The sequence below is a fragment of the Dermacentor variabilis genome, chromosome 7, assembly GCF_050947875.1.
Source record: "Dermacentor variabilis isolate Ectoservices chromosome 7, ASM5094787v1, whole genome shotgun sequence".
Taxonomy (NCBI): domain Eukaryota; kingdom Metazoa; phylum Arthropoda; class Arachnida; order Ixodida; family Ixodidae; genus Dermacentor; species Dermacentor variabilis.
This window is the reverse complement of record NC_134574.1, coordinates 31906578-32044730: the sequence shown is the minus strand read 5'-3', so window position 1 is coordinate 32044730 and position 138153 is coordinate 31906578. Positions and strand designations below refer to the sequence as shown.

The following is a 138153-nucleotide window of genomic DNA, read 5'->3' as shown; positions in this document are numbered from 1 at the left end:
AAGCGCAACCGTGGCTGAGAAACGGAAAGGCGAAATAAGCATGCGTGGCCATGATACGCACACGACAAGCTGCCTTACAATTTAGACTTGAGGGTTAGTTTCGTTAACAAACTGTAACACGGCAATCAGCACTCGAATATAATTATAACCCTAATAATGATTGTAAATATTCATCTCATCTATAGGATCTAAAGCGCGCGTTGTTTCTTGCCTCTGCGTGTAGTAGTTATGAGAGCCAGTTTAAGGGCGGAGAAGAGGGAAGAAAAGGAAAGCAAACTTGCAGCGCCGTGGTTTTAAAGCGCAACCGTGGTAGAGAAAGGGAAAGGCGATATAAGCATGCGTGGCCATGATACGCACACGACAAACTGCCTTACAATTTAGACTTGAGGGTTAGTTTCGTTAACAAACTATAACACGGCAATCAGCACTCGAATATAATTATAACCCTAATAATAATTGTAAATATTCATCTCATCTATAGGATCTAAAGCGCGCGTTGTTTCTTGCCTCTGCGTGTAGTAGTTAAGAGAGCCAGTTTAAGGGCGGAGAAGAGGGAAGGACAGTAAAGCAAACTTGCAGCGCCGTGGTTTTAAAGCGCAACCGTGGTCGAGAAACGGAAAGACGATATAAGCATGCGTGGCCATGATACGCACACGACAAACTGCCTTACAATATTTAGACTTGAGGGGTAGTTTCGTTAACAAACTATAACACGGCAACCAGCACTCGAATAAATTATAACCCTAATAATAATTGTAAATATTCATCTCATCTATAGGATCTAAAGCGCGCGCTGTTTCCTGCCTCTGCGTGTAGTAGTTAAGAGAGTCAGTTTAAGGGCGGAGAAGATAATATTTGGGGTTTTACGTGCCAAAACCACTTTCTGATTATGAGGCACGCCGTAGTGGAGGACTCCGGAAATTTTGACCACCTGGGGTTCTTTAACGTGCACCTAAATCTAAGCACACGGGTATTTTCGCATTTCGCCCCCATCGAAATGCGGCCGCCGTGGCCGGGAGGGCGGAGATGAGGGAAGGAAAGGAAAGCAAACTTGCAGCGCCGTGGTTTTAAAGCGCGACCGTGGTAGAGAAAGGGAAAGGCGATATAAGCATGCGTGGCCATGATACGCACACGACAAACCGCCTTACAACATTTAGACTTGAGGGGAAGCTTCGTTAACAAACTATAACACGGCAATCAGCACTCGAATATCATTATAACCCTAATAATAATTGTAAATATTCATCTCATCTATAGGATCTAAAGCGCGCGCTGGTTCTTGCCTCTGCGTGTAGTAGTTAAGAGAGCCAGTTTAAGGGCGGAGAAGAGGGAAGGAAAGGAAAGCAAACTTGCAGCGCCGTGGTTTTAAAGCGCAACCATGGTAGAGAAAGGGAAAGGCGATATAAGCATGCGTGGCCATGATACGCACACGACAAACCGCCTTACAACATTTAGACTTGAGGGGATGCTTCTTTAACAAACTATAACACGGCAATCAGCACTCGAATACGACGAGAGAAATTATTGAGACATGGAAAATTCCCTTGAAATAAATCTGGTTTGCGAGACAAATGCTTGTATGTATTGAATCTCTTAAAAGAGAAGGGGGGAAATATGCGCTCACCGAGAGGGCATCGTCAGCACGAGACCACCACCAGGCTCCTTACGGGGATGTGGAGAGCTTCGCGGCCGGAACGAAGCCTCCCCTCTCCGCCGGCCAGGCGTGGAAAACGCGCTTTCCGATCGCTCAAGGTTGCGCAGGAATAGTATAGCTCTAGCGTCTAGGAAAAGCTTTCACAGGTGCGAGGGCGGCACGCATAGCGTGGGAAGCTAGCCGCCGGAATAGCTATCTTCGAGAGCTATTCTATAATATATTATATTATACTTCGAGAGCTATGACTGATGCTTTTCTATATATATGTATTCATCTCATCTATGCGATCGCATGCGCGCGCTATTTCTTTGTCTCTGCGTGTAGTAGTTAAGAGAGCCAGTTTAAGGGCAGAGAAGAGGGAAGGAAAGGAAAGCAAACTTGCAGCGCCGTGGTTTTAAAGCGCAACCGTGGTCGAGAAACGGAAAGACGATATAAGCATGCGTGGGCATGATACGCACACGACAAACTGCCTTATAATATTTAGACTTGAGGGGTAGTTTCGTTAACAAACTATAACACGGCAATCAGCACTCGAATGTAATTATAACCCTAATAATAATTGTAAATATTCATCTCATCTATAGGATCTAAAGCGCGCGTTGTTTCTTGCCTCTGCGTGTAGTAGTTAAGAGAGCCAGTTTAAGGGCGGAGAAGAGGGAAGGAAAGGAAAGCAAACTTGCAGCGCCGTGGTTTTAAAGCGCAACCGTGGTAGAGAAACGGAAAGGCGATATAAGCATGCGTGGCCATGATACGCACACGACAAACTGCCTTACAATTTAGACTTGAGGGGTAGTTTCGTTAACAAACTATAACACGGCAATCAGCACTCGAATATAATTATAACCCTAATAATAATTGTACATATTCTTCTCATCTATAGGATCTAAAGCGCGCGCTGTTTCTTGCCTCTGCGTGTAGTAGTTAAGAGAGCCAGTTTAAGGGCGGAGAAGAGGGAAGGAAAGGAAAGCAAACTTGCAGCGCCGTGGTTTTAAAGCGCAACCGTGGTAGAGAAACGGAAAGGCGATATAAGCATGCGTGGCCATGATACGCACACGACAAACTGCCTTACAATTTAGACTTGAGGGGTAGTTTCGTTAACAAACTATAACACGGCAATCAGCACTCGAATATAATTATAACCCTAATAATAATTGTACATATTCTTCTCATCTATAGGATCTAAAGCGCGCGCTGTTTCTTGTCTCTGCGTGTAGTAGTTAAGAGAGCCAGTTTAAGGGCGGAGAAGAGGGAAGGAAAGGAAAGCAAACTTGCAGCGCCGTGGTTTTAAAGCGCAACCGTGGTAGAGAAAGGGAAAGGCGATATAAGCATGCGTGGCCATGATACGCACACGACAAACCGCCTTACAACATTTAGACTTGAGGGGAAGCTTCGTTAACAAACTATAACACGGCAATCAGGACTCCAATATAATTATAACCCTAATAATAATTGTAAATATTCATCTCATCTATAGGATCTAAAGCGCGCGCTGTTTCTTGCCTCTGCGTGTAGTAGTTAAGAAGGCCAGTTTAAGGGCGGAGAAGAGGGAAGGAAAGGAAAGCAAACTTGCAGCACCGTGGTTTAAAGCGCAACCGTGGTAGAGAAAGGGAAAGGCGATATAAGCATGCGTGGCCATGATACGCACACGACAAACCGCTTTACAACATTTAGACTTGAGGGGAGGCTTCGTTAACAAACTATAACACGGCAATCAGCACTCGAATATAATTATAACCCTAATAATAATTGTAAATATTCATCTCATCTATAGGATCTAAAGCGCGCGCAGTTTCTTGCCTCTGCGTGTAGTAGTTAAGAGAGCCAGTTTAAGGGCGGAGAAGAGGGAAGGAAAGGAAAGCAAACTTGCAGCGCCGTGGTTTTAAAGCGCAACCATGGTAGAGAAAGGGAAAGGCGATATAAGCATGCGTGGCCATGATACGCACACGACAAACCGCCTTACAACATTTAGACTTGAGGGGATGCTTCTTTAACAAACTATAACACGGCAATCAGCACTCGAATACGACGAGAGAAATTATTGAGACATGGAAAATTCCCTTGAAATAAATCTGGTTTGCGAGACAAATGCTTGTATGTATTGAATCTCTTAAAAGAGAAGGGGGGAAATATGCGCTCACCGAGAGGGCATCGTCAGCACGAGACCACCACCAGGCTCCTTACGGGGATGTGGAGAGCTTCGCGGCCGGAACGAAGCCTCCCCTCTCCGCCGGCCAGGCGTGGAAAACGCGCTTTCCGATCGCTCAAGGTTGCGCAGGAATAGTATAGCTCTAGCGTCTAGGAAAAGCTTTCACAGGTGCGAGGGCGGCACGCATAGCGTGGGAAGCTAGCCGCCGGAATAGCTATCTTCGAGAGCTATTCTATAATATATTATATTATACTTCGAGAGCTATGACTGATGCTTTTCTATATATATGTATTCATCTCATCTATGCGATCGCATGCGCGCGCTATTTCTTTGTCTCTGCGTGTAGTAGTTAAGAGAGCCAGTTTAAGGGCAGAGAAGAGGGAAGGAAAGGAAAGCAAACTTGCAGCGCCGTGGTTTTAAAGCGCAACCGTGGTCGAGAAACGGAAAGACGATATAAGCATGCGTGGGCATGATACGCACACGACAAACTGCCTTATAATATTTAGACTTGAGGGGTAGTTTCGTTAACAAACTATAACACGGCAATCAGCACTCGAATAAATTATAACCCTAATAATAATTGTAAATATTCATCTCATCTATAGGATCTAAAGCGCGCGCTGTTTCTTGCCTCTGCGTGTAGTAGTTAAGAGAGCCAGTTTAAGGGCGGAGAAGAGGGAAGGAAAGGAAAGCAAACTTGCAGTGCCGTGGTTTTAAAGCGCAACCGTGGTAGAGAAACGGAAAGGCGATATAAGCATGCGTGGCCATGATACGCACACGACAAACTGCCTTACAATTTAGACTTGAGGGTTAGTTTCGTTAACAAACTATAACACGGCAATCAGCACTCGAATGTAATTATAACCCTAATAATAATTGTAAATATTCATCTCATCTATAGGATCTAAAGCGCGCGTTGTTTCTTGCCTCTGCGTGTAGTAGTTAAGAGAGCCAGTTTAAGGGCGGAGAAGAGGGAAGGAAAGGAAAGCAAACTTGCAGCGCCGTGGTTTTAAAGCGCAACCGTGGTAGAGAAACGGAAAGGCGATATAAGCATGCGTGGCCATGATACGCACACGACAAACTGCCTTACAATTTAGACTTGAGGGGTAGTTTCGTTAACAAACTATAACACGGCAATCAGCACTCGAATATAATTATAACCCTAATAATAATTGTACATATTCTTCTCATCTATAGGATCTAAAGCGCGCGCTGTTTCTTGCCTCTGCGTGTAGTAGTTAAGAGAGCCAGTTTAAGGGCGGAGAAGAGGGAAGGAAAGGAAAGCAAACTTGCAGCGCCGTGGTTTTAAAGCGCAACCGTGGTAGAGAAAGGGAAAGGCGATATAAGCATGCGTGGCCATGATACGCACACGACAAACCGCCTTACAACATTTAGACTTGAGGGGAAGCTTCGTTAACAAACTATAACACGGCAATCAGGACTCGAATATAATTATAACCCTAATAATAATTGTAAATATTCATCTCATCTATAGGATCTATAGCGCGCGCTGTTTCTTGCCTCTGCGTGTAGTAGTTAAGAAGGCCAGTTTAAGGGCGGAGAAGAGGGAAGGAAAGGAAAGCAAACTTGCAGCGCCGTGGTTTTAAAGCGCAACCGTGGTAGAGAAAGGGAAAGGCGATATAAGCATGCGTGGCCATGATACGCACACGACAAACCGCTTTACAACATTTAGACTTGAGGGGAAGCTTCGTTAACAAACTATAACACGGCAATCGGCACTCGAATATAATTATAACCCTAATAATAATTGTAAATATTCATCTCATCTATAGGATCTAAAGCGCGCGCTGTTTCTTGCTTCTGCGTGTAGTAGTTAAGAGAGCCAGTTTAAGGGCGGAGAAGAGGGAAGGAAAGGAAAGCAAACTTGCAGCGCCGTGGTTTTAAAGCGCAACCGTGGTAGAGAAAGGGAAAGGCGATATAAGCATGCGTGGCCATGATACGCACACGACAAACCGCTTTACAACATTTAGACTTGAGGGGAAGCTTCGTTAACAAACTATAACACGGCAATCAGCACTCGAATATAATTATAACCCTAATAATAATTGTAAATATTCATCTCATCTATAGGATCTAAAGCGCGCGCTGTTTCTTGCCTCTGCGTGTAGTAGTTAAGAGAGCCAGTTTAAGGGCGGAGAAGAGGGAAGGAAAGGAAAGCAAACTTGCAGCGCCGTGGTTTTAAAGCGCAACTGTGGTAGAGAAAGGGAAAGGCGATATAAGCATGCGTGGCCATGATACGCACACGACAAACCGCCTTACAACATTTAGACTTGAGGGGAAGCTTCGTTAACAAACTATAACACGGCAATCAGCACTCGAATACGACGAGAGAAATTATTGAGACGTGGAAAATTCCCTTGAAATAAATCTGGTTTGCGAGACAAATGCTTGTATGTATTGAATCTCTTAAAAGATGAGGGGGGAAATATGCGCTCACCGAGTGGGCATCGTCAGCACGAGACCACCACCAGGCTCCTTACGTAGCGCTTGCAAAACACTCAGATAAGATATGTGAATGGAAAAAGTGTGCACTGGCACTAGTAATGACTGAACTCGCGACCCCTGGTTTACAAGACCAGTGCTCTACCACTGAGCTATAGCGGCTTTTTTTTCTTTATATCCGGATTTCTTCAAGTATACGTCACACAAGAATTCGAAACTCCGAATTCGACGTACTGGACACATGTCAATACATACAAAAACGGGAGTTTCAGCTCGCCCGTGTAGCTTGGTTAGTAAGGTTTAAGCTCCAATACATTTCGATTATGGGCAATTATTCAGGTGGCTCGTTAAGAGCCTTTAACACATCTCTAGCGTATGAAATATTTTCTGCAGAATATATCTTGGCGGGCTTGGAATCCACATGCTCGTGTCTGAAATCCATTCTTGTTTTCCAGACACTGTGCCTTGTAAACAACATCATAACACCATATGGCACGTCCCCTGTTTGCGCAAATGGCAAGAACCTAATTCCGAATGGCGTTAGCGGAAAATCCTTTTTAAGCGTCCTCTGTAGGACGTCCCACAAGAAAATTGAATCAGAGTAATCTAAGAAAATATGTTTAATTGTTTCTGGCTTGTTACATATCACACAATTTACACCCCACGGCAGATAGATACCTTTTTCTTTTAACCATGGTTAAACAGGGAGCGTGCCAAGGTGCAGTAAGAAGAAAAATGTTTTAGTTGACGCTCTAATAGGCATTTTTTAAACACGTTTCAGTACATCCGGTTCGGGTCCTAATGCATACTTTAATAATAATAATAATAATAATATTTGGGGTTTTACGCGCCAAAACCACTTTCTGATTATGAGGCACGCCGTAGTGGAGGACTCCGGAAATTTTGACCACTTGGGGTTCTTTAACGTGCACCTAAATCTAAGCACACGGCTGTTTTCGCATTTCGCCCCCATCGAAATGCGGCCGCCGTGGCCGGGATTCGATCCCGCGACCTCGTGCTTAATGGATACTTTGCACGATATAAAGGTACAGGGCATAGCACATCTACTAAATCCTTAAAGAATTGTTCTTTGCTTACTGATGACAAATAATCCCTAGAACAACGCACATCAAGAAAACGAGCAGCATGAACTACTTCTTTCAAAAATCTTTTTGCCGCTACATGCGGTGCACAAGAAGAGGATACAATGCACTGTGGTAGTGCATCACGCAGGCGCACTTGCATGACTGTACGTAGAAAGCCATCACTTTGATCACGCAAGAAAAATATCGCAAAACAAGTTGCTTAAGGAACAATTGCGAAAGGCCAAGCCCGCCTTTCGTGACAGAATGAAAGATTTATTCTGCCGGTCCTCTCCCTAGTCCATCTCCAGAGAAAGATAGCAAAAATTCTAAGGATATTTTGCACACACGTTCGCGACATACATAGCACCTGTAGCAAATAATAAATTTTTTTGCCACGAGATACACATTGCAAACAGTGTCGCGCGCAAATGTCGACAGGTCGCCTCCACCCCACTTTGTTGTTTGTTTCCTAACGTGTTCCACTTGATCAGTCCACTGTTCGGTATTTTCCTGATAACATTCTAAAGATACGCCAAGATACCTGGACGGAGAAGTGGTAAAGTTGATCCCCTCAAGCTGTTCTGGCCTAGGATCCCACTCCCCATGCCAAAACCCTAGACACTTTTTCCAAGTAATGGCACTTCCAGTGAGTGTACACAAAGCTCTTGCGTCACTAACTGCCTCTTCTATGCTCTCTTTATTTTCACAAAAAAATCGCGATGTCGTCTGCATAGGCCAAAACGTTTATTTCATGCGATAAGAATGATAACCCGTTATTTTTTCATTGCTCAACACTTTTAAACAAAAGGGCACTAAGTAAATAGCAAACAACAAGGCTGATGCGGGACATCCTTGCCGGACACAAGAACGCACGGTTATATCTTCGCTGAGTTTCCTGTTAATTACGATTTTAGCCTGGCAATGATTGTATGCCATTTTCACACAATCTCTCATTACCGCTCCTACATTTACGTAATCCAGCAATGCAAAAATTATGTTATGACACACCCTGTCAAATGCTTTTTCCACATATAACTGAGTCATGGCTATACGGCCACATGACGCATCAGAGCACTCTAAAATTTTTCTTGCCGTATGAATACTGCTGATGATATTCTGCCTGTTATTCCACATGTTTGGGGTGCACCAACAATATCGGTAATTACCGTTCGACGTCTTTTTGCAATAAACTTCATATACACTTTGTAATCAACATTTGATAGACTTAGTGGCATATACTGCATATCATATTGCATATTGCATATCATACTGCATATTGACCGCAAAAAAGACGGGGACAGAGGGAGAGAACACAAACAGCACGGGCGGCAACTTTCAACTGTTTATGTGTTCTCTCCCTCTGTCCCCGTCTTTTTTGCGGTCAATATGATATGCAGTAAATACCAACTAAGCCAAAGTGAAGTTCTTGTGTAGTGGCATATTATTTTCTACCGACTGCAATTTTTCATGGTCTTCTGTTTTCAGTATAAGTATAATATGGCTTCTCCTAAAAGACATGGGCATTTGTTGGACGTCATATGCCACCATTAAGGCAAGGTGAAGCATTTCTCAAATCTCTGTTTTGAAAAACTTATAAAAGGCAGTCCCGATGCCATCTGGTCCAGGTGTCTTGCCGTTACTGAGGTCACGAATCGCTTTCTGAACTTCTATTGCTATTGGCCTTTCAAGACCAATTTTAACGTTCTCATCCCGTTTGGGCATAAGTGACAGAAAATCTTTTACAAAAGGATCTTGCAGTTCTGCTTCGCTGCACAACAAGCTCCGATACCGTTCAAGGAAAGCCAGTTCGATAATCTTCTGGTCTGACAAAACCGTACCACGATAGCGTATTTCTTTTATCTCCTTTTTGGTAGCGTACCTCTTTTCTTCAGCTATCGCGCGTTTGGTGGGTGTTTCTCCAACCAAAAACCGTTCCGCAGGTGCCCTCACCACGGCGCCTTTATATCTTTCCTCAGGAATGGATTCCATCTGTCTTTTCACATCTTTAATTTCTTTTCTGAACAATCCTGGTATCGTGCTATCGGCATTTAAAAGATAGTCCAGTGTGGCTTGTAGCTCGTTTTATTTTTATTTTTCTTCGTATCGTAGGATGCTTGATCTCTCAATTGCGCACATTTTTACTTTGGTTTTAAAATTCTCCCAAACCGCATTAAAGTTATTGGTATCATTAATTAGAGCTTCTTTGCACTTTAGGCTCACCAGTTTAAAAAACGCTTCGTGTTTCAAAAGGTTTTCATTTAACTTCCAAATGTCCCAATTAAACGCACTTGTTGTTCTTTTATTACCTACTTGGGACATTACAAGACTATGGTCACTAAAGCTAACGTGTTTCACTATGTAGTTGCTACAAAAAGCCAAGATACTTTGCGAAATGTACACGCCATCTTAACTTGCGTGGCTTTGAAGCTGAAAGTGTGTGAACTGCGCATGATTTCCGCGAAGAACATCACCAACGTCCACAAGGTCACAGTCCTCTGTTAAAGTTCGAAGCTGTAGCGCGCTTTTGTCACGAACTGGATTACTACAAGCCGTGTCTTCAAGCATGCAAACGCAATTGAAATCACCAAGTAACGCGACAATTCGGTCACACTTTAAAAAATTAGTCACGTAATAAAAAAACATTTTCTGTCAGAACCAGTATTAGGTGCGCATACACAAGTATTTCGCCATTTTTTTTTCATGAAAAGAAATATCACAAAGTGCTAATCTGCCAACTTGAGAAGTTCTGACACTTTCTTCAATAATACCAATAGACCGTTTTAAAAAGATGACACATCCTCCCAACTTTCCAATTGCATGGCATACACAGACATTAAAATTTGCTTTATAATTATCAACCGTGCGGTCTTCCTGCTCCTCGCTCTCAATTCTTGATTCTTGCAACGCGGAGATGTCGATATCATTTTCAATTAACAGACGCTTTAGCTGTACTTGTCCCTTTCTTGCCGTTAACCCTCTTACATTCAGAGTACCTATCCGAAGCGCTGATGGTAATATAAAAGACATTGAATGTGAGGGGTCAAGCCGACTGCAGTGCGATAGAATCATGATTCTGGGACTCAGACTCACAGTCTCACGCCGCTCTGTGAGTAGTGGCTCGCTGTGTGAAACGAGGCCGAAGCGTGTTCCTTGGTGGCACACACACAGCGCTGCTCGTCCGACCCAGTTCAACCGTCAAGTGCTATTCTGGTCAGCAAACCCCTTAACGCGGGGTCACTGTCAGTGTGATGCTTTTGCCTTGCCGCACGTTGGGTTTTACTTTAAGCGAAGTTCTTCTGATCACTGGTGCCTTCAGGACTGGCTCACCAGTGCAGTCTTTACCTCGCTTGCCGACGTCTTCATTCCGTTCACGCGGACTCTTTGAGACAGCTGAAGTGCCGCTTTTGCCCTACGCCTTTGTCGGCGTCTTCCTTGTTATATTCGAACTCATGGGTTTCCATGACGGTCGCAGGAACGCTTGTGTTGTCCGAGACTTTATCATCTTCTGCTGTTTCTTGTAGCTCGTTGGCTTTGCTGTCCTGGCTGTCGTCCTTTCCTTCAGCGTTTTCAAAGGAGGGTTGCGTTAATGGCTTGCCGCCAGAGCTTGATGCAACCCCACCTCCGCTGGTTGTTTCCTCCGCATCGACCTGGTCCATGAGGTGTTCGTTCAAAGTGTCATTTCTACCGGACCCTGTTACGTTTGCGTAGCTACGCACACACTGGGTATCGTCGTGGCCATAGGGACGGCAGAGCCCGCAGCGTGGAACTCAGCACTCGCGCCGTATGTGACCCGTGCCGTGGCACCGGAGGCAGAGCTGCGGTCTCCCTCGTACATGCACTAGTGCATGGTCTTCGCCGACGCGGAGCTGGTGTGGCAGGTCTTCCACGGATTAGCCTGCCTTCAGGCGCCGGGACACTGGACGCGGGTGGGAACCCTTGTCATTACAGCCTGCCACACGCCACTTCTCCCTTGATATATCGCTAATAGTGCCGTAAGGCGTCAGGGCAGTTCTCACGTCTTCGTCCGGTGTAGTGTGCAGAAGGCAATACAGCATCATCCTGACGTCTTTGTTGCAGGTGTCTATGACAACACACCGCTGCTCCTTAACACTGAAGGCTTGGGCTGTCAAAATCTTCTGCTTGGCTTTTCCGTCTTTGAATGTTATCGCCCAGGCGTGATTCATTTGATACGCCCCTAGGACCACAACTTCCGACATGTGCTGCAGACGGTCTAAAGCATCTCAGAAATGTTGGACACGGTATGGCCTTGTTTATACATCACGGTGCAAAAAACAGTAGTCGTAACGTGCGTACCTGAAGGCACCTGCGATAAGCTGGTATTCCTGCGATGTATCGTTCAACCTGATGGCGCGACCCAGCTGGGCCACGGAAACCGCCCCTGAGGAGCAAGACATTCTGCGTCCGCACCGTACGGTAGCCGGAAGTAGAATCCCACTGAGTTATAGCGGCGACTCGAAGTAGAGCACAAATTGGTCCAGCTACGTAGCGCTTCCATTACACTCAGATAAAATGTGTGAATGGAAAATGTACGGACTGCCAGCAGTGAGGATTGAACTCACGACCACTGGTTTACAATACCAGTGCTCCACCACTGAGCTATAGTGTTCTTGTTCTTTATTGCCATTCCTCGACATGTCACAAGAGAAATTCCTAAATGATATACCCAAAGACCAAAGAAGCAAAAAGGAATGAATACACAAACCGTAACAAAGAACAGTAATATTTACATTCGTTGCCGTCCGCTACTGTGGCACGACTTTGTCGGATTAAAATTCCTTTAGGGCTGTCAGGGGTTCAACCCTCGACAGCCACTCAGAAACAGGCTGTTGCAACTTCTGCACTTCCACATACCGTTGCATGCATTCACAAAAGTAGAGACGCGAAGGTCAGGCATCCGGGTCACAATTGTAACCTGCCATTCTTGCGCGCCATAAACAGTGGAGGCCCGTAAGCATGATCAGGTTGTACGGGAAACCGTCGTCATATACTGGCAGAAACCTGATTCCGTGGGGATCTATAGGTAGCTCCTTTTTTAGAGTCCTTTGCAACACGTCCCAGAGAAAGATACCTTCCCAACAGTGGATGAAGACATAATCTATGCTTTGTATTTTTTTACATATAAGGCAGTGGGTTCGCCATGGCCTGTGGAACCCACGTTGTTCAAGGAATATTTTAACAGGTAGAGTACCGGTGTGCAATTTCAAAAAGAACGATTTAGTGGCTGGCTGAACTGGCATCTTCTTAACCCTTTTCAATACATCTAGGCCTGGGCCTCCACTGTGCGGGGCCCTGTACATATGTATCAGCAAAGCACTGTCACACAAATCACGATATAACTTTTTCCGTTTACACTCCACAAATATGCACTAGAAAAGCGAACACGGAAGAAGGAAACACTGTGAAATATTTCCCTAAAGAAACCACGAACTGGTCCTGACATTATTTCTGTGCCTAGAACGAATTCGGGAAGTGTTCTTGACAGCCCCATTTGGATAACGGTGCGCAGAAATGGGTCCGTTTGTCTCGAAAAAAGAAGAACCTGTTTACTAGTTGACGCAAGAAGAGGTCCGCCAACTATCTCCGCTACTCCGCCTATCTCCGCTACATCGCTCCCAGCTCGATGCCCACACGAAAAAAGCGAACGCGCGGTGCAGTTTCTGCACAATAATCGGAGAGCACTGTAGGACCTGCATTACGTACCAGATCTTTGTCCCGAGAAACATGTTACACGCTGTTGCTCTCGCGAATATTGACAGGTGACCGGCGTTCCATCGGTCAGCTTTTTCTTGTAGTTCTTTTGTCTGCTCCTTCCAGCACTCGCTACTGTGCCTGTAAGCATCAAGGGGTGCGCCAAGGTGCTTAACTGGCGTCGTGACCCAGGTGATCATAGTACCTTGCTGGTGAAGCAGCGCACAAACACGGACACAGTGGAGACAAGCAGGAATAGACGACACTCGCTGCACTCGCAACTATTTTATTTCAGAACACATACTTCAAGTTTTTACACCTGCGCACCCTCAGGCGTCAACGCAAATCATGGCAAGATTAGAGGCTTTTTTATATGTATATATATCGTTTGCCCGCTCATACTCGGGCGTCAAAGGCATTGCACTTATCTATCATGGTGTGCAATCCTATCGTAATTTGTTGCAACCCTAACAACCATTTTTATTACACATTTTCTTTTCTCTTCTTTTTAGTGTACTTCCAAAAACGCAACCTCACCATGGCTTAGATGGACAGATGGCTGACTGATACAACCCTCTCCCCTCTTGTGAATATGAAAGGCTTCGATTATTTCCCTGGTTAGTTGATCCTTATGGTGTGATAAAACTGTGGCATCATTGTAAAGCGCCCAGCACCCATGTTGTGAGCAGTGCCCCTTAATATGGGAATGAATATTTCCCCCCAGTGACCTTCTTGAAAACTTGAAGTATGTGTTCTGAAATAAAATAGTTGCGAGTGCAGCGAGTGTCGTCTATTCCTGCTTGTCTCCACTGTGTCCGTGTTTGTGCGCTGCTTCACCAGCAAGGTACTATGATCACTAACCAACTAGCCCAACTTTCCACGTTACTGACCCAGGTGACGTTCGAAAAGTGGTGTGGTGTGGACGCCCATCCTCCATAATAAAACCCCAAACATTTCTGCCAGTTCACGAAGCTATGAGTGGCGTTACCAAGCTGCCTGACGATACTCACAGCGTTCAATACACTTTGCGTATCTTTACAACCTACAGCCACTTGGTCAGCATATGCCAATAACTTCACCTCTGCTGCTCTGAGACAAAATCCATTAATGTAGTCATTTTCAATCATGGCCTAACAGAGCGTTTCTATGTAAACACAAAGCAGGAGTTGGCTGAGTTGACAACCCTGGCGAACGGAGCGCTTTACGTTAATGGGGGCTCCCAGCGTTTGATTAATTATGTCTCATATAGCACCTCCGGTATGCCATGGTCACCCCCTCATTGAGTATGTGGCCAAAATTAACATGTTCAAGGATGGTGACCAATATCTCGTGAGAAACGCAATCAAACGCTTTCTCCAAGTCAAGCTGGAGGATCGCAACTGCATCATACATGGCTTCACAACACTCCAGCACACACGTCAACTTATGATGTTAGTAAAGATGGTTCTTCCGCGAACGCCATACGTCTGGTGTGGGACGACTATTTCTTTAATGACTGACTGCATACGCCGTGCCAGCACCTTCATCAGTATTTTGTGGTCGCAGTTAGCGCTATGAGTCTATAGGAGGAAAGTTGCTTGAGCTTCTCGGTCTTTTCTGTTTTAGGTATTAGTACTGTTTGGGACTGGCCAAAGGGTGGTAGAAATATTTTCATTTCGTATGCTTCATTGAAAACTGCCGTTAAGATAGGAGCTAGGTGGCTTTTGAACGATTTGTACCAAGCGGCAGAAAGACCGTCTGGACCTAGTGACTTGCTAGGTTTAAGGTCTTCGATGGCCTTTATCACTTCCCGTTAAGTTATTCGTCCTTCCAACGTTTGTTTAACTTCACTCGACAGCTAAGCATTCGCTGCAAAAATAAGTGCTTGAAACGCTGCCTGTTGACGTGCCTGAATGCGTAAAGCTTTTGGAAATGTTCAAAGAAGGCACGCCCTATATTGTTCATATGAGTTACTACCACCCCGTTATATTCGATGGCCTCAATTTGTTTCCGTCTGAAGTGCTTTTTTTCTAGTCCCAGTGCTTTTTTCGAAGGCATTTCCCCGCATGCTAGTCTTTCTGCTCTCGTGCGCACGAGCGCGCCTCGATAACGCTTCTCATCGAAAAACTCGAGCGTTTTCTTAATAGCACGCATATCTTCTTGATAAGCGCCGGGTTGCATGCATTCGAGCGTCAGAAATATTTCCAGCAATGCTTTTAAATCCCTTTCTCTTGCCTTCTCTTCATATCGAAGTACGCTACTTCTTTCAATTGCCTTGATTTTCATAGTTTGTTTCAGGAACTCCCATTCCTCGCCCAACTTCATAGAACTGTCTTTTCCAAAAGCATTTAGAGCATTCACTACCGTTTTGTTAAAACTATCATCCCGTAGGAGCTCAGCATTCATTTTCCACAGTTCCCAGACGAATTCCTTTCGTGCTTTTTTGCGGCCCACCCTGAGTTTTACCAGGCAGTAGTCAGAAAAGGATACGGCTGTAACTGCATAGCACTGGTATTTTTCTACTGAAGGGTATATAGATACATACGGTCTAATCGTGCATAACTTATTCCCTGGAAGTGGGTGTACCTCACTTCTCGGTCAGAGCCGAAACACTGAGCGATATCCTCTAATTCAAATTCGTGTATGATCTGCGCCATGATATCGCTGCTTTTGTCGTAAATTACGCGTCGCGTGGGCCTATCTTTGGTGTTCAATACACAATTGAAGCCCCAACGCAGAGAAGTGGTGCACAGAGAAGTGGTTCTTGAAGTTCAAAAAGAAATTTACCCTTTCTTACACCGTATTAGGCTCATAAATGCACAGCACGCGCCACTGGGCATCGCAATAGCTGAAATCACAAATGACAAATCGACCGGAAGAGCACGAGAAGTAACTGTCTATAACCAGGCCTGGAAGCTTCCTCACGAACAAGACACACCCCGCCGAAGTCCCTAAGGCGTGGCTCACAACCGTATTGTACATGTACGTCAACCTTTGCACCATGCTCCCGCTCTCCTCCTCGCCGTCTACCTTGGTTTCTTGCACTGCTAAAACGTCCAGGTCCTGGTCTACTGGCATTCTATACACCTGACTGTTTCCTTTTGGCGGCCAGACCTCGAACGTTTAGCGTGCGGAGACTAAGCGACGGGGTGGTAGCCATTATTGATGAAAAAACAGAGGGGAAAAGGTCCGGAGCATATTGCTTACCTTAACGTCTAGCTGACCGCTAGACGCCTCCGTGGCCATCCGGTAGCCGTCGCACGAGTTCGTCTTTGGTCGTCTTCGCCGCGAGCCTACAGTCAGCCTCCAGGTTCGGCTTAGGCTTGAGGGTGGAGCGCCTGCCGGGTAGCGTCTTAGCGGGCGGTGCCCTGGAGTCACCGCCGGCCTTTCCGTCGATTTTCTCCTCCTGCTGCAGGTACTCCTTGACCGGTGCCGAGGCGCCTTCGACGCGGGCGCCAGTTGGGATCGCGTTGTCTTCCTCTGCCTGCGTAGCATCCGTAGCTGGCTGGTTGCTCTCATTTTCTGGCGGGTCCGTCGTCACGCTCTACTGTGTGAGTTCCGTCCTCCTTTGGTCGGCGTGCTCATCTCGCTCGTTTCTGCCGCCACGTTGCTGTTTCCAGCACCCTTGGCCGCTTTCTCCGCCTCGGTCACCTCCATCATATGTTCTGATGTCGACGGCTCGCTCTGCGCCGAGCCCGCGGGTACTGCTTAAGAGCGTACACAGTCCGCGTCGTTGTGTCCAAAAAGCCTGCACCGGGAACCACGGGGAACCTTGCATTCTCGTCGAACGTGGCCAGAGCCCCGGCAGCGTAGGCACTGCATGGGGCGACCTAGGGCTACCACAAGCGCGAGCTCGCTGGCGACGCGGAACTTGTGGGGCAGGTTGTCAACTTTGATTCCAGCCTTCAGTTGCAGAAGAACTGCTCGGGTCGTCGAGCCCTTGTCCGAAACGCCATCCACTCGCCAGCGCTGCCGGGTCCCTTCCGTCACTTTGCCGAAGGAGGCCAGCGCGGTCTTGATGTCTCCGTCGTCCACCCGAGCAGAAGGCAGTGGATACGAAGCTTCACATGTTGTTCCTTGGGGCCGATGGCCAGGCAGCGACGCCCCTTCACCTACAGCTGCTTCAAGGCCGCCAGCTTTTGGGCAGCTTCGGCTGTCTTTATCGTCACCGCCCATACATGTTTGATTTGGTATGCTCCGAGGGCGACGACGCCAGAGAGCATACCAACAGCTCGAAGCGCGTCTCGAAAAATGCTCTACGCGAAACGGGCCAACACGAGCGTCGCCGTGCAAAAAAAAAGAAACTGTGTGTAAAACTATACGTCCTGTAGGTAGCCGAGGCAAAATAATCTGGCAATCCTTAGCTTCCTCCGTCGAAAGCCTGTTGCCGCGGCTAACAGCCGCATATGCCGCTCCATTGGAGCCCATGATGCCGCGATTTTTTCATCTCGGGAGCCGGAAGCACAATGTCACTGAGCTATAGCGGCGACTTAAAGTCGAGCAGAAAATGGTTCAGCTATGTAGCGCTTGCATTACACTCAGATAAAATATGTGAATAGAAAAAGTACGCACTGCCAGTAGCGAGGATTAAACTCACGACCCCTGGTTTACAAAACCAGGGCTCTACCACTTAGCTATGGCTTTTTTCTTTATTGCCAATGTAACAAAACAAAGCAGAGAAACCAACACAAAAATGCTAAAAGCGCCCACCAGTAGCTTGTTGACGCGACATAGCTAAAAACGCTGTAATCACACGAGGTCATGAAGTACAGGATACCATGTTGGCTGTTCGTCCTGGGATTGGTACACATCTCGGATATAGCCAATGCTTTCAATGAAGTCTTCTCTTACCGATTTTACAATAGTGTCTGCATGTCTGACAGCCATTCTTGTTTTCCACATGCTATGCGTGCTTAATACCATGAACATGTCATAGGGCGCACCCCCGTCATTGTTAACCGGAAGAAAATGAATTCCATATGGTGGGAGGGGCAAATCTTTTTTCAGCGTTCTCAGGACGTCCCAATGAAATATAGAATCTAAACAGTCTAGGAATATATGTGTTACGGTTTCTGGCTGGCGGCATAAAATGCAGTCAACTGACCAGGGAAGAAAAACGCCTTTCATTGCAGCCAGGGTTTGACTGGGAGCGTGAAACTATGGAGTTGAAAAAAGAAAGTTTTCACAGACGACCGAACCGGCATTTTTTTAAGTCTCTTTAAAACATCCTTACCCGGACCAACAGAAAAAATGGCTCGATATAAATGTACTCGAAGCATCACATCAGGGAGATCTTTGTACAATTGTTTCTTGGATACACTAATGAGATAATCAAACGAGAAACGTACTTGAAGAACCTTGAAAACACTTACAACTTCGCGTGGATACCCGCACAAGCCGCTTCCAGTAACGCCACACGATGACACCATAAACTCAGGTAGAGCATTTTGCCGTCTCACTTGAAGCACTGCTCGCAAAAAGGGGTCATGCTGCTCCCGCAAGAAAATAAACCTTGAGACAATCTCCCTCAGAAAAAGATTAGCAAAGTCAAGGCCACCTGCTTTCAGTGAATGAAATAAGTTAAGACGACTTGTGCGTTCCTATGTTGAATTCCATACAAATGTTTCAAGAATTCTTTGAAATTTCTGCGCACTAGTTTGTGACATAGTGATCACCTGCAACACATACCAAATTCGCGCAACAAGGAACGTATTGCAAATCGTTGACCTGGTAAATGCGCATAAATTTTTCCGCCCCATTTCGTAGTTTTCTGGTGTATTCTCTCAGCTTCTCCTCTCCAGTATTCCGAAGACTCATCATACCAGTTTAAAGGTGCTCCTAGATATTTTGTAGGAGAGACTGTCCACTGTAAATTTTCAAAGCAATTGAGCTTCTCATCCCAGCTGCCATGCCAAAAACCGGTACACTTCTCCCAGTTAGCAGCGCTTCCAGACATATTGCAATACGTTCGAGCTTGTTTAACAGTTTCACGGACACTTTCTTTATCCCCACAAAAGACTGCTACATCATCCGCATACGAGAGAATTTTGACTTCACTGGCCATTAAACGAGAACCGCGTATTTTCTCATTGTGTATAACTTTTAAGCAAAATGCTCCAAGTAAATTGCGAAGAGAAGTGACGAAGCCGTGCATCCTTGTTTTATGCTTCTACGTAAGTTAATATTACCAGACAGTTGTTTATTCACTAATAAGTTTGCGCTACACCCTTCGTAAGACAGTTTTAAGCCTTCTAATATAATGTTTCCAACATTCACAAGCTCTAGAAAAGAAAAGAGCAAACTGTGCACAACACGGTCGAAGGCCTTCTCCATGTCTAGTTGCATCATAGCAACTCTTCCTTCCCAGGCATCGCAACACTGCGGAATACTTCTTGCCACATGTATGTTATTAAGTATCGACCGGCCTCTTATACTACAAGTTTGGTGTAGGCTTACTATTGATGTCATCAGATTGCAACCTTCTTGCTAACACCTTCATGAATAACATATAATCTACATTGGATAAAGTTATGGGGCGATACGACCATACTGAGAACAGCTTTACAGGGTCATCGCATTTCGGTATCAGAACGGTATGGGTTTTTCGGAAAGAAGGCGGCATGTATTTTACTTCATAAGCCTTGGCGATAACAAGTTCAAAATGGCTGCTAGTTCATGCTTAAATGCGTTGTAGAAAGCTGCGCCTAGGCCATCAGATCCGGGCGCCTTTCCAGGTTTCAGTTCATCAAATGCGGCTTCGATCTCATTCAACGCAATCGGTTTCTCGAGGACTGTCTTGACGTCATCATCTAGCCTCGGCATTAAAGGCAAATATTCGCTATCAAAGCCAGCTTCTACCGCTCCTTTGCAGCTTAACAACTCTCTGTAGTGTTCGAAGAAGGCACGTTGTATTGTATTACTATCGCTACTACGCACGTTGCCGTATTCGATTTCTTTTATTTCATTTTCCGATGCGTATCTTTTTCTCTTCGCTCAAAGCGCGTCTTGTGGGCGTCTCCCCGAGCCACAAATGCCCTGAGCGAGCGCGCACGTATCACTGAACCCCTATATCTCTTGACATCAATGATTTCAAGCTCTTTTTTTATATTCCTTATCTCTGTTGACAACTCTCCTGGCTGTGTGCATTTTATCGATAAAAATAAGTTAAAGCTTATTTCGCAATTCATTTTCTTTTCTTTTTTCATTGTAGCGTAACACAGAGGCTCTTTCAAAGGCTGTTATATTAAATTCCTGTTTAAACTCTTCCCACATCGCTATAAACCCCGTGGATTCACTAGAAAGCATCTCTCGTATACGTACTTTTATGAACGCGAGAAAGGTTGCGTCGTCCAGAAGTTTGACGTTTAATTTCCAGAAGTACCAATTGAAAGGCCAGTTTTCTTTTCTGTTGCCGAGCGAGAACATTACAAGACTGCGGTCGCTGAAGGATACGCGCCTCACGTCATAGCTTGTACACAACGGAACCAGCCTCACTGATATATAAGCTCGATCTAATCTCGCGTGACTGCCCCGTTGGAAATGCGTAAACACAGTCTGCTTTCCACAGCGAAACACCACACCAACATCTTCTAACTGACGCTCTCGGGTTGCTGCGAGCAAGAAACCTGCACTTTGATCGAGTACAAGCAAGTTGTTATTCCGGTTGTCAGAAAAATAAACACAATTGAGGTCTCCCAGCAAGATGATATAGCGCTCAGATTTCAAATAGACATCAAGCATTCCAAAAAAGTCATGGCGTTCTTTTTCATTATTTCGGGCGTATATGCAAATTACCTGCCACTCAGAATGCCAGAGCGAAAAGTCACACACAATCATTCGACCTTCATCACAAACAGATACAGATTCCGGAACAATTTCTAAAGATTTCCGCAACAACAAAACACACCCACCGGAACTGCCGACAGCATGGGAAACGCATGCACTGTACCTCGCTCTAAATGTTTGAACCATTCGGTCGGTTCGCTCTTCCCTTCCAATTTTTGTTTCCTGTAGAGCGACTATGTCTAAATCACTTTCTTGCAATAACCGACTGACCTGGTACTGCCGCCTTTTCGCGCCCAGGCCTCGAACCAATGCGAAGTGCTATTCCAGATTTTAAAGCCATTTTTCTCAGAAGAAGAAAAACCGGCACACTAGTTCAAGCGAACACATACATCCTGCCGTTGCTCGGAAAGCGAACAATTCTTTCCTAGGCAAAAGCGGCCGAACTACACAAATGCACTCTGCAGCCCGTCCCTCACCTCACATACAGGCATTGCTGGGCGACGCCCTCGTTATTACGGGGGCGCCTTCGGTACCGTCGGACTGGAATCCGGCGGAATGTGAAGCTTTGGTTCGAAAGAAGGACGGCGGTACGAACTATCTTTCCTGGGCGGCTCCTGTGCCTTCCCGCTGCCTCCTTCGTCACCTTCGGAAACTTGCGTGTGTGGCCGTTTCGCAGACGAGCTGTTCGCGACGTCCATGTCTTCTTGGTCGCTACTCGGCGAGGCTTCAGTGGTGTCAGCGGCACCATGCAAAAAACTGTGTTTAACACGATGCGTCCTGTAGGTAGCCGCGGCAAAATAATCTGGAAATCCTTATCTTCTTCCGTCGAAAGCCTGTCGCCGGGGCTAACAGCCGCATATGCCGCTCCATTGGAGCCCATGATCCCGCGATTCGTTTATCTCGGGAGCCGGAAGCAGAATGCCTTTGAGTATAGCGGCGACTCGAAGTGGCGCAAAAAATGGTTCAGCTATGTAGCGCTTGCATTACACTCAGATAAATTATGTGAATAGAAAAAGCGTGCACTTCCACTAGTGAGGATTGAACTCACGACCCCTGGTTTACAAGACCAGTGCTCCACCACTAAGCTATAGCGGCTTTTTTATGTATTACCGGCTTGGCAAGTACATAAAGATGTTGTCAAATAAAAACGAGTGTTAAAACATCTAGTCGTTAGTAAGACTGACGTGTCACGTTAAAATGGCTTCATCGAAGCCAAACTGTCCAACACTAAAAGCCAATTTGGTTGATCACTTAGCATTTTCCACACTTCGCTTGTATAATTAACACTCTCAATAAAATAATACATTGCTGACCTCGCATGAACATCAGCATTGCGTACAGCAATACGAGTTCGCCACACACTTTGCATACACAATCGCATCAACATGTCTACCGGCACACCGTCAGGTTTAGCACATGGCAAAAACCTTATTCCGAACGCAGTGATAGGAAGCTCCTTTTTTAATGTTCTTTGCAGGATGTCACAAAGAAAGCAGGCATCGTGGCAGTCAAGAAAATTATGTTCGACAGTTTCTTCCTTGTTTCATCTAAGGAAGTTCATATAACTTTAATACAAGACAGTTGTCGGACCATGGGACAAACAAGCCCTTGCTTCTTAGCCATGGCTTAACAGGCTGTGTGCCGTTATGCAATTTGAAAAAGTATGATTTTGCGTTAGCTCGTACAGGCATATCAATGACTCGTTTGATAACATCTCCTTCGGCCCGTAAGCAATACATAGAGCGGTACAATGGTGTATGTACAAACACTTCGACAAGATCCTTATACAATTGTTTTTGTGACACTGCATCCAAGTAGTCTTTCGAAAAACGAGCATTTAGGAGACGTATCGCCATTAAAATTTCACGCAGATAGCCCTTTAGTGCCTTCGGTTTGATTGGGTGCGACGATACAATAAAATCGGTCAAAGCGTCGCGCAATCTCACTTGCATTACCGTCTGCAGAAACCCATCGCTTTGATCGCGGAAGAAAACAAATCTCGACACAAGTTGCTTGAAAAACAAATGCGTTATACCAAGTCCCCCATTGCGCAATGTGCGAAACAAATTACTTCTGCTCGTGCGTTCCCACACTGAACCCCAAATAAACTCTGCAAACACTCTGTGTATTTTTTTTAATTGAATATCGGCTCATGCATAGCACCTGCAGGACGTAGAACACTTTAGCTACAAAAAGATATTACATACTTTGGCCCTAGCAAACAACGAAAAGTTGTGGCCTGCCCCCCACCCCCCTTTTGTTAGTTTGCTCTTTTATTCTTTCTCTCTCGCTCGTCCAGTATTCGATTGGCCCATGGTAGGCACTGCGCGGAACCCCAAGATAAATGCCGGGTAATACACTCCACTGCATTTTGCAAAAGATTCTGGTGCATCTGGCCAATTCCCGTGCCAAAACCCTAAACATTTTGACCAAATCATGGCACTGCCGGAAGCACTGCAAAAAGCTTGGGCTTCACTCACAGCTTCTGCAATGCTCTGTTTATCGCGACAGAACACTGCTATGTCGTCAGCATAAGGTAAATCTTTTATTTCTCTACCAAGGAATGTGTACCCGCGAATATTATGGCTATGTAGTAACTTTAAACAGAAAGGTCCTAAATAAAGTGCAAAGAGCAAGGCCGAGGTCTGACAGCCTTGCTTTATGCTAGACATTTCTGCAATCCGCCTGCTCAGTTTGTTGTTAATAATTAGGTTGTGGTACAACCATCATACATCATTTTCACCCCATCCAATATGACTGATCCGTCATTAACATAATCAAGAAGCATAAACAGGATTTTGTGTGACACCCTGTCAAAAGATTTAGCCAAATCTAGTTGTAGCATAGCTACATGATCTCCTATCGCATCGGAACATTCAAGTATGCTTCGCGCTATATGTATATTTGTGAATATAGTCCTGCCCTTTATACCGTATGTCTGATGTGTACCTACTAGGGATTTCACTACACTCTGAAGGGCGATGGGCGAGCACCTTCACAAATACTTTTTAATCAATATTTGCTAAGCTTATTGGCCGATAGGCCTCTTCGGACTGAAGTTTGGTGTGGTCTGTTGATTTAGGTATCAGTCAGTACTACATGTGTCTGTCGGAAAGAAGGAAGCGTCCATTTTTGTTCGTAACACTTAATTATGACGCGGTGCAGAGCCTCATGGTTAAAACACGTTGGCGGGCTAGACTCTGCCCATGGCACACTACCATGGGCAGAGCCTCAGCCATTTCAAGCTTGAAAATATTATATATCGCTGCCCCAAGTCCGTCCTGTCCAGGCGATTTCCTTGCACTAAGACCATCTATAGCCTTTTGAATTTCTGTTACAGAAATCGGCCTCTCAAGGGCATCCTTAAGTTCGCCATCAATTTTCGGCATCAGTGAATGGCCTTGCTCGGCTATTTCGCTGAATGCGCGTGTACTGCGGGATCATACCATCAGTGAGGACTCGGCGCACATCTTGTAAATTGTGGTCTTCAATTAGTCTGCTCAAAGGGAGAGCACTTTTATCCCGAACCCTTTCCCTTTTTAGTCGATCTTCCGGAGAACACACAGAGTTAAAATCACCAAGGAATATGACGAAGCGATCACACTTTAGATATTGTTCAATACGTTCAAAAAACAAAATTCGATCATTCGCATTGTTTGGCGCATAAACGCATACGAGCCGCCACAAATTGTGAGAAAAAGAAAAAAAATCTACAATAAGCAAGCGACCAGTTTCGCAAACAGTTACGCTTTCTTCGATAATACCAGCACTCTTCCGTATTAACAACGCACATCCACCTGATGCGCCATTCGCATAGCACACATTGTAATGCGCCGTGAGAGGCGTCACCGTGCGACCGCTCTGCTATTGGGTTTCGACCTTCGTTTCTTGTAAGGCAACTACATCTAGTTCCTTCTCCATACACAACCTGCTAAGTTGATATTGCCGCCTTCGCGCTCCAAGGCCTCGAACATTTAAAGTGGCAACTCTCAATGCTCTCTCTAGTTTCACCGCCATTTATCTGCATAAGCAAGCCGATCGCACGGTGCCGCTGAAAAACAAGCGATCCGGACACACTGTAGAAAAAAATTTCACCCATAACTTTTCCACTGAAAACTGCTCGATCCACACGCGTACCTTTAGAGCGTACGCGACGGCTGATTCCGAAAAGGCAGCCATCTCTTCACGATGTTAGTCCGGGCGCCCCAGTAGGCGCCAGGTCCTACTTAGGCAGTTTTGCCGCAGGCCGTCTGTCCGGTGGGATGTTTGGTTTCAGGCGCACGGGAACACGACGACCCACCTGCGCTTTTGGTGGCGGCTCGTCTTTGGCCCCGTTGTCAAGGTTGCCGTCCAAGTTGCCAGTCGAGTCCCTCGCTCTTTTCATAGCCGCATTGCTTGCACTCGATTCTTCGACGTCCATCAAGGGTGTTGCCGGTCCGTGCTCCGTGGCGGCGACCTCGGCAGTGGCGGATTTTGCGGCCGATTCTTCTTTGCCTACTTCGCCGAATGCCCCTTGCACTGCATCTTTCGAGTCTGTAGGTAGCACATTTGCCACATTCGTGGATTTAGCTGCCGGCACAGAAAGTGTTGCAACTGTGTCCGATGGCGAAACTAGCACGGGGGAAGCCTCATCAACGTCAGCCTCGTCTAATAACAGGACAGCCACGTCCCCTAGAAGCGCCGGTCCTGTGACGGATGCGTAAGTCTTAACACATTCCGTCTCCTCGTGGCCGTAGCGACGGCATACTGCACATCTCGGGACGCGGCATTCACGTCGGACATGTCCCGTGTTTTGGCACTTCAGGCAAAGGGGTGCTCTGCCCAGTACAACAACTAGGGTCTGCTCACCAGCTACATAAAGTGTATGGGGCAGATCTTCTACGGTCATACCCGTATTCAGGACCAGGGACACCGCACGCGTCGACGATGCTTTATATTGAACTCCGTGAACACGCCACTTTTCCTGAAAAACGTCCGTAATCTTTCCGTACGAGAACAGGGCTGCCCGTATATCCTCGTCCGACAGGTTACGTAGCATCCAATGCAGCATAAGCCGCACGGCCTGATTGGCTGGATCAACGACAATGCACCGATGTTCATTCACCTTGAGGTTCTTGGCGCTTGAAAGCCTCTTCGCGCCTTCGTCGCTTTTGAAAGTCAGTGCCCAAACGTGGCTCATCTGATGCGCCCCTAGGGCGATGACATCAGGAAGTAGGCCTAATCTATTCAGCGCATATCGGAAGTGCTCCACGCGATACGGCCTGGCACGTACATAAGAATGAAGAAACACTGTACTTAAAACAATCCGACCAGTCGGCAATTGAGGTAGTAAAACTTGATAATCCGGGTCTTCCGAAGGAAAATTGCTGTTACCACGGCCCTGCTGGGCCGCTGAAGCTGCTCCTACGGAGCTCATGATCGGCACGTCCGCTCGCTAGCGTGGCAGAAAGCCGAATCTGAGCTATAGCGGTGACTCTAAATGACGCACAAAACGTTTCAACTATGTAGCGCTTGCATTACACGCACATAAAATATGTTAATAGAAAAAGCAAGCACGGCCACCAGTGAGGATTGAACTCGCGACCCCTGGCTTACAAGACCAGTGCTCTACCAGTGAGCTATAGCGGCGACTCGAAGCAGCTCACAAAACGGTTCAACTATGTAGCGCTTGCATTACATGCAGTTAAAATATGTGAATAGAAAAAGTATGCACTGCAACCAGTGAGGATTGAACTCACAATCCCCGGTTTACAAGACCAGTGCTCTACCATGAGCTATAGCGCCGACTCTAAGTGGCGCACAAAACGGTTCAAATATGCAGCGCTTGCATTACATTCAGATAAAATATGTGAATAGAAAAAGCAGGCACTGCCACCAGCGAGGATTGAACTCGCGACCACTGGTTTACAAGACCAGTGCTCTACCAGTGAGGTATAGCGGCTTTTTTTTCTTTATTTCCGGATTTCGTCAATTATACGTCACACAAGAATTCAAAACTCTGAATTCAACATAACTGGACCCCATGTCGATACATACTAAAAACGGGACTTTCAGCTCGTCCCGTGTAGCTTGGTTAGTAAGGTTTAAGCTCCAATAACTTTTCAATTATGGGCAACCATTCAGGTGGCTCGTTAAGAGCCTTTAATACATCCCTAATATATGGAATATTTTCAGCAAAATATATCTTGGCTGGCTTGGGATCCACATGCTCGTGTCTGGAATCCATTCTTGTTTTCCAGACACTGTGCATTGTAGCCAATATCATCACAGCATATGGCACGTCCCCTGTTTGCGCAAATGGGAAGAACCGAATTCCGAATGGCGTTAGTGAAAAATTCTTTTTAGGCGTCCTCTGTAGGACGTCCCACAAGAAAATTGAATCAGAGCAATCTAAGAAAATATGTTCAATTGTTTCTGGCTTGGTACATATCATACAATTTACACCCCAAGGCAGATAGACACCTTTTTCTTTTAACCATGGTTTAACAGGGAGCGTGTCACTGTGCAGTAAGAAGAAAAATATTTTAGTTGACGCTCTAATAGGCATTTTTTTAACATGTTTCAGTACATCCCGTTCGGATCCTATTGCATACTTGGCACGATATAAAGGTAAAGGGCAAAGCACATCAACTAAATCCTTATACAATTTTTTTTGCTTACTGATGACAAATAATCCTTAGAAGAACGCACTTCAAGAAAACGAGCAACATAAACAACTTCTTTCAAAAATCCTTTTGCCGCTACATGCGGTGCACAAGAAGAGGATACAATGTACTGTGGTAGTGCAACACGCAGGCGCACTTGCATGACCGTACGTAGAAAGCCATCACTTTGATCACGCAAGAAAAAAATATCGCGAAACAAGTTGCTTAATGAACAAGTGCGAAAGGCCAAGCCCGCCTTTCCTGACAGAATGAAAGAGATTTATTCTGCCGGTTCTCTCCCAAGTCGATCTCCAGAGAAATTCTATGGATCTTTTGCACACACGATCGCGACATGCATAGCACATGTAGCATATAATAAATTTTTGCCACGAGAAACACATTGCAAACTGTTGCGCGCGCAAATATCGACAGGTCGCCTCCACCCCACTTTGTTGTCTGTGTCCTAACGTGTTCCACTTGATCAGTCTACTGTTCGGTATTTTCCTGATAACATTCTAAAAATACGCCAAAATACCTGGACAGAGAAGTGGTAAAGTTGATCCCCTCAAGCTGTTCTGGCCTAGGAACCCACTCCATATGCCAAAACCCTAGACACTTTTTCCAACTAATGGCACTTCCAGTGAGTTTACAGAAAGCTCTTGCGTCACTGACTGCCTCTTTTATGCTCTCTTTATTTTCACAAAAAATCGCGATGTCGTCTGCAGCGGCCAAAACTTTTATTTCATGCGATAAAAACTGATAACCCGTTATTTGTTCATCGCTCTACACTCTTAAGCAAAAAGGTGCTAAGTAAATAGCAAACAACAAGGCTGATGCGGGACATCCTTGACGGACACTAGAACGCACGGCGGAGTTTCCTGTTAATTACGATTTTAGCCAGGCAATGATTGTATGCCATTTTCACACTATCTCTTATTACCGCTCCCACATTTACGTAATCCAGCAATGCAAAAAAGTATGCTATGACACGCCATGTAAAATGCTTTTTCCAAATCTAACTGAATCATGGCCATACGGACACATGACGCATCACGGCACTCTAATATTGTTCTTGCCGTATGAATATTGCTAAAGATACTTCTACCTCTTATTCCACATGTTTGGTGTGCACCAACAATCTCGCTAATTACCATTTGAAGTCTTTTTGCAATAACCTACATATACACTTTGTAATAAACATTTGTTAGACTCATTGGCCTATAATTTTCTACCGACTGCAACCTTTCAGGGTCTTCAGTTTTCGGTATTAATATAACATCGCTTTTCCTAAACGACATGGGCATTTGTTTGACGTCATATGCCTCCGTTATGGTAGGGTGAAGCATTTCTGAAATTTCTGTTTTGAAAAACTTATAAAAGGCAGTCCCGATGCCATCTGGTCCAGGTGTCTTGCCGTTAGTGAGGTCATCAATCGCTTTCTGAATTTCTTCTATTGCAATTGGCCTTTCAAGACCAATTTTAACGTCCTCATCCAGTTTGGGCATAAGTGACAGAAAATCTGTTACAAAAGGTCCTGCACTTCTGCTTCGCTGCCCAACAAGCTCCGATACCGTTCAAGGAAAGCCAGTTCGATATTCTTCTGGTCTGACGAAACCGTGCCACGATAGCGTATATTTTTATCTCCTTTTTGGTAGCATACCTCTTTTCTCCAGCTAGCGCGCATTTGGTGGGTGTTTCTCCCACCAAAAACCGTTCCGCACGTGCCCTTACCACGGCGCCTTTATATCTTTCCTCAGGAAGGGATTCCATCTGTCTTTTCACTTCAATTTCTTTTCTGAACAATCCGGCTATCGTGCTATCGGCATTTAAAAGATAGTCGAGTGTGGCTAGTAGCTCGTTTTCTGTTTGTTTTCCTTTGTATCGTAGGATGCTTGACCTCTCAATTGCGCACATATTTACTTCGGTCTTAAAATTCTCCCAAACCGCGGTAAAGCTTGTGGTATCATTATTCAGAGCTTCTTTGCACTTTTGCCTCACCAGCTTAAGAAACGTTTCGTCTTTCAAAAGGTTTTCATTTACCTTCCAAAGGTCATAACTAAACGCACTTGTTTTTCTTTTATTACCTTCTTGGAATATTACAAGACTATGGCCACTAAAGCTAACGTGTTTCCCTATGTAGTTGCTACAAAAAGCCAAGATACTTTGCGAAATGTACACGCGATCTAACCTTGCGTGGCTTTGAAGCTGAAAGTGTGTGAACTGCGCATAATTTCCACGAAGAACATCACCAACGTCCACAAGGTCACAGTCCTCTGTTAAACCTCGAAGCTGTAGCGCACTTTTGTCACGAACTGGATTATTACTAACCGTGTCTTCAGGCATGCAAACGCAATTGTAGTCACCAAGTAACGCGATAGTTCTGTCACACTTTAAACAATTAGCTTCGTAATAAAAAAAAGCATTTTCTGTCAGAACATGTATTAGGTGCGCATACACAAATATTTCGCCATTTTTTTCAAGAAAAGAAATATCACAAAGTGCTAATCTGCCAACTTGAGAAGTTGTGACACTTTTTTCAATAATACCAATAGACCGTTTTAAAAAGATGACACATCCTCCCAACTTTTTAATGGCATGGCATACACAGACATTAAAATTTGCTTTATAATTATCAACCGTGCGGTCTTTCTTCTCCTCGCTCTCAATTCTTGATTCTTGTAACGCGGAGATGTCGATATCATTTTCAATTAACAGACGCTTTAGCTGTACTTGTCGCTTTCTTGCCGTTAACACTCTTAAATTCAGAGTACCTATCCGAAGCGCTGACGGTAATATAAAAGACATTGAATGTGACGGGTCAAGCCGACTGCAGTGCGATAGATTCATGATTCTGGGACTCAGACTCACAGTCTCACGCCGTTCTGTGAGTAGTGGCTCGCTGTGTGAAACGAGGCCGAAGCGTGTTCCTTGGCGGCACACATTGCCGACACACAGCGCTCCTCGTCCGACCCAGTTCAACCGTCAAGTGCTATTCTGGTCAGCAAACCCCCTAACGCGGGGTCACTGTCGGTGTGATGCTTTTGCCTGGCCGCTCGTTGGGTTTTACTTTAAGCGAACTTCTTCTGATGACTGGTGCCTTCTGAACTGGCTCACCAGTGCAGTCTTTGCCTCTCTTGCCGACGTCTTCATTCCGTTCACGCGGCCTCTTTGAGACAGCTGAAGTGCCGCTTTTGCCCTACGCCTTTGTCGGTGTCTTCCTTGTTAAGGTCGAACTCATGGGTTTCCATGACGGTCGCAGGAACGCTTGTGTTGTCCGAGGCTTTATCATCTTCTGCTGTTTCTTGTAGCTCGTTGGCTTTGCTGGCCTGGCTGTCGTCCTTTCCTTCAGCGTTTTCAAAGGAGGGTTGCGTTAATGGCATGCCGCCAGAGCTTGATGCAACCCCACCTCCGCTGGTTGTTTCCTCCGCATCGTCCTGGTTGGTGAGGTGTTGTTCGCAGTGTCATTTCTACCGGACCCTGTTACGTTTGCGTCGCTACGCACACACTGGGTATCGTCGTGGCCATAACGACGGCAGAGCTCGCAGCGTGGAACTCGGCACTCGCGCCGTATGTGACCCGTGCCGTGGCACCGGAGGCAGAGCGGCGGTCAACCTGGTACGTGCACTAGTGCATGGTCTTCGCCGACCCGGAGCTGGTGTGGCAGGTCTTACCCGGTGTAGCCAGCCTTCAGGCGCAGGTGCACTAGACGCGTGTGAGAACCCTGGTCGTTACAGCCTTCCACACGCCACTTTTCCCTCGATGTATCGCTAATAGTGGCGTAAGGCGCCAGGGCAGTTCTCAAGTCTTCGTCCGGTGTGGTGTGCGGAAGCCAATACAGCTACATCCTGATGTCTTGGTTGCAGGGGTCTATGACAACACACCGCTGCTCCTTAACACTGAAGGCTTGGGCTGTCAAAATCTTCTGCTTGGCTTTTCCGTCTTTGAATGTTATCGCCCAGACGTGATTCATTTGATACACCCCTAGGACCACAACTTGCGGCATGAGCTGCAGACGGTCTAAAGCATTTCGGAAATGTTCGACATGGTATGGCCTTGTCTTTACATCAGCGTGCAAGAAAAAACAGTAGTCGTAACGGCCGTACCTGAAGGCAACTGCGGTAAAATGATCTGGTATTCCTGCGATGTCGTATCGTTCAACCTGATGCCGCGACGTCAGCTTGGCCGCTGAAACCTCGCCTGAGGATCAAGACATTCTGCGTCCGCACCGTACGGTAGCCCGAAGTAGAATCCCAGTGAGCTATAGCGGCGACTCGAAGTGGCGCACAAAACGGCTCAGCTATGTAGCGCTTGCATTACACTCAGATAAAATATGTGAATAGAAAAAGTGTGCACTGCCACCAGTGAGATTGATCTCGCGAACCCTGGTTTACAAGACCAGTGCTCTACCACTGAGCTATCGCGGCTTTTTTTTCCTTTATTACCTTTTTGGCACTTCCAAACACAGAACTCATACACTTCTACAAGTGCATTAAAATACGCGTGAACCTTTTCATGGCTGGAGTGTGAATCTAAAATGGTTTCAGAGAAGCCGCCTTTTCAAGAACCGGTATTTAATCTGTTGGGTCCCTCTGGATATTGAGAACATCTCGTATGTACACACAGTTCTCACTGAATTTTTGCATGGCCGATCTTGCGTCGACATCCACATTTCTGACCACCATCCTCGTTTTCCACAGACTATGCAAACACAGTAACATGAACATGTCCCATGTCTTTTCATCTGGGTCTTCACATGCCAAGAATCGGATACCAAATGGTGTTACTGGCAAATCTTTCCGAAATGTCCGCTTAAGGATGTCCCAATGGAAAAGGGCATCGTGACAGTCCAAAAAGACGTCTTCTATTCTTTCCTCCTTCCGACATATCAGGCAGTGTAATCCCCATGGGACAAAGATACCTTTTCTTTGAAGCCGCGGTTTAACAGCGAGCATCTAAACATTCTTTTTCCGAGTGCAGACGGGTACGTGCACAGTTGGAAAAAGAATGTTTTAGGTGACGCTCTTACTGGCATTTTTCGAACTCGTTTTAAAACATCTCGTTCTTGTCCTAGTTGATAGATGGAGCGGTACAACGGTATTGGTAAAAAAAACATCAATTAGATCTTCGCACAAACGTTTACGCGCCACTGCGCTCAGGTATTCTAAGGAAACCCGCGGCTTTAGTACTTGATATGCGGACACCAAAAACACCATTTAGCACCAAAAAACTGCTCAGTGTTCCACGCGTATCAGCATTTGATGACACAATATAATCCGGGATATGATTACACAGCCTCATGTGTATAACAGTACGCAAGAAAAGATCGCTTTGGCCTCACAGAAAGAAAAACCTTGGAACTATTTGTTTCAAAAATAAATGACACAGACCAATCCCTCCGTTTCGCACCGAAAGGAACAAGTTTGACCGACTGGTGCGTTTCCAGGTAGAATTCTAAATATAGGGGGCAAACACTCTGTGTAATTTTTGGACGCAAGTTTTGCTCTTGCTGAACACTTGAAGTACATAAAACACTTTTGCAACAAAAACACAGTACAGACTGTGGTGCGGGAAAACATTGAAAAGTTATGCCATCCCCATTTTCAGACTGATCCTTGAGCGTTTCTGTCTCTCATGCCCAGTATTCTGCAGTATTTCCATAATGCTGCAGAATAACCCCCAAGTATCTAGCAGGAATACTTGTCCATCTCATGTTTGCATTCGCCTCCGGCGCTTGCCACCAATTTCTATGCCAAATGCCCATAGAATTATCCCAGCTAATGGCACTTCCGGTAGCACAACAGAACGATGTAGCTTCCGTAACAGCTTCTTTAATACTGTCCTTGTCTTTGCAGAAAATGGCTATGTCATCGTCATATGTCAGTATCTTTATTTCAGTAGCATAAAAGGAGTAACCATGCACCATTGTACTTATGCGACTTTTAAACAAAGGGTTCCAAATAAAGTGGAGAAAGAAGGGACGAACACGCACACCCTTGTTTTATACCTTACAGTACTGGAATGTTCTCACTTAAGCTGTTGTTAATTATAAGGTTTACTGCACACACTTCATACACCATCTTGATGCCCTCAGGGATAACGCTACCTACATTACAATTCTCTAATAACAACTGTAGTATGCCATGATTAATCCTTTCAAATGGTTTCTGAAGATCCAGTTGTATCATGGCTATGTTGTCTTGAGTCATGTCACAGCATTCTAGGATAGTTCTAGCGGTGTGTATATTTGTGTAGATTTTCCTCCCTTTGATGCCACATGTCTGGTGAGGTAATACGAGGTGCGTGGTAACGCTCTGCAATCTCTAGGCTAGCACATTTGTAAATATATTATAGTCTACATTCGTAAGACTTATAGGGCGATAGGCCTCAACAGCCAACAATTTTCTGGGGTCATCCGATTTTGGATAGAGTACTACATGACATTTTCTAAAAGATAAAGGTGCTCTTTTTTGTTCATAGCACTCCTTTATCAGGCGATGTAGCGCTTGTGCCAGTTCTTCCTTGAAGAATTTGTAAATGGCAGCCTCTAGTCCATCAGGCCCAGGTGCTTTGCCAGTGCTTAGTTCATCAATGGCCTGTTTTACTTCATTTAAACTTATTGGCCGTTCAAGCGTTTGTCCTACTTCGTCGCCTAGCCTTGGCATGAGCGACAAAAATTTCGAAAAGCTTCTGTATCTTTTATTTTTGGGCTTAGCAGTTTTCGATAGCATTCAACAAACGCTTTCTCTATCAGTTCCTTGTCACGCGTCACATCGTTTTTATATCTTATTTCTTTTATCTCTTTTTTTACGGCTTGCCTTTTTTCTTCACCGAGTGCCCGCTTAGTAGGCGTTTCCCCTAGGCATAGTCTTGCAGCCCGTGCTCTGACAATCGCTCCACGATATTTCTTTTCATCAATCACATCAAGCTTACTTTTAAGGTCACGTAGTTCCTTGTTAAAGAGTCCAGGGGTAGCACTCTCAACTGTAATCATATAATGTAACATGCTCCTTAGTTCTTTCTCTTGCCGATTTTCAATGCTGCGCAGCACGCAAGCTCGTTAAATCGCCGCAATCTTAACTTGATTTTTATATTGCTCCCAAACGCTGTGAAACGAGTAGTTTCAACCGAACATATTTCCTCTATCTCTTCCTTCACTTTTTGAACAAAAATTTTATCACCCAAGAGTGTATCGTTTAAGTTCCACAAATTCCAACTAAACTTGCACACTTTTGTCTTGGTTCCTAGTGTCGCTATCACCAAGCAGTGATCGCTAAATGTGACGTTCTTTACTTTTTATGTAGTAATGTGTGGTATGACAACTGCAGGAACATATTTGCGTTTTAGTCTAGCGTGACTTACATCTTGGTAGTGTGTATACTGTACGTGCTCATCACCGTCAAAAATGTAACCAACGTCGTCTAGCTTAAGTTCGTTTACAAGCGCGTTTAACTGTGTCGCACTTCTATCGCAGTAAGGCAATCTTTTGGCTCTGTCTTGCGGCCAGCACACACAATTAAAGTCTCCAAATAAAATAAGTTTCTTTCGTACGTCATGCTGGTTCTCAGGGTTTCTAGATATTCTACGCATTCGTTAATGTTATTCGGTTCGTACACACAAATTGCACGCCAACTGAGGCCACAAAAGCTAAAGTCGATAACGAGTAGCCTGCCATCATCACTGGACTTCACAGATCGCGCTACAATATCGGTGCATTTTCTAACAAGTATCATGCAACCCGCTGAAGTGCCTCTGGTATGAGACACCCATACATTATACCTATCCTTGAAGAGCTCGACCATTCTGTCCGTTTGCTCTTCGCTTTCTACTTTGTTTTCTGCACTGCCATTATGTCAATGTCATTTTCCAACAAGAGACAGCTTAACTGGTACTGCCTCCTGCGGGATGCCAAACCCCTCACATCCAACGTAGCTACACAAAGGGGAACTGTCAGATTAACAGCCATTTTTGGATTAGCAAACAGACGGAATGGTACTCACATCTGGACAGGCAGTAATAGCAAAAAACAGCACAGGTCTCATTCTATTTGTCCGCTTGGTAACGTCTTATACTGAGGACAGGCTGGCTTAACACACTTCGCTCCCCGCTAAGTCGGGGACGATGTTGAAGTCGTCCGCCTATCAGGCGGTATCTTCGGCTTCGGTTTAAGGCCCAGTCACCTCGTTATAGCGGCCTTCGGCGACGGCTCGCCACTACTCGATGGTTCGGGTGATCCTTGAGATCCGTCAGTGGCTCGCGAGGCCTCTTTGCAACTGCTTTAGCGGCTGCTGTCATTTCAACATCCTCAATGCCTTCGCTCTCGTCTTTCGCGATCATCGTCTCTGATGCGCTTACTGAAAGCGTGTCCTTTCTCTCATTGACCTTTTGGTCGTTAGTCGGCTTCTCAACCAGCACGCTCTTTGCCTCGCCAGGTTGGCTGCTGCCGGGCCCAGTGGAGTTTTCCGGAAGGGGAGATGCCTCAGAGGGTGTGCTGTCTGCCGCCGGTTCTTGGGTCGTTGCTCGGGATGATGCATCGGCGTCAGCATGATCCATTATGTGTTCAGCCATCTCGGCGCCTTTAAGTGGGCTTGTTACGACTGCATAGGATCGCGCACAGTCTTGTTCGTCATGGCCGAATCGCCGGCAGAGTGCACAGCGTGGTATGCGACACTCGTGCTTGATATATATATGTCCAGGTCCACTGCACTGGAGGCATAGCGGGGGTCTTCCTGGTACATGTACGAACGCTAAGTATTCCGCGACGTGCACCTGATGAGGCAAGTCTTCAACTGTAATTTCAGGTTTTGGCAAAAGTGTCACCAAAGGGGTGGTGGACCCGTTATGATTACATCCCTGTACTCGCCACTTTTCGCGGGTGATATCTGTAACCGTTCCGTAAGGGGCTAACGCTGCTCGAACTTCGTCGTCGTGAACGAAATGTAACAGCCAATAAAACTAAAATCTGATGCCTTGGTTGCAGGGAACATAAACGACGCAGGGTTGGTCTTTCACGTTGAAAGCTTCTGCCTGAAGCATCTTTTACTTCGTAGCTTCATCGCGGAAGGTGAGCGCCCATACATGATTCAATTGGGAGGCGCCAAGGGCCACCACTATTCAAAAGACTAGCGCAAAATAGCAGGGACACAGACAGAGAAGACGACTGGATGAGCGCTAAACATCAACTGAGGTTTTTACTGCGAGCGAAGGTACATATACACATTTCGGTGGTGCATGCGCACACAGGGTTAAAACACTAAGGGCATATTCTAATCAAAATATGGCAGACATTTCTGTAAGTACATTTTTTATCTTTTTTGGGCAAGGCAAGTGATGCCATGCTAACACAGTTATCACCTTCCCTGCCAATGGGACATGCCTCACAAATCTCGCGCCCCCACCTTGTGCCTCCCCTACCAAGCACACACGTGGTTTCAAACGCAGGCACGCACCCACATCGCTTGACAGCCCCCCGCTAATGAATCTACTAGTGTTCGGTACTCTCGTAGCCGTTCATTTAGGCAGCGGCCAGTCTGCCCCACCACTTCCGACAACAGTGCAAGACGCGCGAGCGTATCTCGAAAGTGCTCGACCCGATACGGCCTGGTTTTAACGACCGCATGCAAAAATCCTGAGTACAAAACTGATGTACCTGAAGGCAGATGAGGCAAAACAACTTGATAATCGGGGTAAGGCTTATCCGTACACCTGGTGCCACGGACAAGGGCCACTGTAACCGCCCCTACGGTGCAAGGCATTCCGCGTCCGTTTACTGCGGTGGCCGGAAGCGGAATCGACTGAGCTATAGCGGCGATGCGAAGTTGCACACAAAACGGTTCAGCTATGTAGCGCTTGCCCTACACTCAGATAAAATATGTGAATAGAAAAAGTGTGCACTGCCACCAGTGAGGACTGAACTCACGATCCCTGGTTTACAAGACCAGTGCTCTACAACTGAGCTATAGCTTTTTTTTCTTTATTGCCGTCTTGGACGTGTAATACAAAGTAACATATGGTAAAACACTTCAGCCACACTTGGGCTGAGGCGAGTGGTGTTAAAATCTTTTCATTTGTGCTAAATCATCAAGCAGTGATATCCACTCTGGTGGATCAGTCTGAGCCCTGAAACATTCGCGAGTATAAACTACACTTTCGATGAAGTTTTCACGTGTGGTACTTGTATTTATGTCTGCATGTCGCACCTGCATTCGCGTTTTCCACAAACTGTGGAGGCCAAGAAGCATAATTAGATCGTAGAGCACTTCTTCACTTTCAATTGTTAAGTACCGGATGCCGTAAGGATTTAAAGGGAGTTCGTTTTTATTCTTCCTCTCAAGGACATCCCAAAAAAATTGGATCCCAGCATTCTAGGAAAACATGTTCCGCTGTCTCGGGCTTCCTGCATAACAAGCAGTTTGTTTTCCATGGCACGAATATCCCTTTATCATGCAGCCAGGTTTTAACAGGCAGCGTACCGGAATGCAGTTTAAAAAAAGTTTTGACCACAGGTCTAACGGGCATATTTTTAACTCTTTTAAAAATATCTTGCCCTGGGCTTCCAAAGTGTGGTGTCCGATAAATGGATACGGCAACATCACGTCAACCAGCGCTTTGTACAGCATTTTCTTATTACCATTACATAGGTATTCAGGGCTGAAACGTACTTCCAACATCTTGCACTTAAGAACAACCTCGCGCAAGTATCCTGTCACAGCACCACACATGTTATCACAGGAGACTACTCTTCCAGGGAGCAGTCTCTGTAGGCGCACTTGCATAACAGTTCTTAGAAAGGGATCACTTTGATCTCGCGAAAACAGAAATCGCAAGACCACTTGTCGCAAATAAAGATGCGCCAGGCGAAGGCCTCCGCTTTTAACAGAAACAAACAGGTTAGTTCGGCTGGCTCTTTCCCAGGTCGACGCCCAAATAAAAACAGCAAAAACACGATGCATTTTTTCAATAGCTGTTCGTGTCGCACACAGCACATTCATGACATACCAGAGCTTCGAAATCAAAAAGACATTACAGATAGAGGCACGGGAAAACATTCATAGCTGTCTTTCTTGCCACGCGACCACTTTCTCTTTCATTCTCGAAGTTTCATCTTTCGAGTACGAGCGGGGATCCCGATAACAATCCAGAGGTGCTCCTAGATACCGCGTTGGCAAAGTGGACAATCGAAGCCGAGAAAAGCAACCCTTTGTTACGTCTCATTCGCCATGCCCAAAATCGGAACTTTTTCCCCCAATTGATCTGACTTCCAGTCTGAGCGCAGAATTTTTTTACCATACTCGTGACTTCACAGATGCTCTGTCTATCAGCGCAAAACACCGCTATATCGTCAGCATACGCGAGTACTTTCACGTGGGATGACTTCAGTCTTTAACCGGAAATTCGGTCAGAATTGATAATTGCCAGGCATAGCGGCTCTAAATACACTGCGAAAAGCAAGGGGGAAAGCCGGCATCCCTGTCTTACTGAAGAACGTACAGCAAGTTTGTCAGTGAGATCGCCATTAGGTATAATGCGGGTTGTACAATTCTTGTATGCCATTTTAACGCCCTCTACTGTAACGTCGCCTAGTTTGGAATGTTCCAGGATGGAACAAAGAATTTCGTGGGAGACGCGGTCAAAGGCTTTTGCCAAGTCGAGCTGCAACATTGCTATCTGACCGCCAACTGCATCAACACACTCTAATACGCGGCGTGCGACATGTATATTTGTGGCGATGCTGTGGCCTTTAATTCCACACGTCTGGTGAGACCCTACCAATTTCGCGATCACAGACTGCAGTCTGTTTGCTAGAACCTTCATAACTACTTTGTAGTCGACGTTGGTGAGAGTAATCGGTCGATATGACCCCACGAACAGTCGTTCTTCCGGATCATCAGTCTTGAGAATTAGAACGATGTGGGACTTAATGAAAGATAATGGAACCTGTTTGCGTTCATAAGCCTCGGTTATCACATGGAGCATGCACTGTGCAACAGGAAGCTTAAAGGTTTTATAAAAGGCCGCACTTAGCCCATCTGGCCCAGGAGCTTCTCGTGATGGTAGGTCGTCTATTGCTTTTTCTATCTCCTCTAAAGTTATAGGCACTTGAAGGCGTTCCTTAATTTCGTCATCTAGTGTTGGCACCAGTCTTAAAATGTCTACATGAAAGGCTTCTATGGTGTCGAGCTTATTGCTAAAAAGTTCCATGAAATGTTCGGCTATAGCGCTCTGAATATCTCTCGCATCTTCCGAAGTCCGGCCGTCATATCGGATGCTCCTAATTTCTTTCTGGCAAGCGTATCTTTTCTCGTCTGATAGCGCTCGTTTTGTTGGCATTTCGTCAGCCCACAATTTTTCAGACCTTGTGCGTATGACGGCGGCTCTAAATCTATCGGCGTCAATTCTTTTGAGCTGGCATTTCACTTCCCGTATTTCTTCCGTGAAAGTTCTCGGCGCGCTACTTTCCAGGCTCAGCATCCATTCAAGTTGGCCGTTCATTTCTTTTTCTTTTTCTTTCTCTTTATAACGAGCCACGCTGCTCTTTTGTATTGCTTTCATTTTTGCCCACTTTTGAACCCCTCCAATTCAGTTGCCAAACTAGCCGGCTGCGCGTCTAGCAGTTTGTATAGCTTGGTCTTGACTTGCACAATGAACCCTTCATCCTAGAAAAGCTTTGCATTCAGTTTCCATAAGTGCCAGTTAAAGTGCGATTTCCTGCCATTCACTCCTAAAGTCACACTCACGAGGCAATGATCACTGAAACGCACATGTTTAACGTCATAACCAGAACATAGCGGCATAAGATCTACAGATACAGACATCCTGTCAAGTCTCGCATGGCTCTCCCGCTGAAAGTGCGTGTATTCAGGGTGGGTCGCAGTGGAGAGCACATTGCCAACATCCTCGAGACCATACTCATGGACAAGAGTGTTCAACACTTCAGAGCTCTTGTCCTTCAGCGGCCTACACTTCACTCTGTCAATTGCGGCGCACACACAGTTGAAGTCACCCATTACAAACAAAAACTTGTCGCCATTCAACCATGGCTCAAGGGATTTAAAGAAAAATTTACGCTCACTTTCTACATTGGGAGCATATACACAAACAATTCGCCACCATAAATTTGAAAAAAATGAAATCAGCAATTAAAGGGCGACAAGTTGGGCATGCAAATACAGACTCTACGTTCGCTCTTAACGTCTTACGGATGAATACAAGGCACCCACCCGACTTCCCAACAGAATGACAGACGCACACATGAAAGTTTGCTTGAGAGGAAGACACCATGCGGTCAGTGTGCTCTTCGCTCTCTATTTTCGACTCTTGTATAGCAATTATATCAATATTGTTATCCAGAAGAAGGCGATTAAGCTGGTACTGTCACCTTCTTCCTCCCAGCCCTCTGATATTCAAGGTCGCAACTCGAAGTGGAGCAATAAGATTAAAAGCCATGTCTTAGAAGAAGAAACGCCTCTATCCGCATGGTGCCTACTTTCATGGTTGACGTAGCCTTCCTCACGACTGCCAGGACGTCTTGACACCGGTCGACCAACACAACCGGCGCTGACACCGACCAGGACCCTGTTCTACTAACGAGGCGGTTTTTCCGCCTTCCGCGTGTCGGCCGAAAGGTTCGGCCGCAGTTTTATAGTCGAGCGTCTCAATCCAACTGCCTTCGGCGGAAGCTCATCGCCGCCACCGCCTGGCTGCAGCTTCACGTCGACGCTTTCTTCATGCGGACGTTTCCCAGCCATGGTGCTCGCCGCTTCCTGGTTCGTCTCCATGGTATCAATACCGGGGGTCTCCACGTTGCTTTCTTCGGTGACCGCGGTTTTCGCCGCCTCATTCACCTTGTCAACGTCGTCCTGTTTAGGCATATGCTGCGCCGGTACACTACCATCTGTTGCGCGGGAGGGCCCCGCCTTCAGCTTCACCAGAGTCATGAACGATGGCTGAGTATCTCGCTGTGGTTGTCCACCTGCACGGGCTTCTTCCTCCGCATCCGTCTCGTCCATCAGCATCTTAGCCGAGTCCTCACTGGTTCCCGGGCCTGCAATGCTCGCGTAAGTGCGAGTACACTGGTCTTCTTCGTGCCCGTAACGTCGGCGCATTCCGCAACGCGGGACGCGACATTCCTTCCGGATGTGGCGCGTACCGTGACACCGAAGGCACAGCGGGGGTCGACCTGGTACCACAAGCGCCAACTCACCGCCAACGCTCAGCTGGTGTGGCAAGTCATCCAACTTCACGCCCGCTTTCAACTTGAGGGTGACGAGCCGGGTAGTTGAGCCCTTCTCTGTCATACCTTGCACACGCCAGCGCTCCCGGCCTACTTCGGTTACTGTTCCATAGGGCGCAAAGGCGACACGCACGTCCTCATCAGGCACATTCTGTAGAAGCCAGTGGAGCTTCAGTCGAACGTCCTGGTTCGCCGGGTCAATTACCAGGCAGCGCTGGCTTTTTACACGCAGCTCCCCGATGCTCGAGATCTTCATCCCGTCCGCGTCCTTGAAAGTGATAGCCCAGACATGGCTCATGCGATACGCCCCCAGGGCGATAACATCCGGAAGAAGCGAATGCTGTGCCAATGCGTCACGGAAATCTTCAATGCGGTACGGTCGCGCCGTAATATCAGCGTGTAAAAAAACTGTATTTAAAACATAACGACCTGTTGGCAGACCTGGCAAAACAACCTGGTAGCTGCCCTCCTGCTCCATCGTCCTGTTTCCGCGGCCAGAAAAGGCCGCTGAAGCCGCTCCAACAGACCGCCATCATGCGTCCGTCACGCTCGCTGGCCGGAAGCAGAGTCCACCACTGAGCTATAGCGGCGACGCGAAGTTGCTCACAAAACGGTTCAACTATGTAGCCCTTGCATTAAATTTAGATAATATATGTGAATAGAAAAAAGTATGCACTGCCACCAGTAAGGATTCAATTCACGATACCTGGTTTACAAGACCAGTGCTCTACCACTGAGCTATAGCGGCGTTTTTTCTTAAACTTTTATTCAGAAAGGGCATTCACATACATAAAACCCACCTTGGTCTGCTTGACCCATGTGGTTAATTAAAAAAAAGTTATTCGTACCAACTCATCAAGTACCAAAATCCAATCCGGTGGCTCAGTTTAAGTACGATATACCTCGCGCATGAAGGTTATGCTCTCTATAAAGTTTTCTCTGGCTGAGTTTGCTTTGGGGTCTGCGTGCCTGACCCTCATTCTCGTTATCCAAAGGCTGTGTAGCCCCAGTGTCATGATCATGTGATAGGGGAAGCTGTTTTCATTCTGTACTGAGAGGTATCGAATTCCGTGTGGTGTTATAGGTAACTCTTTCTTCAGGGTTCGTTGCGAAACATCCCAAAATAAAGACTGGATCCAAACAATCAATGAACGTCTGTTCGATTGTTTCTGGTTTCTATCACAAGAGGCAGTTTGTTGTCCTTGGTACAAATATTCGCTTTTCATCGAGCCATGCTTTTACAGGGAGTGTGTTTGTGTGTAATTTGAAAAAGAATGTTTAAGCAGCTCCTCTAACAGTCATTTTCCTAACTCTTTTTAATACATCTTGCCCTGGGCCTGCAATGTTTGGCAATCTGTGTAACGGTACTGGCATCATTACATCGATTAAATCTTTATATAGTTTCTGTCTCGGTACAAGGCTCAGGTACTCGAAAGAGAAGAGTGTTTTAAGTATCCTAAATGACGTGACTAATTCCCAGAAGTAACCTTTTACACCACAGTCGATTGCAGCCGCACTAGACACAACAAATTCGGGCAATACATTCTTAAATCGCATTTGCGTCATCGCTTTCAAAAACGGGTCTCTCTGGTCCCCCAGGAACACAAAAACGCGAAAGGCCGAGGCCTCCGTCTTTCACTGAGCGAAACAGATCATTGCGGCTGATTCTCTCCCAATTGAAGCCCCAAATAAAAACCGCAAATATTCGGTGCAGTTTCTGCACGTGGACGCGTGACATTGAGAAAAACTGCAACACATACCACACTTTGGGAATAAAAAAAAACATTGCACGTACTGGCCCTTTCAAACATCCATATTTCGCGGCCTTGCCACCCTCCAACTTTTTCCTTCACCTTTGGCGTCAGGTATTGCCAGTAATCTGCAGTTTGTTTATATTGCTCGAGAGCCATGCATAAATACGTAGAAGGATTTCTTGCCCACGTGATGGTCACAAATCTTTCTGGTTTAAAGTCCCATATTGCGTGCCAGAAACCAACGCTTTTTTCCCGGTTTATGGCGGAACCTGTCTGTTTGCTAAAATCTTTGGTGACGCTTATGGCTTCTTCTATGCTATTGCGGTCAGTGAAAAAGATTCCTACATCATCAGCGTAGGCAAGGATTTTCACACGATGAGTCTGAAGCCTGAAACCATGTACTTTTTTCATTAATAATAAGACTGAGGCAGAAGGGTTCAAGATAAAAAGCTAGAAGCAGCGATGACTGTTTTATAGATGACCGGACGCCAATACTCTGAGTGAGGTTCTTGTTAAGTATGATGCGTACAGTACAAACATTATAAGCCATGTCTGAACCTTCTAATAACACTTTGCCAATATTGACATGTTCAAGCACAGAGAAAAGAACATCGTGTGCGACACGGCCGAAAGCCTTGGCGAGATGGAGTTGCAACATGGCAACTCGTCCCGAGATGGCATCACAACATTCTAGAACGCTTCGGGCTACATGCATATTTGTACATATCGAACGTCCTTTTATTCCACATGTCTGGCGCGGTCCAACCGAAAGCATAATAACGCTTCGCAAACGTTTTGCCAAAATTTTGGTATAGATCTTGCAGTCCACATTTGTAAGAGTTATTGGGCGATAGGCCCCTACTGATAACCGTCTAATTAGATCATCTGTATTCGGTATCAAAACAATACCAGCAGAGCGGAAGGAAGGCGGTAACCGTTTTTCCTCAAAGGCTTTCCTAATAACCTTATGCAAAATTGGGCGTTATTTCTTCAATTAATATTTTGTAAAAGCCTGCTCCTATTCCGTCCGGCCAGGTGTTTTTCCTGGAGTTAATTCTTTTATGGCACTTTTGACTTCCACTATACTTATTGGCTGTTCTAATCGCGTCTTACATTCTTCAACGAGCTGAGGCATTAGATGAATAACCTCGGTTCTCAGCCCAGTTTTATCGCCTCTTTTATTCGCAAATAATTCGCTGTAATGTTCGACAAATGCCTGCTCAATTTTACTCATGTCTGATGTCTGTTCGTTACGGTAGTTGATATGTCGTATTTAGTTTTGAGCCGCGTATTTTCTTTCGCCACACATCGCTCGGTTGTTGGGCGTTTCACCCAACCATATCTTTTCGGCTCGCGCCCTTATCACTGCTGCTCTGTACTTTTCGGTTGCAATTACGTCTAGTTTGCTTTTCACTTCGCAAATTGCTTTTAATTACATGCCGAGATTGCCCTTTTTCTTACATATAAGAAAATCTAGTTGGCACTGGAATTCTTTTTCATGACACTTTTGCTTTTGACTAATAATGGTTACCCGTTCAATCGCAATAATCTTGACATCGTTCATAAAGTTTTCCCACTCAGCTGCCCACCGGTGTGGCTCTTTGGATGTAATTTGTTTAATTCTTTTTGTTACACACCATAAATTTTTCATCTTGTAAATGTTTCACGTTGAACTTCCACAAAGCCCAATTAAAACGGCTTTTTCTGAGGTTGCTTCCTGGTGTAGTCATGACAAGGTTATGGTTGCTTAAAGACACATGTTTCGCTTCAGAGTGGTTCTATCCAGACTAGCAGAGCTTCCACGCTGGTAATGGTTATAAATAGGGCTACTTCCTCCTAAGAATAAATAACCGAGGTCTTCTAAATAATATTCCTGGAGCAGTGAAACAAGCATTCGTGAACTTTTATCTCGTACAGGGATGTTCTTGGCTCGATGTTCAGCCAAACATACACAATTAAGATCACCAAGCACAATTAAGTATTTATCACACTTTAAAACTTGCTCTTAGTCTTCAAACAAAAGAACACGCTCATAATCGATGTTTGGTGCTTATATACAAATAACACGCCATTCCCTTGCGCAGTACTAAAATCGACAACAAGTAACCGTCCCGCCTCTGACGCAACTACTTTTTCACCTTCAATGCCCACGTCGTTCCTTATATAAACTGCACAACCACCGGAAGTGCCTTCGAAAAGTTCCCACCATTCGATTCGTTTGCTCCTCACTTTCTAGCTTTGTTTCTTGCACGGCACTATGTAAAAGTTATTTTCCATAAAAAGTCGGTTAAGTTGATTTTGCCGTTTCTTAGTCGCCAATCCCCGTACATTCAAAGTGGCAACACGTAAAGGAAATGCAAGTTTTTCGTCCTTAATTTGTGAAGAGCACTCGGATCGGGCAGTGTTTACCCCAGAAGGCAAGGATGCAGTGGAGTCTTCACTCAGTTGTGGCAGTAGTGGGTCTGTCAAGTCGTGCCTGGCTATCTCGTTGATAGTGTGTAAATTGCGGCTGCAAAGTACTGGCCAAAAGGCGACCAACGTCTTCTAGGTTGTAGTCATTTACTAAGGTGTTCAATATCACTGCACTCTTGTCCTGCGGGAATTTACGTTTAGCACGATCTTCTGCATGACACACACAATTAAAGTCACCAAGAGAGATGATGTACTTGTCACAACGAAGATACTCTTCTAGATTCGAGAAATAACGACATCTTTCATTGATATCATTTGGCGCATACACACATATCATACTCCATTGTGATCCATTAAAAGAAAAATCAAGAACAATAAAACGCTCACAGCAACCATATCTTCATTTATACCAATACCCCTTCGAACCAAGACAGCGCATCCACCAGACGTGCCGACAGCGTGACATGTGCATATGTTATAATATGTTCTGAAAGGTGTTACCATTTTGTTTGTTTGCTCCTCGCTTTCAACTTTCGTCTCTTGTATAGCTATAATATCGAGTTCATTTTCAACGCATAGTCGGCGGAGCTGGTACTGCCTCCGTCTTGAAGCGAGGCCGCGTACATTAATAGTAGCAACTCGTATTCCCCTCTTCAAATCCATTGTTAATAAGCGGGAAAGGTAGGCATAAAACAAAAACGTATATAATCACACGTAGCACTTCTAGGTCTACTAATAGTTTCGTCTACAAGTGCTAACGGACAGAGCAGCTGTTTCGCGACACGTTGAAGTGCAGTCCATAAAATACTTAGCTTGAGCAGCAGCTGACCTCGCCGACCCTTCGGTAGCGTTGGGCTCTCGCAAGCTCGCGTCTGAGTGCCTTTGCAGGCACAAGTACCTACGGCTACTTTGGCGTCGGCGCCGCCGTTCTTTTGACCGGCGGGATATTCGGCGTCGGCCGTAATGACGGCCGGCGCATTACCACCGACTTTGGCGGCGGCACCTCGCTGTTCGGTTTGCCAGTTTTCACGTCGTCGCTTGTTGATTCTTCGTGTGTTCGCTTCCCGACCGCCACAATAGCATTGGTAACGTCCTTCGCTTCGTTGTCAGCTGATGCCATAGTCGAAACGGCAGGCGTTTCTTTGGCCGCGATGTCTTGCTTATGAACGTCGACGGCCGAGCCCTTCCTCACAGGTCGCGTAGGCGTTCCAGGCACACCCACCGCTCCGGCAGTCGTTTGCCCCTGCGGTTTCGGTGGCTGTGTCGATGTAACCTTCGCCTCGTTGGCGCTCCCGGCAGAGGCTTCCTCGGCATCCACTTCGTCCATAAGAAGTTCAGCGCTTTCATTAGCAGCCGTTGGCCCCGTCACGTTTGCGTATGTCCTCACGCACTGCGACTCGTCATGGGCATGACGACGACAACGTGCGCAGCGAGGGACGCGGCAGTCGCGCCGGATGTGCCCTGTGTTGCGGCAACGCCGGCAGAGTGGTGCTCTTCCAGGAATCACCACGAGAGCTTCCTCACCGGCTATCCGTAACAGATGAGGCACGTCGTCCGCCCCCAAGCCATTCCTCGGCATCAGGGTGACCAGGCGCGTTGAAGAACCTTTATCCTGAAGGCCATGCACCCGCCACCGCTCTCTTGCCACATCCGTGACTCGGCCGTAAGGCGCCAGGGCTTCACGAATGTCCTCGTCCGGCACGTTGTGTAACATCCAGTGTAGCTTGAGGTGCATTGCTTGATTTCCAGGGTCGACAACGATGCATGGTCTATCCTTCACCTTCAAGTCCTTTGCCCGCAGCAGCTCTCTCACTCCGTCACTACTTTTGAAAGTCACGGCTCATACATGACTCATTCGATACGCCCCTAGGGCGACAACGTCAGACAGCAACTTCATGCTCGACAGCATGTCACGGAAGTTTTCCGCGCGGTATGGCCTTGTACGCATATCAGCATGCAAAGATAAAGTATTCGTAACAAGTCGCCCTGTTCGTAGTTGAGGCAGTAGCACCTGATAATCAGGATCCTCGTTAACAAAAAACCTAGAACCGCGACCATGCTGGGCCGCTGATGCCGCTCTGACGGAGCTCATGACAGCCACGTCCGTACACTACAGTGGCCGGAAGTGGAATCCAGAACTATAGCGGCGAGGCGAAGTGGCGCACAAAACGGTTCAGCTATGTAGCGCTTGCATTACACGCAGATAAAATATGTGAATAGAAAAAGTGTGCACTGCCACCAGTGAGGATTGAGCTCACGATGCCTGGTTTACAAGACCAGTGCTCTACCACTGAACTATAGCGGCGAGGCGAAGTGGCGCACAAAACGGTTCAGCTATGTAGCGCTTGCATTACACGCACGTAAAATATGTGAATAGAAAAAGTGTGCACTGCCACCAGTGAGGATTGAACTCACGATGCCCGGTTTACAGGACCAGTGATCTATCACTGAACTATAGCGGTGAGGCGAAGTGGCGCACAAAACGGTTCAGCTTTGTAGCGCTTCCATTACACGCAGATAAAATATGTGAATAGAAAAAGTGAGCACTGCCACCAGTGAGGATTGAACTCACGATGCCCGGTTTATAAGAACAGTGCTCTACCACGGAACTATAGCGGCGAGGCGAAGTGGCGCACAAAACGGCTCAGCTATGTAGCGCTTGCATTACACTCAGATAAAATATGTGAATAGAAAAAGATTGCACTGCCACCAGTGAGGATTGAACTCACGATCCCCGGTTTACAAGGCCAGTGCCCTACCACTGAACTTTTTTTTCTTTATTTCCGAAGTTCACATGAGGAACAATAAGTCACAAACGATAAAGCACTTCAGCTACCCTTGAGCTGAGGCAAGCAAAGTTAAAATTTCCTCAAACTCACTAAATCATCAAGAAGTGTTACCCATTGAGGTTGATCATGCTGTGCCCGGATGCATTCCCGTAGGTAAGCAGCGCTTTCAATAAAGTTTTCACGTGCACTGCGCGTATTAACATCTGCATGCCTGACTTGCATTAGTGTTTTCCACAAGCTGTGGAGGCCAAGAAGCATGAACAAATCATATGGTACATCATCGCGATTAACCGGTAAAAACCTGATACCATGTGTGTCTAGTGGTAACTCTTTCTTTATAGTTCTCTGTAGGACGTCCCAGTGGAATATCGCGTCCCAGCAGTCCAGAAAAACATGTTCGACTGTCTCTGGCCTCTTACATAAAAAACAATTCGTTGTCCAAGGGACAAAGATTCCCTTTTCTTGAAGCCACGTTTTGACAGGTAATGTATTAGAGTGTAACATGAAAAAGAATGTTTTCACGCCTGGCCTAACTGGCATCTTCTTCACTCGCTTTAAAATATTCTGCCCTGGGCCTCCACGATAAGGCGCACGGTACAATGGCACCGGCAGCATGATATCCACAAGATCTTTGTACAGCTTTTCGTGGGAACACTGCACAAATAGACTGGCGAAAAACGCACTTCTAACAACTTACAAGAAAGCACAACCTCGAGCAAAAATCCGGTTACCGCACCGCACATGTTTTCACCAGAGGACACTTTGTTTCTTGGGAGTAGCCTCTGCAATCGGACCTGTATAACCGTTCTTAAGAAGGTGTCATTTTGATCACAAAAGAAAATAAAGCGCGATACCACTTGACGCAAAAACAAATGAACCAGTCCGAGGCCTCCACTCTTCACTGAAATCAACTGGTTTGTTCTCCTCGTTTTTTCCCAGGTCGAAGTCCAAAGAAAGACGGCATATATACGATGCAATTTTTGAATAGAGGTCCGCGAAGCACACAGCACATTCATGAGGTAACATATTTTTGAAATGTGAAAAACATTGCAGACAAAGTCACGTGAGAAAATTGACGGATTCCTTCCTTGCCACGCTCCCGATTTCTCTCTCGCCGTTGACATCTCTTCGTTCCAAAGTGGGCTGGGATCGCGATAACATTCTGGGGGCACACCAAGGCATCGCGTTGGCATGGGAGACCATTGCAGCCGTGAGAAAAATTGCGGTGTAATATCCCATTCCCCGTGCCAAAATCCAGAACTTTTTTCCCAGTTTACTTGATATCCAGTCTGGTTACAAAACCTTTCCAGAATGTTTGTAACTTCACAAATGCTATCTCTGTTCATGCAAAATACCGCTATGTCGTCCGCATACGCAAGAAGTTTCACCTGAGCAGATTGCAGCTTGAAACGCGTGACGTAATCACTGTTGATAATGGCCAGACATAAAGGCTCACGATACGCTGCAAGAAGCAGGGGAGAGAGCGGACAACCTTGCCTCACCGAAGAACGCACTGTGAGGCGCTCAGTAAGGCCACCATTAACTATAATGCGTGTCATACAATTTGCGTACGCCATTTTTACTCCTTCTACTATTACACTACCCAGGTTAGCATGCTCTAGAATGGAGAAAAGAATGTCATGTGAAACACGGTCGAACGCTTTGGCCAAGTCCAGCTGTATCATAGCTACCTGGCTTCCAAGCGCGTCCACACATTCCAATACGGTTCTGGCCACATGTATATTTGTTGCAATGCTGCGTCCTCTGATGCCACAGGTTTGGTGCGGCCCCACCAATTTGTCGATTACACTCTGAAGTCGTCTGGCAAGTACTTTAATGTACACCTTGTAGTCGACATTAGTGAGGCGCATAGGTCTGTAGGAACCCACTAACATTCGTTTCTTCGGATCATCAGACTTTGGAATAAGTACAATGTGTGAAATACCAAAGAACAACGGAACTTTTTTGCGTTCATAGGCTTCTGTTATCACTTGTAACAAGCACTGAGAAACACCATGTTTAAAGGTTTTATAGAAGGCAGCGTTCAGCCCATCTGGCCCCGGCGCTTTTCCAGACGGAAGATCATCTATTGCTTTCTCGATCTCTTCCAAAGTAATAGGCAATTCAAGACGCTCCATTACATCATTGTCGAGTGTTGGCATTAGTCGGAGGAAATCCCCTTCAAACCCTTGCGCATGCTCGTGCCTATTGCCGAAAAGTTCAGCAAAGTATTCCGTAATAGCGCGCTGAATCTCACTAGGGTCGCTTGTAAAGTGCCCCTCGTATCTTACTTGCCTGATTTCCTTCTGGCGAGCGTACCGCTTTTCATCTGATAGCGCCCGCTTTGTAGGCGCTTCGCCTGCCCACAAGTTATCGCTCCTTGAGCGTATTATTGCTGCTCTGTACCTGTCAGTGTCAATTGTTTCGATCTGACACTTCACGTCTTTTATTTCTTTACTAAAATTTCCTGGCTTATTGGTTTCCATCCTAACCAAGCACTCGAGTTGTTCGCGAAGTTCCCTTTCTTTTTCTTTATGTTTATACCGAATTGCGCTACTTTTTCCTATAGCTTTAAGCTTCACTCGTTCTTTCTTCACTCGTACTAGCTGAGCAAGCAGTCCGCTTGCTCAGCTAGTACACCATCAAGATCGCTCTTAATTTCCTTGACAAATCCTTCATCGTCTAAAATTTTCTCATTTAGTTTCCAAAGGTACCAATTAAAGCGTGATTTCCTTCCCTTCGTTCCAAACGTCGCGCTCACAAGGCAATGATAACTAAACGACACAGGTTATACATCATAGGCGGTGCATAGTGGCACGAGATCAGCGGAAACATACAGCCTATCTAATCTTGCGTGACTGTCGCGTTGAAAGTGTGTGTAATCAGGCCGTGTTCCAGCCGAAAACACACTTCCAACGTCCTCCAATAAATAATCGTGCACAAATTCAGTCAACAGTTCCGCGCTCTTGTCCCTCACTGGTCTACACTTCACTCGGTCAGTAGCAGCACATAAGCAGTTGAAGTCTCCCAATACAAGCAACACGTTGTCACAATTCAAGTACGGCTCAATGGAATAAAAAAAACAATTACGTTCACTTGCAACATTGGGGGCATAAACACATACAACGCGCCAGTGTAACGCTGACATCTCACAGAACACAGAAAAAAATTACGGAGGCAGTTTACCTGCCTGCCGTGACTCGGCCAAAAGGTTTGGCCGCGGCTTCAACGAGGAACGTCGACTTCCTGTCGTTTTTGGAGGCGGCTCCCCACTGCTACTACCACCAGGCTGCAGGTTCTCACCGGCGCTCTCTTCGCGGGACCGTTTCCCAGCGGTTAGGGCAGCCGCTTCATCGTCGGCGTCCATAACGTCGGCAATGCGAGGCTCCACGCGGTCCGGGGTTTTCAGCGAAGCTTTCGCATCGGCCACCGCACTGTGACCGCTGTCGCTTTCGGGGCCACGCTGCGCTAGCTTAGATGCCACCACTGCAGAAGACGTCAACGTTGTCGTTGTCTTCTGCTTAACTAGAGGCGTAAACGAAGGCCCATCTTTCATCTCCGTTTTCCCAGTTGTCCTCGCTGCCTCTTCTGCGTCCGCCTCATCCATCAAATGTTCCGAGGCATCTTCACTGGTTCCAGGGCCGGCGATGCTTGCATAAGTACGGGGGCACTCACCGTCTTCGTGACCGAAACGTCGACAAGCTCCGCTTCACGGTACCTTACACTCCCGACGAATGTGTCCCGTACCTCGGCAGCGAAGACATAACGGAGGCCTTCCAGGCACAACGACGAGTGCCAACTCACCCCCAACGTTAAGCTGGTGCGGCAAGTCGTCCAGCTTAACGTCAGCTTTCAATTTCAGCGTGACCATCTTGCTCGTTGAGGCTTTCTCTGACACGCCGTGCACACGCCAGCGCTCCCGGGCCACCTCGGAGACCTTCCCGTACGGTGCGAGCGCGACACGCACGTCCTCGTCTGGCACGGTGTGAAGCAGCCAATGGAGCTTGAGACGTACGTCCTCGTTCGCTGGGTCAATATCCATGCAGCCGCGTTCTTTGACGCGCAGCTCACCGACGCCTGCAATCTTCTTAACGGCATCCGCATCCTCCAGCGTGATGGCCCAGACATGGCTCATCCGATACGCCCCCAGGGCGATAACATCCGAGAGAAGCGATTGCCTAGCCAACGCGTCTCGAAAATCTTCCACTCGGTACGGGCGGCCGCTGATATCCGCGTGCAAAAAAACAGTATTTAAACCTAAACGCCCGGTTGGGAGACTTGGCAGAACAACCTGGTAGTCGTTTTCCATTTCCGTAGCCCTGTCACCGCGGCCAGAACTGGCCGCTGAAGCCACTCCACCGGAGCCCGTCATCATATGTCCATCACGCTTGGTGGCCGGAAGCAGAAAATCTACCACTGAACTTTAGCGGCTTTTTTTCTTTATTACTTTCTTGACACATGACACAATGGAAGACGTACAAAACACTAATATCGCTTTACATGTAAAAGATGCAAGCGCTGCACTGGCCAGCTCAAACTAAAGGATTAAAAGCGTTTCAGTTTGGCGAGGTCATCCATTATTGGGAGCCATTCCGGCTGTTTTTCTTTAGCCTTAAACACATTTCTTACATAAGCCACATTTTCAATAAAATACTCTCGTACAATGAGGATAGTTTCATCTGCATGCCTAAACGCCATTCGATTTTTCCATATACTGTGTAAGCTGATAAGCATAAACATATCCCACGGCACTTCGTCTCCGCTATCTACCGATAGGAATCTTTTGCCATAAGGTGATATTGGAAGCTGCTTCTTTAAAGGTCGTTGCAAGACGTCCCGGTGAAATACAGCGTCTGTGCAGTGAACGAACATGTGATCTATAGTTTCCGGTTTTCTACAGATTAGACAGCTTGAGGACTATGGGATATATATTCCTTCCTCTTGTAGCCATGGTTTCACGGGCAGTGTGCCAGTGTCCAGCTGAAAGAAGAATGATTTCATTGAGGGCCGCACCGACATCTTTTTCACTCTCTTCAGTACATTCCCTGCAGAGCCAACACAGTATATGGAACGGTACAAAGGTATAGGCAACATAGCGTCAATAAGGTCTTTATAAAGTTGTTTTCTTCTAAGATCAGCACGATACTGTGCAGAAAAGCGAACTTTCAAACGCTGAAAAGCGCGCACAACCTCCCAAAGAAAGCCCCGCACACGTACGCGTTTCACAGGACTGGATGATACAACATTCAGGCAGTGCCTCTTTCAACCAAATTTGCATTACCGTACGCAGGCAAGCATCTTTTTGGTCTCAGAGAAACATAAATCTTCACACAAGTTGCCTAAGTGAGCTATAGCGGCGACTCAAAGTGGCGCACAAAACGGTTCAGCTATGTAGCGCGTGCATTACACTCAGATAAAATATGGGAATCGAAAAAGAGTGCACTGCCACCAGTGAGGATAGAATTCGCGACCCTTGGTTCACAAGACCAGTGCTCTACCACTGAGATATAGAGGTGATGCGAAGTTGCACACACAACGGTGCAGCTATGTAGCCTTGCATTACACGCAGATAAAATATGTTAATAGAAAAAGTGTGCACTGCCACCAGTGAGGATTGAACTCCCGACCCCTGGTTTACAAGACCAGTGCTCTACCACTGAGCTATAGCGGCGATACGAAGTTGCACACAAAACGGTTTAGCTATGTAGCCTTGCATTACGCGCAGATAAAACTTGCGAATAGAAAAAGCGTGCACAGCCACCAGCGAGGATTGAACTCACGACCCCTGGTTTACAAGACCAGTGCTCTACCACTGAGCTATTTTTTTTTCTTTATTGCTGACTTCGACGTACTCGACCAAGGTTTACAAAGATAAAACGTGTGGACCACACTTTGGCCAACACGTTACTAAAATCTTTCTAACAACACTAATTCATCAAATAAGGAGATCCATTGTGGTCGATCAGGCAGCGCTTTGAAAGCATCTCTCACACGCACATCACTCTCAATGATGTTTTCCCGAGCCGGTCGAACAACAATGTCTCCGTTTTGAAATTGCAATCTACAGGTTTTCCCGCTCAGTTTAATCCAAACGCCATTGAAAATAATCCAGGTGCCAGCCAATTTAATCTGAGCGCCAGCATTTTAAATCCCAGTGCCAATAATTTATTCCAGGCGCCACCACATTTAATCTCAGCGCCATCCGAATTAATCCGCGTGCCAACTCATTTAATCCTTGCGCCAGCCATTTTAATCCAAGTGCCACACATTTTAATCCCAATGCCAGTCAATTTAATTGTGTTGGAAATTGATTGAGAAACGAATAATTCTTGCAGAAGAGCTCGTAACAGGCGTCATCAATGCCGTATATTCATTGATGTGATCACTATATTGGCGTCAGCACTATAGGAGCATAGTTTCCACGCTACCGCTGTTGTCATGGTTTCTTCAGAAACACTTCCGTGTGTTATACCGCTCGCTCATTTCCTCCTTTTCAAGTCGCGTTTCCGAGTGACAAGAGACTCACAAAAGTGAAGCAGAATCGTGACGGATATTACGCGACTTGGGTTGCGATCATGACATGCGATTTCATTCCCTATCGTCTTGCATATCGATCGACATTGTTCGCAAGGGTAAGAACTTGCTCACCATTAGTCAGGCACTTGGCATAATCACTCAGTGATTCAATATAGCTCACTACTCTTGTATTTTGCATGCACTGTTATGCTTCCGTCATGCATACCACAAATGAAATGGTTCCGAGAATGTAACAGCTTATCCTTGAGTGACATGATTAGCTCACTTGTGACTCACTCGACGTCACCGCCGTCTCACCTCTCCTAACCTGCCTACTAACATATCAAAGGAAATCGCTTTCAAAGCTCAAAAACATGCTCCCTATCAATGACTCAAGTGACGTGATCACTAGTGACTGGCGTGACGTCACCACGCTTCTCACGCATGCACTATCCTAAGCTGCCGGCATGCATATCAAACGAAGTAGCTTATAACGGGTAATAACCTGCTCACTGTCACCCAGCCAATGACGTGGTCACTAGTGGCTCCCTTGACGTCATCATGGTTCTCACCCAACCATGAACTCTCCTAACCTGCCGACATGCATATCAAACGAAATGGCTTTTAAAGAGAAACAACCTGCCCATTATCACAAAATAGAATGAGGTGATCACTAGTGACTCACGTGACGTCACTACATTCGTACGTGAGCGTCAACTCCCCTTACCTGCCAGCACGTATATAAAAAGAAATGGTTTTTAAAGGGCAGGTAACTACTTACCATCACTCATTAACATGACGTGATCACTAGTGACTTACAATGCGCTGTTCCGAGGAACTCGCTCAAGATATCGTATTAGAGAAGAGACGCATTGAGACGCGCAAACCGTCTTATGGCGGTGACTCACATGACGTCACCATGAAGGCTATTTAGCACGCGCTCTTCATTTAGGGCTGCAATAATATAAAGATATTTTTAAAAGGCGAAATATGCGAATTGAGTCACACCTTTTTCTTACAAATGAATTTGTCATTATGGACCGGTGGTTCTAATATTGCCAGAAGCCTTGTCATGCTACCGACCTCGATAGAAAACATCCTTGTATAGGCTTACACTTTGATGGTTGCCTCGCGTTAATGAAATATAAGTGGAAAATTGACGAATAGCTGAGTTTCGGATGCGTGGGATTGAGTGCGCATTCTTTTCTCCTAAAGCTCGAGGATGGACTGCAAGAAGTACAACCGAAAAAACAGCGCCGTGATGTATTTTATGAGACATCTCACTCGACACGAGATGTACAAAGATACGGTGAGATCTTTTGAACGAAAATATGTAATTTATTGGATGCGGTATATAATTTCACAAGATACCAGGGCACTTCCTGAATGGGATTATAGAAACAAACCGAGAACAACTAGATGTCCTGCTCTCTAAGCGCAGCCTGAATAAAAGAAAAGTTGTGCCTATCAAATGCACCGCAATCCACGCGTTGAACCAGTGCCATAGCGTGTTGTGCAGCATTTACAAGCAACGAGCACCTGTGCTCCTTTTGTGTAACTCCTTGTGGAGTAACCAGCACTGCGTCGCGCCGCTCACTGAGGCACTGTTTAACTTGACATTTAAACTTGGAGAAAACTCCCGCAACGGGATTAAAAAAAGGGCTGTATGGCGGCAGGCGCTTTATGGAATGGTTGGAGCTGACCAGATTTGCCTGTTCTGCGCGATTGTGAGCGGGAGCGTTGTCGAAAATGAAGACGGCCTCGGTATCTGGCTCCTCAGAGTCAGCCTGGGCGGAAACGTTGGTGAGAAAGTCATTGAATACGATCCAATGGACTCTTTCACAGTGCAGCACACAGTTTGTCGACACGCAGGCGACGATGTTGATGTTCGCGCCTTTCGTCGAAGTAGTCGTCTGGAGCGCTGCCGTGCCCTTTCTTGAGCGGCCGAATTTTCTTGAGCAGCATATATTGTAATTCGTTTCGTCGACGTAAAAGCAGCAAACCCGTGGCCCATTGGTTTGTAACCATTGCGCGTACTCTTTTCGCTTCTTCTTCACGTCGCAGCGGTTGCGGTCCACCGGCCTCTGGGTCGCTAATTTGATGGAGTAGGTGTGTGCGTCAAGGAGGCGGTCAACAGAACTGGTGCTGATTGTGAGGCCAGGTATTTCTTGTTCAACGGTTCGCTTTATCTGTTTCAGCGTGAACGCTTGGTTCTCGTCGACAGTTCTTGCTACGACGGCGACAACGTCGGCACCGAACTTTCTGATGGAGCCCAACGTTTTCAGCGAAACTTCACGGTATGTCGTTGCAATCGACCTTACATTTTTTTAGATTTATGCCCAGCGTCTCGGCGAGCTGTCTCAAATCTCCGCCGCGCCTTGAAGTATCGACGATTCTTGATCGGTCGACGTCAGACAGCTTGTTGTTTTTCCTTCGTGGCTTATTCTGATCCTTGAACGGAGGACCCCGCTTTTGCACGACGCTCGCCTGTTCGTCTTCAGGAGTCCCACCTTCCATGGCGGTCAGCTCAGGTAAAAATCAAGCACAGCTGTAGCACCGGGAGCACATAACAAAAGTTCAGACCGCCACTATTACAGAAGCGCCGTGAACACCGTCTACTGAGTCCGCTAGGTTACGACACGATATCGTCTGCTTTTCAAGCGAAAAGTCGAACGCGCTCACAGACGACAGGGAAATCGTGGAAGTACTAAGAAGAGTTCGTGCACTTTAGAATTACATTACTGGAAGTACTTCTGAATGACAGAGCAGTAGAACAAAAAAAGCTAAAGCAGACAAGTTATCGTCTGCGTCACCGCAGGCCGAATTGCACACGCCGTTCTCCTGCGATGGTGGTGTAACAAACAGAGGACTCAGCAGACGGCGTTTTCATTTCATTTGGTATGCATGACGGAAGCACAAGAGTGCATGCAAAATACAAGAGCAGTGAGCTATATTGAATCACTGAGTGATTATGCCAAGTGCCTGAGTAATGGTGAGCAAGTTTTGCCCTTGCGAACAATGTCAATCGATATGCAAGACGATAGGGAATGAAATCGCATGTCATGATCGCAACCCAAGTCGCGTAATATCCGTCACGATTCTGCCTCACTTATGTGTGTCTCTTGTCACTCGGAAACGCGACTTGAAAAGGAGGAAATGAGTGAGCGGTATAACACATGGAAGTGTTTAGAAACCATGACAACAGCGGTGGCGTGGAAACTGTGCTCCTATAGTGCTGACGCCAATATAGTGATCGCATCAATGAATATACGGCCCTGATGAAGCCTGTTACGAGCTCTTCTGCAAGAATTTCCAGGAAATTCAAGAATTTCCAACACGATTAAACTGACTGGCATTGGGATTAAAATGTGTGGCACTTGGATTAAAATGGCTGGCGCAAGAATTAAATGAGTTGGCACGCGGATTAATTTGGATGGCGCTGGGATTAAATGTGGTGGCGCCTGGATTAAATTATTGGCACTGGGATTAAAAATGTTGGCGCTCAGAATAAATTGGCTGGCACCTGGATTATATTAAATGGCGTTTGCATTAAAGAGAGCGGGAAAACCTGTAGTTTTCCACATAGCGTGGAGGCTCAGGATCATAATAAGGTCATGCGGGACATCCTCGGCGTTATCTATCGGTACGAAGCGTATTTCATATGGGTCCAGGGGTAACTGTTTTTTCAATGTTCTCTGCAGAACATCCCAGTGAAAGATTGCGTCCCAGCAATCTTAGAATGCATGTTCTGTTGTTTCTGGTTTTTTACATAATAAGCAGTCGGTGCTCCAGGGGATGAAAATACCCTTCTCATGAAGCCAGGCCTTAACGGGAAGTGTGTTTGTGTGCAATTTGAAGAAAAAAGATTGAGCTGACGGCCGCATCGGCATTTTTTTCCCTCTCTTTAGAACGTCTTGTCCTGGGCCTCCACGTTGCGGAAAACGGTACAAAGGTGGAGGGAACATCGTGTCCACGAGATCTCTGTATAGTTTTTTCTTGGTAATGGTGGACAGGTATTGCTGTGAAAAACGTACTTTCAACATCTTATATGAACATACCACTGCACGTAGGTAACTAGTCACTGCACCTGGCATATTGCGAACAGTCGAAACAATGAATCCTGGAAGTTGTCTACACAGCCGTACCGGTATCACTGTTCGGAGAAAAGGATCGTTTCGATCCCGTAACAACACAAAGCGTGAGATGACTTGTCGCAGAAACAAATGAGCTAAACCAGGCCCACCTTTCTTGACCGGGACGAACAAGTTCGTTCGACTCATCCTCTCCCAGGTGGAGGCCCAAATGAAAATAGCGAAAGCGCGGTAAACTTTTTGTACGCTTACCCTCGCAGCACACAACACATTCATAACGTACCATATCTTAGAAACTAAAAAAAGGTGGCAAACAGTGGCTCTAGAAAACATTGACAATTGTTTTCCACTCCACCCGTCAGCCTTTTCCTTTGCTTTCGACACTTGATCTAGCCAGTACGATTCAGGTTCACGGTAATTTCCGAGAGGCACACCCAAGTATTGCGTTGGTAACGTCGACCACTTCAGTCGATAAAAGCTCTCCGGCGTGTCTTTCCAACTACCATGCCAGAAGCCGTAACTCTTATCCCAGTTTATCTGGGCTGCAGTTGAATCACAAAACTCTTCAACGACAGTCGTTGCCTCCTTAATGCTCGCTTCGGTTGTGCAGAAAATCGCGATATTGTCGGCATATGTCAAAATTCTAACGTGTGCTGCCTGCAGCCGATAGCCTGCTGTGCGCTCGTTATTTCTGATCGCCAAACAGAGTGGTTCGAGATAAGCAGGAAATAGAAGGGGCGAAAGCGGGCATCCTTGCCGCACCGACGAAAGCACGGGAAAGCTATCGGTGAGCTCCCCATTACCAATGATGCGCGTTAAGCATTCTCTGTACGCCATCATGACGCCTTCCGTTAAGACTTTGCCAACGTTCACATGTTCCAGTATGCAGAACAAAGCCTTGTGCGAGACGAGGTCGAAAGCTTTGCCAAATCGATCTGCATCAACGAGACGTGATCGCCAATCACATCGCAGCACTCAAGCACACTTCGAGCCGTGTGTACATTCGTTGCAATGCTGCGGCCTTTAATGCCACAAGTCCGGTGCGGCCCTACCAAGTTTTAATTACGCTTTGCAGTCGTTTGGCCAAAGCTTTCGTGAATATCTTATAGTCGACATTGGCTAGAGTTATCGGGCGATATGACCCTGGCAACAAAAGTTTTCCTCGTCATCACTCTTCGGAATTAGTACGATATGCGAGGTTGCGAACGACAAGGGCAGTCTTTTTCGCTCATACGCTTCGCTGATAACTTCGTGAAGAACACGGGCCAATGCAGACTTGAAGGTTTTATAGAAAGTGGCCCCCAAGTCATCTGGCCCAGGTGCATTACCGATGGATAACTCGTCTATTGCGCACTCTATCTCACTCAGGCTAATTGGCAGTTCCAGCCGTGTCCTGACTTCTTCATCGAGCTTTGGCATCAGCGAGAGAAATTCATTCTGGTAGCTACATTTAGGATTCCGCGGATGAGCTAAAATTGCTTTAAAGTGATCGACGATCCCTTGCTTGATGTCATTTTTGTCGGATGTAATGCGATTGCCTTTAGCTAGCTGGCGGATTTCTTTCCGACAAGCGTATTTTTTCTCGTCTGATAAAGCTCGTTTCGTTGGAGTTTCTCCCGCCCACAACTTCTCCGATTTTGATCTCACTAGTGCTGCTTTGAATTTTTCAGTATACATCCTTTCCATTTCAGTTCTCACTTCCTTTAATTCGTTAACATACACAGCAGGCTCGACACTTTCCATGCTGATAAAAATTGCAGTTGCTGGCGAAGCTTTGTTTGTTTGTTTCAGGTTGTGTCGAATGACACTGCTTCTTTCAATGGCCATTCTTTATACTTTGTGTTTAAATTCTTCCCATTGAATGGCAAAGCTTAATGGCTTGGCTGAAGTCAGATTTTCTAGTTCCTTCGCTACAGCATCGGCAAAAGGATCGTCATTCAACAACTGCGCATTCATTTTCCAGAGATACCAGATAAAGGGCCGGTTTCTCTGTCCTTTCCGGAACGTGGCATTTACCAAGCAGTGATCAGTGTATGCTACACAATATTCACAACACAAGGGCACTAGTTCGGCTGACAAGTATAATCTATTTAATCGAGCGTGGCTATCACGCTGGAAGTGGGTAAATCGCGGGCGAGTAGCGCTGGCAAAAACAGTACCCACATCTTCCAGGTCATAATCATGCACCACTGCGTTTAGAAATTCGGCACTCTTATCACGAACGCGTGAACATTTTGCTCACTCTTCAGCATAGCAAAGACAGTTAAAATCGGCAAGCAGTATTACGACCTTGGAACAGTTTACGTACGCTTCAAGACGCTCAAAGAAGGATCGACGGTCCGTTTAAATATTAGGCGCATAGATACCAATAGCACGGTAATCCACATCCACAAAACCAAAATCAGCCACTAAGAGGCGCCCAGTTTCACGCAACAACACTGACGGCACACAAATGCCAAAATTATTTCTTAAGAATATAGCGCAGCCGCCTGCTCCACCAAGCGCATGACAAACGCACACGTCAATGTGAGCTCTAAAATTGGACACCATTCTGTCGGTTAGCTCTTGGCTCTCAATTTTCGTTTCTTGGACTCCTACTATATGTAAGTCATTATCCAAGAGGAGTCGACTTAGCTGACATTGCCGACTTCTTGCACTGAGCCCTCTTACATTTAACGTGGCTACACGTAGCGTTCCTTCAATATTAACCGCCATGGCTACACGGTATAATGGTGCCTATCACAGATGCACAGGTATGAGCGCTCATAAAGGTGCGCCGGTAACCACGTCGAATGCCTCTAAAGGAGACGCAGCTCGACCTTCCGGAAAGGGCACTCAAGTGCAACTTGGGTCCCCCTTCCTGGTAAGGTTCTGAAAAACTAGCGCTCAGAATGACGGCCATTGCACTCACCAACCCCCCAACCCCACTCGAACCAGACAGCACGGAATTACGAAGGCGGTTTGCCCGCCTGCCGTGGATCGACCGTAATGTTCGGCCGCAGCTTCAGCGTCGACCTCCTTATACCTGGCACTTTGGGCGGTGGCTCGTCTCCGCCGCTGCCGTCCTGTTTCGCCGTCCGGCTAACGATCTGGTTGTGGGGCCGTTTCCCCGTCGGTTGGGTAGTTGGGCTGGTAAGGGTGTCCATGCCTTCAGGTCAAACGAGGCAGGAGGTCACCTCCGTCTCAGGTGGGTTTTCTCTTCAGCATTCGGCATGGCCCCGGTGCCCTCTGCAGTCGCTTGTTGGTGTCCTGTGACAACAGCCTGAGCGACTTGTTTCTCCTCCTGTTCAAGCCACACCGCCGGCTTTGCCACGACGTCAGCTGCTTCACCCACCGCGGACGACGTGTCTTCTATGTCCGCCTCGTCCATGAGTAGGGCGGAGTTGTCCTCGTTGCGCACGGGTCCGGTCAGGCTAGCGTACGTGCGCTCGCACTGGCTGTCCTCATGACCGAAGCGTCGGCAGACACCACACCGTGGAATACGGAACTCGCGACGAATGTGGCCCGTGCCGCGGCAGCGTAGGCAGAGAGGAGCCCTGCCCGACACAACCATGAGAGCCAGTTCCCCGGTGACGCTCACCTGATTCGGAAGGTCGTCGAGCTTTAGGCTCGGCTTCAACTTCAGCGTAACCAGCCTTGTTGATGAGTTCTTATCAGCCACGCCGTGAACCCGCCAGCGCTCGTGGACGACGTCGGTGACCTTTCCAAACGGCGCGAAGGCAAAACGCACGTCCTCGTCAGGAACGTTGGGCACTTTCAGGCGTACGTCCTGGTTGGCGGGGTCGATGACGAGACACCGGCCCTTGTTGACCTGCAGCTCTCCAACGCTGACGATTTTTTTCACCCCGTCGCTGTCCTTGAAGGTCACGGCCCACACATGGCTCATACGGTGGGCCCCGAGAGCAGTTACTCCCGGCAGGAGCGATAACTGAGCGAGCGCATCCCGAAAATCTTCCACCCGGTATGGGCGGGCCCTGATATCACAGCGCAAAAAACGGTATTCAAAACAAAACGCCCTGTTGGCAGACTAGGCAAAGCAACTTGATACTCGTCGTCCGAGGCAGAAATCCTGTTACCGCGGCCCATCTGGGCCGCTGAAGCCGCTCCTACGGAGCCCATGATTTACACGTCCGTTACGCTCGGTGGCCGGAAGTGGAATCTCACTGAGCTATAGCGGCGATGCCAAGTAGCACACAAAAGGGTTCAGCTATGTATCGCTTGCATTACACACAGATAAAGTATGTGAATAGAAAAAGTGTGCACTGCCACCAGTGAGGATTGAACTCACGACCCCTGGTTTGCAAGACCAGTGCTCTACCACTGAGCTATAGACCAGAACACAATACCCTCGCACCCAGGCTAACCGAACGCATACTCTCGCACCCGGGTTGACCGGTCGACCTGCGCCATTTTGCACTGGGCTGCCAAAGTGTGTTCGCCGGCGACCGGCAGACATTGGCAAGCGTTAGCTCTAGGACGCCAAAGTGCGGAAATGTGCCCGTTCACGCGGATCCAAAGTACAAGGAGTCATCTGGGCATCATTGCGTCGTGTTTGGATGCCAAAACAACCAGCGCAAAAAGAGCAGGTTGCTTAGCGCTGTTTGCGAAGAGCACAACACACGTAGGGAATCGTGCCGGTGCGGTGTTTTCAGCCTGCACAGATTTCCTTTGGTAACGAAGAATGCCAAGCTGCGCCACCGATGGATAGCTGCAGTGAATAGGAAGAACTACCAACCAAGTGAAAATGCACGAGTAAGTATTCGATCAATGTATATTTTGGTGCCACGTTCAACTTTGCGCCCTACGAACGTAATATGCGTAACTCGCAGGTTTGCTCCGAGCACTTTGTGGACAACAAGCCAACAGAGCAGAATGCCGTGCCAGTGTTTCACCTTGGCTATAACAAAAAGGCCAGCCTTTTCGTGTTTTCATTCATGCAGAGTTTCCGACAGTTTAGCAGAAAAGTTGAGTTTGCGGTTAGCGATACTTGCAGCTGGTGCATGGCAGGGCCATTAAGCGTGAACGACAAGTTGTAGGCAATAGAATGCTGCCCTGCTGGTGAGCGTTATTGCTATGAAAGTAAACCGAAGTCTGCTCGTCACGTAGCATGCGTCCACAAAAATGTAAACCACGACTGCTCGTCGCCGAAGGTGTTCTAGCAGCGCACCTGTCTTTACGAGCTGGTGTTGCAGGTGCCATTCGTAACGAATTCATTTGAGCCTCCTGAGCTCTAAACTGCGTGCGGGCTGTTATGCGGGGCAAAGCGCAAATTTTTTCCGTTCATATAGCGAGGAAAATAAGGTGGTTAATTATTGTTGTACTTTGCAAAAAAGTTTTGCTCGTTCTCGCCAGTTTTTTTTTACAGTTTTTTTTTCTAAGGGAGCGCCAACAAACCGATATGGCCTCGCAGAAGCAAAATAGGTCTCATACCAGGTAGCTACAGTTGGTGGGGCTAATTTCTTGGAATGCAGGTACGGTTGTTGTCTTGTAACAAAGGGGTCCCTGATGATGCAGCTTTAAGTAGCGATGGTAATTTTACGTGCCCTGTCATGGTTTGTGCAACAACTGTACAACACCCGCATCTGTCGTGCTCACCCTGTTATACGGGCTTTGACTGCACATGTAGTTGAACATTATAACTACTGTAGTTCCTCATTTTCCAATGAGTGCAGGTTTAGCTTCATATGCGGCTTGTTCGAGTGCTGTAGGCTTGTGTTCTGAATGTTGTACTCTTAAGTGGTTGCACGATACAATTGGCCTGGTTTATTTTCTATTTCATTTTGAGAGGACTTTATATCTTCGCAACAGTGATGGCGTGGGAAAGAACTACAGCCCTTCTTACTATAACATATATTTTGTTTTCAATGTGCAGGTGGTGAAGGGCAGGCGTCTGCTAACCAATCGGGCTATAAGCCCAGTGAAACGACCTCGCCAGTTGGTTGCCAAACGCGGCCAACCCATTAGGGACCATGACAAACAAGACCCAACTGAAAGTGCAGAGGACAATGTTCTGCGTGCTTTAATAATATACGGCACCAACACAGTGCTGTATATTCCTTCACAGGTTACGTGCCGAAAATGCGGAGATATTACAGTTCACACGTATTCTAGCGTATAGCGCGCGGTCTGTACAAACGTAACAGCGTACTTGCCCGATGTATTCGCTTCTGCAGTCCGCACAGCACTCAATGTGGCCATTGCGGACTTGCATGAGGTCTTGAAGTTCGATTGGATCGAGACAGTGAAAATGACAGGTTAGAAAAAACGCGAAACACGCCTGCCACCCAGCTAAAAACCCAAATTTCGCTTTTGCGCCGGGTCGCATCTCCCGTCGTGGCAGCTCATGCCTGCTACTTCGCGGCGCTTGGGATAGATGACGCGACCGGCGCTCATCAATATGGCGGCGCGCTTTGAATTCACGGTGTTCTGGTGTATAGCGGCGATGCGAAGTTGCACGAAAAACGGTTCAGCTATGTAGCGCTTGCATTACACGCAGAGAAAATATGCGAATAAAAAAAGTGTGCACTGCCACTGAGCTATAGCGGCTTTGTTTTTCCTTTATTGCCGACTTCGACGTTCTAAATCGTGGTTTACAAAGGATAAAACGAGTGAGCCACACTTTGGCCAACACGGTACTAAAATTTTTTCAACAAAGCTAATTCATCAAATCAGAGATCCATTGTGGTGGATCAGGCAGCGCTTTGAAACCATCTCTCACACACACGACACTCTCAATGAAATTTTCCCGAACCGGTCGAACAACAATGTCTCCGTTTTGGAATTGCAGTCTAGTTTTCCACATTGCGTGGAGGCTCAGGACCATACTAAGGTCATACGGGACATCTTCGGTGTTATCAATCGGTAAGAAGCGTATTCCATATGTGTCTAAGGGTAAGTGTTTTTTCAATGTTATCTGCAGAACATCCCAGTGAAAGATGGCGTCCCAGCAGTCTAGGAATGCATCTTCTACGGTTTCCGGTTATTACATAATAAGCAGTCGGTGGTCCAGGGCATGAATATACCCTTTTCATGAAGCCAGGTCTTAACGGGAAGTGTGTTTGTGCGTAAATTGAAGGAGACAGATTTAGCTGACGACCGTATTAGCATTTTTTACACTCTCTTTAGGACGTCTTGTACTGGGCCTCCACGGTGTGGAAGACGGTACAAAGGTGCAGGGAACATCGTGTCCACGAGACCTCTGTATAGTTTTTTTTTTCTTTGTAACAGTTGACAGGTATTGCTGTGAAAAGCGTACATTCAACATCCTATATGAACATACCACTTCACGCAGGTAACCAATCACGGCTCCTGGCATGTTGTGAACAGTCGAAACAATGAATCCTGGTATTTGTCTACACAGGCGTACCTGTATCACCGTTCGGAGAAAAGAACACAAAACGTGACACGACTTGTCGCAGAAACAAATGAGCTAGACCAAGCCCACCTTTCTCGACAGGGAGGAACAAGTTCGTTCGATTCATCCTATCCCAGGTACACGCCCAAATGAAAATAGCGAAAACTCGGTGAATTTTTTTTGTACGCTTACCCTCGCAGCAAACAACACATTCATAACGTACCATATCTTAGACACTAAAGAGAGGTTGCAGACAGTGGCTCTAGAGAACATTGACAATTGCTTTCCGCTCCACCCACCCCGCAGGGGCGTCTGCGTAAGCAGGCGTTTCGTGTGTTGCGACACCACGTACCCGAGCACACGAGGGTTGGACCCTCCCGCGTGTAGCCGTGCGCGGCTTAGCCGTGTCCGGGGAAAAGGGGATCCTGGGGGTTGAGCCGATGCCGGGTGTTTGGACCGTTAAGGCCCCCCGGCGGAGGCAATACACCCCTTTGGCCTCTGCTTCACGTAGACGGCACCCCCGGACTGACCCACCCGGGGGAAATCGGCAGTCGCCTTTTCCTGTCCTCCTCTCCAATCTTCGTCTTTCTCTCTTGCCTTTTTCATCTTTCCTGTCTTCTCATCACTTCTCCTCACTTCCTAGTTTCCCGGCGGCAAGGGTTAACCTTGTGTAGCTAGCGAGCCTTGGTTATGCTGTATTTGGTTATAGCAGCGATGTACGGCTGGCGTTGGCAGGGTTTCTCTACCAGGAACTTCTGTCACGTCCCCCTCTTGGGCTCCATGGTGGGTGGTCGGCATCGCGGCCGAAAACCCAACATTACTTATGGAACATTCTTTTCCTAAACTACCTGATCGCCCTCAGAAACGAGGGCGCACCGAAGAACTTTTTCAGTTTTTCGGACGGCAAGTCCGCAATTTTCCTCGTTTTCATGTCATCCACGCAGAAAAACCCGCTAAACAAGTGCGAACAATCTCCCCGTTCCTTGTATCTAAGTCTCTTACCGAAGTTTTTGGGCCAGGATAAAAGGTGTCGAGGATGGCTAGCGGTGACCTCCTCTTGGAGCTCCGCGACCAGAAGCAATTTGAGAAACTGTCTCAGCTAGTATCATTTGGGTAGACCCAAGTAGTAGTAACCCCGCACCGCACGATGAATACCTCCCGCGGCGTTGTCTCGGACGATGATTTGCTGGAGCTCACTGAGGCTGAGCTGTTGGAGGGCTTCAGTGAACAAAATGTTATAAATCTCAAAAGAATCAATATGAGGCGAGATGGTAAAGAACTTGCGACCGAACATCTAATACTCACCTTCAATTCAAGTGTCTTGCCCGAGTCAATCGAGGCCGGGTACATCAAGCTCCGTGTAAGACCATACGTGCCAAATCCCCTCCGATGTTTCAAGTGCCAGCGTTTTGGCCACAGTTCGCAGAGCTGCCGAGGCCGCCAAACTTGTGCGAAATGCAGCGCGCATGAACAGTCCTCTGAAGCTTGTGAGAATGCTTTCCACTGTGTAAATTGTGATGGCGAGCATGCCGCATACTCGCGGTCATGCCCGTCTTGGAAGAAAGAAAAATAAATAGTAACAATCAAAGTAAAAGAAAACATATCATTCAAACAGGCACGCAGGTGGGTTGCATACCTTCCTAAGGCCAGCTTTGCCGAAGTGGCGCGTCAGGGGGCAGCGTCACAACGGCCTCCGGCGGCTGTCCGACCCACAAGCCGTGAGTCGACAGTTACGCCATCTGCCCCCGCGGCGGTTGCAGCTAGCGCTGCTCCGTCTACCCAGCAGACGGGGCCACCGACCCCGAAGGTTGGCGCAGCCGAGGCTGCCTCACCCTCCCCCACCCCTTCTAGTGCTGGCAACAGCCGGCGCAACCAAATTCCTCAGGGTGCCCCATCGACCTCCGGGCTGGTGGGCGCAGGGGTCTTGCCCTCCAAGGCGGCACCCTCCCTGACATCTCGCTCGCAAGAGCACGTGTCCGGCGCCTCACTAGAGGCAATGGACACTACACCAACGCTCAAGGCGCACCAAGCGCCTAAGGAGCGGCGAGGCTCCCTTGAACGCTTCAGAAAAAGCAAAACCCCGGTTACAGGGCCTCGAAAGTGCTCTGTAATCTAAGGCATCACTTCCGTTTCCGTAAACACAGCACCAATTTACTTTAAAAATGGATACACAAATAATTCAGTGGAATGTCCGAGGTCTTCTTAGAAACCTTGATGACTTGCAAGAACTTCATCCACAAACATAATCCAAAAGTGCTGTGTTTACAGGAAACACATTTAAAATCCAAACACACAAACTTTCTCCGTACGTATGTTACGTTTCGCAAAGATCGCGATGATGCCGTCGCATCATCGGGTGGTGTGGCGATTCTCACTCATAAAAGTATAGCATGTCAACCGTTACAGCTACGAACGCCCCTTGAGGCAGTGGCGGTGCGAGCTGTTCTGCTAAACAAACTCATCACTATTTGCTCGCTTTATATACCCCCACATCACAAATTAACTAAACATGAATTTCAATCCTTTATAGATGAATTGCCAGAACCTTATCTGGTTCTTGGCGACTTCAATGCACACAACTACCTGTGGGGTGACCCTCGTATAGATGCGCGAGGACGTCTTGTTGAACAGTTCTTTTTCTCTTCTGGTGCTTGTCTACTGAATAAGAAGGAAGCGACATACTATTCTCTTGCAAACAGAACATTTTCTTCAATAGATCTTAGCCTAGTCTCCCCGTCACTACTGTCTGAACTTGAATGGGAAGTTAACGACAATCCTTACGGGAGCGACCACTTCCCTATACTACTAAGAACATATAAAGAAAACGAATGTGTACCACAGGCTCCTAGGTGGAAAATCGATACAGCTCATTGGGAGAAATTCCGAACCTTAACTAGCATATCATGGGATGACATGTCCTCGTTAGAAATAGATGCTGCTGTGGATTACTTTACAGCTTTCATTATAGATGCCGCATCTAAATGCATCTAAAGTGGCTCGGCATGCAAACGGCATGTCCCGTGGTGGAACGATGAATGTAGAGTCGCACGTAGGAATCAAAACAAAGCGTGGGGGTTGCTACGCACTTCGCCCACTGCAGAAAACCTTGTTAACTTTAAGAAAGTTAAGTCTGAAGGCAGGAGAACCCGCCGACAGGCCAGAAGATATAGTTGGCAAAAGTTTTCATCGAACATCAACTCGTTTACAGATGAGGCGAAAGTCTGGAACCGCGTAAATAGAATTATAGGGAGACAAACATATTCACTCCCTCTGGTAAACACACAGGGTGATACGCTGCAACATCAGGCAGACTCACTTGAGGAGCACTTTGAGAGTGTGTCAAGTTCAAAACATTATTCGGAATCCTTTCTGAAATATAAGCAAATAGAAGAATGTAAGCCACTCAAAAGAAAATGTCTACAGAATGAATCGTACAACTGCCCTTTCAGTATTGCCGAGTTGAGAGCTGCCTTGAGCTCATGCAAGAGCTCTGCACCGGGAGCTGACAGAATCATGTATGAAATGATCAAAAACCTACACAATAACACCCAAGTTACATTACTCACACTTTTCAACACCATTTAGGCTGCAGGATATCTCCCAACTGCATGGAAAGAAGCCATTGTGGTTCCTGTTTTGAAACAAGGCAAAGATCCTTCCTTAGCGGCAAGTTACCGCCCGATCGCCCTCACGAGTTGCCTTTGTAAGGTATTTGAAAAAAATGATTAATCGGCGACTCATCCACTTCCTTGAAATGAGCAAAATGCTTGATCCCTATCAGTGTGGCTTCCGAGAAGGGCGCTCCACAACTGACCATCTTGTACGTATTGAAGGACATATTCGTGACGCGTTTGTACACAAACAGTTTTTCTTATCGATATTCCTTGATATGGAGAAGGCGTACGATACAGCATGGCGCTACGGAATCTTGAGAGATTTGTCACAAATGGGCATTCACGGTAGCATGCTAAACATAATAAAAAGTTATTTGTCCAGTCGTACCTTCCGCGTAAAGGTCGGTAACGTACTTTCGCGTCCTTTTACGCAACAAACGGGTGTACCGCAAGGAGGCGTGCTCAGCTGCACACTCTTTATCGTGAAGATGAACACGCTTCGCGCTTCATTACCACCGGCAATCTTTTATTCTGTCTACGTGGACGACATACAAATAGCTTTCAAATCCTGTAACCTCGCAGTGTGCGAGAGACAGGTACAGCATGACCTGAACAAAGTGTCGATGTGGGCACAAAGAATGGCTTTAAGATCAATCCTAACAAAAGCTCTTGCGTTCTTTTTACAAGAAAGAGAGGAATGATCCCAGATCCTAGCTTAGAACTGGGTGGACAACAAATACCCGTAAACAAAGAGCACAAATTTCTAGGTGTTACACTTGACTACAGACTCACTTTCGTTTCCCACATAAAACATCTTAAAGAAAGATGTCTAAAAACGATGAACATAATGAAACTCCTATCCCAGACCAGATGGGGTAGTGACAGGCATTGTTTAATGAAACTCTATAAAAGCCTCATTCGATCACGATTAGACTATGGCGCTGTGGTCTATCACTCTGCCGCCCCGAGTGCGTTAAAGATGCTAGACCCTCTCCACCACCTAGGTATCCGCTTAGCCACGGGCGCTTTTAGGACAAGTCCCGTTGAAAGTTTATACGCAGAATCGAACGAGTGGTCACTTCATCTCCAGAGAACATACATCAGCGACACATATTTTCTGAAAGTGCACTCTAATCCTCAACATCCGTGTTATAATACCGTTAATGGCATGACATATGCTACACTCTTTCATAATCGTCCCTCCATAAGACAGCCTTTCTCGCTGCGTGTTAAGGAGCTTAGTCATGAAATGCATGTTCCACTCCTCGAGCTTCGCCTAATGCCTCCAGCTAAGCTGCTACCTCCTTGGGAGTGGCAGATGATACAATGCGATATATCTTTCATGCAAGTCACAAAACACGCTCCAGAGATTGAAATCCAAATGCATTTCCGGGAACTCCAACACAAACACTCCTGCGCGGAGTTCTACACAGACGCATCGAAGTCACGCGAGGGGGTGTCCTATGCAGCCGTCGGCACATCCTTCTCGGAATCCGATGTACTGCATCCGGAAACAAGCATCTTTACGGCTGAGGCCTAGGCAGTGCTGTCGGCTGTAAAGTATATAAAGAAATCAAAACTCGAGAAATCAGTTATATATACGGACTCCCTAAGTGCTGTGAAGGCCTTAATGTCATTTTCTAAGCACAAAAACCCAGTCATCAACGAACTCTATTCCGTCTTATGTAAAACATATATATGTAACCAGCATGTCATCATATGCTGGGTGCCGGTCATAGGGGCATCGAAGGCAATGTTCTGGCGGACCAGATGGCCACATCAATTCCATCGTATTCTGTAAATCCTACCGCAGCAGTCCCTGTCACAGATCTGAGGCCCTACTTGCGCAGAAAACTGCGGAACTACTGGCAACGCTCGTGGGACATGGAAACAAATAATAAACTGCATGTAATAAAGCCACAATTAGGTTTCTGGCCTCCTGTAACAAAATCCCGCCGGACAGATGTCCTATTCTGCCGTCTAAGAATAGGACACACTTTTGACACACATAACTTATTACTCACGGGAAACGAGCCTCCAACCTGTGGTAGATGCGGGGAGAGGCTGACCGTCCTCAACGTCCTACTGGAGTGTCGGGAAGCCGAACCCGAAAGAAAAAAAAACATTTTCTTTTAGCATACAGGCACCACATCCCCCTTCATCCTGTTATGTTACTTGGTCCATAACCACTCTTTGACACCAACGCCGTATTAGGTTTTTCGAAAGATGTTGTGTTGCATGTTATTAGCCCCACACGTTCGTAGCGCTTCCTCTCTTCAGGGGATGTCGCTGCGATAATTATTTTGAATAGCACATGCCTCTAGGCCCTTGTGGTTCAAGGGCTCTGGCGAGGCAGTAGTGCTGTAAGCAATTTAACGTCTCGCATATTTTAAACAATGCATCATTCCTTTACGATGGATTTTAATCTTCACAGTCTTCGTCATTAGTCATCGCCATAATTTTATAGCACGTAGATTTTACGCACTTTACAGCGACTATTTTTAGGCCACTTTACAGCCAAGTCACATCTTCCATACTACATCGTTAACACCACCATTTGTCATGGCGCTCTTTGGCCAAACCTGGCCCTTGCGCCACAAAACACCACACATCATCATCATCCTCTCAACCCGTCAGCCTTTTTCTTTGCTTTCGAAACTTGATCGAGCCAGTACGATTCAGGGTCACGGTAACTTCCGAGAAGCACATCCAAGTACTGCGTTGGTAACGTCGACCACTTCAGTCGATAAAGGGTCTCCGGCGTGTCTTTCCAACTACCATGCCAAAAGCCGTAACTCTTATCCCAGTTTATCTGGGCTGCAGTTGAATCGCAAAACTTTTTAACGACAGTCGTGGCCTCCTTAATGCTCCCTTTGTTTGTGCAGAAAATCGCGATATCATCGGCATATGCCAAGATTTTTACGTGTGCTGCCTCCAGCCGATACCCTGCTATGCGTTCGCCATTTTCAATCGCGAAACAGAGTGGTTCTAAATACATAGCAAACAGAAGAGGCGACAGCGGGCATCCTTGCCGCACAGACGAGCGCACGCAAAAGCTATCAGTGAGCTCCCCATCAAGAATAATGCGCGATGAGCATTCTCTGTACGCCATCATGACGCCTTCCTTTATGACGTTGCCAACGATCGCATGTTCCAGTATCCAGAACCAAGCCTTGTGCGAGACGAAGTCGAAAGCCTTTGCCAAATCGATCTGCATCATCGCGACTTGGTCGCCAATCGCATCGCAACACTAGAGCACACTTCGAGCCACGTGTACATTTGTTGTGATACTGCGGCCTTTAATGCCACAAGTCTGGTGCTGCCCTACCAATATTTTAATTACACTTTGCAGTCATTTGGCCAAAGCTTTCGTGAATATTTTATACTCGACGTTGGCTAGAGTTATCGGGCAACCCTGGCAACAAAAGCTTTTGCTCGTCATCACTCTTCCGAATTAGCACGATATAAGAGGTTGTGAAAGATATGGCAATCTTTTTCGCTCATACGCTTCGCTGATAACTTCGTGAAGAACACGGGCCAATGCAAACTTGAAGGTTTTATAGAAAGTGGCTCCAAGCCATCGGGCCCATGTGCTTTACCCATGGACAACTCATATATTGGGCACATTATCTCACTCAGGCTTATTGGTAGTTCCAGCCGTGTCCTAACTTCTTCATCGAGCTTTGGTATCAATAAGAGAAATTGTTTTCCGTAGCTATCCTTAAGGTCCCGCAGATGACCTAAAATGGCTTTAAAGTGATCGGCGATCCCTTGCATGATGTCATTTTTGTCGCACGTAACGTGATTGCCTTTAGTTAGCTGGCGGCTTTCCTTCCGACATGCGTACTTTTTCTCGTCTGATAAGGCTCGTTTCGTTGGAATTTCTTCCGCCCACAACTTCTCAGACCTTGATCTCACAAGTGCTGCTTTGTATATTTCTTTATCCATTCTTTCTAATTCAGTATTCACCTTCTTTAATTCGTGAACATACACACCAGGCTCGACACTTTCCATTCTGTTAAAAAATTGCAGTTCCTGGCGAAGATTTGTTTCTGCTTGTTTCTGCTTGTGTCTAATGACACTGCTTCTTTGAATGACCAATATTTTTACTTTCTGTTTAAATTCTTCCCATTGAATGGCAAAGCTTACTGGCTTAGCTGAAGTCAGGTTTTCTAGTTCCTTCACTGCGGCCTCGACAAAAACATCGTCATGTAACAACTGCGCATTCATTTTCCAAAGATCCCAGTTAAAAGTGTGTTTGCTTTGTCTTTTCCTGAACGTGACAGTTACCAAACAGTGATCGCTGTATGCTACATCTTGCACATCATATTCACAACATAAGGGCACTAATTCGGCTGACACGTATAATCTATCTAATCGAGCGTCGCTATCACGCTGGAAGTGGGTAAATAGCGGGAGAGTACCGCTGGCAAAAAGACTACCCACATCTTCCAGGTCATAATCATGCACATCTGCGTTTATAAATTCGGCGCTCTTATCACGAACGTGTGAAAATTTTGCTCGGTCTTCAGTATAGCAAACACAGTTAAAATCTCCCAGCAGTATTACGACCTTGGAACAGTTTACGTACGCTTCAATACGCTCAAAGAAAGATCCACTGTCCGTTTCAATATTCGGCGCATTGATAGAAATAGCACCGTAATCCACATCGCGGAAACAAAAATCGGCCACTAAGAGACGCCCAGTTTCACACGAAAACACTGATTGCACGCAAATGCCAAAGTTATATCGCAGTAATATAGCGCAGCCGTCTGATCCACCAACAGCGTGACAAACGCACACATCAAAGTGAGCACAAAAATTGGACACCATTATGTCGGTTACCTCTTGGCTCTCAATTTTCATTTCTTGCATTCCCACTATAAGTAAGTCATTATACAGGAGCAAACGACTTAGCTGACATTGCCGTCTTCTTGCACTGAGCCCTCTTACACTGAGCTATAGCGGCGATGCGAAGTTGCACACAAAACAGTTCAGCTTCGTAGCGCTTGCATTACACGCAGATAAAATATGTTAATAGAAAAAGTGTGCACCGCCACCAGTAAGGATTGAACTCACGACCCCTGCTTTACAAAAACAGCGCTCTACCACTGAGCTATAGCAGCGATACGAAGTTGCACACAAAACGGTTTAGCTATGTGGCGCTAGCTTTACACGCACGTAAAATATGTGAATAGAAAAGTATGCACCGCCACCAGTGAGGATTGAACTCACGACCCCTGGTTTACAAGACCAGTGCTCTACCACTGAGCTATAGCAGCGATACGAAGTTGCACACAAAATGCTTTAGCTATGAGGCGCTAGCATTACACGCACGTAAAACATGTGAATAGAAAAGTATGCACTGCCACAAGTGAGGATTGAACTCACGACCCCTGGTTTACAAGACCAGTGCTCTACCACTAAGCAATAGCGGCGATGAAGTTGCACACAAAACGGTTTAGCTATGTAGCGCTTGCATTACACGCAAATAAAATATGTTAATAGAAAAAGTGTGCACTGCCACCAGTTAGGATTGAACTCATGAACCCTGGTTTACAAGACCAGTGCTCTACCACTGAGCTATAGCGGCGATGAAGTTGCACACAAAACGGTTTAGCTATGTAGCGCTTGCATTACACGCAGATAAAATATGTTAAGAGAAAAAGTGTGCACTGCCTCCAGTGAGGATTGACCTCATAAACCCTAGTTTACAATACCAGTGCTCGACCACTGAGCTATAGCGGCGATGCGAAGTTGCACACAAAAGGGTTTAGATATGTAGCGCTAGCATTACACGCACGTAAAATATGTGAATAGAAAAGTATGCACTGCCACCAGTGAGGATTGAACTCACGACCCCTGGTTTACAAGACCAGTGCTCGACCACTGAGCTATAGCGGCGATGCGTAGTTGCACACAAAACGGTTTAGCTATGTAGCCTTGCATTACACGCAGATAAAATATGTTAATAGAAAAAGTGTGCACCGCTACCAGTAAGGGCTGAACTCACGACCCCTGGTTTACAAAACCAGTGCTCTACCACTGAGCTATAGCGGCGATACAAAGTTGCACACAAAACAGTTTAGCTATGTGGCGCTAGCATTACACGCACGTAAAATATGCGAATAGAAAAGTATGCACTGCCACCAGTGAGGATTGAACTCCCGAACCCTGGTTTACAAGACCAGTGCTCTACCACTGAGCTATAGCGGCGATACGAAGTTGCACACAAAACGGTTTAGCTATGTAGCGCTTGCATTACACGCAGATAAAATATGTTAATAGAAAAAGTGTGCACTGCCACCAGTGAGGATTGAACTCACGACCCCTGGTTTACTAGACCAGTGCTCTACCACTGAGCTATAGCGGCGATGCGAACTTGCACACAAAAGGGTTTAGATATGTAGCGCTAGCATTACACGCACGTAAAATATGTGAATAGAAAAGTATGCACTGCCACCAGTGAGGATTGAACTCACGACCCCTGGTTTACAAGACCAGTGCTCTACCACTGAGCTATAGCGGCTTTTTTTTTTTCTTTATTGCCAGTACTCGACATAACACAACACAAATTCCTAAATGATATAAACAAAGACCAAAGAAGCAAAAAGGGATGAATACACAAACGGAACAAGGAACAGTAATATTTACATTCGCTGCCGTCCGCTACTGTGGCACGACGTTGTCGGATTAAAATTCCTTTAGTGCTGTAAGGGGTTCAACCCTCGACAGCCACTCAGGAACAGGCTGTTGCATCTTCATCACTTCCACGTACCGTTGCATGGATTCACAAAAGTACAGACGCGCCGGTCGGGCATCCGGGTCACAATGGTAACCCGCCATTCTTGCGCGCCATAAACAGTGGAGGCCCGTAAGCATGATCAGGTCGTACGGGAAACCTTCGTCGTCATATACTGGCAGAAACCTCATTCCGTGGGGATCTATAGGTAGCTCCTTTTTTAGAGTCCTTTGTAACACGTCCCAGAAAAAGACCCCTTCCCAACAGTGGATGAAGACATGATCTATGCTTTCTGTTTTTTTACATATAAGGCAGTGGGTTCCCCATGGCATGTAGAACCCACGTTGTTCAAGGAAGAATTTAACAGGTACAGTACCAGTGTGTAATTTAAAAAAGAACGATTTAGCGGCTGGTTGAACTGGCATCTTCTTCACCCTTTTCAATACATCTAGGCCTGGGCCTCCACTGTACGGGGCTCTGTACATAGGTACCAGCAAAACACTGTCACATAAATCACGATATAACTTTTTCCGTTTTACACTCCACAAATATGCACTTGAAAAACGAACACGCAAAAAGGAAACACTCTGAACTATTTCCCGAAAGAAACCACGGACTGGTCCTGGCATTATTTCCGTACCTACAACGAATTCGGGAAGTGATCTTGACAGCCTCATTTGGATCACCGTGCGCAGGAATGGGTCGTTTGTATCTCGAAAGAAGGAGAATCTATTCACCAGTTGACGCAAGAAGAGGTGCGCCAACCCCAGACCACCATCCTTCACGCGCCGGAAGAGATTATCTCTGCTACATCGCTCCCAGCTTGATGCCCACACGAATACAGCGAACACGCGGTGCAGTTTCTGCACATTAATACGAGAGCACTGTAGTACCTGCATTACGTACCAGATCTTTGTCACGAGAAACATGTTGCACGCTGTAGCTCTCGCGAATATTGACAAGTAACAGGCGTTCCATCGGTCGGCTTTTTCTTTTAGTTGTTTTGTCCGCTCCTTCCAGTACTCGCTACTGTCCTTGTAGGCATCAAGGGGTGCTCCAAGGTACTTCACTGGCGTCGTGACCCAGTTTACGTTCGAAAAGTGGTCTGGTGTAGAAGCCCATCTTCCATGCCAAAACCCCAAACATTTCTGCCAGTTAACGTAGCTGTTAGTGACGTTACCAAACTTTTTGACGATATTCACAGTATTCAATACACTTTGTTTGTCCTTACAGCACACAGCCACATCGTCAGCGTATGCCAGTAGCTTCACTTCTGCTGATTGAAGACTAAACCCCTTAATACATTCATTTTCAATGATGGCGAGACATAGCGTTTCTATGTAGACACAAAACAGGAGTGGACTGAGTGGACAACCCTGGCGAACGGAGCGCTTCACGTTAATGGGGGCCCCCAACATCTGATTAACTATAAGTCTGGTATAGCAGCTCCGGTACGCCATGGTCACCCCTTCAGTGATTATGTGGCCAAAATTAACGTGTTCAAGGATGGTAAGCAATATGTCGTGAGAAACACAATCAAACGCCTTCTCCAAGTCTAGCTGGAGGATGGCTACTGCATCGCACATGGCGTCACAACACTCCAGCACACACTTCATTTTATGGATGTTAGTGAAAATGGTTCTTCCACGAATACCACACGTCTGGTGTGGGCCGACTACTTCCTGAATAACTGACTGGACCCGTCGTGCCAACACCTTCATCAATATTTTGTAGTCGCAGTTAGTAAGCGCTATGGGTCTGTAGGAGGAAAGTTGCTTGAGCTTTTCGGTCTCTTCTGTTTTCGGTATTAGTACTGTATGGGACTGGCCAAAGGATGGTGGAAGTATTTTCAGTTCATATGCTTCCTTGAAAACTGCTGTTAAGATAGGAGCTAGGTGGCTTTTGAACGATTTGTACCATGCGGCACAAAGACCGTCTGGACCTGGCGACTTCCCAGGATTCAGGTCTTCGATGGCTTTCATCACTTCATGTTCTGTTAATGGTCGTTCTAAGGTTTCTTTAACCTCACTCGACAGCTGTGGGATTCGTTGCAAAAATAATTTCTTGAAATCGTGCATGTTGACAGGCCTGAATGTAAAAAGTTCTTTGTAATGCTCAAAGAAAGCACGCCCTATATTATTGTTATCCGTTAATACCACCCCTTCATATTCGATAGCCTCAATCTGCTTACGTCTCGAGTGCTTTTTTTCTAACCCCAGTGCTCTTTTCGTTGGCGTTTCCCCGCATGATAGCCTTTCTGCTCTGGCGCGCACTAGCGCACCTCGGAAGCGATCTTCGTCGAATACCTCGAGCTTCTTCTTAACGGCGCGCATATCTTGTTGATAGGCGCCAGGTTGCATGCATTCAAGCTTCGCAAATTTTTCTAGCAATGTTGTTAAATCCTTTTCTCTGGCCTTTTGTTCATATCGCAGTACGCTACTTCTTTCGATTGCCTTCAATTTAATGCTTTGCTTCAGCAACTCCCATTCCTCACCAAATTTCGTAGAACTGTCTGTTCCAAAGGAATTCAGAGTAGCCACTACATTTTCGTTAAAAGTTTCATCCCGTAACAGCTCTTCATTCAATTTCCACAGTTCCCAGACGAACTTGTTTCGTTCTTTCTTCCTGCCCACCGTGCATTTTACCAGGCAGTGGTCAGAATATGATACGGCCGTAACTGTGTAGCACTGGCATTTTTCAACTAAATCATATGAAAGATAGATACGGTCTAAGCGTGCGTGACTTGTGCCCTGAAAGTGAGTGTAGCTTACGTCTCCGTGACCGCGAAAACATTCTGCGATATCTTCTAATTCGAATTCGTGTGTGATCTGCGCCAGGATATCACTACTTTTGTCACAAACCACGCGACGCGTAGACCTATCCTCAGCTTTCAATACGCAGTTGAAGTCGCCTACACAGGCTATCATTTTTTGCACATGTAAATGATGCTTTAAACTCAAAAAGAAATTTGCCCTCTCTTGCACAGTATTAGGCGCATAAATGCAAAACACGCGCCATTGGACATTACAATAGCTGAAGTCACAAAAGACAAGTCGACCAGAAGTACAGGAGAAGTAACCATCTATAACAAGACCAGGGAGCTTCCTCACGAACAGCACACACCCTGCCGAAGTCCCTAAGGCGTGGCTCACTAACGTATAGTAGTTATACGTGAATCTTTGCACCATGCTCCCGGTCTCCTCCTCGCCGTCTACCTTGGTTTCTTGCACGGCTAAAACGTCGAGGTCGTGGTCCACTAGTAGTCTGTAAACCTGACTCTGTTTCCTTTTGGCGGCCAGACCTCGAACGTTTAGCGTGCCGAGGCTAAGCGACGGGTTGGTAGCCATTATTGGTGAAAACCGGAGGGGAGAAGGCCCGGAGCATGGTGCTCACCTTAACGTCTAGCTGACCGCTAGACGCCTCCGTGGCCATCCGGCGGCCGTCGCCCGGGTTCCTCTTTGGTCGGCTTCGGGGTAAGCCTACGGTCAGTCTCCAAGTTCGGCTTAGGCTTGAGGGTGGAGCGCCTTCCAGGTAGCGTCTTAGCGGGTGGTGCCTCGGAGTCACCGCCAGCCTTTCCGTCGACTTTCTCCTCGTGCTGCAGGGATCTCTTGACCGGTGCCGAGACGGATTCGACGCGGGCGCTAGCAGGGGTCGCGTTGTCGTCCGCCTCTGCCTGCGTTGCATCCGTAGCTGGCTGGTGGCTCTCATTTTCATGCGGGGCCGTCTTCATGCTCTCGACTGTAGCTGCTGGTTCTTTGGGGGGAGGGATATTCCTTCCTCCTTCGGCTTGCTTGGTCGTCACGCCGGTTTCTGCCGCCACTTTGCCGTTTCCAGCTCCCGTGGCCGCTTCCTCCGCCTCGGTCACGTCCATTACATGGTCTAACGTCGACGGCTCGCTCTCCGCCGAACCCGCGGCTACTGCGTATGAACGCACACAGTCCGCGTCGTTGTGTCCAAAAAGCCTGCACCGCGAGCAACGGGGAACCTTGCATTCACGACGAACGTGGCCAGAGCCTCGGCAGCGCAGGCACTGCATGGGACGTCCTGGGGCTACCACCAGCGCAAGCTCGCCGGCGACGCGGATCTGGTGGGGCAGGTCGTCGACTTTCATTCCTGCCTTCAGCTGCAGCAGCACTGCTCGGGTCGTCGAGCCCTTGTCGGAAACGCCATCCACACGCCAGCGCTCCCGGGTCACTTCCGTCACCTTGCCGAAGGAGGCCAGCGCGGTCTTGACGTCTTCGTCGTCCACCCCATGCAGAAGCCAGTGGATACGAAGCTTCACCTGTTGTTCCTTGGGGTCGATGACCAGGCAGCGACGCCCCTTCACCTGCAGCTCCTTCAGGGCCGCTAGCTTTTCGGCAGCCTCGGCTGTCTTCATCGTCACCGCCCATACATGGTTGATTTGATATGCTCCAAGGGCGACGACGCCAGAGAGCATACCAACAGCTTGAAGCGCGTCTCGAAAATCTTCTACACGAAACGGGCGAACACGAGCGTCGCCGTGCAAAAAAACTGTGTTCAAAACAATACGTCCTGTAGGTAGGCGAGGCAAAATTATCTGGTAATCTTTATCTTCTTCCGTCGAAAGCCTGTTGCCGCGGCTAACAGCCGCATATGCCGCTCCATTGGAGCCCATGATCCCGCGATCCGTTCAGCTCGGGAGCCGGAAGCAGAATGACCACTGAGCTATAGCGGCGATGCGAAGTTGCACACAAAACGGTTTAGCTATGTAGCGCTTGCATTACACGCAGATAAAATATGTGAATAGAAAAGTATGGACTGCCACCAGTGAGGATTGAACTCACGACCCCTGGTTTACAAGACCAGTGCTCTACCACTGAGCTATAGCGGCGATACGAAGTTACACACAAAATGGTTTAGCTATGAGGCGCTAGCATTACACGCACGTAAAATATGTGAATAGAAAAGTATGCACTGCCACAAGTGAGGATTGAACTCACGACCCCTGGTTTACAAGACCAGTGCTCTACCACTGAGCAATAGCGGAAAAGAAGTTGCACACAAAACGGTTTAGCTATGTAGCGCTAGCATTACATGCACGTAAAATATGTGAATAGAAAAGTATGCACTGCCACCAGTGAGGATTGAACTCACGACCCCTGGCTTACAAAACCAGTGCTCTACCGATGAGCTATGGCAGCGATACGAAGTTGCACACAAAACGGTTTAGCTATGTAGCCTTGCATTACACGCAGATAAAATATGTTCATGGAAAAAGAGGCACTGCCACCAGTGACGATTGATCTCACGACCCCTGGTTTACAAGACCAGTGCTCTACCACTGAGCTATAGCGGCGATGCGAAGTTGCACACAAAACGGTTTAGCTATGTAGCCTTGCATTACACGCAGATAAAATATGTTAATAGAAAAAGTGTGCACTGCCACCAGTGAGGATTGAACTCACGACCCCTGGTTTACAGGACCAGTGCTCTACCACTGAGCTATAGTGGCGATACGAAGTTGCACACAAAACGGTTTAGCTATGTAGCGCTTGCATTACACGCAGATAAAACATGTTAATAGAAAAAGTGTGCACCGCTACCAGTAAGGACTGAACTCACGACCCCTGGTTTACAAAACCAGTGCTCTACCACTGAGCTATAGCGGCGATACAAAGTTGCACAGAAAACAGTTTAGCTATGTGGCGCTAGCATTACACGCACGTAAAATATGTGAATAGAAAAGTATGCACTGCCACCAGTGAGGATTGAACTCACGACCCCTGGTTTACAAGACCAGTGCTCTACCACTGAGCTATAGCGGCGATGCGAAGTTGCACACAAAACGGTTTAGCTATGTAGCGCTTGCATTACACGCAGATAAAATATGTGAATAGAAAAGTATGCACTGCCACCAGTGAGGATTGAACTCACGACGCCTGGTTTACAAGACCAGTGCTCTACCACTGAGCTATAGCGGCGATGCGAAGTTGCACACAAAACGGTTTAGCTATGTAGCGCTTGCATTACATGCAGATAAAATATGTTAATAGAAAAAGTGTGCACTGCCACCAGTGAGGATGGAACTCATGAACCCTGGTGTACAAAACCAGTGCTCTACCACTGAGCTATAGCGGCGATGCGAACTTGCACACAAAAGGGTTTAGCTATGTAGCGCTTGCATTGCACGCAGATAAAATATGTTAATAGAAAAAGTGTGCACTGCCACCAGTGAGGATGGAACTCATGAACCCTGGTGTACAAAACCAGTGCTCTACCACTGAGCTATAGCGGCGATGCGAACTTGCACACAAAAGGGTTTAGCTATGTAGCGCTTGCATTGCACGCAGATAAAATATGTTAATAGAAAAAGTGTGCACTGCCACCAGTGAGGATGGAACTCATGAACCCTGGTGTACAAAACCAGTGCTCTACCACTGAGCTATAGCGGCGATGCGAACTTGCACACAAAAGGGTTTAGCTATGTAGCGCTTGCATTGCAGGCAGATAAAATATGTTATAGAAAAAGTGTGCACTGCCACCAGTGAGGATGGAACTCATGAACCCTGGTGTACAAAACCAGTGCTCTACCACTGAGCTATAGCGGCGATACGAAGTTGCACACAAAACGGTTTAGCTATGTAGCGCTTGCATTACACGCAGATAAAATATGTGAATAGAAAAGTATGCACTGCCACCAGTGAGGATTGAACTCACGACGCCTGGTGTACAAAACCAGTGCTCTACCACTGAGCTATAGCGGCGATGCGAACTTGCACACAAAAGGGTTTAGCTATGTAGCGCTTGCATTGCACGCAGATAAAATATGTTAATAGAAAAAGTGTGCACTGCCACCAGTGAGGATGGAACTCATGAACCCTGGTGTACAAAACCAGTGCTCTACCACTGAGCTATAGCGGCGATGCGAACTTGCACACAAAAGGGTTTAGCTATGTAGCGCTTGCATTGCACGCAGATAAAATATGTTAATAGAAAAATTGTGCACTGCCACGAGTGAGGATGGAACTCATGAACCCTGGTGTACAAAACCAGTGCTCTACCACTGAGCTATAGCGGCGATGCGAAGTTGCACACAAAACGGTTTAGCTATGTAGCCTTGCATTACACGCAGATAAAATATGTTAATAGAAAAAGTGTGCACTGCCACCAGTGAGGATTGAACTCACGACCCCTGGTTTACAGGACCAGTGCTCTACCACTGAGCTATAGTGGCGATACGAAGTTGCACACAAAACGGTTTAGCTATGCAGCGCTTGCATTACACGCAGATAAAACATGTTAATAGAAAAAGTGTGCACCGCTACCAGTAAGGACTGAACTCACGACCCCTGGTTTACAAAACCAGTGCTCTACCACTGAGCTATAGCGGCGATACAAAGTTGCACAGAAAACAGTTTAGCTATGTGGCGCTAGCATTACACGCACGTAAAATATGTGAATAGAAAAGTATGCACTGCCACCAGTGAGGATTGAACTCACGACCCCTGGTTTACAAGACCAGTGCTCTACCACTGAGCTATAGCGGCGATGCGAAGTTGCACACAAAACGGTTTAGCTATGTAGCGCTTGCATTACACGCAGATAAAATATGTTAATAGAAAAAGTGTGCACTGCCACCAGTGAGGATGGAACTCATGAACCCTGGTGTACAAAACCAGTGCTCTACCACTGAGCTATAGCGGCGATACGAAGTTGCACACAAAACGGTTTAGCTATGTAGCGCTTGCATTACACGCAGATAAAATATGTGAATAGAAAAGTATGCACTGCCACCAGTGAGGATTGAACTCACGACGCCTGGTTTACAAGACCAGTGCTCTACCACTGAGCTATAGCGGCGATGCGAAGTTGCACACAAAACGGTTTAGCTATGTAGCGCTTGCATTACACGCAGATAAAATATGTTAATAGAAAAAGTGTGCACTGCCACCAGTGAGGATGGAACTCATGAACCCTGGTGTACAAAACCAGTGCTCTACCACTGAGCTATAGCGGCGATGCGAACTTGCACACAAAAGGGTTTAGCTATGTAGCGCTTGCATTGCACGCAGATAAAATATGTTAATAGAAAAAGTGTGCACTGCCACCAGTGAGGATGGAACTCATGAACCCTGGTGTACAAAACCAGTGCTCTACCACTGAGCTATAGCGGCGATGCGAACTTGCACACAAAAGGGTTTAGCTATGTAGCGCTTGCATTGCACGCAGATAAAATATGTTAATAGAAAAAGTGTGCACTGCCACCAGTGAGGATGGAACTCATGAACCCTGGTGTACAAAACCAGTGCTCTACCACTGAGCTATAGCGGCGATGCGAACTTGCACACAAAAGGGTTTAGCTATGTAGCGCTTGCATTGCACGCAGATAAAATATGTTATAGAAAAAGTGTGCACTGCCACCAGTGAGGATGGAACTCATGAACCCTGGTGTACAAAACCAGTGCTCTACCACTGAGCTATAGCGGCGATACGAAGTTGCACACAAAACGGTTTAGCTATGTAGCGCTTGCATTACACGCAGATAAAATATGTGAATAGAAAAGTATGCACTGCCACCAGTGAGGATTGAACTCACGACGCCTGGTGTACAAAACCAGTGCTCTACCACTGAGCTATAGCGGCGATGCGAACTTGCACACAAAAGGGTTTAGCTATGTAGCGCTTGCATTGCACGCAGATAAAATATGTTAATAGAAAAAGTGTGCACTGCCACCAGTGAGAATGGAACTCATGAACCCTGGTGTACAAAACCAGTGCTCTACCACTGAGCTATAGCGGCGATGCGAACTTGCACACAAAAGGGTTTAGCTATGTAGCGCTTGCATTGCACGCAGATAAAATATGTTAATAGAAAAATTGTGCACTGCCACGAGTGAGGATGGAACTCATGAACCCTGGTGTACAAAACCAGTGCTCTACCACTGAGCTATAGCGGCGATGCGAAGTTGCACTCAAAACGGTTTAGCTATGTAGCCTTGCATTACACGCAGATAAAATATGTTAATAGAAAAAGTGTGCACTGCCACCAGTGAGGATTGAACTCACGACCCCTGGTTTACAGGACCAGTGCTCTACCACTGAGCTATAGTGGCGATACGAAGTTGCACACAAAACGGTTTAGCTATGTAGCGCTTGCATTACACGCAGATAAAACATGTTAATAGAAAAAGTGTGCACCGCTACCAGTAAGGACTGAACTCACGACCCCTGGGTTACAAAACCAGTGCTCTACCACTGAGCTATAGCGGCGATACAAAGTTGCACAGAAAACAGTTTAGCTATGTGGCGCTAGCATTACACGCACGTAAAATATGTGAATAGAAAAGTATGCACTGCCACCAGTGAGGATTGAACTCACGACCCCTGGTTTACAAGACCAGTGCTCTACCACTGAGCTATAGCGGCGATGCGAAGTTGCACACAAAACGGTTTAGCTATGTAGCGCTTGCATTACACGCAGATAAAATATGTTAATAGAAAAAGTGTGCACTGCCACCAGTGAGGATGGAACTCATGAACCCTGGTGTACAAAACCAGTGCTCTACCACTGAGCTATAGCGGCGATACGAAGTTGCACACAAAACGGTTTAGCTATGTAGCGCTTGCATTACACGCAGATAAAATATGTGAATAGAAAAGTATGCACTGCCACCAGTGAGGATTGAACTCACGACGCCTGGTTTACAAGACCAGTGCTCTACCACTGAGCTATAGCGGCGATGCGAAGTTGCACACAAAACGGTTTAGCTATGTAGCGCTTGCATTACACGCAGATAAAATATGTTAATAGAAAAAGTGTGCACTGCCACCAGTGAGGATGGAACTCATGAACCCTGGTGTACAAAACCAGTGCTCTACCACTGAGCTATAGCGGCGATGCGAACTTGCACACAAAAGGGTTTAGCTATGTAGCGCTTGCATTGCACGCAGATAAAATATGTTAATAGAAAAAGTGTGCACTGCCACCAGTGAGGATGGAACTCATGAACCCTGGTGTACAAAACCAGTGCTCTACCACTGAGCTATAGCGGCGATGCGAACTTGCACACAAAAGGGTTTAGCTATGTAGCGCTTGCATTGCACGCAGATAAAATATGTTAATAGAAAAAGTGTGCACTGCCACCAGTGAGGATGGAACTCATGAACCCTGGTGTACAAAACCAGTGCTCTACCACTGAGCTATAGCGGCGATGCGAACTTGCACACAAAAGGGTTTAGCTATGTAGCGCTTGCATTGCACGCAGATAAAATATGTTATAGAAAAAGTGTGCACTGCCACCAGTGAGGATGGAACTCATGAACCCTGGTGTACAAAACCAGTGCTCTACCACTGAGCTATAGCGGCGATACGAAGTTGCACACAAAACGGTTTAGCTATGTAGCGCTTGCATTACACGCAGATAAAATATGTGAATAGAAAAGTATGCACTGCCACCAGTGAGGATTGAACTCACGACGCCTGGTTTACAAGACCAGTGCTCTACCACTGAGCTATAGCGGCGATGCGAAGTTGCACACAAAACGGTTTAGCTATGTAGCGCTTGCATTACACGCAGATAAAATATGTTAATAGAAAAAGTGTGCACTGCCACCAGTGAGGATGGAACTCATGAACCCTGGTGTACAAAACCAGTGCTCTACCACTGAGCTATAGCGGCGATGCGAACTTGCACACAAAAGGGTTTAGCTATGTAGCGCTTGCATTGCACGCAGATAAAATATGTTAATAGAAAAAGTGTGCACTGCCACCAGTGAGGATGGAACTCATGAACCCTGGTGTACAAAACCAGTGCTCTACCACTGAGCTATAGCGGCGATGCGAACTTGCACACAAAAGGGTTTAGCTATGTAGCGCTTGCATTGCACGCAGATAAAATATGTTAATAGAAAAATTGTGCACTGCCACGATTGAGGATTGAACTCACGACCCCTGGTTTACGAGACCAGTGCTCTACCACTGAGCTATAGCGGCCATGCGAAGTTGCACACAAAACGGTTTAGCTACGTGGCGCTTGCATTACACGCAGATAAAATATGTTAATAGAAAAAGTGTGCACTGCCACCAGTGAGGATGGAACTCATGAACCCTGGTGTACAAAACCAGTGCTCTACCACTGAGCTATAGCGGCGAAGCGAATTTGCACAGAAAATGGTTTAGCTATGTAGCGCTTGCATTACACGCAAATAAAATATGTGAATAGAAAAGTATGCACTGCCACCAGTGAGGATTGAACTCACGACCCCTGGTTTACGAGACCAGTGCTCTACCACTGAGCTATAGCGGCCATGCGAAGTTGCACACAAAACGGTTTAGCTACGTGGCGCTTGCATTACACGCAGATAAAATATGTTAATAGAAAAAGTGTGCACTGCCACCAGTGAGGATTGAACTCACGACCCCTGGTTTACAAGACCAGTGCTCTACCACTGAGCTATAGCGGTTTTTTTTTATTTATTGCCGGTCTTCGACATTACTCAGACGGTACACTTAGCACACACTTGTGTATCACAAATTCCAACCGTTGGAGGAGGAAAAAAAACGGAAGGTGCGTAAGGAAAGAAACCGCACAATAAAGCCGTCTGTCCATATTGGACTGGCTTTGTCATACTAAAATTCCTTCATGGCTGTCAGGGGTTCTAGCCTCGACAGCCAATCCGGTACACATTCTTCTATTTTCTGCATTTCAATAAATCGCGACATACATTCTTTGAAGTAAGCACGAGCTGGCCTAGCATCAGGATCGCAATGGTACCCTGCCATACGAGCCCGCCATATACAGTGTAGAGCATTTAACATAACAAAGTCATAGGGAACCCCGTCGTCATCTTTAATGGCCAGATACCTGATACCTTGGGGGTCCACCGGCAGCTCTTTCTTCAGGGTTCGCTTTAAGACGTCCCAGAAGAAAACTGCCGCCCAGCAATGTAGGAAAACGTGATCTATATTTTCGGGCTTCTTGCATATCAAGCAGTGCGACCCCCCAAGGTACGAGACAACCCCGTTCCGCCAGAAACGTCTTCACGGAGAGCGTTCCTGTGTGTAGCTTAAAGAAGAAGGTCTTTACCCCTGGTGGCACCTGCATCTGTTTTACTCTTTTAAGTACATCCTGTCCTGGCCCTCCACTGTATATGGCTCTGTATAAGGGCACTGGGAAAACAATGTCGCATACATCTCTATACAATGTTTTCCTTTTCACATCACAAAGGTAATCATTTGTAAAACGAACAGAAAGGAAGCGTACACTGTCAACAACTTCCTTGAAATAACCACGCAGAGTTCCAGTCAAATTTACCGTGCTAACAACATGTGCCGGCAAAGCGTTACTCAACCTTAGCTGACATACGGCGCGCAGAAAAGGATCGCGAACATCGCGAAAAAACAAAAATCGGTTTACAACTTGACGAACAAAAAGATGCGCCAGGCCCACACCCCCATCCTTCACTCTTCTGAACAAATTTGTTCGGCTGCACCTTTCCCATGTTGATCCCCAGATGAAAACTGCGAACACTCTGTGCAGCCTTTGCACATTTACTCTAGAACAATACAGCGTTTGCAAGACGTAATATAACTTAGTAATAAAAAACACGTTACAAATTGTCGCGCTTGCAAAAATGGACAGGTTAGTACTTTTCCATTTGTCTACTTTTTCTTTCAGTTCCTTGGTTTGGTTCCTCCAGTATTCGTCGCTGCTATTATACCTGTCGAGGGGAACACCCAGATACCTGGTCGGAGTTTTCACCCAGTTCACGTTCGCGAAATAGTCGGGTGCAGAAAACCAGTCCCCGTGCCACAGGCCTAGCGATTTGCCCCAGTTTACTCTGCTACCCGTTACGGCGCAGAAATGTTGTACTACAGATATGGTTTCCGTTACACTTGGTTTGTCAGTGCAACACACTGCAATGTCATCTGCATATGCGAGCAACTTCACTTCGGTCGCTGCCAATCTGAAACCACGTATTCCGTCATTTTCATTAATTGCTACACACATTGCTTCTACGTAGATAGCAAATAATAGCGGACTGAGGGGGCAGCCTTGGCGCACTGAACGCCTGATGTTAATGGGGGCCCCCAGACACTTGTTAACAATTAATCTTGTTGTGCAGTTCTGGTACGCCAAGGCCACGCCCTCAGTGATGATGGAACCGACATTAACATGATCTAAGATGGCAAACAAAATAACGTGAGTGACACAATCGAACGCTTTCTCTAGGTCGAGCTGAATTACTGCAACACGGCCACCGATGACGTCACAGCACTCGAGTACACATCGCATCTTATGGATGTTTGAAAAAATAGATCGCCCTTTGATGCCACAAGTTTGATGGTCTGCGACTATTTCCTTGATGACGCCTTGAAGCCTGCTAGCTAAAACCTTCATAAATATTTTATAATCGACGTTTGTTAGTGAAATCGGTCTGTAGGATGACACGTATCTGAGTTTGTTTATTTGATCGCTCTTCGGCATTAGAATGGTGTGCGTTTTTCCAAAGGAAGGTGGTAATGATTTCTTTTCGTATGCGTCATTAAATACATGCGCAAGCAAAGGCGCCAGCTCTCTTTTAAAAGCTTTATATAGACCCGCGCTGAGTCCATCAGGTCGCGGTGATTTACCCAAGTTCAAATCGTCGATTGCCTTTTCGACTTCTCTCTCCCTTATTTTTTCCTCTAATCGCTTTTTTACGTCATCGCTCAAACGTGGCATGCGATGCAGAAAACCTGCTTTAAAACCCTCAACATTCGCTTCCTGAAATGCGAAGAGCGACTGATAGTACTCGAAGAAGGCGCGCTGATTCTATCACTGTCTTCAACGACATTCCCATTCACTAAAATCTGCTCGACATGGTTTCTTCGTCCATACGCCTTCTCAAGACCCAGCGCCCCTTTAGTGGGCGTCTCCCCTGCCGCTAGTGCATCCGCTCGTGCTCGCACGATGGCTCCTTGATAGCGTTCCTTGTCAAACAGTTCAAGTTTTTCTTTGACGTTTCGCACATCGTCTTTGTACGCACCAGGCTCTTTGCACTCAAGCGTTAGCAGCTGCCCAAGCAGTGTTCTGAAACCCTTTCCTTTCATTTCCTTCTCGAATTTTTTACAACTGGATCTTTCTATTGCTTTCATTTTAATCTTTTCTTTAAAACATTCCGACTTCTCGACGATTGTTCCCGCAGCATCACATTGAACTTCATTAATCGCATCCCGTACTACCTGTAAAAAGGGCTGGTCATTTAGTAACAAGGCATTCAGTTTCCACATATCCCACTTAAATACATGTCGCTTTTTCATTATACCTACGTTACATTTCACAAGGCAGTGATCTGAAAACGACACTGGTACTACACAGTAACCGTGGCATCTTGGAATCATATCCAATGAAATGTACATTCGGTCCAAACGCGCATGGCTGCTGCCCTGAAAACGTGTAAAAATCACTTGACGCCCCCCTTCCAGACATTCATAAACATCATCGAGTTCATTTTCATAAATAAATTTGATAACACTTCACTGCTTCGGTCACGCACACCTGCATTATTGACTCTGTCTCCAGCACTCAACACACAATTAAAGTCCCCTAACATCATCACGCGCATATTACAACAAACATATCGTGAAAGGTTCGAAAAAAAACGGGCGCGCTCATCTACTGAATTCGGCGCATATAAGCATATGATGCGGAACTCTGAATCACCCATAACAATATCACAAAGAACAATCCTTCCTGACTGACACGAAAAAATGCTCTGAATCTGCAGTCCAGGCAGCTTCTTCACAAGAAGAACGTACCCTCCAGCCGTGCGTACAGCATGGCTAACCACCGCAAAATACCTAGTCGTGAAACGTCGCACCATGCTCCCGGTCTCCTCCTCTCCTTCAACCTTAGTTTCCTGGACGGCTAGTACGTCTATGTCGTGGTCAGTGACCAAACGTAGGACCTGACTTTGCCTACGACTAGCCGCCAGCCCTCTCACGTTTAATGTGGCAATCCTCAGGGACGGTATTTGAGCCATCTTTATCTAAAATAAAAGTAAAGTAGGCCCGGAGCATGGTGCTTACCGCTCACGACTAGCCCTCGGCTAGCCGCCTCCGGGACCTCCCGGTTTGTTGGTGTCCTTAGACGTGACCGCTTTGTCGGCAGGCTTCCTTTCAGGCGGTACATTGGGCTTTGGCTTGTAGCCCATCCGCCTCCCATGAGGCGTCTTCGTCGGTGGTCCCTCACTGGTGCTGGGTGCCCGATCCTCGCGGTCCTTCGTCTGGTCGTGGGTGCGCTTGACGGAGGCAGCAAGAGCCCCAGTACGGTCGTCGTCGGTGACGCCCTCGTCCTGCTGCATTGCGGTCGCGTCGTCAGTTGCGTCTTCACTGACGTTTCCCGTCGCCTGCCCCTGGGTCGTAGCATCCCGTTCCGTCCTACTCGGCTTCTGAGTAGCCTCAGCCGCGTTGCCGTCTACCTCCAGAATCGTCGTCCCACTACTTGTCTCTGTCGACACCATGTCACCGGTTCCTTTAGCCGCGTCCTCCACCTCGGCCACATCCATGAGGTGCTCTGCCGCAACATCATTCACTGGTGGGCCTGTCACAGCGGCATAGGACTTCACGCATTCAGCGTCGACGTGGCCGAAACGTCTGCACCGGGTACAACGCGGTACTCTGCACTCACGGCGCACGTGTCCCGTGCCATGGCAGCGCAGGCACTGCATCGGTCGACCGGGAACGACGACCAAGGCTAACTCTCCACCGACGCGGATCTGATGCGGGAGGTCTTCCACCTTCATGCTGGCCTTCAGCTTGAGAAGGACGGTCCTGGTGGTTGAGGTCTTGGTTCCCATGCCTTCAACGCGCCACCGTTCCCGGCTCACCTCCTCCACCTTGCCGAAAGCCGCGAAAGCCGTCCGGACGTCCTCGTCGGCAACGCCGTAGAGCAGCCAGTGAAGCCTAAGCTTCACCTGTTGGTCCTGCGGGTCAATAATGGGGCACCGTCGTCCCTTCACTTGAAGTTCCTTCAGGGCAAGCAGCCTTTTCGTTGCAATTGCATCGCAGAGGGCCACTGCCCAGACGTGGTTGATTTGGTACGCCCCTATGCATACCACATCCGGCAGCAGGCCCGTCGGCAGAAGGGCATCCATGAAATCCTCCACCTTGTACGGCCTCGCACATACATCACCGTGCAAAAAGACGGTGTTAATCACCAGTTGTCCTTTAGGCAGTTGCGGCAAAATAAAAGCATAATCCTTATCATCGTTGAGCCGATTTCCGCGGCCAAAAGTGGCCGCTGTCGCGGCTCCACTGGAGCCCATGATCCTGCTGACCGCTCAGCTCGGCTGCCGGAAGCAGAATGACCACTGAGCTATAGCGGTGATGCGAAGTTGCACACAAAACGGTTTAGCTACGTAGCGCTTGCATTACACGCAGATAAAATATGTTAATAGAAAAAGTGTGCACTGCCACGAGTGAGAATTGAACTCACGACCCCTGGTTCACAAGACCAGTGCTCTACCACTGAGTTATACCGGCGATACGAAGTTGCACACAAAACGGTTTAGCTATGTAGCGCTTACATTAAACGCAAATAAAATATGTTAATAGAAAAAGTGTGCACTGCCACGAGTGAGGATTGAACTCGTGAACACTGGTTTACAAGACCAGTGCTCTACCACTGAGCTATAGCGGCGATGCGAAGTTGCCCACAAAGCGGTTTAGCTATGTAGCGCTTGCATTACACGCAGATAAAACATGTTAATAGAAAAAGTATGCACTGCCACCAGTGAGGATTGAACTCACGACCCCGGGTTTACAAGACCAGTGCTCTACCACTGAGCAATAGCGGCGATGAAGTTCACACGAAACGGTTTAGCTATGTAGCGCTTGCATTACACGCAGATAAAATATGTTAATAGAAAAAGTGTGCACTGCCACCAGTGAGGATTGAACTCACGACCCCTGGTTTACAAGACCAGTGCTCTACCACTGAGCTATAGCGGCGATGCGAAGTTGCCCACAAAGCGGTTTAGCTATGTAGCGCTTGCATTACACGCAGATAAAACATGTTAATAGAAAAAGTGTGCACTGTAACCAGTGAGGATTGAACTCACGACCCCTGGTTTACTAGACCAGTGCTCTACCACTGAGCTATAGCGGCCATGCGAAGTTGCACACAAAAGGGTTTAGATATGTAGCGCTAGCATTACATGCACGTAAAATATGTGAATAGAAAAGTATGCACTGCCACCAGTGAGGATTGAACTCACGACCCCTGGTTTACAAGACCAGTGCTCTACCACTGAGCTATAGCGGTTTTTTTTTATTTAATACCGGTTTTCGACATAACACTGAATATACAAATACTACGCACATGTCAGGAATACAAGCTTGCGGGGAAGAAAAAAAAAGAAAAAAAATTACAATAATGCCTACTGTCCGTATGGGACCGGCGTCGTCAAATTAAAAATCCTTCATGGCTGTCAGAGCTTCTAGCCTCGACAGCCAATCCGGTGCACATTCGTGCAATTTCTGTACATCAACGAACCGCGACATACATTCTCTAAAATATATGTGAACCGGGCGGGCGTCGGCATCGCTATGGTACCCTGCCATGCGAGCCCGCCATATACAGTGGAGTGCATTCAACATAATAAAGTCGTATGGAACTCCCTCTTCATCCTTAATTGGCAGATACCGCATCCCTTGGGGGTCTACAGGTAATTCTCTCTTCAGTGTTCGCTTCAAGACGTCCCAGAAGAACACAGCCGCCCAGCAGTGCAAGAACACGTGATCGATGGTTTCGGGCTTCTTGCAGATCAAGCAGTGTGAACCCCACGGCACAAGACAGCCTCGCTCTTCCATAAATGTCTTCACGGAAAGTGTTCCAGTGTGGAGCTTAAAAAAGAAGGTTTTAACCCCTGGTGGCACCTGCATGCGTTTCACCCGTTTAAGGACGTCTTGTCCTGTCCCTCCACTGTATATGGCTCTGTATAAGGGCACTGGGAACACAATGTCGCACACATCATTATACAGTGTTTTCCTTTTCACTTGACATAGATAATCTTTTGAAAAACGAACTGAAAGGAACCGCACACTGTCGACCACTTCCTTAAGATAACCCCGAAGTTTTCCGGTCATGCTTGCCGTACTAACAACATACGCCGGCAATGCGTCGCTCAACCTGAGTTGACATACGGTGTGCAGAAAAGGATCGCGCACATCTCGAAAAAACAAAAACCGGTTGACAAGTTGTCGAACAAAAAGATGTGCCAAGCCAACACCCCCATCCTTCACTCTTCTAAACAAATTGGTTCGGCTAGCTCTCTCCCATGCTGATCCCCAGATGAAGACCGCGAACACTCTGTGCAGCCTTTGCACATTTGCCCTGGAACAATGCAACACTTGCATAACATAATATAACTTCGCTATAAAAAACATATTACAAATTGTCGCCCTTGAAAAAATAGACTGGTTAGTGCTTGTCCATCTGTCCGATTTTTCTTTCGTTTCATTAGTTCGGTTCCTCCAGTACTCATCGCTGCTCTTGTACCTGTCGAGGGGAACACCCAGATAATTCGTCGGAGTTTTCACCCAGTTGACATTGGCGAAGTATTCCGGTGCCGAAGACCACTCCCCGAGCCACAGCCCGAGGGATTTGCCCCAATTGACTTTGCTGCCCGTGACGTCACAGAAATGTTTTACTACAGCAATTGTTTCAGTCACACTTGGTTCGTCTGTGCAACACACTGCAACGTCATCAGCATACGCTAGCAGCTTCACTTCGGATTCTGCCAATCTAAAACCACGTATATTGTTATTTGAGGTAATGGCCACACACATTGCTTCTATGTATATAGCAAATAACAGAGGACTGAGGGGACAGCCTTGGCGCACTGAACGCGTGATGTTAATGGGGGCCCCCAGCGACTTATTAACAATTAACCTTGTAGTGCAGTTCTGGTACGCCAAGGCCACACCCTCAGTGATGATGGTACCGACATTAACATGATCCAATATGGAGAACAAAATAACGTGAGCGACGCAATCGAACGCTTTCTCAAGATCAAGCTGAAGAACTGCAACGCCGCCACCGGTGACGTCACAGCACTCGAGCACACACCGCATCTTATGGATGTTAGAAAAAATTGTTCGCCCTTTGATTCCACAAGTTTGATGGTCTGTGACGATTTCCTTTATGACACTTTGAAGTCTGGTCGCTAAAATCTTCATAAATATCTTGTAATCCACATTTGTTAGTGATATGGGCCTATAGGATGATACGAATCTCAGTTTATCTAATTTATCGTTCTTCGGAATTAGAATGGTGTGCGCTTTCCCAAAAGAAGGTGGCAATGATTTCTGCTCGTACGCTTCATTAAATACTTCTACTAATAAAGGGGCCAGTTGTCTTTTCAATGTCTTATATAAGGCGGCGCTGAGTCCATCTGGTCCCGGTGACTTGCCCAAGTTTAAATCGTCGATTGCCTTTTCGACTTCCCTCTCCGTTATTTTCCCTTCTAATCGCTCCTTAGCTTCATCACTCAAACGCGGCATGCGGTGCAGAAAGTCCGCTTTGAAACCCTCTAAATTCGCTTCCTGAAATGCAAAGAGCGACTGATAGTATTGGAAGAAGGCGTGTGCTATGCTCTCGTTGTCGTCAACAACAGCTCCATTCATTAAAAGTTGATCGACATGGTTTCGTCTTCCGTGTGCCTTCTCTAAACCGAGCGCCCTTTTAGTGGGCGTCTCCCCTGCCGCCAGTGCATCTGCTCTTGCTCGCACGATGGCACGTTGATAACGTTCTTTGTCGAACTGTTCAAGCTTTTCCTTGACGCTCCTCACATCGTCTTTGTACAGACCAGGCTCTCTGCACTCAAGCGTTATCAGCTGCTGAAGTAGTGTTCGCAAACCCTTTTCTTTATATTCCCTCTCAAATTTGAGGCAGCTTGACCTTTCTAAGGCTCTCATTTTAACTTTTTGTTTAACACGTTCCCACTTTTCTGCTATTGTATCAGCCGCATCTTCGCGTATTTCATTAACCGCATCCCGCACTGCCTTTACAAAAGATGCATCATTTAATAACAAGTCATTGAGTTTCCATAGATGCCAATTAAATGCATGTTCCCTTTTCCTTATACCTATGTTACATTTTACCAGGCAGTGATCCGAAAATGACACGGGTACAACGCAATAACCGTGGCATCTTGGAATCGTGTCCAACGAAATGTACATGCGATCCAGTCGCGCATGACTACTGCCTTGAAAACGCGTAAATGTCACTTGACGCTCCCCTTCCAGACATTGAAAAACATCATCAAGTTCATTTTCATTAATTAAGTTTGACAAAACGTCACTACTTCTATCACGCACGCCGGCATTGTTGGCTCGGTCTCTAGCACTCAACACACAATTGAAGTCGCCTAATAACACAACGCGCTTATTACAGCAAACATATTGTGAGAGGTTCGAAAAAAAGAGGACACGCTCGTCTACAGAATTCGGCGCATAAACGCATATGACGCGAAACTCAAAGTCAGAGATCGTAAAGTCACATAAAACAATCCTTCCATCCAAACAGGACCACACACTTTGAATATGTAAACCCGGCAGCTTCTTCACAAAAAGAATGCACCCCCCGGAGGTGCCTACCGCATGACTCACCACCACAAAGTACCTAGTCGTGAATCGTCGCACCATGCTCCCGGTCTCCTCCTCTCCGTCAACCTTGGTTTCCTGGACGGCTAGTACGTGTATGTCATGGTCCGTTACCAACCGTAGGACCTGACATTGCCTACGACTAGCCGCCAACCCTCGCACATCTAGTGTGGCAATACTAAGTGACGGTATTTCATCCATCTTCATCTAGCGAGAAAAGTAGGCCCGGAGCATGGTGCTTACCCTTCACGACCAGCCCTTGGCTAGCCGCCTCCGGGGCCATCCGGCTTCCCGGCATTGTTTGTCGTCGACACTTTGATCACAGGCTTTCTTTCAGGCGGCACATTCGGCTTTGGTTTGAAGCCCACCCGCCTCCCCTGGGGCGTCTTTGTCGGTGGTCCCTCGGTGGTGCTGGTCGCACCCTCGCCTTGGTCCTTGGTCTGGTCGTGGGGGCGTTTGACCGGGCCGCCAAGAGTCTCAGTCCGGTCGCCGTCTTAGACAGCCTCGTCCTGCTGCATTGCCGTCATACCGTTGTCGGGCGGGTCTTCACTAATGGTTCCCGTCGCGGGGCCCACAGCAGTCGCGCCCTGCGCCTTCCCACTCCGCTTCTCAGTACCTTGAGCAACCGTGCCTTCTGCGCCGACGGTCGACGTCTCGCCGACTGCCGCTGTCGGTACCGGGTCTCCGATGCCTGTAGCGGCGTCCTCCGTCTCGACCACGTCCATGACGTGCTCTGCGGCCACGTCGTTCACTGCTGGGCTTGTCACGGCGGCGTAGGATTTGACGCAGTCGGCGTCAACATGACCGAACCGTCTGCAGCGAGAACAGCGCGGAACTTTACACTCCCGGCGGACGTGCCCCGTGCCTTGGCAGCGCAGGCACTGCATGGGTCGACCAGCGACGACCACCAATGCCAGCTCTCCGCCGACGCGGACCTGATGAGGAAGGTCTTCCATTTTCACGCCGCTTTTCAGCTTTAGAAGCACAGTCCTGGTTGTCGACGTCTTGTCGCCCAGGCCATGGACGCGCCACCTTTCCCGGCTTACCTCCTCCACCTTGCCGAAAGCCATGAACGCCCTCCGTATGTCCTCGTCTGCAACGCCATAGAGCAGGCAGTGAAGCCTAAGCTTCACCTGCTGGTCTTGCGGGTCCACGATGACACACCGTCTTCCCTTCACTTGCAGTTCCTTAAGGGCCATGAGGCGCTTCGTCGCAGTGGCGTCAGACAGGGTCACCGCCCAGACGTGGTTTATCTGGTACGCCCCTATGCATACCACGTCCGGCAGCAGTCCCGTCGGCAGAAGGGCGTCTCTAAAATCTTCGACCTTGTAAGGTCTGGCGCGTACATCACCGTGTAAAAACACGGTGTTAAAGGCAACTCGTCCTTTCGGCAGCTGAGGCAAAATAAACGGATAATCCTTATCGTCGTCGGTGATCCTGTTTCCGCGACGAAAAGTGGTCGCTGTCGCTGCCCCGGAAGAGGCCATGACCCTACGATCCGAACAGCTCGGCTGCCGGATGCAGAATCACTGAGCTATAGCGGTGATGCGAAGTTGCACACAAAACGGTTTGGCTACGTAGCGCTTGCATTACACGCAGATAAAATATGTTAATAGAAAAATATGCACTGCCACCAGTGAGGATTGAACTCACGACCCCTGGTTTACAAGACCAGTGCTCTACCACTGAGCTATAGCGGCCATGCGAAGTTGCACACAAAACGGTTTAGCTACGTAGCGCTTGCATTACACGCAGATAAAATATGTTATTAGAAAAAGTGTGCACTGCCACGAGTGAGGATTGAACTCACGAGCCCTGGTTTACAAGACTAGTGCTCTACCACTGAGCTATTTCTTTTTATTTAATGCCGGTTTTCGACATAACACTGAATATACAAATACTACACACATGTCAGGAATACAAGCTTGCGGGGAAGAAAAAAAAAGAAAAAAAATTACAATAATGCCGACTGTCCATATGGGACTGGCGTCGTCAAATTAAAATTCCTTCATGGCTGTCAGAGCTTCTAGCCTCGACAGCCAATCCGGTGCACATTCTTGCAATTTCTGTACATCAACGAACCGCGACATACATTCTCTAAAATATATGTGAACCGGGCGGGCGTCGGCATCGCAATGGTATCCTGCCATGCGAGCCCGCCATATACAGTGGAGTGCATTCAACATAATAAAGTCGTATGGAACTCCCTCTTCATCCTTAATTGGCAGATATCGGATCCCTTGGGGGTCTACTGGTAATTCTTTCTTCAGTGTTCGCTTCAAGACGTCCCAGAAGAACACAGCCGCCCAGCAGTGCAAGAACACGTGATCGATGGTTTCGGGCTTCTTGCAGATCAAGCAGTGTGAACCCCACGGCACAAGACAGCCTCGCTCTTCCATAAATGTCTTCACGGAAAGTGTTCCAGTGTGGAGCTTAAAAAAGAAGGTTTTAACCCCTGGTGGCACCTGCATGCGTTTCACCCGCTTAAGGACGTCTTGTCCTGGCCCTCCACTGTATATGGCTCTGTATAAGGGCACTGGGAACACAATGTCGCACACATCATTATACAGTGTTTTCCTTTTCACTTGACATAGATAATCTTTTGAAAAACGAACTGAAAGGAAGCGCACACTGTCGACCACTTCATTAAGATAACCCCGAAGTTTTCCGGTCATGCTTGCCGTACTAACAACATACGCCGGCAATGCGTCGCTCAACCTGAGTTGACATACGGTGCGCAGAAAAGGATCGCGCACATCTCGAAAAAACAAAAACCGGTTGACAAGTTGTCGAACAAAAAGATGTGCCAAGCCAACACCCCCGTCCTTCACTCTTCTAAACAAATTGGTTCGGCTAGCTCTCTCCCATGCTGATCCCCAGATGAAGACCGCGAACACTCTGTGCAGCCTTTGCACATTTGCCCTGGAACAATGCAACACTTGCATAACATAATATAACTTCGCTATAAAAAACATATTACAATTTGTCGCCCTTGAAAAAATAGACTGGTTAGTGCTTGTCCATCTGTCCGATTTTTCTTTCGTTTCATTGGTTCGGTTCCTCCAGTACTCATCGCTGCTCTTGTACCTGTCGAGGGGAACACCCAGATACTTCGTCGGAGTTTTCACCCAGTTGACATTGGCGAAGTATTCCGGTGCCGAAGACCACTCCCCGTGCCACAGCCCGAGGGATTTGCCCCAATTGACTTTGCTGCCCGTGACGTCACAGAAATGTTTTACTACAGCAATTGTTTCAGTCACACTTGGTTCGTCTGTGCAACACACTGCAACGTCATCAGCATACGCTAGCAGCTTCACTTCGGATTCTGCCAATCTAAAACCACGTATATTGTTATTTGCGGTAATGGCCACACACATTGCTTCTATGTATATAGCAAATAACAGAGGACTGAGGGGACAGCCTTGGCGCACTGAACGCATGATGTTAATGGGGGCCCCCAGCGACTTATTAACAATTAACCTTGTAGTGCAGTTCTGGTACGCCAAGGCCACACCCTCAGTGATGATGGTACCGACATTAACATGATCCAATATGGAGAACAAAATAACGTGAGCGACGCAATCGAACGCTTTCTCAAGATCAAGCTGAAGAACTGCAACGCCGCCACCGGTGACGTCACAGCACTCGAGCACACACCGCATCTTATGGATGTTAGAAAAAATTGTTCGCCCTTTGATTCCACAAGTTTGATGGTCTGTGACGATTTCCTTTATGACACTTTGAAGTCTGGTCGCTAAAATCTTCATAAATATCTTGTAATCCACATTTGTTAGTGATATGGGCCTATAGGATGATACGAATCTCAGTTTATCTAATTTATCGTTCTTCGGAATTAGAATGGTGTGCGCTTTCCCAAAAGAAGGTGGCAATGATTTCTGCTCGTACGCTTCATTAAATACTTCTACTAATAAAGGGGCCAGTTGTCTTTTCAATGTCTTATATAAGGCGGCGCTGAGTCCATCTGGTCCCGGTGACTTGCCCAAGTTTAAATCGTCGATTGCCTTTTCGACTTCCCTCTCCGTTATTTTCCCTTCTAATCGCTCCTTAGCTTCATCACTCAAACGCGGCATGCGGTGCAGAAAGTCCGCTTTGAAACCCTCTAAATTCGCTTCCTGAAATGCAAAGAGCGACTGATAGTATTGGAAGAAGGCGTGTGCTATGATCTCGTTGTCGTCAACAACAGCTCCATTCATTAAAAGTTGATCGACATGGTTTCGTCTTCCGTGTGCCTTCTCTAAACCGAGCGCCCTTTTAGTGGGCGTCTCCCCTGCCGCCAGTGCATCTGCTCGTGCTCGCACGATGGCACGTTGATAACGTTCTTTGTCGAACTGTTCAAGCTTTTCCTTGACGCTCCTCACATCGTCTTTGTACAGACCAGGCTCTCTGCACTCAAGCGTTATCAGCTGCTGAAGTAGTGTTCGCAAACCCTTTTCTTTATATTCCCTCTCAAATTTGAGGCAGCTTGACCTTTCTAAGGCTCTCATTTTAACTTTTTGTTTAACACATTCCCACTTTTCTGCTATTGTATCAGCCGCATCTTCGCGTATTTCATTAACCGCATCCCGCACTGCCTTTACAAAAGATGCATCATTTAATAACAAGTCATTGAGTTTCCATAGATGCCAATTAAATGCATGTTCCCTTTTCCTTATACCTATGTTACATTTTACCAGGCAGTGATCCGAAAATGACACGGGTACAACGCAATAACCGTGGCATCTTGGAATCGTGTCCAACGAAATGTACATGCGATCCAGTCGCGCATGACTACTGCCTTGAAAACGCGTAAATGTCACTTGACGCTCCCCTTCCAGACATTGAAAAACATCATCAAGTTCATTTTCATTAATTAATTTTGACAAAACGTCACTACTTCTATCACGCACGCCGGCATTGTTGGCTCGGTCTCTAGCACTCAACACACAATTGAAGTCGCCTAATAACACAACGCGCTTATTACAGCAAACATATTGTGAGAGGTTCGAAAAAAAGAGGACACGCTCGTCTACAGAATTCGGCGCATAAACGCATATGACGCGAAACTCAAAGTCAGAGATCGTAAAGTCACATAAAACAATCCTTCCATCCAGACAGGACCACACACTTTGAATATGTAAACCCGGCAGCTTCTTCACAAAAAGAATGCACCCCCCGGAGGTGCCTACCGCATGACTCACCACCACAAAGTACCTAGTCGTGAATCGTCGCACCATGCTCCCGGTCTCCTCCTCTCCGTCAACCTTGGTTTCCTGGACGGCTAGTACGTCTATGTCATGGTCCGTTACCAACTGTAGGACCTGACATTGCCTACGACTAGCCGCCAACCCTCGCACATCTAGTGTGGCAATACTAAGTGACGGTATTTCATCCATCTTCATCTAGCGAGAAAAGTAGGCCCGGAGCATGGTGCTTACCCTTCACGACCAGCCCTTGGCTAGCCGCCTCCGGGGCCATCCGGCTTCCCGGCATTGTTTGTCGTCGACACTTTGATCACAGGCTTTCTTTCAGGCGGCACATTCGGCTTTGGTTTGAAGCCCACCCGCCTCCCCTGGGGCGTCTTTGTCGGTGGTCCCTCGGTGGTGCTGGTCGCACCCTCGCCTTGGTCCTTGGTCTGGTCGTGGGGGCGTTTGACCGGGCCGCCAAGAGTCTCAGTCCGGTCGCCGTCTTAGACAGCCTCGTCCTGCTGCATTGCCGTCATACCGTTGTCGGGCGGGTCTTCACTAATGGTTCCCGTCGCGGGGCCCACAGCAGTCGCGCCCTGCGCCTTCCCACTCCGCTTCTCAGTACCTTGAGCAACCGTGCCTTCTGCGCCGACGGTCGACGTCTCGCCGACTGCCGCTGTCGGTACCGGGTCTCCGATGCCTGTAGCGGCGTCCTCCGTCTCGACCACGTCCATGACGTGCTCTGCGGCCACGTCGTTCACTGCTGGGCTTGTCACGGCGGCGTAGGATTTGACGCAGTCGGCGTCAACATGACCGAACCGTCTGCAGCGAGAACAGCGCGGAACTTTACACTCCCGGCGGACGTGCCCCGTGCCTTGGCAGCGCAGGCACTGCATGGGTCGACCAGGGACGACCACCAATGCCAGCTCTCCGCCGACGCGGACCTGATGCGGAAGGTCTTCCATTTTCACGCCGCTTTTCAGCTTTAGAAGCACAGTCCTGGTTGTCGACGTCTTGTCGCCCAGGCCATGGACGCGCCACCTTTCCCGGCTTACCTCCTCCACCTTGCCGAAAGCCATGAACGCCCTCCGTATGTCCTCGTCTGCAACGCCATAGAGCAGCCAGTGAAGCCTAAGCTTCACCTGCTGGTCTTGCGGGTCCACGATGACACACCGTCTTCCCTTCACTTGCAGTTCCTTAAGGGCCATGAGGCGCTTCGTCGCAGTGGCGTCAGACAGGGTCACCGCCCAGACGTGGTTTATCTGGTACGCCCCTATGCATACCACGTCCGGCAGCAGTCCCGTCGGCAGAAGGGCGTCTCTGAAATCTTCGACCTTGTAAGGTCTGGCGCGTACATCACCGTGTAAAAACACGGTGTTAAAGGCAACTCGTCCTTTCGGCAGCTGAGGCAAAATAAACGGATAATCCTTATCGTCGTCGGTGATCCTGTTTCCGCGACGAAAAGTGGTCGCTGTCGCTGCCCCGGAAGAGGCCATGACCCTACGATCCGAACAGCTCGGCTGCCGGATGCAGAATCACTGAGCTATAGCGGTGATGCGAAGTTGCACACAAAACGGTTTAGCTACGTAGCGCTTGCATTACACGCAGATAAAATATGTTAATAGAAAAATATGCACTGCCACCAGTGAGGATTGAACTCACGACCCCTGGTTTACAAGACCAGTGCTCTACCACTGAGCTATAGCGGCCATGCGAAGTTGCACACAAAACGGTTTAGCTACGTAGCGCTTGCATTACACGCAGATAAAATATGTTATTAGAAAAAGTGTGCACTGCCACGAGTGAGGATTGAACTCACGAGCCCTGGTTTACAAGACTAGTGCTCTACCACTGAGCTATTTCTTTTTATTTAATGCCGGTTTTCGACATAACACTGAATATACAAATACTACACACATGTCAGGAATACAAGCTTGCGGGGAAGAAAAAAAAAGAAAAAAAATTACAATAATGCCGACTGTCCATATGGGACTGGCGTCGTCAAATTAAAATTCCTTCATGGCGTCAGAGCTTCTAGCCTCGACAGCCAATCCGGTGCACATTCTTGCAATTTCTGTACATCAACGAACCGCGACATACATTCTCTAAAATATATGTGAACCGGGCGGGCGTCGGCATCGCAATGGTATCCTGCCATGCGAGCCCGCCATATACAGTGGAGTGCATTCAACATAATAAAGTCGTATGGAACTCCCTCTTCATCCTTAATTGGCAGATATCGGATCCCTTGGGGGTCTACTGGTAATTCTTTCTTCAGTGTTCGCTTCAAGACGTCCCAGAAGAACACAGCCGCCCAGCAGTGCAAGAACACGTGATCGATGGTTTCGGGCTTCTTGCAGATCAAGCAGTGTGAACCCCACGGCACAAGACAGCCTCGCTCTTCCATAAATGTCTTCACGGAAAGTGTTCCAGTGTGGAGCTTAAAAAAGAAGGTTTTAACCCCTGGTGGCACCTGCATGCGTTTCACCCGCTTAAGGACGTCTTGTCCTGGCCCTCCACTGTATATGGCTCTGTATAAGGGCACTGGGAACACAATGTCGCACACATCATTATACAGTGTTTTCCTTTTCACTTGACATAGATAATCTTTTGAAAAACGAACTGAAAGGAAGCGCACACTGTCGACCACTTCCTTAAGATAACCCCGAAGTTTTCCGGTCATGCTTGCCGTACTAACAACATACGCCGGCAATGCGTCGCTCAACCTGAGTTGACATACGGTGCGCAGAAAAGGATCGCGCACATCTCGAAAAAACAAAAACGGTTGACAAGTTGTCGAACAAAAAGTTGTGCCAAGCCAACACCCCCGTCCTTCACTCTTCTAAACAAATTGGTTCGGCTAGCTCTCTCCGATGCTGATCCCCAGATGAAGACCGCGAACACTCTGTGCAGCCTTTGCACATTTGCCCTGGAACAATGCAACACTTGCATAACATAATATAACTTCGCTATAAAAAAACATATTACAAATTGTCGCCCTTGAAAAAATAGACTGGTTAGTGCTTGTCCATCTGTCCACTTTTTCTTTCGTTTCATTAGTTCGGTTCCTCCAGTACTCATCGCTGCTCTTGTACCTGTCGAGGGGAACACCCAGATATTTCGTCGGAGTTTTCACCCAGTTGACATTGGCGAAGTATTCCGGTGCCGAAGACCACTCCCCGTGCCACAGCCCGAGGAATTTGCCCCAATTGACTTTGCTGCCCGTGACGTCACAGAAATGTTTTACTACAGCAATTGTTTCAGTCACACTTCGTTCGTCTGTGCAACACACTGCAACGTCATCAGCATACGCTAGCAGCTTTACTTCGGATTCTGCCAATCTAAAACCACGTATATTGTTATTTGCGGTAATGGCCACACACATTGCTTCTATGTATATAGCAAATAACAGAGGACTGAGGGGACAGCCTTGGCGCACTGAACGCATGATGTTAATGGGGGCCCCCAGCGACTTATTAACAATTCACCTTGTAGTGCAGTTCTGGTACGCCAAGGCCACACCCTCAGTGATGATGGTACCGACATTAACATGATCCAATATGGAGAACAAAATAACGTGAGCGACGCAATCAAACGCTTTCTCAAGATCAAGCTGAAGAACTGCAACGCCACCACCGGTGACGTCACAGCACTCGAGCACACACCTCATCTTATGGATGTTAGAAAAAATTGTTCGCCCTTTGATTCCACAAGTTTGATGGTCTGTGACGATTTCCTTTATGACACTTTGAAGTCTGGTCGCTAAAATCTTCATAAATATCTTGTAATCCACATTTGTTAGTGATATGGGCCTATAGGATGATACGAATCTCAGTTTATCTAATTTATCGTTCTTCGGAATTAGAATGGTGTGCGCTTTCCCAAAAGAAGGTGGCAATGGTTTCTGCTCGTACGCTTCATTAAATACTTCTACTACTCAAGGGGCCAGTTCTCTTTTCAATGTCTTATATAAGGCGGCGCTGAGTTCATCTGGTCCCGGTGACTTGCCCAAGTTTAAATCGTCGATTGCCTTTTCGACTTCCCTCTCCGTTATTTTCCCTTCTAATCGCTCCTTAGCTTCATCACTCAAACGCGGCATGCGGTGCAGAAAGTCCGCTTTGAAACCCTCTAAATTCGCTTCCTGAAATGCAAAGAGCGACTGATAGTATTGGAAGAAGGCGTGTGCTATGCTCTCGTTGTCGTCAACAACAGCTCCATTCATTAAAAGTTGATCGACATGGTTTCGTCTTCCGTGTGCCTTCTCTAAACCGAGCGCCCTTTTAGTGGGCGTCTCCCCTGCCGCCAGTGCATCTGCTCTTGCTCGCACGATGGCACCTTGATAACGTTCTTTGTCGAACTGTTCAAGCTTTTCCTTGACGCTCCTCACATCGTCTTTGTACAGACCAGGCTCTCTGCACTCAAGCGTTATCAGCTGCTGAAGTAGTGTTCGCAAACCCTTTTCTTTATATTCCCTCTCAAATTTGAGGCAGCTTGACCTTTCTAAGGCTTTCATTTTAACTTTTTGTTTAACACATTCCCACTTTTCTGCTATTGTATCAGCCGCATCTTCGCGTATTTCATTAACCGCATCCCGCACTGCCTTTACAAAAGATGCATCATTTAATAACAAGTCATTGAGTTTCCATAGATGCCAATTAAATGCATGTTCCCTTTTCCTTATACCTAGGTTACATTTTACCAGGCAGTGATCCGAAAATGACACGGGTACAACGCAATAACCGTGGCATCTTGGAATCGTGTCCAACGAAATGTACATGCGATCCAGTCGCGCATGACTACTGCCTTGAAAACGCGTAAATGTCACTTGACGCTCCCCTTCCAGACATTGAAAAACATCATCAAGTTCATTTTCATTAATTAAGTTTGACAAAACGTCACTACTTCTATCACGCACGCCGGCATTGTTGGCTCGGTCTCTAGCACTCAACACACAATTGAAGTCGCCTAATAACACAACGCGCTTATTACAGCAAACATATTGTGAGAGGTTCGAAAAAAAGAGGACACGCTCGTCTACAGAATTCGGCGCATAAACGCATATGACGCGAAACTCAAAGTCAGAGATCGTAAAGTCACATAAAACAATCCTTCCATCCAGAGAGGACCACACACTTTGAATATGTAAACCCGGCAGCTTCTTCACAAAAAGAATGCACCCCCCGGAGGTGCCTACCGCATGACTCACCACCACAAAGTACCTAGTCGTGAATCGTCGCACCATGCTCCCGGTCTCCTCCTCTCCGTCAACCTTGGTTTCCTGGACGGCTAGTACGTCTATGTCATGGTCCGTTACCAACCGTAGGACCTGACATTGCCTACGACTAGCCGCCAACCCTCGCACATTTAGTGTGGCAATACTAAGTGACGGTATTTCATCCATCTTCATCTAGCGAGAAAAGTAGGCCCGGAGCATGGTGCTTACCCTTCACGACCAGCCCTTGGCTAGCCGCCTCCGGGGCCATCCGGCTTCCCGGCATTGTTTGTCGTCGACACTTTGATCAAAGGCTTTCGTTCAGGCGGCACATTCGGCTTTGGTTTGAAGCCCACCCGCCTCCCCTGGGGCGTCTTTGTCGGTGGTCCCTCGGTGGTGCTGGTCGCACCCTCGCCTTGGTCCTTGGTCTGGTCGTGGGGGCGTTTGACCGGGCCGCCAAGAGTCTCAGTCCGGTCGCCGTCTTTCACAGCCTCGTCCTGCTGCATTGCCGTCATACCGTTGTCGGGCGGGTCTTCACTAATGGTTCCCGTCGCGGGGCCCACAGCAGTCGCGCCCTGCGCCTTCCCACTCCGCTTCTCAGTACCTTGAGCAACCGTGCCTTCTGCGCCGACGGTCGACGTCTCGCCGACTGCCGCTGTCGGTACCAGGTCTCCGATGCCTGTAGCGGCGTCCTCCGTCTCGACCACGTTCATGACGTGCTCTGTGGCCACGTCGTTCACTGCTGGGCTTGTCACGGCGGCGTAGGATTTGACGCAGTCGGCGTCAACATGACCGAACCGTCTGCAGCGAGAACAGCGCGGAACTTTACACTCCCGGCGGACGTGCCCCGTGCCTTGGCAGCGCAGGCACTGCATGGGTCGACCAGGGACGACCACCAATGCCAGCTCTCCGCCGACGCGGACCTGATGCGGAAGGTCTTCCATTTTCACGCCGCTTTTCAGCTTTAGAAGCACAGTCCTGGTTGTCGACGTCTTGTCGCCCAGGCCATGGACGCGCCACCTTTCCCGGCTTACCTCCTCCACCTTGCCGAAAGCCATGAACGCCCTCCGTATGTCCTCGTCTGCAACGCCATAGAGCAGCCAGTGAAGCCTAAGCTTCACCTGCTGGTCTTGCGGGTCCACGATGACACACCGTCTTCCCTTCACTTGCAGTTCCTTAAGGGCCATGAGGCGCTTCGTCGCAGTGGCGTCAGACAGGGTCACCGCCCAGACGTGGTTTATCTGGTACGCCCCTATGCATACCACGTCCGGCAGCAGTCCCGTCGGCAGAAGGGCGTCTCTGAAATCTTCGACCTTGTAAGGTCTGGCGCGTACATCACCGTGTAAAAACACGGTGTTAAAGGCAACTCGTCCTTTCGGCAGCTGAGGCAAAATAAACGGATAATCCTTATCGTCGTCGGTGATCCTGTTTCCGCGACGAAAAGTGGTCGCTGTCGCTGCCCCGGAAGAGGCCATGACCCTACGATCCGAACAGCTCGGCTGCCGGATGCAGAATCACTGAGCTATAGCGGTGATGCGAAGTTGCACACAAAACGGTTTAGCTACGTAGCGCTTGCATTACACGCAGATAAAATATGTTAATAGAAAAATATGCACTGCCACCAGTGAGGATTGAACTCACGACCCCTGGTTTACAAGACCAGTGCTCTACCACTGAGCTATAGCGGCCATGCGAAGTTGCACACAAAACGGTTTAGCTACGTAGCGCTTGCATTACACGCAGATAAAATATGTTATTAGAAAAAGTGTGCACTGCCACGAGTGAGGATTGAACTCACGAGCCCTGGTTTACAAGACTAGTGCTCTACCACTGAGCTATTTCTTTTTATTTAATGCCGGTTTTCGACATAACACTGAATATACAAATACTACACACATGTCAGGAATACAAGCTTGCGGGGAAGAAAAAAAAAGAAAAAAAATTACAATAATGCCGACTGTCCATATGGGACTGGCGTCGTCAAATTAAAATTCCTTCATGGCTGTCAGAGCTTCTAGCCTCGACAGCCAATCCGGTGCACATTCTTGCAATTTCTGTACATCAACGAACCGCGACATACATTCTCTAAAATATATGTGAACCGGGCGGGCGTCGGCATCGCAATGGTATCCTGCCATGCGAGCCCGCCATATACAGTGGAGTGCATTCAACATAATAAAGTCGTATGGAACTCCCTCTTCATCCTTAATTGGCAGATATCGGATCCCTTGGGGGTCTACTGGTAATTCTTTCTTCAGTGTTCGCTTCAAGACGTCCCAGAAGAACACAGCCGCCCAGCAGTGCAAGAACACGTGATCGATGGTTTCGGGCTTCTTGCAGATCAAGCAGTGTGAACCCCACGGCACAAGACAGCCTCGCTCTTCCATAAATGTCTTCACGGAAAGTGTTCCAGTGTGGAGCTTAAAAAAGAAGGTTTTAACCCCTGGTGGCACCTGCATGCGTTTCACCCGCTTAAGGACGTCTTGTCCTGGCCCTCCACTGTATATGGCTCTGTATAAGGGCACTGGGAACACAATGTCGCACACATCATTATACAGTGTTTTCCTTTTCACTTGACATAGATAATCTTTTGAAAAACGAACTGAAAGGAAGCGCACACTGTCGACCACTTCCTTAAGATAACCCCGAAGTTTTCCGGTCATGCTTGCCGTACTAACAACATACGCCGGCAATGCGTCGCTCAACCTGAGTTGACATACGGTGCGCAGAAAAGGATCGCGCACATCTCGAAAAAACAAAAACCGGTTGACAAGTTGTCGAACAAAAAGTTGTGCCAAGCCAACACCCCCGTCCTTCACTCTTCTAAACAAATTGGTTCGGCTAGCTCTCTCCGATGCTGATCCCCAGATGAAGACCGCGAACACTCTGTGCAGCCTTTGCACATTTGCCCTGGAACAATGCAACACTTGCATAACATAATATAACTTCGCTATAAAAAAACATATTACAAATTGTCGCCCTTGAAAAAATAGACTGGTTAGTGCTTGTCCATCTGTCCACTTTTTCTTTCGTTTCATTAGTTCGGTTCCTCCAGTACTCATCGCTGCTCTTGTACCTGTCGAGGGGAACACCCAGATATTTCGTCGGAGTTTTCACCCAGTTGACATTGGCGAAGTATTCCGGTGCCGAAGACCACTCCCCGTGCCACAGCCCGAGGAATTTGCCCCAATTGACTTTGCTGCCCGTGACGTCACAGAAATGTTTTACTACAGCAATTGTTTCAGTCACACTTCGTTCGTCTGTGCAACACACTGCAACGTCATCAGCATACGCTAGCAGCTTTACTTCGGATTCTGCCAATCTAAAACCACGTATATTGTTATTTGCGGTAATGGCCACACACATTGCTTCTATGTATATAGCAAATAACAGAGGACTGAGGGGACAGCCTTGGCGCACTGAACGCATGATGTTAATGGGGGCCCCCAGCGACTTATTAACAATTCACCTTGTAGTGCAGTTCTGGTACGCCAAGGCCACACCCTCAGTGATGATGGTACCGACATTAACATGATCCAATATGGAGAACAAAATAACGTGAGCGACGCAATCAAACGCTTTCTCAAGATCAAGCTGAAGAACTGCAACGCCACCACCGGTGACGTCACAGCACTCGAGCACACACCTCATCTTATGGATGTTAGAAAAAATTGTTCGCCCTTTGATTCCACAAGTTTGATGGTCTGTGACGATTTCCTTTATGACACTTTGAAGTCTGGTCGCTAAAATCTTCATAAATATCTTGTAATCCACATTTGTTAGTGATATGGGCCTATAGGATGATACGAATCTCAGTTTATCTAATTTATCGTTCTTCGGAATTAGAATGGTGTGCGCTTTCCCAAAAGAAGGTGGCAATGGTTTCTGCTCGTACGCTTCATTAAATACTTCTACTACTCAAGGGGCCAGTTCTCTTTTCAATGTCTTATATAAGGCGGCGCTGAGTTCATCTGGTCCCGGTGACTTGCCCAAGTTTAAATCGTCGATTGCCTTTTCGACTTCCCTCTCCGTTATTTTCCCTTCTAATCGCTCCTTAGCTTCATCACTCAAACGCGGCATGCGGTGCAGAAAGTCCGCTTTGAAACCCTCTAAATTCGCTTCCTGAAATGCAAAGAGCGACTGATAGTATTGGAAGAAGGCGTGTGCTATGCTCTCGTTGTCGTCAACAACAGCTCCATTCATTAAAAGTTGATCGACATGGTTTCGTCTTCCGTGTGCCTTCTCTAAACCGAGCGCCCTTTTAGTGGGCGTCTCCCCTGCCGCCAGTGCATCTGCTCTTGCTCGCACGATGGCACCTTGATAACGTTCTTTGTCGAACTGTTCAAGCTTTTCCTTGACGCTCCTCACATCGTCTTTGTACAGACCAGGCTCTCTGCACTCAAGCGTTATCAGCTGCTGAAGTAGTGTTCGCAAACCCTTTTCTTTATATTCCCTCTCAAATTTGAGGCAGCTTGACCTTTCTAAGGCTTTCATTTTAACTTTTTGTTTAACACATTCCCACTTTTCTGCTATTGTATCAGCCGCATCTTCGCGTATTTCATTAACCGCATCCCGCACTGCCTTTACAAAAGATGCATCATTTAATAACAAGTCATTGAGTTTCCATAGATGCCAATTAAATGCATGTTCCCTTTTCCTTATACCTAGGTTACATTTTACCAGGCAGTGATCCGAAAATGACACGGGTACAACGCAATAACCGTGGCATCTTGGAATCGTGTCCAACGAAATGTACATGCGATCCAGTCGCGCATGACTACTGCCTTGAAAACGCGTAAATGTCACTTGACGCTCCCCTTCCAGACATTGAAAAACATCATCAAGTTCATTTTCATTAATTAATTTTGACAAAACGTCACTACTTCTATCACGCACGCCGGCATTGTTGGCTCGGTCTCTAGCACTCAACACACAATTGAAGTCGCCTAATAACACAACGCGCTTATTACAGCAAACATATTGTGAGAGGTTCGAAAAAAAGAGGACACGCTCGTCTACAGAATTCGGCGCATAAACGCATATGACGCGAAACTCAAAGTCAGAGATCGTAAAGTCACATAAAACAATCCTTCCATCCAGAGAGGACCACACACTTTGAATATGTAAACCCGGCAGCTTCTTCACAAAAAGAATGCACCCCCCGGAGGTGCCTACCGCATGACTCACCACCACAAAGTACCTAGTCGTGAATCGTCGCACCATGCTCCCGGTCTCCTCCTCTCCGTCAACCTTGGTTTCCTGGACGGCTAGTACGTCTATGTCATGGTCCGTTACCAACCGTAGGACCTGACATTGCCTACGACTAGCCGCCAACCCTCGCACATTTAGTGTGGCAATACTAAGTGACGGTATTTCATCCATCTTCATCTAGCGAGAAAAGTAGGCCCGGAGCATGGTGCTTACCCTTCACGACCAGCCCTTGGCTAGCCGCCTCCGGGGCCATCCGGCTTCCCGGCATTGTTTGTCGTCGACACTTTGATCAAAGGCTTTCGTTCAGGCGGCACATTCGGCTTTGGTTTGAAGCCCACCCGCCTCCCCTGGGGCGTCTTTGTCGGTGGTCCCTCGGTGGTGCTGGTCGCACCCTCGCCTTGGTCCTTGGTCTGGTCGTGGGGGCGTTTGACCGGGCCGCCAAGAGTCTCAGTCCGGTCGCCGTCTTTCACAGCCTCGTCCTGCTGCATTGCCGTCATACCGTTGTCGGGCGGGTCTTCACTAATGGTTCCCGTCGCGGGGCCCACAGCAGTCGCGCCCTGCGCCTTCCCACTCCGCTTCTCAGTACCTTGAGCAACCGTGCCTTCTGCGCCGACGGTCGACGTCTCGCCGACTGCCGCTGTCGGTACCAGGTCTCCGATGCCTGTAGCGGCGTCCTCCGTCTCGACCACGTTCATGACGTGCTCTGTGGCCACGTCGTTCACTGCTGGGCTTGTCACGGCGGCGTAGGATTTGACGCAGTCGGCGTCAACATGACCGAACCGTCTGCAGCGAGAACAGCGCGGAACTTTACACTCCCGGCGGACGTGCCCCGTGCCTTGGCAGCGCAGGCACTGCATGGGTCGACCAGGGACGACCACCAATGCCAGCTCTCCGCCGACGCGGACCTGATGCGGAAGGTCTTCCATTTTCACGCCGCTTTTCAGCTTTAGAAGCACAGTCCTGGTTGTCGACGTCTTGTCGCCCAGGCCATGGACGCGCCACCTTTCCCGGCTTACCTCCTCCACCTTGCCGAAAGCCATGAACGCCCTCCGTATGTCCTCGTCTGCAACGCCATAGAGCAGCCAGTGAAGCCTAAGCTTCACCTGCTGGTCTTGCGGGTCCACGATGACACACCGTCTTCCCTTCACTTGCAGTTCCTTAAGGGCCATGAGGCGCTTCGTCGCAGTGGCCTCAGACAGGGTCACCGCACAGACGTGGTTTATCTGGTACGCCCCTATGCATACCACGTCCGGCAGCAGTCCCGTCGGCAGAAGGGCGTCTCTAAAATCTTCGACCTTGTAAGGTCTGGCGCGTACATCACCGTGTAAAAACACGGTGTTAAAGGAAACTCGTCCTTTCGGCAGCTGAGGCAAAATAAACGGATAATCCTTATCGTCGTCGGTGATCCTGTTTCCGCGACCAAAAGTGGTCGCTGTCGCTGCCCCGGAAGAGGCCATGACCCTACGATCCGAACAGCTCGGCTGCCGGATGCAGAATGACTGAGCTATACCGGCGATACGAAGTTGCACACAAAACGGTTTAGCTATGTAGCGCTTGCATTACACGCAGATAAAATATGTTAATAGAAAAAGTGTGCACTGCCACCAGTGACGATGGAACTCATTAACCCTGGTTTACAAAACCAGTGCTCTAGCACTGAGCTATAGCGGCTTTTTTTTTTTTCTTTATTGCCAGTCCTCGACATAACACAACACAATTTCCTAAATGATATAAACAAAGACCAAAGAAGCAAAAAGGGATGAATACACAAACGGAACAAGGAAGAGAAATATTTACATTCGCTGCCGTCCGCTACTGTGGCACGACGTTGTCGGATTAAAATTCCTTTAGTGCTGTAAGGGGTTCAACCCTCGACAGCCACTCAGGAACAGGCTGTTGCATCTTCATCACTTCCACATACCGTTGCATGGATTCACAAAAGTACAGACGCGGCGGTCGGGCATCCGGGTCACAATGGTAACCCGCCATTCTTGCGCGCCATAAACAGTGGAGGCCCGTAAGCATGATCAGGTCGTACGGGAAACCTTCGTCGTCATATACTGGCAGAAACCTGATTCCGTGGGGATCTATAGGTAGCTCCTTTTTTAGAGTCCTTTGTAACACGTCCCAGAAAAAGACTCCTTCCCAACAGTGGATGAAGACATGATCTATGCTTTCTGTTTTTTTACATATAAGGCAGTGGGTTCCCCATGGCATGTAGAACCCACGTTGTTCAAGGAAGAATTTAACAGGTAGAGTACCGGTGTGTAATTTAAAGAAGAACGATTTAGTTGCTGGCTGAACTGGCATCTTCTTCACCCTTTTCAATACATCTAGGCCTGGGCCTCCACTGTACGGGGCTCTGTACATAGGTACCAGCAAAACACTGTCACATAAATCACGATATAACTTTTTCCGTTTTACACTCCACAAATATGCACTTGAAAAACGAACACTCAAAAAGGAAACACTCTGAACTATTTCCCGAAAGAAACCACGGACTGGTCCTGGCATTATTTCCGTACCTACAACGAATTCGGGAAGTGATCTTGACAGCCTCATTTGGATCACCGTGCGCAGAAATGGGTCGTTTGTATCTCGAAAGAAGGAGAATCTATTCACCAGTTGACGCAGGAAGAGGTGCGCCAACCCCAGACCACCATCCTTCACGCGCCGGAAGAGATTATCTCGGCTACATCGCTCCCAGCTTGATGCCCACACGAATACAGCGAACACGCGGTGCAGTTTCTGCACATTAATACGAGAGCACTGTAGTACCTGCATTACGTACCAGATCTTTGTCACGAGAAACATGTTGCACGCTGTAGCTCTCGCGAATATTGACAAGTAACAGGCGTTCCATCGGTCGGCTTTTTCTTTTAGTTGTTTTGTCCGCTCCTTCCAGTACTCGCTACTGTCCTTGTAGGCATCAAGGGGTGCTCCAAGGTACTTCACTGGCGTCGTGACCCAGTTTACGTTCGAAAAGTGGTCTGGTGTAGACGCCCATCTTCCATGCCAAAACCCCAAACATTTCTGCCAGTTAACGTAGCTGTTAGTGACGTTACCAAACTTTTTGACGATATTCACAGTATTCAATACACTTTGTTTGTCCTTACAGCACACAGCCACATCGTCAGCGTATGCCAGTAGCTTCACTTCTGCTGATTGAAGACTAAACCCCTTAATACATTCATTTTCAATGATGGCCAGACATAGCGTTTCTATGTAGACACAAAACAGGAGTGGACTGAGTGGACAACCCTGGCGAACGGAGCGCTTCACGTTAATGGGGGCCCCCAACATCTGATTAACTATAAGTCTGGTATAGCAGCTCCGGTACGCCATGGTCACCCCTTCAGTGATTATGTGGCCAAAATTAACGTGTTCAAGGATGGTAAGCAATATGTCGTGAGAAACACAATCAAACGCCTTCTCCAAGTCTAGCTGGAGGATGGCTACTGCATCGCACATGGCGTCACAACACTCCAGCACACACTTCATTTTATGGATGTTAGTGAAAATGGTTCTTCCACGAATACCACACGTCTGGTGTGGGCCGACTACTTCCTGAATAACTGACTGGACCCGTCGTGCCAACACCTTCATCAATATTTTGTAGTCGCAGTTAGTAAGCGCTATGGGTCTGTAGGAGGAAAGTTGCTTGAGCTTTTCGGTCTCTTCTGTTTTCGGTATTAGTACTGTATGGGACTGGCCAAAGGATGGTGGAAGTATTTTCAGTTCATATGCTTCCTTGAAAACTGCTGTTAAGATAGGAGCTAGGTGGCTTTTGAACGATTTGTACCATGCGGCACAAAGACCGTCTGGACCTGGCGACTTCCCAGGATTCAGGTCTTCGATGGCTTTCATCACTTCATGTTCTGTTAATGGTCGTTCTAAGGTTTCTTTAACCTCACTCGACAGCTGTGGGATTCGTTGCAAAAATAATTTCTTGAAATCGTGCATGTTGACAGGCCTGAATGTAAAAAGTTCTTTGTAATGCTCAAAGAAAGCACGCCCTATATTATTGTTATCCGTTAATACCACCCCTTCATATTCGATAGCCTCAATCTGCTTACGTCTCGAGTGCTTTTTTTCTAACCCCAGTGCTCTTTTCGTTGGCGTTTCCCCGCATGATAGCCTTTCTGCTCTGGCGCGCACTAGCGCACCTCGGAAGCGATCTTCGTCGAATACCTCGAGCTTCTTCTTAACGGCGCGCATATCTTGTTGATAGGCGCCAGGTTGCATGCATTCAAGCTTCGCAAATTTTTCTAGCAATGTTGTTAAATCCTTTTCTCTGGCCTTTTGTTCATATCGCAGTACGCTACTTCTTTCGATTGCCTTCAATTTAATGCTTTGCTTCAGCAACTCCCATTCCTCACCAAATTTCGTAGAACTGTCTGTTCCAAAGGAATTCAGAGTAGCCACTACATTTTCGTTAAAAGTTTCATCCCGTAACAGCTCTTCATTCAATTTCCACAGTTCCCAGACGAACTTGTTTCGTTCTTTCTTCCTGCCCACCGTGCATTTTACCAGGCAGTGGTCAGAATATGATACGGCCGTAACTGTGTAGCACTGGCATTTTTCAACTAAATCATATGAAAGATAGATACGGTCTAAGCGTGCGTGACTTGTGCCCTGAAAGTGAGTGTAGCTTACGTCTCCGTGACCGCGAAAACATTCTGCGATATCTTCTAATTCGAATTCGTGTGTGATCTGCGCCAGGATATCACTACTTTTGTCACAAACCACGCGACGCGTAGACCTATCCTCAGCTTTCAATACGCAGTTGAAGTCGCCTACACAGGCTATCATTTTTTGCACATGTAAATGATGCTTTAAACTCAAAAAGAAATTTGCCCTCTCTTGCACAGTATTAGGCGCATAAATGCAAAACACGCGCCATTGGACATTACAATAGCTGAAGTCACAAAAGACAAGTCGACCAGAAGTACAGGAGAAGTAACCATCTATAACAAGACCAGGGAGCTTCCTCACGAACAGCACACACCCTGCCGAAGTCCCTAAGGCGTGGCTCACTAACGTATAGTAGTTATACGTGAATCTTTGCACCATGCTCCCGGTCTCCTCCTCGCCGTCTACCTTGGTTTCTTGCACGGCTAAAACGTCGAGGTCGTGGTCCACTAGTAGTCTGTAAACCTGACTCTGTTTCCTTTTGGCGGCCAGACCTCGAACGTTTAGCGTGCCGAGGCTAAGCGACGGGTTGGTAGCCATTATTGGTGAAAACCGGAGGGGAGAAGGCCCGGAGCATGGTGCTCACCTTAACGTCTAGCTGACCGCTAGACGCCTCCGTGGCCATCCGGCGGCCGTCGCCCGGGTTCCTCTTTGGTCGGCTTCGGGGTAAGCCTACGGTCAGTCTCCAAGTTCGGCTTAGGCTTGAGGGTGGAGCGCCTTCCAGGTAGCGTCTTAGCGGGTGGTGCCTCGGAGTCACCGCCAGCCTTTCCGTCGACTTTCTCCTCGTGCTGCAGGGATCTCTTGACCGGTGCCGAGACGGATTCGACGCGGGCGCTAGCAGGGGTCGCGTTGTCGTCCGCCTCTGCCTGCGTTGCATCCGTAGCTGGCTGGCGGCTCTCATTTTCATGCGGGGCCGTCTTCACGCTCTCGACTGTAGCTGCTGGTTCTTTGGGGGGAGGGATATTCCTTCCTCCTTCGGCTTGCTTGGTCGTCACGCCGGTTTCTGCCGCCACTTTGCCGTTTCCAGCTCCCGTGGCCGCTTCCTCCGCCTCGGTCACGTCCATTACATGGTCTAACGTCGACGGCTCGCTCTCCGCCGAACCCGCGGCTACTGCGTATGAACGCACACAGTCCGCGTCGTTGTGTCCAAAAAGCCTGCACCGCGAGCAACGGGGAACCTTGCATTCACGACGAACGTGGCCAGAGCCTCGGCAGCGCAGGCACTGCATGGGACGTCCTGGGGCTACCACCAGCGCAAGCTCGCCGGCGACGCGGATCTGGTGGGGCAGGTCGTCGACTTTCATTCCTGCCTTCAGCTGCAGCAGCACTGCTCGGGTCGTCGAGCCCTTGTCGGAAACGCCATCCACTCGCCAGCGCTCCCGGGTCACTTCCGTCACCTTGCCGAAGGAGGCCAGCGCGGTCTTGACGTCTTCGTCGTCCACCCCATGCAGAAGCCAGTGGATACGAAGCTTCACCTGTTGTTCCTTGGGGTCGATGACCAGGCAGCGACGCCCCTTCACCTGCAGCTCCTTCAGGGCCGCCAGCTTTTCGGCAGCCTCGGCTGTCTTCGTCGTCACCGCCCATACATGGTTGATTTGGTATGCTCCAAGGGCGACGACGCCAGAGAGCATACCAACAGCTTGAAGCGCGTCTCGAAAATCTTCTACACGAAACGGGCGAACACGAGCGTCGCCGTGCAAAAAAACTGTGTTCAAAACAATACGTCCTGTAGGTAGGCGAGGCAAAATTATCTGGTAATCTTTATCTTCTTCCGTCGAAAGCCTGTTGCCGCGGCTAACAGCCGCATATGCCGCTCCATTGGAGCCCATGATCCCGCGATCCGTTCAGCTCGGGAGCCGGAAGCAGAATGACTGAGCTATAGCGGCGATGCGAAGTTGCACACAAAACTGTTTAGCTATGTAGCGCTTGCATTACACGCAAATAAAATATGTTAACAGAAAAAGTGTGCACTGCCACGAGTGAGGATTGAACTCACGACCCCTGGTTTACAAAACCGGTGCTCTACCACTGAGCTATAGCGGCGATGCGAAGTTGCACGCAAAAGGGTTTAGCTATGTAGCGCTAGCATTACACGCACATAAAATGTGTGAATAGAAAAAGTATGCACTGCCACCAGTGAGGATTGAACTCACGACCCCTGGTCTACAAGACGAGAGCTCTACCACTGAGGTATAGCGGCGATACGAAGTTACACACAGTACGGTTCAGCTATGTAGCGGTAGCATTACACGCACATAAAATATGTGAATAGAAAAAGTATGCACTGCCACCAGTGAGGATTGAACTCACGACCCCTGGTTTAGAAGACCATTGCTGTACCACTGAGCTATGGTGGTTTTTTTTTATTTATTGCCGGTCTTCGACGTTACTAAGACCATACAGTTAGCAGACACTTATGTATCAAAAATTCCAAAAACTGGAGGAGAAAGAAAAGAAAACAATGGAAGGTACGTAAAGAAAGAAACCGTACAATAGAGCCGTCTGTCCATATTGGAGCGGCGTTGTCTAACTAAAATTCCTTCATGGCTGTCAGGGGTTCTAGCCTCGACAGCCAATCCGGTACATATTCTTCTATTTTCTGCATTTCAATAAATCGCGACATACATTCTTTGAAGTAAACACGAGCTGGCCTAGCGTCAGGATCGCAATGGTACCCTGTCATGCGAGCACGCCATATACAGTGTAGAGCATTCAACATAACAAAGTCATAGGGAACCCCGTCGTCATCTTTAATGGCCAGATACCTGATACCTTAGAGGTCCACCGGTAGCTCTTTCTTCAGGGTTCACTTTAATACGTCCCAGAAGAAAACTGCCGGCCAGCAATGTAGGAAAACGTGAGCTATATTTTCGGGCTTCTTGCATATCAAGCAGTGCGACCCCCAAGGTACGAGACAACCCCTTTCCTCCAGAAACGTCTTCACGGAGAGCGTTCCGGTGTGTAGCTTAAAGAAGAACGTCTTTACCCCTGGTGGCACCTGCATGTGTTTTACTCTTTTAAGTACATCCTGTCCTGGCCCTCCACTGTATATGGCACTGTATAAGGGCACTCGGAAAACAATGTCGACCCGCCGTGGTTGCTCAGTGGCTATGGTGTTGGGCTGCTGAGCACGAGGTCGCGGGATCAAATCCCGGCCACGGCGGCCGCATTTCGATGGGGGCGAAATGCGAAAACACCCGTGTGTTTAGATTTAGGTGCACGTTAAAGAACCCCAGGTGGTCAATATTTCCGGAGTCCTCCACTACGGCGTGCCTCATAATCAGAAAGTGGTTTTGGCACGTAAAACCCCAAATATTATTAAAACAATGTCGCATACATCTCTATACAATGTTTTCCTTTTCACTTCACAAAGGTAATCATTTGTAAAACGAACAGAAAGGAAGTGTACACTGTCGACCACTTCCTTGAAATATCCACGCAGCGTTCCCGTCATGCTTGCCGTGCTAACAACATGTGCCGGCAAAGCGTTACTCAACCTTAGCTGGCATACGGTGCGCAGAAAAGGATCGCGCACATCGCGAAAAAACAAAAATCGGTTTACAACTTGACGAACAAAAAGATGCGCCAGGCCCACACCCCCATCCTTAACTCTTTTGAACAAATTTGTTCGGCAGCACCGTTCCCATGTTGATCCCCAGATGAAAACCGCAAACACTCTGTGCAGCCTTTGCACATTTACTCTAGAACAATACAGTGTTTGCAAGACGTAATATAACTTAGTAATAAAAAACATGTTACAAACTGTCACTCTTGCAAACATGGACAGGTTATTACCTTTCCATTTATCTACTTTTTCTTTCAGTTCTTTGGTTTGGTTCCTCCAGTACTCGTCGCTGCTATTGTACCTGTCTAGGAGAACACACAGATACCTTCTCGGAGTTTTCACCCAGTTCACGTTCGCGAAATAGTCGGGTGCAGAAAACCAGTCCCCGTGCCACAGTCCTAGCGATTTGCCCCAGTTTACTCTGCTACCCGTTACGGCACAGAAATGCTTTACTACAGATATTGTTTCCATTACACTCGGTTTGTCAGTGCAACACACTGCAATGTCATCTGCATATGCAAGCAACTTCACTTCTGTCGCTCCCAATCTGAAACCCCGTATTCCGTCATTTTCATTAATTGCTACACACATTGCTTCTACGTAGATAGCAAATAACAGCGGGCTGAGGGGGCAGCCTTGGCGCACCGAACGCATGATGTTAATGGGGGCCCCCAGAGACTTATTAATAATTAATCCTGTTGTGCAATTCTGGTACGCCAAGGCCACGCCCTCAGTGATGATGGAACCGACATTAACATGATCTAAGATGGAAAACAAAATAACGTGAGCGACAAAATCGAACGCTTTCTCCAGGTCGAGCTGAAGAACTGCAACACCGCCACCGGTTACGTCACAGCCCTCGAGCACACATCGCATCTTGTGGATGTTTGAAAAAATAGATCGCCCTTTGATGCCACAAGTTTGATGGTCTGCGACAATTTTTTTGATGACGCCTTGAAGCCTGCTAGCTAAAACCTTCATAAATATTTTATAATCGACGTTTGTTAGTGAAATCTGTCTGTAGGATGACACGAATCTGAGTTTGTCTATTTGATCGCTCTTCGGTATTAGAATGGTGTGCGTTTTTCCAAAGGAAGGTGGTAATGATTTCTTTTCGTATGCGTCATTGAATACATGTGCAAGCAAATGCGCCAGCTCTCTTTTAAAAGCTTTATATAGACGCGCGCTCCATCAGCGAAGTAGTACCAACTGCGTGACTGACAACGGCGTAAAATCTAGACGTGAAACGCTGCACCATGCTCTCAATCTCTTCTTCCCCTTCGACCTTTGTTTCTTGTAGACCAAGCATATCGATATCTTGGATAATTAGAACGCACAGCACATGACTCTGCTTTTTCTTTGTGGCTAAGCCTTGTACATTTAGACTGGCAACTTTAAGCGTGAGTACGGAAACCATTTTGCTGCGGTGATAAGAGGCCGAGAGCATGGTGCTTCCCTTCCGCGTCCAGCACGTCGCTAGACGCTTTTGTTGGTGCCGGGGTCACTTGTTTGGCCAGGTAGGCCTAGCTGCAAGGCCTGCTTTTCGGCGACTCTCGATTCCGACCTTACATGTGGCTTTGTTTTGAAGAGTGGTCGCCTCCCTTGTGTCGTTTTCGTCGGTGGCTCCTCGCTGCTAGCGGCCGTCGCCTGGTCCTTTTCGTTGCCCTGTTCGGTGTGCGTGCGTTTCGCTGTGCCCGTGACACTCAACGCTCGGCCGCCGCTCTTGTTGAGGGGCTCCTGGCTGTTCCCTGGTTCAGGCACGTCCGGCTCGGGTGCTCCCTCGGCACCAGTCGCCCTCCCGTCTTCTTTTCCTTCGCAGCGTATCCTTGCCGTTTCTTTGCTTTCTTTGGTTATCGTTTCTTTTCCTTCTCCCTCAGCCACCGATGACTTTGCAGTCATGGCAGGCTTTTCGCATTCCCCGGCTCCTTTTGCAGATGTTTTGGCTTTGTCAACGTTCATGATGTGGTCCGCCGAATCAACCGCCGACGCAGTTCCTGTGGCAACTGCGTACGTCCGTACGCACTCCTCACCGTGGCCGAAACGTCTACAGTTCGAACACCTTGGTATCTTGCATTCTCGGCGTACGTGGCCCGTGCCGCGGCAGCGCAAGCACTGCGTCGGCCGTCCAGGCACGACCATGAGGGCCAGCTCTCCTGCAACTCTTATCTGATACGGCAGGTCCTCGATCTTCATACCAGGCTTCATCTTTAGGAGCATGGTTCTCGAGGTTGAACCATTTTCGCGGACGCCTTGAACACGCCAGCGCTCACGGGTCAGTTCAGTAACCTTCCCAAACGCCGCAAGCGCCGTCCGAATGTCGTCGTCGGCCACGCCATGAAGCATCCAGTGGAGTCGAAGCTTCACCTGTTGGTCCTCTTGGTCCAGAACAAGGCACCGGCACCCCTTACCGTTCAGCTGCTTGAAGGCGAGAAGCCGCTCCTTGCTTCCGCGCTGCCTAAAGTCACCGCCCAGACGTGGTCGATTTGGTACGCCCCCAAAGCCACCACGTCATGGAGCGTACCGATCTTGGTCAGCGCGTCTCGGAAATCTTCGACTCTAAACGGTCGGACTCGTGGGTCTCCGTGCATAAAAACCGTGTTCAAAACAACACGTCCGGTGTGCAGAGTAGGCAAAATAATCTGATGCTCGCTATCTTGAACTTCTTCAGGCCTGTTTCCGCGGCCACCAAAGGCCGCAATCGCCGCTCCGTTGGAGCTCATGATTCGCCGTCCGTCACGCTCAGTGGCCGGAAGTAGAATGAGCTATAGCGGCGATGCGAAGTTCCACACAAAACGGTTCAGCTATTTAGCGCTTGCATTACACGCAGATGAAATATGTGAATACAAAAAAGTATGCACTGCCACCAGTGAGGATTGAACTCACGACCCCTGGTTTACAAAACCAGTGCTCTACCACTGAGCTATAGCGGCGATGCGAAGTTGCACACAAAACGGTTCAGCTATGTAGCGCTTGCATTACACGCAGATAATATATGTGAATACAAAAAAGTATGCACTGCCACCAGTGAGGATTGAAGTCACGATCCCTGGTTTACAAGACCAGTGCTCTTCCACTGTACTATAGCGGCTTTTTTTTTTATTCGCTGAATGGCACATTACGTGCAAAGTACAACGGAAGAACCAAACGCATTCACAGAATAGAATGACACAGAGTAATGTTTAAAAACGTCAAACACACTTTGTTTGGCGTGCGATGATTATAATGAAATGAGGTCAATCAGAACGGGTAGCCATTCCGTCTGATCTTCGCCTGCACAATAAACAACCCTGGTGTAAGCTATACTTTCTTTAAGGTATTCTCTGGCTGGGCGCGCCTTTACATCCTCATGCCTCGCCGCCATTCGTGTCTTCCAAATTGCGTGCATACTCAACAACCTAAACATATCATACGGTATGTCACTTTCACACTGAACCGGGAGAAAACGATTACCGTACGATGTTATAGGGAGGTCTTTCTTTAAAGTTCGCTGAAGGATGTCCCAGTGGAATACGGCATTCCAACAGTCCAAAAAAATGTGATCAATACTTTCCGGGTTGCGGCACAAGAGGCAATTAGTCCTCCACGGAACAAATAGGCCCTTTTCCTGTAGCCACGGTTTCACGGGCAACGTACCAGTGTGTAGTTGAAAAAAAAAGGTTTTGGCTTATGGCCGTACTACCATTCTTTTGATTCATTGAAAGACATCGTTTCCTGGCCGCATTGCATACAAGGTGCGATACAAGGGTTCTGGAATCATTACGTGGATAAGATCTTTATACAGCCGTTTTTTCTCAACTTCGCACAAGTACTGCAGAGAAAAACGAACGTTTATTATACGAAAAGCAGATACAACTTGGCGCAGATAACCACGTATACCCATTCGCCCTGCGCAAGAAGTCGATACGATGAATTCAGGTAAATAACAGCATAATCTAATTTGTAACATGGTGCGCAAGAATCGATGACTCTGATTTGGTAGAAAAATAAACCTCGGCCCAATGTCTCGTAAAAAAATGGGCCAATCCCAGCCCACCAGCTTTAGCTGATCGAAAAAGATTTGTACGACTCGTACGTACCCATTGGGATCCCAAAATAAAAGTTGCAAAGATTCTGTGTATCTTCTGAATGTTAAGCCTATTCATGCAAAGCACCTGAAGCACGTACCAAACTTTCGCTACTAAGAAGATATTGCACACTGTTGACTGGGCGAATATCGAGAAGTTTTTCCCTCCCCACTTATTTACTTTCTCTCTCAACTTTTCTGTTTCGTCCTTCCAATATTCATCTGTATCTTTATACCCCCTAGTGGCACCCCGAGATATTTTGTGGGCACGTCCCTCCATTTTACATTTTCGAAAAACTCTGGCATTGCCTCCCAGGTGCCATGCCACAGACCTACACACTTATTCCAGTTTATTGCACTACCGGACCACTTGCAGTACTTGTCGGCTACTCTCGCAACTTCGCTAATACTTTCTCTGTTTTCACAGAAAACGGCAATGTCATCAGCATAAGACAATAATTTGACCTCCGTCATCATAAACTTAAAACCACGTACTTTGTTAGTGTGAATTATGCTCAAACAAAAGGGCTCTAAGTAAATGGCAAACAATAAAGGAGAAATTGGACACCCCTGGCGAACGCTCCTGGCAATTCGAATACTTTCAGTGACTTCATTGTTAATGACAATTTTAGCCTCACAACTCTTATAGGACATTTTTACACCTTCTAAGATAACATTCCCGACATTTTCACGTTCCAATACTGTAAAGAGTACGTAATGCACTACACGATCGAAAGCCTTTTCGAGGTCTAATTGTAACATGACGACTTGCCTGTCCCACGCATCACAACATTCGAGGATGCTCCTCGCTGTGTGAATGTTCGTTGCTATGGTTCTGCCCTTTATCTCGCAGGTTTGGTGAGGTCCTACTATTAGCTCTATTACAGTCTGCAGTCTTTTGACTAGCACCTTCATGAAAACCTTATAATCTACATTGGTGAGGCTTATAGAACGGTAAGCACTCACTGATAAAAGCTTCACTGGGTCGTCGCTTTTGGGTATCAGTACAATTTGCGACCTTCTAAAGGATGGCGGTGCATCCTTTATTTCGTACGCTTCAGCGAAGAGCCGCGAAATAGCCTTCGAGAGGTCATGCTTAAACGCCTAATAAAAAGCAGCACCAAGTCCGTCTGGAACCGGCGTTATCCCTTCGCTTAGATCGTCTATTGCTCTTTCTATTTCAGTTAAGCCAATTGGCATTTCAAGGCGTACTTTGGTTTCGTTATCTAATGTGGGCATTAGTTTCAAAAATTGACCGTGTAAAGACGCCTCACCTTTACCGCCGCATCCCAGCAATCCTTTGTAATATTCGAAAAACGCTTGTTGGATCATCAATTTGTCCCTTGTAATCTCTTCACCGTACGTTATCTGCGCTATTTCCTTGCGTGAAGCGTACCGCTTCTCCTCGCTCAAGGATCGTTTCGCCGGTGTTTCGCCGAGCCAGAGGTGTGCTGCGCGTGCGCCTATAACTCCGCCTCTGTATTTTTCTATATCCATTATTTCAAGCTGATTCTTCTTTTTTCTTATTCCTACATTGAAAGTCCCTGGCTGCGTGCTCTCAACTGTCAACAAGAATTCCAACTGACACTGTATTTCTCTTTCTTTTCTTTTTTCATTCTCGTGTAAAATGGAAGAGCTATCGATAGCGCTAATTTTTACTTCTTCCTTAAACCGGTCCCATGCATCAACAAGTCTCCCCGACTCAAACAAGTGCATTTTTTCTATAAGTGCTTTCACATTGTCTACAAAGACTTTATCATTAAGTAATTTGTTGTTGATTTTGCACAACTTCCACGAAAAACTTGACGTACTTTTTTTTCACGGCTATTGAAAACATTACGACACTGTGGTCAGTAAACGCTAGCGGTTTAACCTCTTAACTGTTGCAAAGTGGTACAAGCACATCTGCCATGTAGGCTCTGTCTGAAAGGGAATGGTAATCACGTTGGAAATGTGTATAGAAAGTGCCACTTCCGTTTTGCAGTACATTTCCGACATCATCTAGGCCACACTCTTGCGTAATCGTAGATAAAAACAAAGTACTTTGATCCCGAACTACCAATCTCTTGCTCCTATCTTCCTTCAGGCATACGCAGTTAAAATCACCGAGCAGTATGACTTTTCTTTCACATTTTAATTATGGTTCAACACTTGCAAAAAACCTAAGACGATCTTTAACGCCATTTGGTGCATATATACAAATGACGTGCCATTTCTGAAACACGAACAGAAAATCACAAACGACAATTCGGCCGTCTTCACTAGAATAAACATATTCTTCCACAAGACCTAAAGAACTACACAAAAAAATGGCACAGCCTCCAGAGGTGCCAAGGGAGTGACATACGCAAACGTTGTACAAACACCTAAAAGGTTCGACCATGCGTTCCGTTTGCTCCTGACTTTCAACCTTGGTCTCCTGAACCGCTATCAAGTCAAGGTCATACTAGCGGAAGAGACGACTGACCTGGTATTGCCTTCGTCTAGAGCGTAGTCCACGAACGTTTAATGTGGCAACCCGTAACGCGGTTCTAGAATGCGAAGTCCGCGTGCCAGTAGGAACGGATCGTATGGCTCCTACCTCACACATAGGCCAGGCGTCGCCGGTGCAAAACCTTGAAGGACTTGCGGGTATACACCCACACGGCGTGCGCCCACCGCACACGTCACATTATGCTGAAGCCATTCTAGCCGTAGCTTTTCCGTCTATGGTTTTAAGGCCCTTGGTTGAAGCAAAACCCTTGTTGCTACGAGGGTGGCTTCCGCGGCGCTCGGGTGCCCGTTCCGATGTTGGGTGTGGGCTTAGTGGTGATTCGCCTGCCCGTGGCCACCTTCGTCGCCGGCTCACTTCCTGCCCCCTTGCCTGGTCGGCCGCCATCAGGTGCGACCTCTTCAATCGGTCGCTTTGCAGTTGCACCACTTACGCCTGAACTCACGACGTCCATGTCTTCTGGTTGGCTGTTTGACGCAGTGTTATCCTTTCCTTCGTCTTTGCTGTTTTCGTTCACTGGAGCATCGTTGACCGCTTTCGTTGGCTCGATACAATGCCCGACATCTTCCGCGCGTCCCACATTCTTTTCTTTCTCCGTCGACCATTCAGAAAGGGGCGTGTACACGGGCTCCCCCATTCTGCTGCTGGCTGCTTCCTCTGCGTCAACTGGGTGCATGATGTGCTCCGAGATACGGTCGGCTGTAACCGTACCTGCCACCTTGGCATATATCTGAGTGCATTCGTTGTCTTTATGACCATAGCGCCTGCACTGACCGCACCGCGGTATTCGAGAGTCACGTCTGATATGCCCCGTTCGGCGACACCGTAAGCACAGTGGCGCTCGGCCTGGCACAACCAGAAGTGTTTTCATACCACCCACTCGAAGCTGATGGGGTAGGTCCTCGATAGTCACTCCAGTTTTCAGTTCCAGTGCTACGGTACGACTCGAAGTTCCCTTGTCCGTGATACCATGGACACGCCATCGCCCCTTCGATACTTGTGTCACCTTCCCGTAGGCCGCAAACGCGGTGCGTACATCTTCATCCGGTACATAATGCAAAAACCAATGTAGCTTTAGCCGAACGTCTTGCTTTTTTGGGTCGATAACGAGGCATCGCCTCTCCTTTATCTTGACGTCACCAACCACGAGCATCTTCTTCATTCCTTCTGCTGTGCTGAAGGTCACCGCCCATACGTGGTTCATCTGGAAAGCCCCCAAATCAAGCACCTTGGGCAGCATTCCCAGGCGAACCATCGTGTCGGGGACATCTTGCACACGATAAGGTCTTGCCCTGATGTCTCCGTGCAGAAAAACAGTATTTCTAACACGCGCACCTTTAGGTAACTGTGGCAAAACGACTTCATATTCCTGGTTTTCTTCGGAAACGGTCCTGTTTCCACGACCCATATGGGTCGCTGTATCCGCTCCACTGGAGCTCATAGTAACACAATCTTTCGCTAGCGCGTCCGGAAGTCGACTTTACTAACGAGGAGCGTACTATAGCGGCGAGGCGAAGTGGCGCATAAAACGCTTCAGCTATGTAGCGCTTCTCTTATAAGCAGTTAAAATATGCGAAGAAAAAAGGTATCCACAGCCACCAGTGAGGATTTAACTCACGACCCTTGGTTTACAAGACCAGTGGACTACGACTGATCTGTAGCAGCGACGAGAAGTGGCGCCCAAAACGGTTCAGCTATGTAGCGCTTGCATTACACGCAAAAAAATATGTGAATAGAAAAGTATGCACTGCCACCTGTGACGATTGAACTCGCGACCCCTGGTTTACAAGACCAGTGCTCTACCACTGAGCTATAGCTTTTTGTTTTCTTTATTGCTAGTTATTGACATTTGTACATACTTCCACATCTTATTAGCAACACAACAAAAACAAACAAAATAAATCAAATATTCCATGCATCATGTAGAAAAACAAACATGCTGTAATAAAGCGGCTAGCACAACTTAGCTTAATCTCTTTTATTTAATGTCGGTATTTGACATAGCACCGAATATACTTATATCACACAAGTCACAAGTGTAAACCTGCGGAAGAAAAAAGAAGAATGTAGAAAAAGGGGCACAACAATGCCGTACGTCCGTACAGTACCGGCGTTGTCAAATTGAAATTCCTTCATGGCTGTCAGAGCTTCGAGCTTCGACAGCCATTCCGGTACACATTATTGCATTTCCTCTATATCCACAAATTGAGACATACATTCTATGAAATATATATGCACTGGCCGTGTGTCGGGATCGCAGTGGTACCCTTCCCTTCGAGCCCGCCATATACAGTGGAGAGCATTCAACATAAGAAAGTCGTACGGAGCCCCGTCTTCATCCTTAATTGGCCGATACCTGATTCCTTGGTGGTCTACAGGTAATTCTTTCTTCAGGGTTCGCTTCAGGACGTCCGAGGAGAACACAGCTGCCCAGCAATGCAAGAAAACGTGATCTACGGTTTCGGGCTTCTTGCAGATCAAGCAGTGAGAACCCCACGGTGCGAGAAATCCTCGTTCTTCCATAAACGTCTTCACGGAGAGTGTTCCAGTGTGGAGCTTAAAAAAAGGATTTTACCCCTGGTGGCACTTGCGTGCATTTAACCCGTTTAAGGACTTCCTGTTCCGGCCCACCACTGTATATGACTCTGTATAACGGCACTAGGAACAATATGTCGCACACATCTTTATACAGTGTTTTCTTTTTCACTTGACACAGGTACTCGTTTGAAAAACGAACTGAAAGGAAACGCACTGTCGACCACTTCCTTAAAATAACCCCAATGTGATCAATTCATGCTTGCCGTACTAACAACATATGCCGGCAATGCGTCGCTCAACCTGAGCTGACATAGGGTGAGCAGAAAAGGACCGCGCTGATCGCGGAAAAACTAAACTCGGTTGACCAGTTGTCGAACGAAAAAATTGGCCACGCCCACACCACCGTCCGTGACTCTTCTGAACAAATTTGTTCGGATGCACCTTTCCAATATTGCACCCCATATGAACACCGCAAACTCTCTGTGCAGCCTTTACCCACTTACTCTAGGACAATACAACGCTTGTATAACCAGGCCCCGCACACTCTCAAGTTGAACAAATGGCCACAGAGGGCGAAAAATCAATCGAGGCGTGTTTCAGCGTAAGCACGCAAGTAGAGCTACTGTAATTTGGCCGCATACTTTAGTTTGTGCTTTTTCTGCTAGGGGCGCTGAACATGCTGAACTTTTTACTTTACACAAACCATTGACATTAACAATCGAGCTGTCTAAGGATGTTTTTTTTTACCTCAGGCAACTAGGCAGTTGATTTTTTTTAATTTGATTGTTGAAGCTGCTTTCTAGTCATAGCGTCAAGGTTTTTGTACTTGATTAACCACCGACAGCCAACAGCCTATTGGTATTGATGAGGTTCCTGGCCGTTTGCGTTCGAATACTACGGCGGTAAAACATTTTCGAAAGCATGCTGGTTTCGTTTGCGAGTCATTACATAGACTTGCTGTAAAGAGGTCTACTCTTGGCAAAAAACTGCCTCATTTTGCTTAGGCGTTGATTATCATAATGAATGCGGCGGAGGTTGAGGGAGTACGCTTGAAGGTACGTTTTTATGCCGTTGATCTCCATAACACCGTAAGTACGCAAACCGATGTCACAGAACACCCGATGCATCATTGTGTGTTCTCCGTCATCGCTTGTTTGCTGTACGCCTACTAATTCTTCATTTCTTCTTCAAGTGTTGTATCCTCCTTTGTCCTTGTTCTCTTGTGCTTCACTTACAGTATGTCGTTTCCGCCAGCTGTAATTCGCATTTGCAAAACCAATACGTTTGATAAGACGCAGTGGTTATCATAATTTCACTACACATGTATTAAGCTGGCACATATGGTTCAGATACAGGTACCTGTATGCGGACTTGCACGACGTTGATGCGGAGATTAGGATAATTATGACACCCGTAAGGAAGAGGCAGCTGATGGCCGTAAGCTGTTGCGTTCTTTCCGCCAAACTACCCGGCCTGGTAGTGCTGTAAAGATGCTGTATAAAAGTGACACGCGGTGACAGGAAAATTATTATACTTAGTAGCCGACCGTACGTTTTGTAGCTTAGGTCTTCTTTCTTGTGCGTTTGTGCTACCTTTATTATTGAACCATTTCTTGACTATGTTCTTGACTATGTAACCGCGTTTGTGTGGATGCGTAGACGTGTGCTTTTTGTTGTACTTGTAAAATGCAAATAAAATATTTTCAGGCTTACTCAATCTTTGGTGTCGTGTGCGTTTATTCCAGTCTACACCATCGTGCCACCTGGAAACCGCATTCTGTCAGTAGCCCTGCAGGAATTGCAACAGCTGGAGCGCGGCGGCACAACTCGGGGTAACGGCGGCGTAATAAACGAAAAACCGCTCGGGATGCCCTTAAAAATCAGTTTAGCGTGTGCCTTCACTCGATATGACTCAGCGCTACATGTATTCTGCTGCGCCTCGATCGTGCTCCCGCCAGTTTGGTTGCTGTGTAGCAAACGTAGCGCCTACATAAATATGTAGGCGCTACGTTTGCCGCACAGCAACTAAACTGGCGGGAACACGATTGAGGCGCAGCAGCCAGAAACCCAGTAAAGCCACAGAACACCTGGTAAAGCGGCCATAGTGTGCAAAACCCCGTTTCCGTTTCCTGTTCTACAGCGCCACCTGTGTTCGCATACTTTAGTTCACGACGCCACCGCTACGCTTATTTCCGTAGCACTGTGGAAGGTACAGTTTCCCTTTTCTAAGTTTGTATAGGTGTTCTGTGGTATAACATTGTATACCTTGGCGATTAAAAAAAAAGATGTTACAAACTGTCGCTCTTGCAAAAACAGACAGACAGACCTTTCCATTTGTCTACTTTTTCTTTCATTTCATTTGTTTGCTTCCTCCAATATTCACCACTGCTATTATAATTGTCTAGGGGAACACTGAGATAGCTCTTGGGAGTTTTCGCCCAGGTCACACTCGTGGAATAGTCCGGTGCGGAAAGCCTGACCCCGTGCCACAGCCCGAAGGATTTGCCCCAATTTATTCTGCTACGCGTGACTTCACAGAAGAGTTTCACTACAGATATTGCTTCGGTTACACTTGGTTTATCTATGCAACCTACTGCAATGTCATCTGATTACGCCAGTAGCTTCACTTCTGTCGCTGCCTATATAAAACCGCGTATTTTGTCATTTTCATTAATTGCGACACACGTGGCCTTTATGTAGAAAGCGAATAGAATTGAGCTGAGGGGACAGCCTTGGCCCACTGAACGCATCATGTTAATGTGGCCCCCAGTAACTTAACAATTATTCTGGTTCTGCTGCTCTGGTACGCCAAGGCTACGCCCTCAGTGATGATGGAACAGACATTAACCTGATCCAAGATGTCATACAACATAACAGGAGCGACACAATAGAAGGCTTTCTCGAGCTCGAGGTGAAAAACTGCAGCGCCACCTCCGGTGACGTTACAGCACTCGAGCACACATCGCATCTTATGGATGTTAGAAAAAATAGTTCGCCCTCTGATGCCACAAGTTTGATGGTCTCCGACTATTTCCTTGATGAAGCCTTGGAGTCTGTAAGGTAAAATCTTTATAAATATCTTGTAACCAACATTTGTTAGTGATATTGGCCGATAGAATGAAACCAATTTTAGTTTATCTATTTGATCGCTCTTAGGTATTAGTATGGTGAGCGCTTCGCTTTTTCAAAGGATGGGGGCAAACATTTCTGCTCATACGCGTCATTGAATACCTCTGCCAACAATGGAGCCAATTCTTTCTTAAACGCCTTATAAGCGCAGAGGCCATCAGGTCCAGGTGACTTTCCCGGGTTGAAATCGTCGATTGCCTTTTCGACTTTCCCCTCAGTTATTTTGGCTTCTAATCGTTCTTTGAAATCACTTACTGGCGGCATGCGATTAAGAAAATACGTTTTAATACTCTCCACATTCGCTTCCTGATATACAAAGAGCGACTCGTAGTACTCGAAAAAGGCGCGCCCAATGCTCTCACTGTCTTCAACGACAGTCTCTTTCATTAAAATTTTATCGATGTCGTTTCGCTGTCCGTGCGCCTTCTCTAGACTAAGCGCCTTTTTAGTGGGCGTCTCCCCTGCGACAAGTGCATTTGCTCGCGCACGCACGATGTCACCTCGATAACGCTCTTTGTCGAACTGTTCAAGTTTTTCCTTGATGTTTTGCACATCGTCTTTGTACGTACACTCTTAGGCAAAGTTACACCCTTTCGCTTGCCCCTTCTGCCACACAACAATAATCGTTATCTGCCTTGATGCGTTTCCTTTCTTTAACGCTGCGAGCCCGGAACTTTCCAGTGACGAACGGCGCGCGCGTTATCAGAAGGGGCACTCCAAAGGGTGTCAAATGTTCTACGCTGATAACGCGCGTGCCGTTCGTTACTGGAAAGCACCGGGCTCGCAGCGTTAATGAAAGGAAACGCATCAAGGCAGATAATGATTATTGTTGTGTGGCAGAAGGGGCAAGCCAAAGGGTGTAACTTTGCCTAGAGTGTACCAGGCTTTCTACACTCAAGCGATATCAGCTGCTCAAGCAGTCTTCTTATTCCCTTTTCTTGCATTTCCCTCTAGAATTTTATGCAGCTCGATCTTTGTATGGCTTTAATTTTAACCTTCTGTGCAAAACGTTCCCACTTCTCTGTTATTGTTTCCGTTGCATCATCGAATATTTCATTAACCGCATCCCTTACTGCATTTAATAACCGCTGATCATTTAGTAACCAGGCATTCATTTTGCAGAGACCCCAATGAAAAACATGTTTTTTTTTCAATACACCTATGCGACATTTTACGAGGCAGTGGTTCGAAAACAACTCGGGCACTACACAATATCAGTGGCATCTTGGAATCGTTTCCAACGACATGTACATTCGATCCAGTCGTGCATGACTACTCTCCTGAAAACGAGTAAAGTCACTTCACGCCCCCCTTCCAGACACTCGAAAATATCGTCAAGTTCATTTTCCCCTAATAGTTTTGATAATATGCTACAGCTTTTGTCACGCACACCGGCATTATTCACTCTGTCTCTGGCATTCAACGTACCATTAAAGTCCCCTAAGAACATAACGGGCTTCTCACAATGGACCTACCTAGAAAGGTTCCAAAAAAAAAACGAGACACGCTCCTCCACTGAATTCGGAGCGTAGACGTATATGACCCGGAATTCAACATCACAGATCGAAACATCACAAGAAACAATCCTTCCAGATTCGCAGGAAAATGCGCTTTCAATTTGCAGTCCAGGCAGCTTCTTAACAAACAGAATGCACCCCCGGACGCGCCTACCGCATGGCTAACCACCGCGAAATATCTGTGCGTGAATCGTCACACCATACTCCCGGTCTGCTCCTCTCCGTCAACCTTAGTCTCTTGGACGGCTAGTACGTCTATGCTGCGGTCAGTGACTAACCGTAGGACCTGATTTTGCCTACGACTAGCCGCCAACCCTCGCAAGTTCAATGTGGCAATACTAAGGAACGGTATTTCAGCCTAGCGAGAAAAGCAGGCCCGGAGCATGGTGCTTACCGTTCACGACTAACCCTCGCTAGCTGCCTCCGGGACCTCCCGGCTTGTTGGTGTCGTTAGGCGAGGCCGCTTTGCCCACAGGCTTCTTTTCAGGTGGTACATTAGGCTTTGGCTTTTAGCCCATCCGCCTTCCTTGAGGCGCCTTCGTCGGCGACCCGTGCCGGTACTGGTCGCACCACCGTCCCTGTCTTTGGTCTCGTCGTGGGGGTGCTTGACTGTGCCACCGAGAGTCACAGTCCGGTCGCCGTCGTTGACGTCCTTGTCCTGCAGGACTACCGTCGTGTCGTTGTCCGGCGCCTCTTCGTTAACTCCCCCCGTAGCAAGGCTCACTGCAGAGAGGACCTGTACCGGCTTGCCCGTCTTCTCGGCAGTCTCAGCCACTGAGCCTTTTGTGCCTGCCGTCGATGACCTGCTCAGTATCCCTGCCGATACCATGTCTCCTGTTCCTTTGGCGGCATCCTTCATCTCGACCACACCCATGACGTGCTCAGCAACAACGTCACTCGCTGCTGGTCCTGTCACGGCAGCGTAGGAGTTGACGCAGCCAGCGTCAGAGTGGCTGAAACGTCTGCACCTGGAATAGCGCGGAACTTCTCGGAAGTCTCACCACTCTCGGCGGACGTGCCCCGTGCCTTGGCAGCTCAGGCACTGCCTCTGTCGACCGGGCACGACCACCAAGGTGACCTCTCCGCCGACGCGGACCTGATGAGGAAGGTCCTCCCCTTTGACGCCGCTCTTCAGCTTGAGGAGGACAGTCCTGGGGGTCGACGTCTTGTCGCCCATGCCATGGACGCGCCACCTTTCCCGCCTTACCTCCTCCACGTAGCCGAAAGCCGTGAACGCAGTCCGGACGTCCTCGTCGGCAACGCCGTGCAGCAGCCAATGAAAGCTAAGCTTCACCTGCTGGTCCTGCGGGTCCACGATGACGCACCATCGTCCCTTCACTTGCAGTTCTTTGAGGCCATAAGGCTCTTCGTCGCAGCGGCATCAGTCAGGGTCAATGCCTCGACTTGGTTTATCTGGTACGCCCCTATGCATACCACGTCAGGCAGCAGTCCCGTAGGCAGTAGGGCGACTCTAACATCTTCGACCTTGTATGGTATGGCGCATACATCACTGTGTAAAAACACGGTGTTAAATTCCACTCATCCTTTCGGCAGCTGAGGCAAAGTAAATGGATAATCCTTATCGTCGTCGGTTATCCTGTTTCCGCAACCAAAAGTGGCCACTGTCGCTGCCCCGGAAGAGGCCATGACCGTACGATCCGAACAGCTCGGCGGCCGGATGCAGAATGACGACTTAGCTGACTTGGTCAATTCAAATTCCTTTAGGAATGCCAATGCTTCTATGCTCGGTAGCCACTCGGGTACAACTTGCCCCTTTTGTACTTCAATAAACAGGGACATGTGTTCACGGAAATGCAGGCGCGCAGGCCGCATGTCTGGGTCACAATAGAAGCCTTCCATTCGTGCTCACCATAGACAGTAGAGGCCTGTAAGCATGATGAGGTCAAATTGGACCCCACTTTCATTATTTAACGGCAGAACTCTGATGCCATGCAGATCTAACGGGAAATCTTTCTTTACGGCTCTTTGGAGGGCATTCCAAAAGAACACCCCCTCAAAACCGTGTAGGAAAACATGCGGAACTGTTCTTTTTTTTGCAAATCAGACAGTTGGAACTCCAGGAAATATAAATCCCGCGCTCTTCCAAAAACGCTCTCCTTGTCAAAGTGCCAGTGTGAAGCTTGAAAAAAAAAGATTTCATTCCTGGCTGCACGTGCATTCTTTTTACGCGTTTTAAAACGTTATTACCTTGACCTCTACTGTTTATGGTTATATACATCGGTACTGGAAAAATGACGTCACACAGGTCACTGTACAATTTCTTTCTTTTTAGACTGAACGGATAATTATTCGAAAACGGTCCTACTATCCATTTAAAAAATACGATTACAGTACCAGACATTATATCACTGCTGATAAACCCTGGTAACGCATAACAAAGTATCCCTTGACACACCGTTCTTAAAAAAGAGTTGTTGACGTCACGAAGAAAAAAATCTTTACAAGCTGTCGCACAAAAAGGTGTGGCAAACCCAGGCCCCCATCTTTCACTTGCCGAAAAAGATTCGTCCGGCTACAGCGTTCCCAGCTGGACAGCCAAATATATACAGCAAACACTCGATGCAAGTTCTGCACATACACTCGCTAACAATGCACTTGCATAATACACCATAATTTACTAACAAAAAATAAATTGCAAATTGTCGCTCTGGCGAAAATTTAGAGGTGCGCGCCTTCCCACCTCTGCGCCTTTTCTCTTTCTTGCACGTTTTCTAGCCATAGATCATCAGTTTTCTTATAATTTTCAAGTGTAACGCCGCGGTACTTTACTGGTGTTTCAACCCATTTCACGTTAGCAAATCTGTTGGGGACTGACGGCCACTCGCCATGCCAGAACCCCAGGCACTTTTCCCAATTGACAAAGCTCCCCGTCACCTCTCCAAACCTTCTTGCTACAGCAACGGTCTCCAGCAGACTATTTCCGTGAAGCACACAGCTATGTCATCAGCGTATGCCAA

At 47.4% G+C, this 138153-nt stretch overlaps 65 non-coding genes across 65 annotated transcripts; all 65 read right to left on the bottom strand.

Moving 5' to 3' along the window:
- Positions 1–21844: 21844 nt before the first annotated feature.
- TRNAT-UGU (transfer RNA threonine (anticodon UGU)) lies at positions 21845–21916 on the bottom strand. Its single transcript has one exon. It is a non-coding gene; the product is annotated as a tRNA-Thr (tRNA).
- A 4461-nt stretch (positions 21917–26377) lies between these two features.
- On the bottom strand, positions 26378–26449 carry TRNAT-UGU (transfer RNA threonine (anticodon UGU)). The gene has a single exon. It is a non-coding gene; the product is annotated as a tRNA-Thr (tRNA).
- A 241-nt stretch (positions 26450–26690) lies between these two features.
- On the bottom strand, positions 26691–26762 carry TRNAT-UGU (transfer RNA threonine (anticodon UGU)). Its single transcript has one exon. It is a non-coding gene; the product is annotated as a tRNA-Thr (tRNA).
- Positions 26763–48094: 21332 nt separating this feature from the next.
- Positions 48095–48166, bottom strand: TRNAT-UGU (transfer RNA threonine (anticodon UGU)). Its single transcript has one exon. It is a non-coding gene; the product is annotated as a tRNA-Thr (tRNA).
- Positions 48167–54249: 6083 nt separating this feature from the next.
- On the bottom strand, positions 54250–54321 carry TRNAT-UGU (transfer RNA threonine (anticodon UGU)). Its single transcript has one exon. It is a non-coding gene; the product is annotated as a tRNA-Thr (tRNA).
- Positions 54322–75279: 20958 nt separating this feature from the next.
- On the bottom strand, positions 75280–75351 carry TRNAT-UGU (transfer RNA threonine (anticodon UGU)). Its single transcript has one exon. It is a non-coding gene; the product is annotated as a tRNA-Thr (tRNA).
- Positions 75352–75435: 84 nt separating this feature from the next.
- On the bottom strand, positions 75436–75507 carry TRNAT-UGU (transfer RNA threonine (anticodon UGU)). Its single transcript has one exon. It is a non-coding gene; the product is annotated as a tRNA-Thr (tRNA).
- Positions 75508–75591: 84 nt separating this feature from the next.
- On the bottom strand, positions 75592–75663 carry TRNAT-UGU (transfer RNA threonine (anticodon UGU)). The gene has a single exon. It is a non-coding gene; the product is annotated as a tRNA-Thr (tRNA).
- Positions 75664–75746: 83 nt separating this feature from the next.
- Positions 75747–75818, bottom strand: TRNAT-UGU (transfer RNA threonine (anticodon UGU)). Its single transcript has one exon. It is a non-coding gene; the product is annotated as a tRNA-Thr (tRNA).
- Positions 75819–76057: 239 nt separating this feature from the next.
- TRNAT-UGU (transfer RNA threonine (anticodon UGU)) lies at positions 76058–76129 on the bottom strand. The gene has a single exon. It is a non-coding gene; the product is annotated as a tRNA-Thr (tRNA).
- Positions 76130–76369: 240 nt separating this feature from the next.
- Positions 76370–76441, bottom strand: TRNAT-UGU (transfer RNA threonine (anticodon UGU)). Its single transcript has one exon. It is a non-coding gene; the product is annotated as a tRNA-Thr (tRNA).
- An 85-nt stretch (positions 76442–76526) lies between these two features.
- Positions 76527–76598, bottom strand: TRNAT-AGU (transfer RNA threonine (anticodon AGU)). The gene has a single exon. It is a non-coding gene; the product is annotated as a tRNA-Thr (tRNA).
- Positions 76599–76682: 84 nt separating this feature from the next.
- TRNAT-UGU (transfer RNA threonine (anticodon UGU)) lies at positions 76683–76754 on the bottom strand. Its single transcript has one exon. It is a non-coding gene; the product is annotated as a tRNA-Thr (tRNA).
- Positions 76755–81747: 4993 nt separating this feature from the next.
- TRNAT-UGU (transfer RNA threonine (anticodon UGU)) lies at positions 81748–81819 on the bottom strand. The gene has a single exon. It is a non-coding gene; the product is annotated as a tRNA-Thr (tRNA).
- Positions 81820–81903: 84 nt separating this feature from the next.
- Positions 81904–81975, bottom strand: TRNAT-UGU (transfer RNA threonine (anticodon UGU)). The gene has a single exon. It is a non-coding gene; the product is annotated as a tRNA-Thr (tRNA).
- Positions 81976–82057: 82 nt separating this feature from the next.
- TRNAT-UGU (transfer RNA threonine (anticodon UGU)) lies at positions 82058–82129 on the bottom strand. The gene has a single exon. It is a non-coding gene; the product is annotated as a tRNA-Thr (tRNA).
- Positions 82130–82212: 83 nt separating this feature from the next.
- TRNAT-UGU (transfer RNA threonine (anticodon UGU)) lies at positions 82213–82284 on the bottom strand. Its single transcript has one exon. It is a non-coding gene; the product is annotated as a tRNA-Thr (tRNA).
- An 84-nt stretch (positions 82285–82368) lies between these two features.
- On the bottom strand, positions 82369–82440 carry TRNAT-UGU (transfer RNA threonine (anticodon UGU)). Its single transcript has one exon. It is a non-coding gene; the product is annotated as a tRNA-Thr (tRNA).
- Positions 82441–82525: 85 nt separating this feature from the next.
- Positions 82526–82597, bottom strand: TRNAT-UGU (transfer RNA threonine (anticodon UGU)). Its single transcript has one exon. It is a non-coding gene; the product is annotated as a tRNA-Thr (tRNA).
- An 84-nt stretch (positions 82598–82681) lies between these two features.
- On the bottom strand, positions 82682–82753 carry TRNAT-UGU (transfer RNA threonine (anticodon UGU)). The gene has a single exon. It is a non-coding gene; the product is annotated as a tRNA-Thr (tRNA).
- Positions 82754–82837: 84 nt separating this feature from the next.
- On the bottom strand, positions 82838–82909 carry TRNAT-UGU (transfer RNA threonine (anticodon UGU)). Its single transcript has one exon. It is a non-coding gene; the product is annotated as a tRNA-Thr (tRNA).
- An 85-nt stretch (positions 82910–82994) lies between these two features.
- Positions 82995–83066, bottom strand: TRNAT-UGU (transfer RNA threonine (anticodon UGU)). Its single transcript has one exon. It is a non-coding gene; the product is annotated as a tRNA-Thr (tRNA).
- An 85-nt stretch (positions 83067–83151) lies between these two features.
- Positions 83152–83223, bottom strand: TRNAT-UGU (transfer RNA threonine (anticodon UGU)). Its single transcript has one exon. It is a non-coding gene; the product is annotated as a tRNA-Thr (tRNA).
- An 85-nt stretch (positions 83224–83308) lies between these two features.
- TRNAT-UGU (transfer RNA threonine (anticodon UGU)) lies at positions 83309–83380 on the bottom strand. Its single transcript has one exon. It is a non-coding gene; the product is annotated as a tRNA-Thr (tRNA).
- Positions 83381–83464: 84 nt separating this feature from the next.
- Positions 83465–83536, bottom strand: TRNAT-UGU (transfer RNA threonine (anticodon UGU)). Its single transcript has one exon. It is a non-coding gene; the product is annotated as a tRNA-Thr (tRNA).
- An 84-nt stretch (positions 83537–83620) lies between these two features.
- TRNAT-UGU (transfer RNA threonine (anticodon UGU)) lies at positions 83621–83692 on the bottom strand. Its single transcript has one exon. It is a non-coding gene; the product is annotated as a tRNA-Thr (tRNA).
- Positions 83693–83777: 85 nt separating this feature from the next.
- TRNAT-UGU (transfer RNA threonine (anticodon UGU)) lies at positions 83778–83849 on the bottom strand. Its single transcript has one exon. It is a non-coding gene; the product is annotated as a tRNA-Thr (tRNA).
- Positions 83850–84090: 241 nt separating this feature from the next.
- On the bottom strand, positions 84091–84162 carry TRNAT-UGU (transfer RNA threonine (anticodon UGU)). The gene has a single exon. It is a non-coding gene; the product is annotated as a tRNA-Thr (tRNA).
- An 85-nt stretch (positions 84163–84247) lies between these two features.
- TRNAT-UGU (transfer RNA threonine (anticodon UGU)) lies at positions 84248–84319 on the bottom strand. The gene has a single exon. It is a non-coding gene; the product is annotated as a tRNA-Thr (tRNA).
- An 84-nt stretch (positions 84320–84403) lies between these two features.
- TRNAT-UGU (transfer RNA threonine (anticodon UGU)) lies at positions 84404–84475 on the bottom strand. Its single transcript has one exon. It is a non-coding gene; the product is annotated as a tRNA-Thr (tRNA).
- An 85-nt stretch (positions 84476–84560) lies between these two features.
- TRNAT-UGU (transfer RNA threonine (anticodon UGU)) lies at positions 84561–84632 on the bottom strand. Its single transcript has one exon. It is a non-coding gene; the product is annotated as a tRNA-Thr (tRNA).
- An 84-nt stretch (positions 84633–84716) lies between these two features.
- On the bottom strand, positions 84717–84788 carry TRNAT-UGU (transfer RNA threonine (anticodon UGU)). Its single transcript has one exon. It is a non-coding gene; the product is annotated as a tRNA-Thr (tRNA).
- An 85-nt stretch (positions 84789–84873) lies between these two features.
- On the bottom strand, positions 84874–84945 carry TRNAT-UGU (transfer RNA threonine (anticodon UGU)). Its single transcript has one exon. It is a non-coding gene; the product is annotated as a tRNA-Thr (tRNA).
- An 85-nt stretch (positions 84946–85030) lies between these two features.
- Positions 85031–85102, bottom strand: TRNAT-UGU (transfer RNA threonine (anticodon UGU)). The gene has a single exon. It is a non-coding gene; the product is annotated as a tRNA-Thr (tRNA).
- An 85-nt stretch (positions 85103–85187) lies between these two features.
- On the bottom strand, positions 85188–85259 carry TRNAT-UGU (transfer RNA threonine (anticodon UGU)). The gene has a single exon. It is a non-coding gene; the product is annotated as a tRNA-Thr (tRNA).
- Positions 85260–85343: 84 nt separating this feature from the next.
- Positions 85344–85415, bottom strand: TRNAT-UGU (transfer RNA threonine (anticodon UGU)). Its single transcript has one exon. It is a non-coding gene; the product is annotated as a tRNA-Thr (tRNA).
- Positions 85416–85499: 84 nt separating this feature from the next.
- On the bottom strand, positions 85500–85571 carry TRNAT-UGU (transfer RNA threonine (anticodon UGU)). Its single transcript has one exon. It is a non-coding gene; the product is annotated as a tRNA-Thr (tRNA).
- Positions 85572–85656: 85 nt separating this feature from the next.
- Positions 85657–85728, bottom strand: TRNAT-UGU (transfer RNA threonine (anticodon UGU)). Its single transcript has one exon. It is a non-coding gene; the product is annotated as a tRNA-Thr (tRNA).
- A 241-nt stretch (positions 85729–85969) lies between these two features.
- On the bottom strand, positions 85970–86041 carry TRNAT-UGU (transfer RNA threonine (anticodon UGU)). Its single transcript has one exon. It is a non-coding gene; the product is annotated as a tRNA-Thr (tRNA).
- Positions 86042–86282: 241 nt separating this feature from the next.
- TRNAT-UGU (transfer RNA threonine (anticodon UGU)) lies at positions 86283–86354 on the bottom strand. The gene has a single exon. It is a non-coding gene; the product is annotated as a tRNA-Thr (tRNA).
- Positions 86355–86439: 85 nt separating this feature from the next.
- On the bottom strand, positions 86440–86511 carry TRNAT-UGU (transfer RNA threonine (anticodon UGU)). The gene has a single exon. It is a non-coding gene; the product is annotated as a tRNA-Thr (tRNA).
- Positions 86512–86595: 84 nt separating this feature from the next.
- Positions 86596–86667, bottom strand: TRNAT-UGU (transfer RNA threonine (anticodon UGU)). The gene has a single exon. It is a non-coding gene; the product is annotated as a tRNA-Thr (tRNA).
- An 85-nt stretch (positions 86668–86752) lies between these two features.
- On the bottom strand, positions 86753–86824 carry TRNAT-UGU (transfer RNA threonine (anticodon UGU)). Its single transcript has one exon. It is a non-coding gene; the product is annotated as a tRNA-Thr (tRNA).
- Positions 86825–86909: 85 nt separating this feature from the next.
- Positions 86910–86981, bottom strand: TRNAT-UGU (transfer RNA threonine (anticodon UGU)). The gene has a single exon. It is a non-coding gene; the product is annotated as a tRNA-Thr (tRNA).
- Positions 86982–87066: 85 nt separating this feature from the next.
- TRNAT-UGU (transfer RNA threonine (anticodon UGU)) lies at positions 87067–87138 on the bottom strand. The gene has a single exon. It is a non-coding gene; the product is annotated as a tRNA-Thr (tRNA).
- Positions 87139–87222: 84 nt separating this feature from the next.
- TRNAT-UGU (transfer RNA threonine (anticodon UGU)) lies at positions 87223–87294 on the bottom strand. The gene has a single exon. It is a non-coding gene; the product is annotated as a tRNA-Thr (tRNA).
- Positions 87295–87378: 84 nt separating this feature from the next.
- TRNAT-UGU (transfer RNA threonine (anticodon UGU)) lies at positions 87379–87450 on the bottom strand. The gene has a single exon. It is a non-coding gene; the product is annotated as a tRNA-Thr (tRNA).
- Positions 87451–87535: 85 nt separating this feature from the next.
- On the bottom strand, positions 87536–87607 carry TRNAT-UGU (transfer RNA threonine (anticodon UGU)). The gene has a single exon. It is a non-coding gene; the product is annotated as a tRNA-Thr (tRNA).
- An 85-nt stretch (positions 87608–87692) lies between these two features.
- Positions 87693–87764, bottom strand: TRNAT-UGU (transfer RNA threonine (anticodon UGU)). The gene has a single exon. It is a non-coding gene; the product is annotated as a tRNA-Thr (tRNA).
- Positions 87765–87849: 85 nt separating this feature from the next.
- On the bottom strand, positions 87850–87921 carry TRNAT-CGU (transfer RNA threonine (anticodon CGU)). The gene has a single exon. It is a non-coding gene; the product is annotated as a tRNA-Thr (tRNA).
- An 85-nt stretch (positions 87922–88006) lies between these two features.
- Positions 88007–88078, bottom strand: TRNAT-UGU (transfer RNA threonine (anticodon UGU)). Its single transcript has one exon. It is a non-coding gene; the product is annotated as a tRNA-Thr (tRNA).
- Positions 88079–88162: 84 nt separating this feature from the next.
- TRNAT-CGU (transfer RNA threonine (anticodon CGU)) lies at positions 88163–88234 on the bottom strand. Its single transcript has one exon. It is a non-coding gene; the product is annotated as a tRNA-Thr (tRNA).
- Positions 88235–88319: 85 nt separating this feature from the next.
- TRNAT-UGU (transfer RNA threonine (anticodon UGU)) lies at positions 88320–88391 on the bottom strand. The gene has a single exon. It is a non-coding gene; the product is annotated as a tRNA-Thr (tRNA).
- Positions 88392–93381: 4990 nt separating this feature from the next.
- Positions 93382–93453, bottom strand: TRNAT-UGU (transfer RNA threonine (anticodon UGU)). The gene has a single exon. It is a non-coding gene; the product is annotated as a tRNA-Thr (tRNA).
- Positions 93454–93538: 85 nt separating this feature from the next.
- TRNAT-UGU (transfer RNA threonine (anticodon UGU)) lies at positions 93539–93610 on the bottom strand. Its single transcript has one exon. It is a non-coding gene; the product is annotated as a tRNA-Thr (tRNA).
- An 85-nt stretch (positions 93611–93695) lies between these two features.
- Positions 93696–93767, bottom strand: TRNAT-UGU (transfer RNA threonine (anticodon UGU)). Its single transcript has one exon. It is a non-coding gene; the product is annotated as a tRNA-Thr (tRNA).
- Positions 93768–93849: 82 nt separating this feature from the next.
- TRNAT-UGU (transfer RNA threonine (anticodon UGU)) lies at positions 93850–93921 on the bottom strand. Its single transcript has one exon. It is a non-coding gene; the product is annotated as a tRNA-Thr (tRNA).
- Positions 93922–94006: 85 nt separating this feature from the next.
- TRNAT-AGU (transfer RNA threonine (anticodon AGU)) lies at positions 94007–94078 on the bottom strand. The gene has a single exon. It is a non-coding gene; the product is annotated as a tRNA-Thr (tRNA).
- An 84-nt stretch (positions 94079–94162) lies between these two features.
- TRNAT-UGU (transfer RNA threonine (anticodon UGU)) lies at positions 94163–94234 on the bottom strand. Its single transcript has one exon. It is a non-coding gene; the product is annotated as a tRNA-Thr (tRNA).
- Positions 94235–99203: 4969 nt separating this feature from the next.
- On the bottom strand, positions 99204–99275 carry TRNAT-UGU (transfer RNA threonine (anticodon UGU)). The gene has a single exon. It is a non-coding gene; the product is annotated as a tRNA-Thr (tRNA).
- Positions 99276–104395: 5120 nt separating this feature from the next.
- TRNAT-UGU (transfer RNA threonine (anticodon UGU)) lies at positions 104396–104467 on the bottom strand. Its single transcript has one exon. It is a non-coding gene; the product is annotated as a tRNA-Thr (tRNA).
- Positions 104468–109586: 5119 nt separating this feature from the next.
- TRNAT-UGU (transfer RNA threonine (anticodon UGU)) lies at positions 109587–109658 on the bottom strand. Its single transcript has one exon. It is a non-coding gene; the product is annotated as a tRNA-Thr (tRNA).
- A 10186-nt stretch (positions 109659–119844) lies between these two features.
- Positions 119845–119916, bottom strand: TRNAT-UGU (transfer RNA threonine (anticodon UGU)). The gene has a single exon. It is a non-coding gene; the product is annotated as a tRNA-Thr (tRNA).
- Positions 119917–120158: 242 nt separating this feature from the next.
- TRNAR-UCU (transfer RNA arginine (anticodon UCU)) lies at positions 120159–120230 on the bottom strand. Its single transcript has one exon. It is a non-coding gene; the product is annotated as a tRNA-Arg (tRNA).
- A 4066-nt stretch (positions 120231–124296) lies between these two features.
- TRNAT-UGU (transfer RNA threonine (anticodon UGU)) lies at positions 124297–124368 on the bottom strand. Its single transcript has one exon. It is a non-coding gene; the product is annotated as a tRNA-Thr (tRNA).
- Positions 124369–138153: the final 13785 nt, after the last annotated feature.